At 44.5% G+C, this 144,179-nt stretch overlaps 1 protein-coding gene, 2 non-coding genes and 1 pseudogene across 4 annotated transcripts; 3 read left to right on the top strand and 1 right to left on the bottom strand.

The window, feature by feature from the left end:
- The first annotated feature begins 4,858 nt into the window (after positions 1–4,858).
- On the top strand, positions 4,859–76,880 carry LPAR3 (lysophosphatidic acid receptor 3). Of its 2 annotated transcripts, none has more exons than XM_032301426.1 (3): positions 4,859–5,083; positions 31,335–32,091; positions 75,070–76,880. In XM_032301426.1, exons 2-3 carry the CDS (start codon positions 31,356–31,358, stop codon positions 75,396–75,398), a joined length of 1,065 nt encoding a protein of 354 aa, XP_032157317.1. In that variant the 5' UTR covers positions 4,859–5,083; positions 31,335–31,355; the 3' UTR covers positions 75,399–76,880. The 2 variants fall into 2 exon arrangements, with proteins under 2 accessions (XP_032157317.1, XP_032157318.1); XM_032301427.1 differs by lacking the exon at positions 4,859–5,083 and adding an exon at positions 5,097–5,497.
- LOC116568333 lies at positions 35,844–35,940 on the top strand (annotated as a pseudogene).
- Positions 76,881–89,915: 13,035 nt separating the features above from the next.
- LOC116568415 lies at positions 89,916–90,042 on the bottom strand. Its single transcript, XR_004276620.1, has one exon. It is a non-coding gene; the product is annotated as a small nucleolar RNA ACA64 (small nucleolar RNA).
- Positions 90,043–95,182: 5,140 nt separating this feature from the next.
- LOC116568429 lies at positions 95,183–95,373 on the top strand. The gene has a single exon (XR_004276632.1). It is a non-coding gene; the product is annotated as a U2 spliceosomal RNA (small nuclear RNA).
- Positions 95,374–144,179: the final 48,806 nt, after the last annotated feature.

Genomic DNA, 144,179 nt, shown 5'->3' on the forward strand with positions numbered 1-144,179 from the left:
ACATTTCAGTTGTATAAATAATACTGAAATGTTTATATTTGTACTAAAATTTCTGCATGCCTCTAATGGTGTCTTTAGGATAACTTTCCGGATATGAATTTGCTGGGTCAAACAGTATGAACAGATGGTATGGGTTCTTAATATATCATAGTGCATCATACCCAAGGTCTCATAAATTGTGATGTGCACTGTTATTTTATGTGATACCAAAAAGGAAGATGATGCCAATTAAACACAGTGCTTTCTTAACACTGTATCTTTTATAATTATTGAAAGAGCTTTCTCTTTCAATAATTGAAATCTTTCTTTATTGAAATTGTATTTCAAAATACAGTTAACTTATATTTTATTATTATTATTTTTAAAGATTTTATTTATTTGATAGAGAGAGAGAGCAGGCAGAGGGAGAGGGAGAGGCAGGCTCTCCACTGAGCAGGGAGCCCGAAGTGGGGCTCAACCCTAGGACTCTGGGATCGTGAGCTGCGCTGAAGGCAGATGCTTAATGGACTGAGGCACCTTGCAGGGGGGACAGCTTGTATTTTGTTCTTTTGTACCCGGAAAGAAGAAGCAAAAACCCTGGCTAAGGTATTCATTCCTGAACTTCCTCATTCTTTGAAATCACTTTTTGACACAGTGTGGTCCTCGGCCTGAAAGCATCGGAAGCATTTTGATGCAGCATATATTAAAAATGTTCTCCACTCTTTGCTCCAGGATTCCATCCAACAGCAGACACCCAGTCTTCAAAACCCGGTGCACAGAGGCAGCCGGTGGTAACTAACTCACGAGCACTGCTTGGCTGACGGGGATCATAAAACGCATCTCAATTTAGAGACACTAAAATGTGAAAAACAACTGTGTTCCTGGGAATGAATGGAAGATACTCGATTGCAAACTGTCCACCAGAAAAGTTTTCCCAATTTGAATTCCTACCCACACCTTATACCTTAGCTCGTATTGGCAATCTCTGTAATCAAAAACCTTTGCCATCGGATAGGTGAAAAGTAGTCTCCCATATTCATTTCCACTTGTCTTCCTATTAGAGTGGTTGAAATTTATCTTCATATATTTTTGGTCACGTGTATTTCTTCTTTTCCAGTTGCCCATATACTTGCCTTATTTTTGTTTTGATGTTAATCTTTTCATTTTCTACATGCCTCTCATTAACTAAGGTAGGAAGGGTGTTAATCTATCACCTATCACATGTGGCAAATGGTCTTTCCCCAAGTTTCTAGTTTGATTTCTAAAATTTAAATTTACAGGACTATTTTTATTATGTGTAGGAGCATCTAATTTGCATGCAATCAGCTTAGTTAATAATTTCTTCTGTGATTTTTTTTTCCCTTGCTCTGAAGTTTAAAAAAGTTCATCACAGGGACACCTGGGTGGCTCAATTAAGCATCTGCCTTCAGCTCAGGTCATGATCCCAGGGTCCTGGGATCAAGTCCCACATCAGGCTCCTTGCTTGATGGGGAACCTGCTTCTCACTCTGCCTGATGCTCCCCCTACTTGTTCTCTCTCTCTGACAAATAAATAAATAAAATATTTTTTTTTAAAAAGTTCATCACAAATTTTATATTTTTATTTTTTACAAGCTTTAAATCAAATATATATTAATCTTTACTTCTGCTTGTTTTATGGTTCCTTCTCCTTTTTAACAAACTAACACTTTCATGCATATGAGTTGCTCTTATAAGTGTCTAACCTTATTTCTCCCCAAAGGTCAATGAATTAGAGCAGGGCAAATGACTGAATAGGCCTTCCCTTCCCTACTGATTCAGGATGTCAGCTTCTTCTATACTTACTATGATTTGTATATGGGATGGATAGGTATTCTGGTCTAATATTTTGTCTTTCTAGCTTCGTACCAGGGTCATATTGTTTTAATTATTAATTAAATTCACCACCTAATCTAAATCAACCAAACCAGGCTGCTTTTACAAGTGAATTATGCCTGCACGACAGGCTCAAATCTGAGTCCAGGGGCACCTACTCGTGATGCTTTTATAATGTATTTTCATTTTTGCTACAGCTAGATTCTCATCATGACTTTTGTTTTCAAAATTGGTTAGTCTTATCTAAGGCATAAAAATATGTGGAAATTAAGAAATTATAAGATGTGTATTTAAGAAGAAATTTTGAATGACTTACATACATCATATGAGACAGTTTGCTCAATTTAAATGAGCTTGAGTTGGATTTTTGATTTTTTGGTATTTGTTGAATATTTCTGTGACTTTGCTCCTTTCCACTTCGAGTTACATGCAGTTGAGAGGTACTCTATGGGGCCATCATCTTGCTTATGCCATCTCTCTTTTCCTTTGGGTTCTATAGAGTTACCCTTTTGCCTCAGTCTATCCTCAGCATCTTCTAGCTAACTGTTATTTCAGAATTTCAGATACCACTTACATCCCTTGTGCCCTTCCCCTTTCTCTTACTATTCATCTGCTGTAGGCATCTTCATTGCCAATTAGTACAGGGGAGCAAAAATTTAACAGTTTCAGCTCAGACTTCCCAAAGTTGAGAATGATAAGTCTATGAATTTCTGCTCATGCAGTCAGAGGTCCAAAACAAGTAGGGAGCAGACGAACATGAGTCTCTTACCATAAATCCTGAGAGGGAGAGATGACATGCCTGAGTCCTGTGTTGCCGCTCACTATAGTAGGTGTCAGGCTGGGTTTTAGTTTTATCTGTTTACATATTTATTTTGCAGCAGTTATTCTTTGCTAAGTAGATGTTGGTGGACAAAAGTTCTCCAAGGCTAAAATTGCTCCTTCAGCCATCACAATTCCTTTCATCAAGCGCTGTGGAATGTCCCTTTCTTGCCCTTATAGAAACAATGTTGTAAATTTTTGTATCTCCAGGAACACAAAACATAACACTCAGGACATAGGAACCTCATCAGCAAATGTTGAAAAAGTTTTGGATGAGTTTCCAACCAATGATCTCTAAAGCTAAGTATACCCTCAACCATGGCATTTGTCATTTTCCATGGCAACTTCAGTTTTACTAATAAAAACATTTTGGTAGAGAAGTGAGACACCACAGAACCTATAAGGACTTAAGGAAGGTTCTGGTGGATATTCCCAACAGAAGCTTCTTTTTAAACATGAGAATTTGGGGCCACATCTTTCTTTTTACTTGTGCTTTGCCTCTTGTCCCTTTTGTCCTTTCCTGCCCATAAGTCTATAAGCTGGGTATTCTCCCTGCCTCTTCCCCTCGCTTTTCTTTTCTGGCTAACTTTCTTGCCTTTCCCTCACTTCTGACCCACATTAGTTAAAAAAAATCATCTAGCTGGAATGTCTGTTTCCTTTCGCAACCCAGTTCACCATATTCCCTTCTCCTTTCTCCTTTGTTTAGGACTCCTATATTAATGGTAATCACATTTGGCTTTACAGAATCCCTGTTCTCTTTTGCAATGCTCAAGTTCAGGAAGTTCCCAAGTTACAACACAATAATGTTTCCCCAGTGCCTTTGCTAGTAAGTTGTTTGGAACCTGGAAAAATTTTCCAGCAAAAGAAGGCTTTAACCGGTGTTTACAGTTGCTCGTTTGTAGTTACAACAACTTACTCAACATACTACACGTTAGCAGTGTCTGAGTGCTGGTGGTTGCGAATTTTTGTGTTCGCCCGGTTGCCCTTTCAGCACTGTAGCTGTTGGGAGTTGAGCTGTTCACTCCCCTCACCTTGTTCTCATATATCATCTGCCACATTTTTCCTTGTCCCAGTAAACAGGATCTTTCTTTAGCACTAGCTCTGCAAGTTGTAGCCCTCCTATACCATTCATCTGTAGGACACTACAGGAATTTTCTGAACACCCAGGTGAAGCAACGAAAATTTCCACATGTCACTCAAGATTTATCCATATCCCTGTGAAAGTTGGAGGTGTAGCAGGATGTCATGCTCTCTGGGATGAGGTCCATCACGTAAGGAATAAAACATTAAAATATTATCTTCAGAGAAAGTTCCATTTCTTGGATGGTAGGGGGCAATTTACCATACAGTCCATGTCCTGGCATATGGTTCCTAGTTGACAGGAGGTCCTATTATCAACATTGAATGAACAAATGGCCAAGGGCTACAGCCAAACCTCTGGACACAGGCTCTTGGCCTTTCCTGAGGTTTTGAAGTGTAAGAAGGATCTCACTTCACAGTATTTTTCTCTGTGAAGTTATCAGAAAGTCGCAGCCTTTAGCATGTCTGTGACTTCATTTTGCTTTGCAAAGTTCAGAGAGAACAAAGTCTTGAGAACAGACATTGTTTCCCTCTGCATCTTTCTTTACCAAAGGTGGGTCAACTGAGTCTATTTCAGCTTTGAAAAACAAAGTAGCCGGAACTATTTACCCCAGGAGGTTAAACAGCCTCTCTCAAGAACTTGTAAATTTTTTTGGTTTTGTTTTTGTTTTTTAATATCTTGTTTCAACAAAAAGATGCCCAGGAAAGGCTCCAGGTCAGAAGCACATGAATATGCTTGCCCTCTGGGTGCTGCCTGCACCCTGGGAGAGCTTTAGGGTTCAAGTTTTAGAGCAAGCATTCAGCCTGGCAGTGAGCCTGCCTCCCCTGGGGGGTTGGGCCACACTTACCCGCAGCCCCTTCACACCTCTCCCAGGAGAGTGAGGAGAGAGGGACAGCGCTTTAATACCGCGCTCCGAGGTATGGCTCTGTGAGCCCCGTGGCTGCTCACGGTCCTTTAGTGGGTGCCATGTCCTGCTTCGGGCCTGCCACCCTCGTGGGGACCAGTTCCAGGCAGGTCAGCACCCACAGGAGCGCCCGGGCGCACAGATCCGTGCCTCGCCGGTGGGGGGCGCTCTCCCGTGGGAACGCTCGGACGTCTGGGGCAGGGCGGGGCAGGGCGGGGACGCGCCCCCTCGGCACCACCCCTCGCTCCGCCAAACTTTCCTTGGGCTCCGGGCGTGTCACAAGCCGCTGGATAGGAGGCGCGCCGCCGCCCGCCCGCCTTGTCCTCCACTGCCCCGTGCGCCCGGCCAGAGCCCGGCCTCCGGTCGCCTCATCGCGCTCGGCCCCGAGGGCATGCGGCAGCCGCAGGGGCCCCCGCTCCCGGGCTCGGTGGCGGGCGAGCGTGAGCGGTGAGTGCGGGCGCCGGACGCTGGGAGGGTTCCCGGAGCCCGGGCGGGCCGGGGCGCGCTTGGGGAGAGGCTGGGGCGCACCTCCGCCGGGCGGGAGCCGCGGCTCTCCAGGGTTGCCTGGCGGCCCGGCGGACGCCAAACCCACTCGGAGCACCTGGGACGAGACTCTCTGGGGGGCGCATGTTGCCCTCCCCCCACTGTTTTCCTTGGCGCGAGAAGCCACCGGGATGCCAGATCGGCGCTGCCCCGCGCGTGCTGTGTGGTGGACCGGGCGCCGGGATCGCGGCGCAGGCTCCCTCCGCTTTCGCCCAGGTGCTTCTTTTCCGAGCTCGGCCTTAACACCGGTCGACGGTTAACTGAGATTCTCCGGCGGAGCCCAGGGGTGTCACATTTTTCAGCCTCCATTTACGCCCGGTACGATGGTGTGTCCGGAGAAAAGCTGGATGTGTGCAAGGCATAAAGATTCCGGAAATAGAGATTATTAACCAACTGGTAACACTGTGGGGGTTGGTGCTTGTGAGTGAGCGAAGGTGCCCGCGATCCCCCCCACCAGCGACAGACAAAAGTGCTTTGTTCTGTAGCATTGTTACTTTATTGCATTCCCGCAGCAAGTTGCGACGACCCAAAATTGCTTAGAAGTTTCTCAACTTGTAATTTGAGTAGTGACGGTGAATATTGGAAACAATTTAGTCTTATTAAGGTAATCATTAAAACGGCCCTCAAAAGCGATTTTTAACCGAGTAATTTCCACGAAATGTGTTTCTGTAATTTGTTACTGTCTTTGCAACGCATTTCTCCCTTCTCACGCCTTTGCTGCCCAGAGTATTACCTGGTCTTGGAATGTTACTTTAGAAGTTCAGGTCCGCTTAGCTTTTCAAGGTTTAAGTCGGAGAATAAACTAAATGGCAGTTACAGACAGATAATCCCTTCTTTACCAATAGGTTATACGTCCATACACTGTCTGACATTTCATCAGTGCATGGAGTTTTCTGTTGCTAAGGAGAGTGGTTGAAGTTCCTAGTGAAGAATCCCTAGTTGCTAACCCTGCTTCCCCTAAGACATTTGTGTGGTCTGAGCCCAGTAAATAGAATTTTCCTTTTTTTTTTTTTTTCCCAATTGGAAGTCATAGTTAGAAACACACAACCTTGGTTCTGTTAACCTCATGCTTGTCTAAACAAACTAGACCATTCTAAAAAGAGCGGCAAACAAATCCTGCCAGCAAGGTTGATGTACTTGAGATAAGCTTCTAGAGTTGTCTCCTGTGCCTTGAGACTGTATGGACCTAGATCATATACTAGACATGTCCGATCTGGACAGAATTGATCCTGATTGTCACTACCATGTGACTAGGAAAGCAGATCATTTGGGCACATTCTTCTTATTTTTTTTATCATTAGCATTCCAAATTTCTGGCTTTGACTTAACTATAAATGACATGTCGTCTTCCCTAAATCTGACAAATGTGTAAACTGATACCAGCGTCTTTATATTAAATCAGATCTATTTTAGGTATCTGGTGGTTTTATAGGAGGTTTGATAGAACAGATCTGCGTATGTTTCCTGTCAATGAAGACTGAAATGAAAACAGTTAAGACATGTGATTGCTTTTTTGGGGTATGTTCCTCAGAACCTATTTGAGAGTCTATACATGCTCATGCTTTCTCTCATCTTTCCAAAACACACACACTTAGGGGGACAGATGCACACACAGCATTGTAGCCAGGCAGCAACCAAGACACACCCTCTCCAAGTCATATATACAGACCCACGGTGGGCTGCTTCTCCCTCAAGTTCTCCGTCTTTTTGACGCGGGGCAGAAATGCACCATAATTTAAGGCCAACGTCTTATTTCTTTGGGCTGGTGCAAGGGGAATCCTTGTAACTCAAATGGGAATTACTATAACTCAAATTACCTATTAGCCATTCCCCTTGGAGGATACATTAGTTCAGAATGCTTTCTTGTCTGTGATTAGACCCAACAGAGTGGTTAAGCCTGATTGCAAGCTTCTAAATGACAGAGCCCAGGCCCAGGGCATTATTAATGCAGTATAAGGAAAAGAGCAGGGCTTCACAGTCAGGCCAGCCTTTGTTCCAGGCCAGGCTTTGTGACCTTGCTTCATTTCTCTAAGCCTTAATTTCCTTGTCTGTAAAAATGAAGCTTATATCCACCTCCCAAGATTAGAAAAGAAAGGACTTAGCAGAGTCTCTGATATACATACAGGAAGTACTCCTTAAATGCTGGTTGCCATCTTTTCCTCCAAGATAAACTTTAAAATATTGGTATTTCTGTAAACATGGGTGCAAATGTACGTTGTTCTGGCAAGAGTGCAAATGTAGATCCCCACGGCGTAGGTGAGGCGACTTAGAGGTGTTGCCGTACTTGGCTTGCTTGCTCTCCCCAGTTTCCTGGCCCTTTTCTCTTCCCTCCGTCGTTCCTCCTGCAAGGACTGAGCCACCTCCTCTTTGGCCTTGCTGGTCCTTTGTTGCTCACGCTGGATTCTGCATGGCCGTGGAGGAGTCCCCTGGGACTTAGTCCCACTGTGGATGAGGAAGGTGGAGGTGAGAGGGGTGTGGCCCTGTCCGCAGAAGCCCCGAGACTTTGTGCTTTTATAATGCTGAATTAGAGAGGCCCTTGGAGCACAGCAGTCTGGGTTCTAGCCCCAGCCCTGCCTTTGTGAGTTCTTGTGACCGTGAATAAACCACGTGCTGTCCTTGAATCCGTTTTCCCATTTATACAGCAGGGATACTAATTCCTTTTCTGCCTACATGCGTGTGTGGTGCGTTCCATGAAATCATCTATGTGAAAGAGCTTTGCACCCAGAGAGGACTACATAAACATTGTGGGACACCCCAGGCAGGCTGCGTGGGGGTGGTCGGATGTCCGTGTGGGTGTTGGGTGGGCTCAACTGCCGCCCCTCCACACCTCTGTCTCCTGCCCTCTCACGTTGAAGCGGACTTCAGGGAGGAAATCCTGCCAGAGGTTGCGAAACTGCCCTATGGGGAATGCACAAGGAACAGAAGTTTCAGGACTGAGATGACCTAACCCTGTGTGATCGGAGGCACAGGGCAGAGTTCTGAAGAGACTATAATTCCCTTGTAGAATCACCTGTACTGTTTGCTCATCTCAGTGCTTAGTGGACAAAAACACAGAGCCGGCTCACCAGCCAGTGAGTCAGAAGAACGTGGTTGTGCAGTTGCTGGGCATTGGACAGGACTGCCTGATGCCACCTTCCCTGGCCTGTGCCTTCTTGCTAACTTGGGTCTTTAAGGTCCACCCTGCAAAGCACTAAACCAACACGGTGCATTTCCCTGCTGTAAACAATTAAGCTAATTATTTAATTTGAGTCTGAAAGATGTATTGCTCTCCTGGTGAGCCAGGAGAGTAGTACCCAGTGAGAGGAAGGTTTTGGTTTCCCGGGTGGCACCTATCTATCTTTGTTCCCCAGGCTGATGTCCTTCTCCTTATCCCTCATCCGTCTTTATCAGCTGACCCTTCCTGTGTGGTACCTGACACCTGTCCTCCAGTCCTGTCTGCCTCTTGCCATGAACTCCTCCTTTGCCTTGACCCCTGACATCACCAGTTCCCACAGACCTTGCCTCCCCTCCTCAGATGTGAATCATTCATACATCTTAGGCTGGGCCAGACTGGGTGTCACTCTGAAAACAACCTGCCCTGTACAGCCTGCTTCAGCCCTTCCTAAAGATGTTAGTCAGCCCCCTACTTACTCATCTGTTAGCCTGGTGGCTATATTATTCTCTGGGACATGAGGCTGGAGGTGCTGCTAGCTCTGGCCTTACCTTAGCCCCATGCAGATTCTGTGGTCTTCTCAGGGATGGCTTGGCAGGTGGCAGGGCTGGGTTGGAGGGCAGTTGAGCCCCTCCATAAACACCACCAATTTATCCAAAGGCCCTCTGAACAAACATGCTGTCTGAACGAAAGCAGTGGGCTTGCTTTGTAAATAAAGCTTTGAGGCTGCCCTGGACTCCCCTCACAGATAGGTGGCCCCAAAGCCCTTCCTCTACAGAAAGGGGTGCCTGGGTAGCTCAGTCAGTTAAACATCTGTCTTTGGCTCAAGTCATGATCCTGGGATCGAGTCCTGCATCAGGCTCCCTGCTCAGTACGGAGTCTGCTACTTCCTCTTACTCTGCCCCTCCTCCCCGCTTGTGCTATCTCAAATAAATACATAAAAATCTTTAAAGGACAAAAAAAGAAATTCTGGAGCTGCCCCCAGATAGAGTCAGACCTTATAAGTCAAAGGTGGGCAGTGGAGTCGGTCAGAGGCATTTTTTTCCCCAAAGAGAGCTAAAGAAATCCAAAGTTAAGCTCTTGGGGGTAACTAGTTGTTGAAGACAAAACAAGAGTTCAGATAGAGAACTCACTGACTCGTTTGCCTCCTGCCCTGGTTGATTTTTAATAGGTTAGTCCTTTGAATGGGGGCCTTTTCCCTAGACTAAACTGGAAATAATTATGACCTTTTTCTGTATCCCCATTGCATTTGCATTCGTCAGGGTTTTCCAAAGAAACAGAACTGATAGGCTATATATATAGAGAGATGTGTGAAGATGCTTATTAAAGGAGTTGGCTCATAGGGTCGTGGAGGCTGGGAAGCCCCTTAATGTGCCATCTGTAAGCTGGAGAACCAGGAAAGCGGGTCATGTCATTCAGTCTGTCTGAAGGTCTGAGAACCGGAAGCACTGATGTCCAAGGACAGGACGTGTGTCTCCCAGTTCAAGTGACAGGGCAAATTCGACCTTCTTCCTCTTTTTTGCTCTACTCAGGCTCTCAGTAGAAGATGCACCCACTCACATGGGTGAGGGCGATCTTCTTTAGTTAGTTCACCAGTTCCAAGTGCTAATTGCTTCTGGAAACACCCTCAGGGACACACCCAGAGAATATTTTACCAGCTACCTGTGCACCCCTTAACCCGGTTATGTTGACACACAAAATTGGTCATTGTGCCACCAAATCAGGAAGTTGACCATGGTGCCACTCTCTACGATCCAGTCTACAGAACCCCTTCCTAATTCATCAGTCATTCCCCCAATGCCCCAGTGTCTCTTTTCTTGCTTGTTCTAGGATCCGAGTTAGTTCCTCTGACTTACTCTGTTCCTAGGGTCCTTGCAGCTGTTCCTGGGTCTCACACTCTGTAGGTGGATTCCCCATCTGGGTCTGGCAGGTGTTTCTTCAGAACCAGACTCAGGTGCTTTGTCTTTGGTTTTCTCCTGCTCTTCTGGACACAGCACATTAGAAGGGGCTCCGTGTCAGACTGTCCTACCACAGGTGCCTTGAGCACCTGGGTATGTTGGTGTCGTCCAGATTCCCTCCCCTTAAATCCCCTTAAATCCGCCATTTTTCCCTTTGAAATTTCCTGGTGTTTGTGGGGAAGTACTCTGAGGTTATATGAATAGCCTGTTCCTCCTTAACCTCCGCCTGCCACCTTTACCATTCCTTGGAGGACTTCTGCCTGAATTACCCACCTCTCTGAAGGTTGCCACCTGATGCTTCTTTATTTCCATCACTCTATAGGCAGTGTTTACTCATTAGCATTATACTCTGAGGAAGAACTTTCTCCCTCGTGTATTTATTCATTTCTATTCGCATGTATTCATGGATTCCTTCTGTATTCGAAATGTTGACATCTGTTACCGTTATTATTTATTCTGATGCTCAATTTGTCCTCATTTGGCCAGGGGAAGTCCCTCTAAGCTGGCTCCTGGGTCCTTTTGATATTCCCCTTATTCGTCAAACATTTAAAATGCCTTTTTTTTTCTTTTATTTTAATTACTTATTTGAGAGAGAGAGAGAAAACAAGAGAGAGAGAGCGCCCAAGAAGAGGGAGGGGCAGGCAGAGGGAGAAGCAGGCTCGCCGCTGAGCAGGGAGCCCAATGCCATGCTGGGCTCAACCCCAGGCTCCTGAGATCATGACTTGAGCTGAAGGCAGACACTTACCCACTGAACCACCCAGGTGCTTCTCACTGAGCATTTAAAAATTTTCTGGCACCACAAGATATTCCAGGCTTCTGTTCTACATTCCCTGACCTAGTCAGTCTCCCTTCTAGTAAAGAATGATATTATAAAGATATGGAAGGTTGATGTGCCCATTGTGTCTGGAGTGTCATTGCTTTAGACCTCTCAGGGGACAGAGGTAGGAAATACACGTATATATGTATATGCACGTGAACGTTTATAAATCTTTCCACAGAAGGCTATGTATTATGAAATCATGAATTCATAACAAATGCCTCCAACTCCAGTCCAATGCCCAGAAATCTTTCTATTCTCACCCCTTTATATCTTTGTACATACCTTCTCTGGCAGTAGGAAGCTTGTAGCCCATTATTCTTAATCTTTTTACTTTTATTTTACCTTTTTTCCCCTGTTCTACTCACGCTAGCCTGTCTTGAAACCAGAGGCCATCTGGCCTCCCCTGTACCTGGTTCTGTCACGCTGCCTCTTCTTCTCAGCTGCCCGGCCCCCTCACCGCCCCCCCAATCCCCGCCCTGCCCCGACCTGCCCCAGGGCCTCGGGCCTCTCTGCGCCTTTGTGAGAGGCCTGCGGTCTCCTTGGCTGTCCAGCCACAGCCCAGGCTTTCATGCCTCTCCCACTCTGCCTCCCATCACACCTGCTTCTCATCCGCGAGCTGACCCTGGGGAAGGAAGAGAGGGGAAGGCAGAGGAAGAGGGGAGGGTGGGAATGGAAAGAAAGCACAGATAGAAATAGTATATATATAAAGCTCTTAATGCGTGTGGACCCCTGGCTCCCCCCACAAGCTGTATCCCTCCACGTTCTCACCCACGCCGTCTGCAGATGCCGTTTCCCTAGACCCTTGCCAGCACTATTTCTGTCACCTGTTTAGCCACCCCTCTGCTAGCACCTCACTTTTGTCTCTCTGCTAGCTCACACCATAGTCACCCTGCCGCACTGTGACACTCTGGAGTTGTCACCTTGACCCTTTAGATTCGGCTTTCTCAAGCTTGGCACCGCCGACATCTTGGGCTCCATAATTCTTGGTGGTGGGGCCCGTCCTGTGCCTGGTAGCACGTGTAGCAGCCCCCCTGGCCTCCACCCACCGGATGCCCATAGCACCCCCGGCTGGGTCTAACACATGTGTCTCCAGGTACTTTGAGATGTCCTGGGGCAAGGGTGTGTGGAGGATGAGCCCTGGTTGAGCGCCTGCTGCTCTAGATGATGAGCTTCCCAGGGGCATTTTCCATCTTTGAAATGTTTGCACATCTCTTGTCTCTCTCTCCTGCATAGAATGAACACTAAGGAAATGTTAGCTGGACACGGATGAGAGGGATCCATGGTGGAGTAGTGTTCCCCAGAAAAGGACCAGTGGAGCTCACCCATCACGTAGTTGGAACTTGTCACATATGCAAATTCCATCAATACTCAACAAAGGGAAAAGAAAAGAATGTCAGCAAGGCTAGGTCATTACTCGTCTTTCTTAGTTAATTTCCTTAGTCTAATTTCCTTAGTCTAATTTCTTATAAGTCAGGTAGTTGAATTCTGTGGTCTAGTTCAACTGATAGACTGTGCTGTTGATGGGGAAAGCAAAATGCTTTTAGAGAAGGCCTTTCTTCAGTTAGATTGTTCAGGGTGGTAGAGGTCAGCCCAGTTGCTTGTTCTTCTGAATTTTCTCTGAAGGAGGCAAACTGAATCATCATTGCTATTTTTTGTTATGTATTTAGAGTTTTATTCTGTTGTTTTCATTGGATTATATGGACTTTTCCCCATAAACTTTTGCCAAAACTTCTAAGTGGGGATACACTTACAAATTTTATTGACATTTACTATAATCATATTATATTTCTTGTGGAATCCGTAAATGCTTGCAAAAAGCATTAATGTCGTTGTAAGAATAGATCTCCATTATTTCATTTCTCATGGGGGCATAGAATTAAATATGGGAAAAAGGGTTCCAGGGGTCAGTGTGGCCTAAGAGTCTGGGGGCCAGAAAGATGAGGGCTAGTGAGATTGTATCAGGCTGTCCCAGTTTTAGTTTTCTTCTCTGTAACATGGTGAAGACTACACTGTCCTCTCATGATGGGATCAAATGGGAAAAGAGGTGGGAACTTACTTTGACCACTGTTCAGTGGTATGTCAATGAATGTGTTTTGATGGATTATTCTAAGATCCAGACAGAGTGGCCTAGAGCAAGCATGGTAGTATAATTAGAATGTTTCAACCCAGCTGGCTAACCTCCTCTTACACATATTCATCTAAGTGTTTTCAGTGGTAGTGAAAAACACCAGTTCGTGACTCTGGACAGGGTGGTAGAGGAGATATAGCCTTGACTTTGGGCTTGTTATGTTGGTGACCCACCCATTCTGAGGGAGGGGAATCCTCTTCTGGTCTCCCCTTCCTAGAAGTCTCTGTTGAGACCCCCACTTCCTGTCCTATTGGGAACAAGGCAATTTACTGGACTCTTCTGACTCCTCTGGACTTGGAAGTGGGCTGAGGTCTTTACATTGGTTACTTCATTCATTTTGTCCTAATTACCCAATAACCTAACAATTTAGAACTTGTCTCCCTTTTACAGCAGAGAAAATTAAAGCTCAAAGAGGGTAAGTAGCTTTCCCAAGACCCTATTGATAATGACTGTAAAGGAATGTCAGATTTAAATCTGCCAACAGTCTTAGGAAGAAGATACTCTTATTATCCCTGTCTTAAAGATGAGGAAATTAAGACACAGAGAGATTAACTAACTTGCTGGTAAACAAGGCTTCTGACCTAGGCCGTGTCACTCCAGAGGCTGTGCTCCTTTGCATGGGGATGCCAAGTTTCCCCAAGACTATTTGTGGAAGAGACTGTCTTTACCCCACTGTGTCTTCTGGGCACCCTTGTTGAAGACCAGTGGACCATGTATGCATGGATTTGTTTCTGGGCTCTCCATTCTGTTTTTTTGGTTTCTATGTTTGTCTTTTTGCCAGTACTGTACTGTTTTAGTTACTGTACCTTTGTAATATGTTTTAAAATCAGGAAATATGTAGCCTCCAAATTTGTTCTTCTTTCTCAAGATTGTTTCAGCTTTTGGGGATCCTCTGCATTCTATATGCATTTTAGGATTTCTTTTTAAAGTGCCATTGAGATCTTTATAGGGCTAGTTCTGAATCTTTAAGTCACTTTGACTAGTATGGACATTTTGACAGAATTGAGTCTTACTAGCCACTAACATAGCATGTCTTTCTATTTATTTGTGTCTCCTTTAATTTCTTTCATTGATGTCTTGTAGTTTTCATTGTCTAAGTCTTTTGCCTCTTTGGTTAAGTTTATTTCTCAGTATTTTACTCTTTCTGATGTTATTGTGCATAGATTGTTTCTTTTTTTTTATTTTATTTTTTTTTAAAGATTTTATGTATTTATTTGACAGAGAGAAATCACAAGTAGATGGAGAGGCAGGCAGAGAGAGAGAGAGGGAAGCAGACTCCCTGCTGAGCAGAGAGCCCGATGCGGGACTCGATCCCAGGACCCTGAGATCATGACCTGAGCTGAAGGCAGTGGCTTAACCCACTGAGCCACCCAGGCGCCCCATCATAGATTGTTTCTTAACTTCCCTTTTGAATGGTTCATTGTTAGTGTATAGAAGTACAACTGATTTTTGTATGTTTATTTTATATCCTGCAACTTTACTGAATTCACTTATTAGATTTTTGTGCAGCCTTTAGGGTTTTCTCTATATAAGATTATGTCACCTGTGAACACACAATTCTACTTCTCCTTTTCCCATGTGGATCCCCTTTCACTCTTTGTCTTGCCTAATTATCCTGGCTAGAACTTGCAGTACTATGATGAACAGAAGTGGCCAGAGTGGGCATCCTTGCCTTGTTCCTGATCCTAGAGGAAAAACTCTTAGTTTCTGACTGCTGAGTCTGGTGTTTGTGTGGGAGCCATGCTTTTTTTTTTTTTTTTAGGATTTTATTTATTTATTTATTCGTCGGGGGTGGGGGTAGAGAGCACCCACAGTAGCCAGAGAGGCAGGCAGAGGCGGAGAGAGCGAAGCAGGCTCCCCACCCAGCAAGGAGCCCAATGTGGGACTTGATCCCAGGACCCTGGGATCATAACCTGAGCCGAAGGCTTAACCGACTGAGCCACCCAGGTGTCCCAGGGAGCCGTGTACTTTAACTGCTCTGCTCACCTGATTATCCGTTGGTGTCTGAAGCCAGACCCTGAGGTCTGTGTTCCTCTACCCCACCGTGCTGTCGCCGCTTTCCCTCCTCCGCCCCCTTCTGCATCCCTGCCTCTCTGCTTGGTGTCAAGCAGCAGCAGAAGGAAGTGGTAGTGCCTTCAGCTTAGTCACTGTGGCCCTGGGCCCACTCTCAGGCAGGGAGAAACTCCTTCCAACCGAAGTTATTTTAGTATTTTAGTCGTCCGTAGGATGAATTTGTCATTACTCCTTATTAGATGACGGTGTCAGAGCATGAACGGTTGAACTTCCAGAATGCCAGTTGTATATTCCACTGAATTTATTTTTTTTAAGATTTTATTTATTTATTTATTAGAGAGAGAGAGAGAGCGTGAGCATGAGAGGGAAGAGGTCAGAGGGAGAAGCAGACTCCCCACAGAGCAGGGATCCTGATGTGGGACTTGATCCCAGGACTCCAGGATCATGACCTGAGCCAAAGACAGTTGCCCAACCAACTCCATCCTCCACTGACTTTTTAAAAGAAGTGTTGAGCTACCTAACTTTCTTAGAAAGTACTATTTGCCATTTATTACTTCCTATGTGCTAGACATCTTGCTAATCACTCTATAAATACTGTTTTAATTCAGTCCTTCAACAATCCCAGTCATTGTAGTTAGGATGCCATTTTTATGGAGAAAGGGAAAGGCTCTGGCTGGATCTGCAGGTGTGCCAGGTCAAAGCCCTTGCTGAGTGTGACGAGCCTCCCTCTGACCCAAGGCCAGCTGATGCCAAAACTTCTGCTCCTTGACCCGGGTGCCCTTGCCCGCCCGGGTGTCATGGCCTGCTGTGCTTGCCTTGAGAGGGTTTAGTTTACCAGACTCCACAGGGCTAGCCTTTTCCTCTCTAACCTCTGTTTTCTCTGCCAGTGCTGAAATGTTCGTTTCTTTCTTTATTCTGACTAGCTGGCATCTGCTATCTCATAGAAGAGGAGAAATGAGAAAACCACATAAAAATAAAACTCTCCCTCTGAAACAAATAATACATCATATATTTATTTAAAAAATAATAAAATAAAACACACCAATATAAAAAAATAAAATAAAACAAACTCCCATTCAGAGGAACAGGAGACTGGTAGCAGTCACAGGCGCCTAGAAATAATAAAGCCTGCTGGGCAGGAATGAGAACCTCTCGGCCCCGGCAGCGGAGGCATTCTGTGGCTGGTCCCTGCTTCTGCTCTCTGGGAGAGGCCTCCCGAGGACCCTGACCTTGACTTTGTTTCCTGTGAAGCTCTTCCTGTCCATTCCCCTCTGCAGCCATATCTGAAATGAGTGTGGGAGAAGGTGTGCACCTTGGGGGAGAGTGAGCAGGGGCCTTTCCAGGCCCAGCTGTGACTTCTTTGGCAACATAATAACCTTAAGAAGTTCCCAGTCTTTCCCATCTGTTTGGTTCTAGTCAGTCCCACTCAACAGTCACCCCATTCACATTTCATTCTGGACCAAGTTCTTTTTTTTTTTTTTTTAATTTATTATTTGACAGACAGAGATCACAAGTAGGCAGAGAGGCAGGCAGAGAGAGAGGAGGAAGAAGGCTCCCTGCTGAACAAAGAACCCGATGCGGGGCTCGATCCCAGGACCCTGGGATCATGACCTGAACCGAAGGCAGCGGCTTTAACCCACTGAGCCACCCAGGCACCCTGCTGGACCAAGTTCTTAAGCTTGTCTGACTTCCCAGCTTTTGTGCTTGGCCCACCTCTGTCGTCCCTGTCCTTCGATCCCCACCTTGAAGTCCTCCAAAACATGGACTTAGGCAGGAAAGTGCCCCTTTCTGTGGATCTTTACTCGAAGCCTGTGGTCCTTGGCTTCTCTGCAACATCTTCTTGAGAGGCCTTCAAGAAAGGCTGTGCGTGGTGATACTACCTTCTGTTCTTTGGGGTCCCGGCAGTTAACTTCTCTCATCTCATCTCCAGATACTGTCTGTTCCTTTGCCTCTTTGCTTACAAACTTAAAACAACAGTTCTTCCCTGAGCTCATCTCTTTCTTGTAAGGCTTTGCTGAGAGCTGCAAGGAAGGAGCAGCCAGTGCATGTTCCCATTCTGTTTCCTGCCAGTACCTTCACCTGCAGCTGCAGGCTTCTTGGGCAGAGTTCCCAAAGCACAGTGGCTTGACCAAGGCAGAAGTTTACTTCTCTGTCTTGCTCACAGTCCTGAGGTGAGTGGTTCGGGTTTGAAGGGTCCCTTTCATCTCGTTTTTCCACCATCCACTAGGGCAGTGCTTCTCAAACTCTCATTGTTTATAGACTGGTTTTCTTTATTTCCAGTACCGCAAAGACCAGTAGCTGTGGTTTATACTCCTCTGATCATGCACTTTGTCTTTCGCAGTAATGTCAAAGTGCTGTAAACTTTCCTAGGTGTTTATTTGCAATTTCGGTGCTTATCTCCTCATTGATAGAAACTTGCCCATGAACTACGCGGAACTGTGCTCCTCTAGGGCTTGGCCCTGCTGGAAAAGCTGAATGCAGAATGTCAGGCCAGCCCTACTCCAACTTGCAGGAGAGTGAAGAGCATGGAGGGGCACACATGATGTGTTTTAGGGTTAACCTAGAAGTAGCGAATGTTTATGTTCACGAATTCCACTGCAGAAACTTAGCCTCAAGGAGGCTAGGGAATGGAGTTTGTTGCAATTGGAAAACAATTTGGTAGTCTGTGCCATAGAACAGAAAAGCTAAATATAGATACAAAAAAATAATCCTGAGAGAAGTGGCAGGGCAATATACAATTATGCGCCAATGAGTTAGCAGAACGAGTTCAGTGTCGTACCAGGCAGAACAGGACTTCTGAGAAATGGAGTCAAAGGTCCTGTTAGCCCTTTTTTGCAGTCTGAGGGTCAGAGGCCTGCTGCAATGTATGGTTAATAAGGGGGAGTTCACTTGAGAAGAGGCTGAGAACCATTCTCGGGGGGAAGCCCAGCAAGGATATAGTTTGGTTTGGAGCTGGGTTAGAATCTCCAAGAGCACATCCAGAGGGCTGGAGCAGGAGCAGATCGAGAGCCCAGAACACTATAGCAGTGAGGACCCGGTGGAGCATCAGGGAGAGGGCCTCTACTAGTCTCCCTGGGCCTAAGCCAAACACCCAAGGTCCTGGCCAGCATGAGCGGGACAAAGGCTGTCCCATTCCAAACCTCTCTGCTAACTTCCAAATGCTGGACTACAAGCAAGGAGTGAGGCTTGACACCATCATTCTAGCTCCCTACCTTGAAAACTTGGTGTTTAAACCTATGACTTTATTCTTTTAAAATATTTTATTTATTTCTTTAGCCAAGAGAGAGAGCACATGCAGGGGAAATGACAGACAGAGGGAGAAGCAGGCTCCCTGCTGAGCAGAGAGCCCGATGCGGGGCTCGATCCTAGGACGCTGGGATCATGACTTGAGCCGAAGGCAGTTGCTTAACCGACTGAGCCACCCAGGCATCCTGAAGCCTCCAACTTCATTTTTTATTATGGTCTCATTATCTCCAAGGGCCGAAAGGAGGGACGTTGCGAGTTTCAACCTACATACGCACTATGTTTAGGGTGACTTTCTTCTCCTTTATCTTGAAGGCAGTCTGGGAGCTTAGCCTGGCGGGGTGTGAGAGATGTTGGGGCTTGAGAGAGTCGATCAGAAGTCATCCACAGAGAGGGAATAATGTAATTAGGTAATATGTAATGTAATGTAATAATGTAAGCAATCGTAGTGCTGGAGGAGGGAAGTTTAAAGGGAAGAGAAGAGGAGGCTGAGGACCAGTGTGGGAGTGTATACACGGCAGGGCTGGTGGGAGAACGGGACAGAGACACTGAGGACAGCGGGAAGACACTAGGAAAGGATAGAGTCCCCGAGGCTCAGGTGGGGAGTTTCAAGAAGGGAATAACTGTCTGTCAGCTCCACAGTGAAGCAACGGGAAAGAGGACTGGAAACAGAGCATTTGGGGATTAATAGAAGAGGAACGCATTTTTATTTTGTGCTGATTACAAGCTAGTATCTTTTTGTGTTTCACAGGACAGGGACAGGGAGACAGGATACCAGCTGTGTATGTAATAAGTTTGGAGCCAGTGTCAGGACGAATAGGCAGTCAAGCGTGCTGAATGCCATAGAAGAAGCACCGAGCTTTTCTCAGCCACGTTTCTTGAAAGAATAGCCTGCGCTTTCTTTTTACTCCTGTTATCATTCAGCGTGATGGGACGGAGTTTCCACTGCCTTTACTCCCCACCGGCTAACTGAAACTAACCAGCGCAGGAACCGAACATTTATTGGGTATCCGCTCAGTGCTCCTCTGTTGGTCATCAAGTGCACACATGTCAGTAAGAAACCGCCCCAGCCCTTGAGAAGCTCACAGTCTGGGCAGAAAGGCGGACTCTGGGTCGCAGATGCTCCTCCCATGCATGCTCAGGGGCGTTCTCCCCAACGGTGGCTAGAGCAGAGTCTGAAGCTAATGTGTGAAGAGTCAGTTAGGGCAAGTCAGGGTATACATATAGGAAGCTGAGATTTGTCTAAGTTCCAGAGTCATGGATGACCTCTGATCTCCCCCCAGCCTGTTTGGGTTCGTACTGGAGGGAGCAGGTGGAGGAGCAGGGGTGAAGAATGCTAGCGTAAGATGGAGCTACTATTGGGATAAGGACGAGCTTATTCCTGAAACATCCCCCACCCCACCCCACCCCTCCGTGCTTTGAGCCCCCCCAGCTTCTTGGCCTCTTCAGGGACTCTGTCTAAAGATCGCGTCTGCCTTTGTAGCGTCCCCAGAGCATCTGAGAGAGCAGCACCAATGCGGGATTTTCCCCAGCCGGCCATGCCATCAGCCCTGCCAGGGAAGGGTGGCTCGGTGGTGCCCCTACACATAGCCCTTGTGGGATGTCTGCACACTTTTGCCTCGAGTTAGGCCGCGCTGCTTGCTCAGCTTGGGTTGTCATTACCCCTGCCCCGCCCTGCCCTCCTCACAGGCATTATAAGGAAAAGGCTACTAATTCCTTCACCATACCATTGGGTTTCAAATCTGGCTAACCCTTAGGCAGAACTTAACACTTAAGTCTGAGTCATTTATCTCCATGGTATCTAAGACCAGCAACGCAGGCGGAGCTGGGGCCCATCCAGGATGGCGCAGAAGGACAGCAGTGATGTAGATTCCAGTGTGCTGGGATCTGGTGGAATCCAGCGGCATCACCTATATTTTATAGAACCCCTCTTACTTTGGGTAAATCACCTACTGAGTAAATCACTCACCGCATGTAGAGAAATTTAGTAGGTTCCGGTGCAGGTATGGGACACTGAGGACATCAAAGGAATGGTGATACTGGTCCATGCCTTCAGGAGTATGATTTATTCCTCTTTCCTCCTCTGGGAGTTGTTATATTCACACCCAAGAAATGTCACAGTGTAAATATAACTAAAAGATTTAAGAAAACCCATAACATATTAAACCCTTGAAAATGCCACTTTTTGTTGTATTACAGTACACTGGAAATGGCATCTGTATTATCAGTGTTCCACAAGAAACACAAGATACGGTCAAACTGGTAACTGGAGCTGGAGGAGGGGGACGGTAACTTGGTCCGTGAGGGAAGGGCAGAGTTCACAGAAGCCAACAAGAGATGGCACAGTGTCAACCGAGAGCTGGGAATAGCAAGGAGCAGTTAGCACCCCTCAACCTGAAAGCCGGGGGTGGGGAAGACGAGGCTGCCTGCGTGGGGAGGCCGGCTTACAGGGGCTAGCCTGGTCCATCCAGAGCAGCCCAGCAGGGAGGGAGCAAGGAAAATCAGTGTCCCAGCCTGGGCCTCCTGCCACCTGATCTCTTGCTGTCCCTCTCAGTGGCAGGAGCTGGAGGACAAGGCCCGCTGACGCAGTCCTGCAGGGTAGGGAGCGCTGGGAGAAGGGTGGAAAGGGGAGTTGGAGGGCGAAGGGGCCAGTGGTTGAGGTCAGGCCCAGCACTCAGATGCCTTTATCTACATTTCCATGACCTGGCCACCTTGACTCAGACGCGCCCTTTTACGTTGGGGCAGGCACAGGGTGGGAGAGGGGGGCAGGCTGGGGAGGGCTGTGAGCCTCCCACTTTGCTGATGAATCCTGCTTCCTGACCAAGGTCCAGGACTCCTGCTGGAGGCCCTGTGACTTGTTCTTTTAGCTGTAGCGTTTCTCTCCTGCAGAATCTCAGAAGCCTTGTTTACAACAGTGGTTTCCTATCGAGGCCACATGCTTTGAAAATACGATTTCCCTTTCTCTGCACTTGTAGGGTTTAGTCACGCACTGACCTGGGCTGCTGTGGTCTCCAGACGCATGGAGATGTCACTTCAGATCACCGTGGACCCATCTCTGCTAACAGTGTGGGATTGTTGGGAGCAAATGGTGTTGAGCAAGAGGCTCTTCAATATCCTTTTTAGGACTGGAGGCAGGGGACAAGGTCATGAAATGGAATGAGCGAGGGAACGCAGTGCTATGGTTAGGTTAGAATGAAGGGTTGGGACCAAAATTTTGTCTGTTGTGGATTTTACATCTGAAGACACCTAATTTTCTTTTCACACAAAGTCCTTGCCGTAAGTAGGAATTCTGCGAAGTTTCTCAAAATACATTCTCACAGCGACCGAGTTCTTCCTACAAGAAGAATATCTTCTTCAGCTATAAATGTCCACGTTTTAAATTTTGGCACTTTCCTCCTTCAGAGAGTAAAGCCTGTGATTGCATAATGGTCTCAAGTTTATTAGCTATGCAGTAGAACATACATAGTCATATTCTGTGTAAACATCAATTTCAAGCATTATGATTAGCATCTTTACTTTTGAGAGGGTCAAAGGACAAAGTATATCTGTCGTCTTTCTAGCCTCCTGAGTTAGAGGAGATTAAAATTTTATAATAGATTAAGCAAACACAATTAAATATTTACATTATATTCAGATAAGTTATGTCAGGGAATCTGCTGATCGTATAAAACCTGTGTCTCCTTCGGTTTGGTTCTGGATGTTTTCCAGTAGGCTTTCCTGTTTAGTCATGAGGTTTAAGACGGACTTCAGTCATCGGTGACATCTGGGGAACAATATGTTTGTCCACGGTTGTTTATTAAACAAGTCCTCCCTCCCCACAGGCCTCCTCGACACCGCAGTGGCATGGTGACCCGTTTAGTGTGCAGAGCTCCAGCTGCCGGGCTCCCCTGTGGGTCACCACTTCGAGGCCGAGAAGGACTGGAGGCCCGGATGTTTGTCATTTCCCAGACACACCCCGAGGGTGCCTGCCCCTCCCCTGTGTGGCCACTTCCCAGGGGGCACTGGCTGTGTCGTGGAGACAGAGGGTCTCCATCTGTATGCCTGACTTCACCTTCCCTCCTTAAGAGACGGAGTAGCGTCCTGTTAGCAAAGTTGAGTTTAGCTTTCTTGAGAGAACTGATCTAGGGGTACGGAGATAGGGTATCAGATTTGTGCACTTAACAGCACCCCTAAGTCAACATATTAGCCTTACCCGATGACAACAGAGGCTTTCCGCACTCTGTCCCAAACAATCTCCATTTACACCGAGCCCCAAACAAATCGCCTTTCGTCTGTATATTTTACCCTGACCGAGGATAGGGACAGTTTAGGAAACACGCGAGCTCTGTTTATCTTAAAATGACTGGAGTATCGTGAAGTTCATAACCTCTCCTCCTCTCTCTTTTAGATCTATTTTAGAATTTATTTATAGAGCAGTTTTATATTGACAGAAAAATCGAGCAGATTTCCAATGTTACACTTCCATGTTACACTTCCGTTCCTGCACACGGTATCTCCTATTATTTACATCTTCGTCGGTGTGGTACATCTGTTATCATTAGCAAATGGGTATTAGTATTATTAGCTAAAGTCCGTATTTTATTCAGACTTCCTAGTTTTCACCTAATGTCTCTTTTCTGTTCTGGGATCCAGGATACACATTGCATTTACAACTTGTATCTCTATCAGTTTCTCTTAGCTGTGACAGTTTCTCAGATTCTCCTTGGTTTCCAGAGCCTTGACAGTTTTTGAGGAGTCCTGGTCAGGAATTTTGCAGAATGCCACCCAGTTGGGAATTGTCTGAGGTTTTTCTCATGCTGAGCCTGTGGTTTTGGGTTTGGGGAAGGAAGATCACAGAGTAAAGTGCCATTCTTAATGTATATCAAGATTACAGATTGGCAACATGACTTATGACCACTGTTGTTGTTGACCTTGATCACCTCGCTAAAGTCATTTGTTGGGTTTCTCCACTGAAACTTGACAAATGATTCCCTACCTCTAACCCCCACCCCCTGCCCTTTCCCTGCTGCCCTCTGGCAGAAATCATGTTCCCTTCTTTTAGAGCAGAATGTCTATATAATTTATTTGGAATTCTTCTGCATGGGAGATTTATCTCCTCTTTCTCATTTGTTATTTTATTCCATCATTTACTTACATCAGTATGCAGTAAGGATGTTTAGTTTATACATTGGTTTATAGTCGAGTGCTATTTTATTTTGTTGCTCAAATTGTTCTAGCATTGGCCATTGGGTTCTGTTCTCTTTTGGGAGTTTTGTTTAAAAAGGAGCCATGGCTATCAGACACATGAAAAAATGTTCATCATCACTAGTCATCAGGAAGATTCAAATTAAAATCACATTGAGATACCACCTTACACCAGTTAGAATGGCCAAAATTAGCGAGACAGGAAACAACATGTGTTGGAGAGGATGTGGAGAAAGGGGAACCCTCTTACACTGTTGGTGGGAATGCAAGTTGGTGCAGCCACTTTGGAGAACAGTGTGGAGATTCCTCAAGAAATTAAAAAGAGAGCTTCCCTCTGACCCTGCAATGGCACTATTGGGTATTTACCCCAAAGATACAGATGTAGTGAAAAGAAGGGCCATCTGTACCCCAGTGTTTATAGCAGCAATGGCCACGGTCGCCAAACTGTGGAAAGAACCAAGATGCCCTTCAACGGACGAATGGATAAGGAAGATGTGGTCCGTATACACTATGGAGTATTATGCCTCCATCAGAAAGTTATGAAGACCCAACTTTTGTAGCAACATGTATGGGACTGGAAGAGATTATGCTGAGCGAAATAAGTCAAGCAGAGAGAGTCAAGTATCATATGGTTTCACTTATTTGTGGAGCATAACAAATAACACAGAGGACATGGGGAGATGGAGAGGAGAAGGGAGTTGAGGGAAATTGGAAGGGGAGGTGAACCATGAGAGACTATGGACTCTGAAAAACAATTGGAGGGTTTTGAAGGGGCAGGGGTGGGAGGTTGGGGGAGCCAGGTGGTGGGTATTAAGGAGGGCATGTATTGCATGGAGCACTGGGTGGGGTGCAAAAACAATGAATTCTGTTATGCTGAAAAGAAATTAAAAAAGAAAAAAAAAGGAGCCATGGTTTCTAAGAGAAGTAGAGAAGTCTGTACTGTGCACTTTACTGTGACCGCCCTCCAGACCACCCTGTTCAAGGGTGGCAAACTCCTCACACCTCTTGGCCAGCTGGGCTTGGGGCCAGCTCTGTGGAGGGAAATGAAAGAGTTGTGAGATCCAAATTGGAGAGTTCACCAAAGAAGAAAGCAATAATGCTCAGTCTGGATAAACAGTGAGGGCATGCAGGCATGTGTGCACAAGGACTTGCTTTCGTTCTGCAGCTAACAAGTGTTTACTGAGTGTCTACTATGTGCTGGGCATTGTTCCATGTACTGGGGAGGCCCCATAACGACACAGCGTCCCTGGCTTCCTAACACATAAAACCAAACCCTAAGCCCAGTAGAGAGATTCAGGTATTGAGAAATGTTGCGGAGAAAGACCAGGCAGGACATAGAATGGAAGCTCAGCAAGATGGTGTGAAGTGTACTTTTAGAGAATGGCGGAGGGATCTCCGATGCCGTGACATCTGAGCAGGAATGATGTGGGGAAATGGGACGATGGCTGTCTGGGGGAGGAGCCTTCTGGATAGAGGGCATAGCAGGCCTGAAGACTTTGAAACTTATGGCTAAAATGAACCTCAGGGATTGTTATGTGGATTTAAATCTCCTATGCTATCCTGATTTCACCATTAACGTGAATTACTGGAAAGAATTCAATGAGCAGATGTGATTGCTTATGCAGGTCTCTTCCCTGGCTGTGGGCACATTAGCTGACCAAACCTCTAACTTCCATCTGGCTGGGGTTTTCAGAGAGGAGAGAACTGGTCTACCCTTGCAGGCCCTCGGAGAAGAAAATATGCACAGTGCCCACTGACCTCGTTTAGGATGACCCCTTTTCATCCTAGGAGGCAGAGGGGAGCATTACCAAAAGCCAGCTAAAAGGCCAGCAGCACCAGGTCCTGTAAGAGGTAGCTAGAAATAAAAGCTGCTTGAGTGGTTTTCAAATGTCTTAATTTTCATAATTGTTTCCACATTATGGGCTGGCAGAACATTTTTTCAGAGAATCAAGTTTGGGAGAATCTAAATGAGAGCTTTGCTCATGAAGTTTTCATTTGGATTCCACATATAGACTTTCTAAACCATCATTTTATGAAGTCTCAAATTACTGAAGTTTGAAGTTGTGGTAATAGCTCCAAAGTTTAACATCTTTTGTTTTGGGGTCACAACTAGCCAAATCCTCTAAACCTTTGGTATAAAAAAAAAAGAAGAAGAAGAAGAAAAGAAAGGAAAAAAAAAAAAAAACCAGTTCAGGATTTGGTGGAATTAAAATTTAGCAACATTAATCTTGAAATTGACCATATCATGGGTCTACTTACCATAAAATTTAAAAACATATTTTCAGAAAAATGCCTCTTCTGTGCTTCTCAGGGCTATTCAAAGAGAACAAAGAAACCCTAGGGACACCTGAGTGGCTCAGTCAGTTAAGTACCAGACTCTTGGCTCTGGCTCAAACCCCACATCTGGCTCTGTGCTCAGTGTGGAGTCTGCTTGAGATTTCCTCTCTCTCTCTCTCTCTTCTTCTGCCTCTCCCCATCTTGTGGCTGTGTGTACGCTCTCTCATATGAAAAAATCTTAAAAAAAAAAAAAAGAAAAAAGAAACCCTAAAGGCTATTTATAATGCCCTGACCCGCCTTTTTCTTATAGTGCAAGATAGTCTTTGAATGTGTTTTGATTGGCTCATTCTATTTTGGTGACACTATAGTTATTGTAAGTATGACTATAGTTTTTGGTCTGTCTGGTGTTTTGTTTGCCTGTGGAGAGAAAGTCTGATGTTATCCATAAGCACGCAGGTCGGGGAGCATGACTTCCCCAGCACAATCCAGGGTCTTCTTTTCCTGCTTGTATAACTGTCAGGAAGGGCACTTCAGTTTCCTCATCAGCAAAGCGGGTTTGATAATAGAATCTACATCACTGTTGGGAGGATTAGATAAGATGACCAGGCACAAAGCAATCCCTCAAATACTAGCAATTAAGAATAATAATAATGAAGTGGAGATATTCAGTAACTAACCCAAGAGCACAGTTAAATGAAGCTGTTCACTAACTGACCTACTTAGTGGGTGATGTGTATGTAAGTCTGCAAAGATGTTTAATCGAACTTGGCATTTTAGTGGTGGAAGAGGCAGTATAGGACAGAGATTCATTCATCCCATCCACAAATGCTCAAGCTAAGGATGTGATCTTTTTTTTTTTTTTTAAGATCTTATTTATTTATTTGAGAGAATGAGAGAGAGAGAGAGCCTGAGCAGGGTGAGGGGCAAAGGGAGAAGCAGACTCCCTGCTGAGCACAATCTTAGGACTTTGGGATCATGAATCTGAGCCGAAGGCAGATGCTTTACTGACTGAGCCACCCAAGCACCCCTATGGATGGACGTGATCTTAAGAGGCAGGGTCCCTGCTGTACTGAGCAGAACAGTCTAGCAGTGGCGGATGGGCATAAAAACAAGCGAAAACGCATAACAAATGATAGGTGCTCTGTGAAGATAAACAGGTCTTTAGGGTTACTTTGAATAGATTGGAGAAGGTATCTCTGTGGAGGAGATGTTGAGGCTGGGATCACAGAATCATATTTTAAGATTTGAGAGAGTTCGAGAGACGATTCATTGATTGGTTGTTAGAAGCTCCCTGAAGTTTTGGTAATTTCCCACTAAGAAAATATGGTGATCTGTCATTAGTATATCCCAGGGACTGTCAACAAGCTTGGCAGCATATGGCAGGGAAGGGAAAAAAATAAAAAGATCAAAAGCACTAATTCACAAGACTGCCAGTTATTCATTCATTTTTGGAGCTCTGGGATGATTGCATTAGGAAATGTTTTATAGGAAAGTTGGGTAAGTGACGTCCTGATTTCATTATAGTTGTCAACATGTAAGGTTTTACAGCTACATGAAATTTTAAGTAGAAAACCATTTTATTTTCATTATCACTGAAAAACTCTAAAGTGTGCTGTGCTGGTGAGAGTAGTAATAACAAACATAGTGAATCCTTGGGGCTTTTCCTTTGAACATCAATTTTGATTTTTTTGGAGCTGTATTTGTCAAAGAAAGGTTGAATCATTAAGTAGAATGCATGCTCTGAAGACAGAATTTTAAACTAGCATTTAAAAGTCTATTTATTTACTGGGGCACCTGCATGGCTTAGTTGGTTGGGCATCTGCCTTCAGGTCAGGTCATGATCTCAGGGTTCTGGGTTCAAGCCCCACATCTGGCTCCCTGCTCAGGGGGGAGTCTGCTTCTCTCTCTCCTCCTGCCACTCCCCCTCACCATGCTCCTGTGCTCTCTTTCTCTCAAATAAAATCTTTTTTAAGAAAAGTACAATAGCATTTTTTAAAAGTTTGTTTTTTATTACAGAAAATGTGGAACAGAGAAAAAATTGGAATTGTTTTAAATGATCCCTAATTCCACTTAATGAAGTACTTATACTTTTAAGATTTTTTCCTTTTTTTTCTATATTTTTAAAAGATAGTCAAGAAATATGTGTATGTATATATCTTTATATCTGTAAAATATGTGTGTAGATGTATACATACATATATAATTATTTATAATTAAAATAATGGCATGTGCTTCTTCTCTATTACCACAGCTCCATGGTAAATATGATTTTCAGTGGCTGTGTAATATTCCATCCTGTGGACTGTTTTTCAGTTTCCCCATATGAACTTTATTTGCTCTCATTGTGTTTCTCCCGAAAGTATGATTTGAGGCTGTGAGATAGGGAGCTGTTTGGTGGGAGTACTGATTAATTATGTTTTCTTCTGGGACACCTGGGTGGCTCAGTCAGTTAAGCATCTCCCTTCACCTCAGGTCATGATCTCAGTGTCCTGGGATCCAGCCCCACATCAGGGTCCCCATTCAGTGGGAAGCCTGCTTCTCCCTCTCTCTCTGCCTACTGCTCCCTCTGCTTGTGCTCTTTCTCTGTCAAATAAATAAAATCTTTTTTTAAAAAATATGTATTTTTTCTGTGTCTTCTCAACTTTGGAAGACAAAACTGCTTCTCAGTCTCAAGATGATTTTTTGTTAAAATATGTCTAAGAATGTGCCACTTGGGTTTTGATGGGGGGGAGCTGAATATGAAGACTTTTCAAATAACTATCATTAAGGTTTTCTGATATCATATAATTATAAATTTCTCCAAGTTTGTGAACCAAAGCTAAAATGTTAAGACCCCTTCCAAAGGAAATCAGGAAATTATAAATTTTTTTGGTAGTATCTTCATACCAACATCTTTCTGACATCTTAATTGATATTGGTGATGAGTTAGTCAAGGATAACGTAACTTTTAAATTAGAAATACATTTCTCTTAGCTATCCAGACCATCTAGCAAAATAAAATGAAATATTTTTTATTAGTGAAAGGACACATCATAATTGCACCATGAAAATTTCTCTTGAGTTATTTGTCTTGAATTTCTATATACTTCCAACACTATTGAATGCTGAATTTTCTCCTTGAATATTTAAATTGAATTTAATTAGATTAGTATCTCCTGTTCAATTCTCATATGCTGCTGATAGGATTGGAAATATGATTTGTCTTAAGGACAGTTTGACAGCCTGTATCAGAAGTTTTTAAATAAATTAATATTCTTTACTTCAGCAACTTGAAATGTGTGGATTAATTCTAAGCAAATAATTGACCAAATATGTAGAGATTAATGCACAAGAAAACAGCCTTGCCTATAGAGGGTAAATATTGGAGACAACTGAAATATCCAACATTTAGGGATTAGTTAGGTAAGGTGTGTTATGATCATTACTGGGACATTGTGAAGCTATTAAAATTATATATCTGTATTTTTTTAAAAGATTTTATTTATTTATTTGACAGAGAGAGATCACAAGTAGGTAGAGAGGCAGGGGGGAAGCAGGCTCCCCACTGAGCAGAGAGCCCAATCCAGGGCTTAATCCCAGGACCCTGAGATCATGACCTGAGCCGAAGGCGGAGGCTTAACCCATTGAGCCACCCAGGTGCCACATATATCTGTATTTTTAATCTGGGAAAATGTCCAGGATGCAGCATAGGTGTATTGGCCTACTGTATGGAGTTCGCTGCTATTGGCAGTTGAACGTTGGTGAATGTCTGCCAAAGAGTAATTTTTGTTTTGTCATTAAAATCAAGTCCCCTTCCTTGTAATTGAGCTTCTAGAGCCATTTGTCTCTTGAGACCACTCCCAGTTTGCTTATTGTAAGCTTATTAAATGGTATTTTACCTTCCATTTGCTAAGGCACAGAAGTATGTATCTAATTCATTTAAAAGTATCCTTATACCATTAAAATAGAAATTAAAAAGAACAATGTCTAAGATATATTTGTATTTTGTGCTACTTCAAATTGCTCTCTGATCTGCTTATCCTGATTCTTGGATATGGTATAGGACAGCAGAATTTATGACAGTCTTCAAAGCTAGGCATTTCTATTAAGCTTTTGGTGTTGGAGCCACTTCATTCCCATCAGTGGATTGCTCAGTGCCTGGGCCTACTGGATCTCTGGTTCTCCAGTGAACAAATCACCACCTTGTTCCTTGAAAGGGAGCCCACAGGCATTGTCACGCTAAATTCCCCAGCTTTCAGCTCCAGTCTCCTTCGACTGGACCCTTCAGAGCTGTGGCCAGACCACTGTGAGGCAGAACACCTGGTCTTTCCACCAAGATAGTGGAAGAGGCATCCTTAGCGCCCCTCCCAATCCTTCCTTGGCCAGAATCCCTTAGTTTTGGTGTCCAAGAGATCTTGTCCTGAGATGAGTGTCTTCTGTCTGCCCAGTTTGGGCTGATACTCCAGTTTGGGGTCTACTTTCAGACATATGTCCCAAGGACTTGCCCTCACTTGGCAGGTATGCTCTCACATTCTTGAATGTCTGCCCAAACTCCAGAGCTCAGTCTTGTCCCTGGAGCCAGGCTCTTCTACCACCTGCTGTGTTGAAAGCCCAGGGAAGGAACCTGACTTAAAGTGGTTGGGTTGGAAAATCCAGTAAGCACATTCACCACCGGTACAATTTGGATTAGGACAATAAGGAAAAAGTGAACGAAAAAGGAAAGAGGAGTACTGAGAACACAGTCTTTAGTCCTGTGTCACATGCTCAATAAATGAGCCTTGTCATTATAGCTTGATACCAAAAGATGGCGGAAGGAAGCTCGGGAGTGGAATCTGAAGTGGTCGAAAAATGATCTCTTGGGGAATCCTTTTGGTTATGTGAAGAGTAACTCAGCACTCAGTTATCTTGTTGACAGTGTGCCTGGCATTACCAACTTGCCCTTGCCTAGTGAACAGAGCCCATATATAAGGAATGAGCTGGAAGCTGCCATGAGAAAACATTAATGTGCTATGTCGTAATTATTACTGATGCAGAGTGGTATTGCAGGACTCAGAATTATTTGATCTGTTGCCGATCCACGATCAGTCAGTCAGTTAGCCAGCCGTTTGTCAAACACCTGTCATGAGGCAGACAGGGCAATTGGGTCTTGGGATTAAATGGCAACCAAAAGAGACATAGACCCTCCCTCCCTGAGCTTGCACCTAGCCTGGAAAAGAGACAACAGTTGCTGATGCTGTAACAAGAGGTCAGGGGCTAGAATCCTGGAGCAAGGGACATTTATGTTGGGATCCAAAGGATTAATGGACGTTGGCTGGAACTGGGGCTAAGCAGGAGCAATTGGTGGTTTAGTGACTGAATTTGCAAAGAGTGATGTTTGTTTGTTTCTTTAAATTTCTTTCTAGGATGTTCAGTCCTTCTCCACAATGAATGAGTGTTACTATGACAAGCGGATGGACTTTTTTTACAACAGGAGCAACACAGACACTGCTGATGAGTGGACAGGAACAAAGCTTGTGATCGTGTTGTGTGTTGGAACATTTTTCTGCCTGTTTATTTTTTTTTCGAATTCTCTAGTTATTGCTGCGGTGATCAAAAACAGAAAGTTTCACTTCCCCTTCTACTACCTGTTGGCTAATCTAGCCGCTGCGGATTTCTTTGCTGGAATTGCCTACGTATTCCTGATGTTTAACACTGGCCCCGTGTCAAAAACTTTGACTGTCAACCGCTGGTTTCTCCGCCAGGGGCTCCTGGACACCAGCTTGACCGCCTCTCTGACCAATCTGCTGGTGATTGCTGTGGAGAGGCACATGTCAATCATGAGGATGAGGATCCACAGCAACCTGACGAAAAAGAGGGTTACGCTGCTCATTTTGTGTATCTGGGCCATCGCCATCTTTATGGGGGCTGTCCCCACCCTGGGCTGGAATTGCCTCTGTGACATCTCTGCCTGCTCTTCCCTGGCCCCCATTTATAGCAGGAGTTACCTCATTTTCTGGACCGTGTCCAACCTTGTGGCCTTCTTCATCATGGTTGTGGTGTACCTGCGGATCTACATGTATGTCAAGAGGAAAACCAATGTTTTGTCTCCACATACAAGTGGGTCCATCAGCCGCCGGAAGACACCCATGAAGCTGATGAAGACAGTGATGACTGTCTTAGGTAAGAAGGAAGCAAGTGAGCCCTTATTCTCATTTACTCAGCAAGCATTTATCTTTTACCGATTACCTAGAGTACGCAAGGTATTTACCAGGTAATAGCAATGTGGTAGTGAGTAAGAACAGTCATAAATTCCCAACCTGCCTGGAGCTTCTACTCCAGTAGGGGAAGACAACATAAGTATTGTATAGGGATTAACAAAATAATTTTATAGTGCATTTTAATACAATACTTATAAAATAAGGTAAGGAAGCTAAGCAGGTCTAGGTTGCAATTCTACCTTCAGCTAGAAGATGACTTTTGAGCAGGTGTGAAGATGATGAGGAAGCGAGCCACATGTGTCTAGGGAAGGTCACCACGCAGGAGACACAGGAAGCGTAGGAGACCAGAACAGCAAGGCAGCCCATGTGCCTGGAGTAGAGCAAGCCAGGAGAATGGGAAGATATGAGGTCAGAGGGCTAGTGGAAGGTACTCAGATTATGTAGGTCTGTGTAGTTATCATAAGGACTTTGGCTTTCCCAAGTGAGATGAGAAGCCATGGGAAGGTTTTGAACAAGGAAGTAACATGATGGGACCTGCATTTAATTTTATTTCTTTGGCTGCCATTTTGTGAGGGGAATGGGCAAACGCAAGAAAATTGCTAAAGAGGGTATTTCAGTACTCAGAATGGTCATAGTGACTGGGACCAGAGGGCAGTTGGGAGGTAATGCCATGTGATTGGATTCTGGATGTTTTTTAAATGTCGAGGTGATAGGATTTGCTGACGGGTAAGGTATGAAGCAAGGTGAGAGGAGGAGGGAGAGTGGGGAGTATCATTCACGGAGGTGGGGAGACTGAAGAGGTTTGTGGGGAAGATCAGGAGTTTGCTTCTGGACAAACTACATTTAGAATTGTATTAGACGTCCAAGCGAGTTATTGAATCAGGAGTTCAAGAATTAAGTCTGAACTGGAGATTCACTGAGAGTCATTAAGGGAAGAAATGGTCTTTCAAACCTAAAGACTGGATCAGCTCACCATGGCGAGGTGCATGTGGATGGTGAACATGGGGAAGAGGACCGGAGAACAAACTTTGGGATGCTCAGGGGTGAGGACGGTGGCACGGCAAGGAACAACTGGCAAAAGAGCCCTCCCAGGAGTAGCTGGAAAACCCAGGAGAATATGGTGGCCTAGAAGCTGCGAGAAGAGAGCCATCAAGGAAAAGGAGTATCAGCAATGTGAATATTCTTTTGGGAGGTGGAGTTAAATGAGGTCATACTGGGCTTAGCTTAGCAAACAAGGAGTTTTTAGGTGACTTTGAGGAGATCAAATCTGGTATAGCCAAGAGCCTGATCAAAACAAAATGAAAAAAGGGAGGAGAGACCTTAGGATAGCATGTTTGAACAGCTCTGAGGACTTCCACTTTGCACCACCAGCCCTGTTCCGAGAAGACATGTTTGGTGCAAGAAATGTTCCCTTTGTTTTATTTTCTCTCTGGTAGGCTGCACCCCAATTCCAGTCTGGTTTATAGTTGGAATTGGTGCTGCGTGGGCTCACAGGCCCTGTCTTCTGTGTCAGAGAGGGCATTTCTTAGCATGTGTGATGGCTGCAGCAGTGGGTACTGTTCCCAAGAGAGGTTCCAGAGCATGTCCTGTCAGCCCCGATGTGAAGGAATTCTTGGGCAGCAATTCATAGTCGAGGGCGCAGGGACTATGTGGTGTGGGACGGGAGCCATCAGGATATCTCCAGGCCCTGAACTTGCCAGTACGGTACGGAAGTCAGCAGACACACAGCATGATGGTTAAAATGATTTCAAACTGAGGGTGTATTTTAGTTAACAAGTAGTTATATAGTCCTTACTAGGTGTCAGGCATTGTCCTATATGTTTTATAGATGATAATCAATTCCATCCTCACGCCAATCTTGTGATGTAGGTGCTACCATTAGCCTCATTGACCAGATGAAGAAACTGAGCAGAGCAGCCTGCCCAGGGCCCTCAGTGATGCATGCATAAGGGCGCTAGTGTCCCTGGGCCATTGGCTTTTGGAGCCTATGTGTTAGCACCATATTCTGCAGCCAGTTTTGATTCCTGGCTTTTGGACTTTTACTGACTTCCCTGGTTTCCTCTTTGTCCCATCTTTTGGTTTGGCCCTGTCATTCTTCATTTAGCCTCTTGACAAGAATGTAGGCTAAGAGTAAGAAAAGGAAGGGGGGCGATTCACATCGATCAGTTTTTGTACCCTTGAACTAGGCAGGATACGGATGTTTTTGGCAATGGTAACTAACATTCAGTACTTATTGGTATTGTCCATGAATTTGTTATTTTCCCTTCTTGACTTGCAAACATCATTGTTTGGCCATGTGTCTTAAAGGCTGTATGTCAAGAAGGTAATGACCTTCTTGATTAAAGAGAAAGCTCTCTCTCTCTCTTTTTTTTTTTTTTTTGTTTTAGCATTTTATGTATCATATACAGGGTGAGATAGAAAAGGTGTAATCTTAGGTGGGGAGAACAGGACTCTGTAGGACAGTCTTGGTCCCCAGCTTCAGCTCTGAATGTAACTTTGCCTGGAGTGGTTACAGAGGGTAAAATATAGGACCAGTGAGGTTTGGGTAGGTCTGTTTGGATGAGGGGGGAAAAAACGGAATAAAGAGTGAAATTGTTAAGTAAGATGAGAGAAGTTGTGGTGCTGAGATGGAACAGTGTGGAGGAATTGGTTTACGGTGGGAAGAAGGTTTGATGATGAGGACCTGGGGAAGTTCCTTAGCGGTGAGACAGAGGGATATCTGGCGGAAGACGAGAAGTCTGGGGACAGAGGAAGTGAAACTGAAGGGCTGGATGGTATGAGGTTTTTGGGTTTCTAGATCCTGATTTCTTTAGATTATAGAAGGTATGGTTTTAGCCTCAAATCTGTCATTTCCTGTAAGGGGGATCTGAAGTACATTATTAACTCACCTTTTCCTGATTAAATTTCATCCTTCAAGGTAGAATAGATAATCTTTTAAATTCTTTCCAACGATAAAATCCAACGATCCTATAATAACAGTAAGTAACCAAAGTCAACACAGAGTTCAGTGTGTTGACTGTGTATCAAAGCAGAGTCTTTTTCCATGAAAGCATCTCCGACAGCAGCTCCTCAGGGAGGAGGCTTCTCTGTTGCTCACTGGGATGCATGTAAAAATTCCGTTGCCTAACACGAGTGTCTCCCAGATGATAGTATCTTTGAAAATCAGCAGTGCTGGCTCTTCCATCATGGTAGTTACTGGTTCTAAGTATGTGTGTTTGTATTAATAGCTTAATACTGATTTCTGTAATGAGTGTCTGATTTAATCCTTTAAACCTTTTTTGGCTTACATTGATATATATGTTGTAGGAAAGGTTAAGATGGAAGTTTCCTAAAAATATGCGTTCTTTTAAAATATTAGAAAGTCATTCCGTAAATATATATTAACCATCCCTTAAACAGCGTCTAAAAGGCAGAGATGCATGAATTCAGGGAGCTGAATCTCATTTCAGAGATGGAAGCTGGGATGGACAGGTGCTATTTTCCCTTCTTGACTTGCAAGCATCATTGTTTGTTCGGCCATGTGGGGACGGCTTCCTGGAGGGCTTGGGATGTGATCTGGAAGGATGGGTGGGACTTGAATGAGCAGGGGGAAAGGTATTTTAAGCCAGAGAAATGGCAGAATCAAAAATGACAGTAGAAACATCTAAACTTGGGTAGTACCACAGGGAAGGCCCGTGCAGAGGCAATCCTGGTACAACAGGAAGTAGCTCAATTGTGCAGCACATAGACTAAAATTGGAATGATATAGAGATGATGCGCATGGCCCCTGGGCAAGGATGACACGCAAATTCATCAACTGTTCAATATTTTTTCAGCCATCAAAAAAAGAAAAATGCCATCTTGCCATTTGCAACAACATAGATGGGACTAGAAGGTGTTACGTTAAGCGAAATAAGTCTATCTGACAAAGACAGTTGTCATATGATCTTACACATATGTGGAATTGAAGAAACAAAAGAGAGGATCATAGGAGAAGCGATGGAAAACTAAAACAAGATGACCTCAGAGAGGGGGACAAACCATAAGACTCTGAATCATAGGAAATAAACTGAGAGTTGCTGGGGGGAAAGGGATTGGGTAAATGGGAGATAGACACTGAAGAAGACTCATGATGTAATGAGCGCTGGATATTGTATAGACTGATGAATCACTGACCTCCACCTCTGAAACGAATAGTACACTATTTGTAAATTAATTTAACTTAAATTTTTTAAAAAAAGGAAATAGCTCTGTTGTGAGCCAGGTAAGTTTAGTTGGCCATCCTCTTTGGAAGGAAAGAGGGAGACCAGATGACCTTCACATTTCTTTCCAGCATTAGTATTTTGGTTGCCTACAGAGCTTACAGAGCTGGCCGGGGGCAGACTTTTTCTTTGTTGAGGGAGGTGGTAGTAGTGATGATGGTGGCGTGAATCTTGAATCTGTCTATGAGTGGAAAGGCACCTAGGCATCATGTTCACATTTTAGCAGCCCTGAGACAGAGGCTTGCTCATTTCTGAGTCACGATGTGTGATGAGCTCTTGACATGAAAGAAGTTGCTTATTGAATATTCCCATGGAAAAGACATTGTGGACATCTGATCCTATTTTCTACAGGGCAGCACGGCCCTGCCTAAGAGAGAGTCGTGAATTTTGAAATCCTACCTGTTAACAGGGCTAATCGGCCTTAGCAACCAAACAGAAAGCCTTCCGCATGGAAGAACTTCTGTTGTCAGACAACACACCCTGTGAGCTGTGCACATAAGGATGTTCCTTTCCGGGAAGTGGACTGGATTTTCTTCTATTTTGCAGTGTCTTGAAAGGCAAAAGAAAAGAAGGCTGAGGGGATTTGTGAACCATACTCTTGAAATCTTACACACATGCACACACACACACACACACACACACACACACACACATACATCTTCCATAAACCTTCTTGTCTCTCAGGGTGGTGCTTTTTCAAACCTCAGGTGGTGACCCACTGGCAAGTCATGAAATCAGTGAGGAGACTGTAACTGACACTTTCTGCATGTGCACAGGATTGTGATATAAAATGTATTTCTTAACATGTGTTATGGCCAAATATGTTTGAAAAGTCATGGTTTGGGGGTCAAGGTCTCCTTTCTGGCAGATAATGACTGAAATCTTCTAAATTACGAGAAGCATTACAGTTAAGGGACCTTGAAGAGCTTTGTGGTCATTGAAACAAAGAGCTAGATGTTTCTCTTGTCCTTTCTCCCTCCCACCACTCCACTTAGGTCAGTGCTAAACCTCCTTGCTTTCTCTCAGTGGAGAAACAGTCCTGGGAGTGCTCACACTGGAAGGAAATGGGTGAAAATGAAGTCCATCAGGAGCCTTGCTAGAGTACTAATAGTGAGCATACACGATGTTTCTGTAGCACTTTTTCAGTGTTTTAATATGCGTTCCCATTCCTTCTCGGGAAATCCTGCAAGGTAAGTGGGAAAGGTATTATTCTGCTTTCCTGCCACTCCCTTAGATGGGCCCTCCACTCAGCTGTAATGCTTATCGTTTTTGTGTTTGGCGTCTCTAAGCCTTGCACATGGTGGAGCACCTTCCCCCTTGTTCTGTCTGGGAAACTTCCATTCATCTCGTAAGACTCAGCTCAAGGGCCTATCTCCTGTGACTCTTTCCTTGCCCTACCTGGTATATTTGATTACGGCATCCTTTGGGCCTCCCCTCTCTTTTGTTCATACTTTATCCCCCCCCCCTTTTTTTTTTGAAAAGCAGTGTTTATTGAGGATTCTGGGGGGAAAGTCTTCTGATAGTAAAAATAGTAAAGTCGAATGTAAAAAGCGCCCTGGGTGGCATGGCGTCCAGCCTCGAGGCGCGGAGGGTGCACCGCGGCCCCTCCCAAGAGGCGCTGGGTGCACAGCGGGCCAGTGAAGTTGCGCAGAAGGACAGGTGCTACCTGGGGACACCGTCCCAGTGAGACGCCCCCAAAGGGACCAAAGTGTGGGAAGGGCTTTCTGGCCACTGTGATTAAAAACCCCAGAATACAAGGGAGTAGCATAATACACAGCAACAGGCTGCAACCTTGTTCCTCTGCCTCCGGGCGAGACAGGCCTGGCCTGCCCCAGGGAAGGGACCAGGCCCACGGGCCACAACCAGCTGCTGCTCGTGCCCCCGGGCCGGGCCGAGACAGCTGGCGGGAGGGATGCAGGGGCCACAGGCAGGGCACCCAGACCCCACCTGCACGTAGCTGCATAAGGTCCTTGACCGTTTCCTACGTGACCCTAATCTTTCTGAAGGCCAAGGCCGTGTCTGGAGACCGAGATGCATATTTTATCCCCTTAATGGTTACCCGCCTTCATCTTGAACTGGAGTGTGTGTGCTTTGAAGTCAGAGATGGTCCCTTGTTTCTCTCTCTTTCCATGGAGCACGCTGTCTGGAACATATGTGTTGAGATTATAATAGAATGAGTGAATGAATGAGGAAATGGTGGTTTAGGGAAGTTAAGTGGCTTTTTGAAAGCTGGAACTGAAAGTAGAAACTGGGTTTCCTCACATCTAACCTGGCCTTTGGCAGGATCTGGCTGTGACAGGCCTGTGAGGTGGACGGTGACCGTGGAATGGGTGTGTCTCCCATTTTATAGTATGGGAAACTGAGACCTTAGAAGGGTGAGTGGTTGTGCTGTCTTGGGAAGAGGAAAACAAATGAAACATTTTCTGAGCGCCTACCAGTTGGAAGTCTCCGAGTTACATGTTACGCAGATCTGTTTTGTGGAAAAGGAAGTCTGGGTGGACTTAAGCGTCTTTCCCACAGACCCAAAGTACCAAAAATAACTACAGTATCTACTCTGTGCTGTACATGGTTCTGAGCACTTGGCGTGTTCATTTAATCTCCATGACAGGTCTTTAAGGGAAGTTCTGTTATTATTGCCAGATGAGGAAACTGAGGCCCGGAGAGGTTCAGTGTCTTGCCTAAGATTAGTAGCCAAGCTGAGCTCTGAATCCAAGCAGACTGGCTCCAGGACCCGGCACTTCAAGGTTAATGAGCAGCTTCACCGAAGTGGTAGGGATAGAACAACAGCAGCCTTAGTAATGAGGTTTATAACTTGTATCTCCCTCGATTTCTAGTTATTTCTGTGAAGTCACCTGGACTCTCAACATTGCGTTCATCATTGATTTGTGCTGAAGATTTTTGCCGTATGGTGGTGACCGTTGTGAAGTCATCTCTTGGGCAGTGACAGCTGCCCACTCCTGAAACTTTATGCAAGATATAGACAGCAGGAACAGGTGCTTGGGAAGAGGGAGGGAACCAGATTTCAGTCCTGGCTTTGCCACTTTCAGGTTCTGTGACTCTGAGCGATTTACCCGACATTCTGTGACTTAGTTTCTTACACGTGGGGCTAATATCAGTTCCTCTGGCATGGCAAGCTTTTGAGGATGCAATGAGAGAATACACATTACGAGAACCTAGTGTAGTGCTTGGCACATAGTATGTGCTAAGTAAACATGACTACTCTTCTGAGGCCTTAGTTTGACTCTGAAGAGCCTGGCCCTGCATTTGGGCAGAGTGCCCTTTTATTCCCAGTGACATCACAGGTCCTGTCGAGAGGGAGGCCGGGGGCCTACCGTCAGTACCCTCACAAGGGCTGGTTTTGTAATGTGGACAGATGGTTGGGAGGAAGTTGCCTGGGTGGGCCGCCTGACCTCTAGTGATAGCACCCGTTCAGTTCCAGAGAACCAGGCTGACCAGAACATATAGGCGCCACGAAACTAAAAAGCTCCACGTTTGCCTGACTAGACTCCGTACACACCAACGCCAGCCGTGAAATGCTGTTACTGATTCCTGTCTCTGACAGATGATCTTTGCATTCATAATTCATTTCACTTTTGCAACACTTATGAATAAAACATTATAAGCGAGACCCTCACCACTAAGTGTTGGCTTATTAAGAATCCCGTAATACAGCACCATCTTGTGTGTCATCTAGAAGACATTCCTCCTAAGAAACAGTCCCGTCTTGCTAATGAATCCCACCAGGATGCCTTGTTAGTCAAGCGCTGTTGCCACCTTTTCCAGGGTTAGGAAGTTGGCTCTTTGTCTGAAAACAGCTGAGACCAGAACCTGGGCCTTTTCATATTATTTATGGGTTTCCTCAATGAAGTGTCCTTTTTCCAGTAAAAAAAAAAAAAAAAGCGGACACACGCACATACACATACACAAACACACACACAGAGAAACCAGGAGTCAAGAAATGTTAAGAGACTCCCAGGAAATCCTATGCTTGTTTTCAGCGTTGGTAGTCTGGGAGTAGCGTCTGCAGGGCAGGAGCCTGCCTTCAGTGTTTGCAGCCTTGCGTGCCTGAGTTATCACATATCTGCTTAAGAAAAAAAGTGAAAGCTTTGCCTTAAGAAATGCTGAAACGATCAGGTCGCTAGTTGGCACACAGGAGCACTCTTGTTGCTGGGCAGTCCAATCAGGCCGAGAATGTCTAATTCTTTTCAGAGCCAAACAATCCAGGCACCAGGACTTACTCCACTGAGTCCAGGGCTGTTCAAACTTCTGTTTCAAAACAGCTTATCCAAGGAGCACCTTTGCTGCAGAGCCGTTCTGTGTGTGCTTTATATAATGATCTAACAAACATATTAACCAGATGGGTCCCGGGACAGGCACTGAGCAGCTGCCCCGATCTCCATCCTTGGCTTGGTCATAATCACAGGGAAGGTCCTATGGCTGTTTGGATCTTACCCTGTGATGTCATAACATGATTTGCTTTCTGGAATGCCACCCTTGGTGTCCTGATCTTACCAATGGTCTTTTTGAGCTGGGGGGAGTTTGAAGTGGATAAGCCTTAAGTGAGTGACTCTAAGGCATAAAAGGAAATTTCTTTTGTGGGAATAGGATCAGAGGTGGAGAAATCACCAGAGAATACAAGGCTATTGTGTCTTTAATCCCCTCCTTCTTGGATGAACTGGTTACTTGGAAGGCTGTTATACAGAGCTATGGACTGGACTGGCTACACAATTCATGGGCCCCATATAAGAAAGGCAGGAAAAATAAGTGCGGCCAAAGGCACTAAGATCTAAAACTCCTTCCTTTCTTCCGGACATCTCCGCTCACACTCATCCCCTGTTGTCTTGCCAAACATCGCTTACCAACTCTTAAGTTCAGAGGTAAACATACCGTGGATTTCAAGACGGAGACAGCAGATCTTGAAGCGAAGCTCAGGGTGCTGGTGAGCGTGGGCTGTGTGTGACCATGCGGGCCACACGCCCACGAGACTGGCCTGGCCACTGAGTATAACCGTCCGGCCTTAACTAGCCCCCAACCACATGCAGAGACTCCGCTCTCATTGAATTTATCCTCCCCCAGGATTGCAAGGGCCGACTGTGAGTGTTGTCTCACGATCCATCTCCTCCATCGTGAGAAGTCTTGTCTTACAAGCTTCCTTGTCTTCTTCAGGGAAAGCTCCTTATCACCAGTCCTGAGCACAGATGGGGGTACACGGGGCCTGTGCAGCTGAGCCCTGTATCTGCTCTCAGTCTTCCTAGCTGGGCCCAAGGCAAAGCTTGTCAGTGCTCTATCCACAACAGTCCCCATCATGACTGGGCTCACCAAAAGAGCACCACAACTGGGCCTCATATGAAAGGTCAGAACTTTTTGCGTGACTTAAAGAGTTCCTCCTTGGAATATCAGCGTTATCCTTCCCGGGATGTGTTCCAAGCTCCTGGGACTCCCTGGAGTTAGGCCTGATGTTCTCTTGAAGGCTCTGGGTTCTGGAGGGGTTAACACCGAGTTTGCTTAGATTGGGAAAACTGTAGCAAAGTTCCTGGGATCAACACGGCCACTTGGATGTCTGCCTTTACTCCAGGGACACACAGCAGACTTGTGAAACCCTCTGAGTAGAGTTCCATGCTGTCTGCAGCAGCTGAGGCTCGTCCTTGGGATCCTGCATTGGCCCCACAGATGCAAGTGGTTGTGGGCTCTGCAACTTAGAAGCTGAAACTCTGTCTTTTCAGTAGCATGGAATGGACCCTCAGAAGGACAGAGAAGTGGTCCTTCAAGAGGTTTGTGCTCATTCATGGGTTACTACTACTAGACTCTCCTCCATTTGCTCTGACTTGGAAGGGAAATATTGTTCCTTTGCTCTAAGGCAGCTTGCACTTTAGAGAGCGTCATGAACCTAGAGAGTCTTTAGGCATCCTGATTCTTCTTTCCTGGCCTCTGTATAATAAGGGATCATGCTGAGTCTTCTGACAGGGAGAGTCTCTCTAGATGTGGTGAGAGAGGGACAATGCCTAGATTCTGAAACTCTGTCATTTGGGGTGAGGGGTAGTGCTACACTGGGGATCCTGCAGGGGCAGTCTGGAAGTTCTTAATTTGGGGGCTTTCTGGAATTCCTTTAAGTTTAGAAAGGGGAGGTAACACTGGGTCATTGGGCTCAGTTGGGCTCCTCAGCCTGAAGACTGTCAGTGATTGTGCAGTAGAGGGGCTGTGACCTTCAGGATCCACGCAGAGAGATGGGGCTCTCTGCTCTGAGGAGTTCTCTGGAACTTGGCTCTGCAGCCCCTCTTAAGCACCGTGGGCTAGCCTCTGGGGACCTCAAGAGGCTTCAGGGTCTCAGGAGAAAGTGTTTAGACTTTAGCCATTTTGGATCATTCAGAGGCTGGTGTGACCAGGCACCAGACATTCAGAGAACACAGCTGAGCCAGGGGTAGCCTTGGACAATAGAAAAGAGGGTATATTAGGGTCTGAGGGTTCTGTAAGAACTCCATTCACTTACAGTCCCTTGAAGATATATTGGAGTATATTAATGCAGGTTCTGTCATTATCAGTCAGGAGACAGGAGGCTGAGACAACCCATTATCCACTGACCAGCTTTGCTGGATGCAAAGCTCCTAGCACTTAAGTCTCCATTGGAGATGAAGGTCTCTAGCAGCCCCGGGGTCCTCTTGAGTTTTCTAGAGAGATCTCTAGGCATTCACTTGGCATGGGAAATAGATGGACACCTGAAGGGACATTTGGCCTCCTGGGTGGAGCTCCTCCCACACCTCCAGACCAGGAACGGCTCACAAGGTGATGACAGAAAGGGGTACAGGTGGGAGCTGCCACGTTTGGATGGAACACATTTGTTCCCTTCAGGCTGCCACTGTCCACGCTCTGTGGCAGGTGTAAGGTGGAGGTGGCTGCGAGGGTGGGGCCAGGGCTGGGGGGTGATGCTGTGGAGCAGGGAGCTGGCTGGATGTGGGCAGGCTCACAGAGGCCCGTGCCTGCTGTGTCAGGCGGTGCTGAGGAAACTGGCGGGTCCTAGAGGCCAGCACAGTAGCACGTGCCCTGGAATAGTGCCAAGAGCTAGCAAGGAAGGGCTGGGGACAGCAGATACCACGTCCACCAACCACCAGGTGCAGGAAGCTACCTCAAAATCAGTGGCTGGATGTTGGGGAAGCTTGATTTCAGGTAAGGGGAACCTGGTCATTGACCTGAGCCAAGCTGGGCATGAGGGTGGGTGGAGGCCTTTCCCTGAGAGACCGGCAGGAGTCAGGGAGAGGCCCAGGCTCAGCAGACCTGGTACCAGTCAGGTTCCCACGGAGACCTAATTAGCGGGACTAGAGTATAAAACAGAGACCAGGAATGTGGCCGAACTGAGGCTGCAGGCTCCTCAGAGTCTTCCTGATCGGAAGTGGGCTCCAACTGGCAACCAGTGCTCGGCTGCGAGTGCTGCAGGAAGAGTACCCAGACAGTTGGTTCCAGAAGTGAGGCTTCCGGTGGGATGGGTCACTGTATCAGGATCACACACGGACAAGCTCTCCCTCCCCTACGGCACACACACTACCACTTTGCACTTCAGCGGTCTGCTGGTAGAGCCCTGACCCGCACGTTTTGAAGAAACTACCCAGCCCCATGCAGAAACACTTCAGAGGAAAAAGAGTTACTGTGATGGCAGTGAGAAAACAGGAAACATAGACCCAAAAGGCATTAAAAGGACAGCTGCCTCAGGAAGGGGACACATGCCACGCATGAGGGGAGCAGCAAAAGGATGAACCCAGCTTCAGAGCTTTGAGTTTGGATGACCGAAAGAGCAACAAAAAAATGCTTTGTAAATGGAATTTCAATGAAATAGACCCAAAGTAGAATCTCTGATATTCTTAGAGAACATACAATATCATATTTTTAAAACGTGTGGAAAATACCCCCTAACACCAGTCTCTAGGAGAATAAAAGTCCCTCAGAAGTTCCAGGTAGCACACGGAAGCTGCATCATCTGCTCTGAGGGGACCCGTCTGTTCAGTACATTTCTTCTCTCCTGCCTGTGTATCATCAAAAGACCTAGCAAGTTTTTGTCATTGTCTTGTTCTTTGAGTTATCAGGAATGAACTATTTTGTTAGGTTGAAATTAGCCAGTTTGCATTTGTATCAGGTCTCATTTGCTCTGACACAAACAGTCCCTTCATGGGTAATGAAAACAATTTAATGGTGTGGTTTGAAGGAGAAAACAGTATCACTCAAGCTATTAACACCAGGGGACTTCTCGCTGACCTCTTGCAATGACCTGCAAACTGTGCTTCCACTATTATTGCCCTTCTGAGGAAGGATGGAATGAAATCTTGCCCCACAATGTTTCAGAGAGCTCTTCATGTGAGAAAGTCACGAAAGAAAGAAGGAAGGAAGGAAGGAAGATGGGTAGTTAGGAGGAAGGGAGGGGCCAGGACAGAGAAGTAGCTGTAAGGAGAGGGGAGGCAGGACTTCCAACATTAACCTGATGACAAGGTTGACTAGTTCGAGCAGCATGTCTTCAATATCAGGGCTGGAATTGGGTACGGGATGCTGTTGGAGTAGTATCTTGAAAATAAAAATTGTGTGGGGTTCATATTGTGTTTTGAGATTCTCTAATAGATCCGGAACTTTCAAAGAATTGTAAATTAGGTGTAGCTTTTCCAACCTTAATTCTCTGTGCTAGGTGGCCCTCTTTGGGGCAGGGACTGCTACATCTCATTTGTCCTTATTTGCATAGCGCACTGTACATTGTAGGACTCCAGCGATAAGCAAAGGCGTCTTCAAGAAGACAGTCTTTTATTGCTATGAAACCTCTCTGGATGACTCTCCCAAGGAAGAGAGAATAATTATTATTACTTAAAAAATAGTATCTAGCAACAATGTAATCAGTAGTTATGTAGTTGAAATATATTTAAAATGCCTTTTCTTTTTTTAAACAGGAAAATTTATCTTGGAATCCTTTTTGATGATCTTTGATGATCAGTGAACCTACTCTCTTGAATTTGTTAATTCTATTACTCGACCCAGGCTGGTGCCTGGTAATGGACAGAATGGTGTGATGTTGAGATAAAACTTGATTGCCAACAGCTGAAGGCTTTGGAACCCACCCACCTTCTTTAGAAGTGAGCTCTCTTACTTGAAGCCTTGGCAAAAGCAGTAACCTTTCGGATCATGACTGCGTGGGACTAGTAGAACACATTGTCCTGCCCTCTTGTTTGTATATAACGGTAGCATTGCCATAACAAGCAAAACTTTACAAACTTTCCAGTGGATGAAGTATCCCTTTCCTCAGTTTAGTGGAATGACCGCCCCTGCTTTTTTCTAAAAGTTGCATTTTCCCTCCAAGTAAAAGCATGTTTGTTTTAGCAAAGGCCACATTTTCTTTTTGTCTTTTTAAAAATCTTGACGATTTACTCTGAAGAGGTTTTCTTAAGGTCTTATGGTTTGGGGTGCATAAAAGCATTATCTGAACGTAATTAGAAGGATTAATTGGCCTTGGACCAACACAAATGCAGGATAAGAAGCTACAGTTTTTTCACTGCATTTTACTGCATTCGTTTCATTTTATAGTTCTAAGGGTGCCTGGTCCTGCTCCTGACTGTGCCTGGTATCTTCCATCTGGGAGGGACCATGCTCCTCAGGGCCTTTTCCTCTGCCTTCTCTCTGGTAACAGCTGGAGTGGAATGATGGTTTAAAGTCGGCCTTGGATTCTAGTTCTGCTGTCTGAGGGAGAAGCTTCATTTCTCTTTACCCGTTTCCTCATCTGTAAAACACAAATTAACACAAATCTGAGTGTATTCTAAGGAGCAAATGAAATTTAATGCTAACAAGAAGTTTCAACAATAGTATGATAATATACATAATGGCTTCTTGAATTGACTTAGTAATTTTCAAAATGTTTTCAGACTTCACCCTTTGCTTTAGCTGTCCAATAACCCCAAGCAGCAGACAAGACAGAAATTCCTAGCCTCATCTCGTGGCTCAGGAGTAAATAAAGCCTAGAGAGTGAAAAAACCTGTGAATCTGGACATCGAGGTTAGAGCTCCGAAGGTAAATAGTTTTATAAATATGCAAGTGCTTTGGCTCCAGATTTTAAATATATTTGAAGCCTTAATTATTTTTGTTATTATGAATGTAGTCCTTGCTGGTTGCCAACATTTACATATTACAGAAACTTGGGATTTAGAAAGTGGAAGTCACCCTCGGTCCTCTCTTCAGAAAGATCAGAACCACTATTAACTGTTTGATGTGTTGTCTTCTAGACCCTTTCCTTGCAAATAACGTGTGTGTGTGTGTGTGTGTGTGTGTGTGTATTCACACATGCATAATAATGATTTTTGTGTAGAAATGTGTTGTTGGGATGCCTGGGTTTCTCAGTCCACACTCTCACAAACAGTGTGGTGCCTCCTGCTTTCTGTCAACAACAGGTTTTTATAACTCACATACCTTTACGTGAAGCATTTCTGCTTTAGCACAAAACGTTGGGGAGGGTGGAGCTCTGCATGTGTCAACCCTCGTCAGCAAACCATGCACAGAAAGCATAGAGGAGTAAATGAAAGCGGACAGGGAGATGAGCATCTGTTAGGCTAGACATGGAGCTATATGCCTTCCATTCCTATTTATTCATTCAAATAGCATCACCGAGGGCTGTTATGGGCCAGGCCCTATTTAGGTTCCGGGAATTGAGTGATGAGCAAGATGAAGCTCTTGCCTCCATGGGCTTATATTCTCATGTGGGTGAGCCAGAAACAGATAAATTAGAATAGGATGTCAAGTGGTGTTAAGATCTCAGATGAAAAATAAGTCAGGGGAAGTGATGAATAGTGGTGGGGCAGAGACGGGGGAAGGGAAGGCTACTTTAGGTCAGGTGGTCATAGAAGTTTCTCTGCGGACAGGCCAACTGCAGAGAAACCCAGCTGTGACGAGAGCTGAGCCCCGTCATGATGGGGGACAGGTCCCCGGAGGCAGGCCCGGCAACAGCCAGAGCAGAAGCCTTGAAAGAGGAACGATTTCGCAGGTTCCCTGACCTCAGAGTCTCACTGACTTTTGATCTGACACAAGAGGTCCATCGGGCTACTTAATTTCTTTGTAAAAGACCATGTTCAAGTGAATGAACTGGTGAAAGACTAACCTTTCTTCGGGAGGGTGATGCTGTTAGTTGTAATTATTGACGAGATTTTAACCCCTGAAAGCCTTTGAGGCCTCTGCCAATGGCCAGCACATGGGGAGCTGCCCACAGCCTCTCCCCCTCACAAGAAGACCGTTTACATGAAACTGATAAAAATGTAAACCGGGCCCACTGCCCCTCCAGTGTGGAGAAGGTCAGGCCTACACTCATGATTAGGTCCTTCCTACTTCCTTGCCTCCTAAGAACCCAGTTCACTATTACATGTGTTTTAACACAACTGAAGGGAAAAATCATCATTTACAATGAGGTTTGGAGGTCCCTCGGTGGCTCAGTGGGTTGGGCCTCTGCCTTCAGCTCAGGTCATGATCTCAGGGTCCTGGGATTGAGCCCCGCAATCGGGCTCTCTATTTAGCAGGGAGCCTGCTTCTCCTTCTCTCTCTTCCTCCCTTTCTGCCTACTTGTGATCTCTCTCTCTCTCTGTCAAACAAGTAAATAAATAAAACCTTTAAAAAAAAAAAGAGGTTTGTTGGAAGGTAGTCACCAGAGAAGCTGCCACACACCAGGCCTGGAAGTTACTCCTGTGTCTAAGGATGGATCACCACCCATCTTCCCTCCTAACTCAGACACCCCCAGCACTGGCTGAGAGGTGCGGCCAGGGGCTTGAGGAATAGCTGGGGGGGGGGGGGGGGGGGGAGGGGTGGGGGGAGGACATGATGGAAGAAAGGAGGTAGTTTTAAGTGTGAGGACGGAGACAGGAGTTAGAATTTTCTGCAAGCTCGAGCCGCTTCCATAGGCCCTGAACTTTGGGCTCAGCCCTGTCTCCCACCAGGCTTGACTTGACCTCTGCCGTGTAAAGACCAAGATGGGAGTTTCCTTTCTCCTCAGCACTTGATCCCCTTTATTTGACCTCATCTTTTCTGGAAAGGATGAAATTGCTTTGCTGTTCAGCTTAGAGAGGCCGAAGCATTGCTTCTTGGGTGTTTTATACTAATTTCTTCATGTCTCAACATGTAGCGAATCTTTTTTTCTTTGCTCTCCTCCAAGAGTCTTATGCAAGAGGGCTCAAACAAGAAAAACCTCCTTGTGAACAAAACAGCACCCCTGGAAGACTTTGAAATCCATGCCAAATGTGATATTGAACTTGAAATTCAAACATAGGACTGTTATTATTATCTTCTGCTTCTAAAAGAAACTCCCCAATCTACCCTCACTTACCTACATAAAGGAAAAATGTGCTGACTCATAAGTACTTTCACAGCTCATTTTCTTTTTAAATGACAATTTTTAAGAGGGCTATGAATAAACAGACTGATAAAGTTTATAATCTGCATGAATATTTCATCAAAATGAAAACTAATCTACTTAAGTGTATTTCTTCAATATATCTCTTTAAAGCTCTAACTCACAAAGCTAAAGGAAATGTAAAGAAGATGATTTCTACTGATTCATTTACATCATTAAGAGCACTTGTGTAGCCCATCCATTATAGTTTTTTTTTTTTCTTTCTTTAAACTCTCTGGGAACTTTTTGGCTTTGGACCATGGACTTAACTTCTGTTGTCTAAGACTCTAAAATTACAGGGACACCGGGGTGGCTCAATGGGTTAAACTGCTGCCTTCGGCTCAGGTCATGATCCCAGGGTCTTGGGATCGAGTCCCACGTGGGGCTCCTTGCTTGGCAGGGAGCCTGCTTCTCTCGCCGCCTCTGCCTGCCACTCTGCCTGCTTGTGCGCTCTCTGTCTCTCTCTCACAAATAAATAAAATCTTTAAAATTGCAGCAAAAGATTGATCTGATAGTGGTAGATATGACGTATCTGAAAGAAACCATATATTTCAGTTTGGGGCCCTGTACCTAAATTTGGACTTCTATTCATGTATTAACTACGCTTTGGATTAGAAAAACAGGAACCAACGCTTGTCACTGGGTGAAAAAGAAGAACAAAAGTGTCATAGAACCCAAAGGTGTGTAGATCACCACGCCTAAGGAATAGCCTGGAATTAGAGGAAGGAAAGCCCTGTGTTATCCAGAAAAGACTATTCTTTTTTTTTTTTTCATCTTAGTTTCTCCCATGTGCTCGTTTTATTCTTACCTGAAATTGAAAATCTGAATGTGAAATCTGCTTTTCTTCCCGCTACCCCCTCAACCCCTGCTACTTCGTATCTATTGTATAAAACATGGCAGCCAGTAGTTCCTACCTCTATATATCAAGGTCTCTGTCTTTCTTGCATTTATAAATTTTCTGGGAAGGGACTCACCTGGCCCAGCCTGGAGTCAGATGCCAACCCTTAGACCATTCACATCTGGCCAGAAGCTGCGGATTTTAACTGGTTCATTATAGATCTGCTGCTTCAGAGGAACTGGTTTTGGTCAGGAGTGGAATCAGGCCAGGAGCTTCACCTGTATAGCCATGTGGCTGGAGGGTGCGTGTTTATGGCAGCGAGACAGACAAAGAGAAACAGAGACAGTTAGAGACAAGGAATGTGATACTTAAATACTGAGAGAGAAACCAAGACAGAGAGATTAATTGAGGGGGTGTGCATCTAGAAGCAGTCACCAGAAAGGAGGGAATTTGACTTGGTGTCCATTTGAATCTCAAAACATAAAGCCATATGTACCAAATGACATCAAAGTGTAGAGGCTTAAGCTTGGAGAATGTCAAAGCTGTTCAGAATTTCCCAGATCTCATGGTGGCTTCATCTATTTTTCTTTTCCACAAAAGGACAAATTCCTCTTCAGCAAAATCCAGGGCTTCTCATACTTTTAGCCATAATGGGGTCTTGTTGTTTCAAAATTTTAAAAATTAAATTAATGAATAGAACATTATTTGTCATGAGGTGCCATTGTTTATTTTTGCAAACTTCTCAGGCAGATAAAAATTTTAATGATTTTGCTGTTTTTTAAGTAGGGTTTAATTTCTATCACAAAAATGGGAAATGGAGTTTCAGGAACTCATTTTTTTAAATTTTATTTATTTGAGAGAGGGAGAGAGTGAGAGAGAGAGAGAACACGAGCAGGGTGAAGGGCAGAGGGGGAAGCAGGTTCCCTGATGAGCAGGGAGTCCGATGTGGGACTCGATCCTGGAACCCCAGGATCATGACCTGAGCTGAAGGCAGACACTTAACTGACTGAGCCACCCAGGCACCCAGGAATTCATTTTTACATGTGGTTTAGAAAGAAAAGATATGAACCTCATTGAATACTTTACTGTTTTCATTGCCAGTCTTTGCTAAACAATGGATTACTGCTGAGAACCAAGGGGTATTGTTAGAGTAAAAATTCTGGTTGCTGTTTCTTTACCAGGAAATTCCCATGAACATTTAAATGGGTTACGGACGTGAGGACCAAGCCTTTGGATTGCTCAGCAAAGGGTCAACTCTGAATAAAACTTTCCTCTGTGTTTTGGTGAAAACTCGCCACTGTTTTCAGCCACTGGGGTCTTCGTTTCAGTAACCTGAGCAAAGACAATGTGCGTAACAAGGAATGCAGTACTTAATTAATGCCATGAAACCCTGTCTCAATGTTTACTCCTTCGATTACATCTTTTCATAGACAACATTCTTACTTTGAAAAGACATCTGCTTTGCTTTTAAGAGCACAAAACTAAATCCCCTGTCAAGGTCTGAGGATGCAAGTGTTTTCACTGTGGGGACGTAGTTTGTTCAGGGAATTTTCTCTATAAAACGCAGCTTCTTTAGTCCTAAACATTCTGGCAAATCCAAGATGGTCCTGTTGGTCTTAGAAAACATTTCCTTGTAACCTTCTTCTAAATTTGGCCCCCACATGCAGCAGTATATCCTTTATCCAAGTAATTGGTGTGTTCTGAAACCTCTAGATCATCTCCTCTTTGGAGTCGGTCAGGAGGCCACTCATTCATCCACTGTTGTCTTTGTTGTTGCTGTTTTTAAAAAGTCTACTGATGGGATCTTTTGTAAGACATCCTTCAGCCATGTCTCTGATGCATTGTAACAACTCTTTGGATGACAATACTTAATTTTAGAACCGGCGTACACTTGAGGATTGTCACTTGATTTTCATCAGCTCCTCTTGCCAGAAAATTGAGCTAATAGTATTTATTCCGTTTCATGAGTGGTTTTAGTTCCTTCACTAACATGAATGCTAATAATAGCAAACACTTATATAATCATTATATATGCTGGGAACTCCTCGAAGCACTCTACAGTACTAACTTATTTAACTCTAATATGAAGTATATGTTATCATTCTCCCCATTCTAGGTAGAGGGGTTAAATGACTTGCTCAAGGTCATACAGTTAGTAATTGGAAGAGCTGAGATTTGGATGCAAGCAAGTGGGTTCTAGAATGTGCCCCGAACCTGTATCCCATATAGTCGAGCACTGTCATCATTTATTAGTTCAGCAGACATTGAGTGAGCTTCATCTAGGAGTTCTCTAAAAACCAGATGTGTCTTTTTCCTTTAGGACCTATAGTTTATAGTACAGAAAATTGGAAAGTTGTATAATCGTATGTTTTATGGTAAACGCAGGGGGTTCTGGGAGCACTTAGAAGCATATAACCCAGCTTTGAGAGATCATGGCAGCTTGTTTTTAAAAGGGGAACATGATAATACTTACCTCAAAGGGGTGATGTGAGGATTAAATAACTTAATGCATAAAAATGCTTGGAACAGAACCCCTCACACTGAGTGTCAGCTACGACTTTTATTAAGCCAGCACTGGGAGCTGTGGGGTCATGTGAAGAATTGGAGTGTGGATCTGTAAAGCATGTGGAAAGCAGAGGAAGCTCTAGCGACAAAGACCCAGCAATGAAAGGCAGCATGACCAGCTCAGGGCATTGCAAATAACACAGAGCACAGAGGAACGAGGAGGCTGGTGGGTCAGGCATGCTGAGGTCATGAAAGTCCTGTCTGTCAGGCTGTGGACTTTGGGCTTGTCCTGAAGACTTTCCAGCAGGGAACAAGCTTCATCAAACTTTCTTTATATACAGATTGCTGACCCCGTTTTGGAGAATGAATTAGAGGGTGTAAAGACTGAAGGCAGGAAGTCCATTGGGGGGGGGTATTAAATTAATCCAATAGATGATGGTAATTTGATGTAAGGGATGGGTAGGCTGGAGGGAAAGAAATGAACAGATTGGAGTGGTATTGATAAAGTAGAATTGATAATACTTGATGAGTGTTGCCACGTGTCCCATGAGGGGGACATCAAGGATGACACCCACATTGCTGGTTTGGACGACTGAGAGGAAGAAGATCTGATGCCTGTAACTCAGAGCATATAACTGTTTACATGAAAGCAGATCCTGGAATCATCGAGAATGGGACCGCAAGAGATGGTAGAGTTTATAGTGAAAGAAGGTGATCTACGAAGAAATGCATGGTGGATCCAGCATCAACCCTGGGTGGCACGGGTTTCTTAGCATTCAGGCAGAGAGGCTAATGACCAGACTATTGGCACAGGTCTGCCGACAATAGTGATCCCCACCATCTCCTAGCCTCCAGGGTCTCCCGGTGGGCGGTGAGTAGCAACTTGTTTCTCCATGAGTTGGCCTGGAGTTCTTCCTGCCCCCAAATACGTGTTTTTCAGAGCTCTGGTGTTCTAGGGAGATTTCTCGAAGTCCTTCCTATTACACCAGCTGGAACCTTAGAGGTCAACCATCTAGGATGGTATTTCACAAGACATGATAGGACCAAATTATGTGCATTGTAAGGATACCATTTCTGAATCATTTTTCTTCTAGTTCCAAATAATAGTTTTCACCCTAATTCTTGTGCAAACAAGAATGTAAGTTTCTACCCTTTGATTTTACTGTGGCCCAGCAAAGAGGTGCTATGTAAAGCCTCACTTCTCTCCTGTTTCCATATCTCATTACCACTGGGAATATTTCAGCCTTCCTTTTCTGTGGCAATATTCTGATAGTCGTGAGTGTGTGTGTGTGTGTGTGAGAGAGAGAGAGAGAGAGAGAGAGATGCAATAAAGACTTTACTAATGGACTATATTTCCATGTTTTATGATGAGAAACTCCTGCCTAAGTTTGGCATTTCATATACCTTCTGTTGACTCCATTAGAGTTAATGTCACCTTGTTTTTTTTCTAGAAGGGGAAAGAACCTCAGATTCTCTTTACTGGCCCCAAACTAACTCAGAATCTGCAGGGAGCACAAGGTGCTGACTTAATGGAATCGGTCTAGCGGAGTTCTTTTTCTTGAAATAACTGAAGTGCTGTGTTCATAGAAAGTGAGTTTTTAGAATTAATAACTGATAGAATAAGTGTTTCTCTTTCGGTGGTAGGTTTACCTTTTTCTTAAGAATATAGGTATTTTAATTTGCAGGGTGGATCAGCCGTAATTTTATTATTTGCTAATGAGATTTACTTAACCTATCTGTGTCTCGGTTTTCTCATGTATAAAATGATGCCATGAGGGCAACCCTCTCGGGTCCCCTTCCTCTTAGGGACCTTTGAACTATCACTTTACTGTTCCTCAATAAACTTTGTTTTGGGGCGCCTGGGTGGCTCATTCGGTTAAGTGCCTGTTTTCAGCTCAGGTCATGATCCCAGGGTCCTGGGATTGAGCCCCACATTCAGCTCTCTGCTCAGCGGGGAGCCTGCTTCTCCCTCTCCGTCAGCTGCTACCCCTGCTTGTGCTCCGTCACTCTTTCTCTGTCCAATAAATAAAAAAAATCTTTTTAAATACATAAATAAAATGAGGCCATTAGAAAGCACAGAAATGGCTGATTTTGAGACAGGTGGTTTTAAGGTTTTGTTCTAATCTCCTATAAAGCACCATGTAAGCTATTATGGTGATTGAAAATGAAATTTCAATCACATGTGTATGTGACACATGTGTATGTGAAAAGAAAAAGAATACAACTTCTGTGAACTTTAAATTTCATTTTCAAACCATGTTTGGAGATTTTAAAAAATATTTTATAAATGTGAACGATTTTGTATAAGGTCATAAAATAAGTCCTGAATTTATACTGCTTAACTATTTGTATGTTTTGTGAAGAATCATATGCTCAGCAAATTGTGGAATGGATTTTTAAGTGGAAAAAAAAAAGTGGTGTTCCAAAGATACCACAGAAATTGAATAACAAATTAACCTGATTTACATTTTGTGATAAGGTTGAGGAGTGAGTAGATAATGGGAACGCTGTGGATGGTATGCATGTGGCTGTCCGCAAGGACTTTGGTAACTAGACATACTATTCTGGTTACCAAGAACTGTGGGCAGAGTGATAGAGCAGTCAGGAATTTCACCAGTAGCTCACAATTCCATTCCAAGCCTGGTGATAAAAGACAGGATTGATATCACCCTGTCAAGAATCTCAGGAGCTGCCAGGATTCTTGCCCTTGGTCTATATTTCCCCAGCAAAATAGCAATGTCTTAGAGAAGATACAAAAAAACGTTGCTCACATTCATGGCAGAAGGAGGCAGGAATAGCTAGTCTGTTAGGGAAGAGAGTCCAGATTTAAACAGCTGTTCTCAGAGCAGAAGGATATGCCAAAGCAAGCAAGAATAGCATTTTATAAGAATAGACCTGGTCATTAGGTTTATATAAAACATACCCATGCACACGTTGCAACTACACAACCACAAAGGTAAGGTGGACCTCCTTTAAAAAAGTGCATGTTTGGACCAAAGAAGAGAAAGATCCAAGGGTTTTTCCTGACCAGCTGACCTATCATGCTGTGTGGTTGCGCAAAGAGGAATGTGGTCCTAGACATACTAACCGAACATGAAAAATCCAGTTAGAGAAGTTGTCCTGTTTTCTCTGGATACAAGTTCAGTCATGGAGGCACCGTGAGGCCCGTTATGGACATCACATTTGGAAAGGAATATTGTCAGTGTGGTTAGCATCTGGGCTTTCGAAGGATCCAGAACAAATAAAGGAATTGGGGAAGTGTCACTAAAAAAGGCGGGGGGGGAACGTAACAGTTATGTTTTATTTTATATTTATGTATTTTAAGAATTGTTACCTGGAAAGGAAATTACATTTCAGAGGTTTGGCAGTTAAAACTAGGGTCAAGGATAAAAATTACAGAATGGATATTTGAACTCATTATTGGAAGAGTTTTATAAAGATTCAAGTTATTCTCCAGTGGAGCTGGCTGTCTAGGGCAGTAAGGCATGTTCCCACTTGTTGGAAGTGTTACATAGGTGTTAAGTGCCCCTTGTGTCTAGTGTTACTTAAGGATTCTTTCACTGTATGGGAGAGATAGACCAACTTTAAGAATTCTTGCAGGTCTCAGTCTGTGACTCTACAAAACATTTTTATTAGATTTACCTACTTGATAAGATTTTTTCATAAGTATGGGAATATATCTTGATCTCATTTGAAAGGCACAAGCATTAACTACTTTAATTGCATGGGTGTGTATCATTTGCAAAGAACAAAACCATCTTGCCAAAGTCCCTGTGCAATCCATTAGCTCAGGATGGGCTAATTAGGACTGACAACCAAACAAGATGATGCATAATAAGAGCTCCATACAGTAAAAAACTAGGAACTGTGAAATTGAGGTTCCAGGTTATAGGAATGTTACTCCTGTTCATTTATCTTCTTCCTTGCTGTTGGCTTGGTCCTAGTGATCTCAAGGGTCAAATTTGGCTCTGTTAGTGTTAAAAAGTCTTCTTTAGGGGCGCCTTCGTGGCTCAGTGGTCAAGCGTCTGCCTTCGGCTCAGGTCATGATCCCAGAGTCCTGGGATCAAGCCCCGAGTCAGGCTCCCTGTTCAGCGGGGAGTTTCCGTCTCCACTGCCTCTCGCTCTTGTGCTCTCCATCTCTTTGTCTCTCTCCTTCTCAAATAAATAAATAAATTCTTTAAAAAAAAAAAAAAAAAAAGTCTTCCTGTAAAAGCTCCATACTCTTTTCCATAGTGGCTGCACCAATTTACATTCCCACCAGCAGTGCACAAGGGCTCCCTTCTCTCCACATCCTCACCAACACTTGTTACTTCTTGTCTTTGATTTTAGAATGACTATGTTGTACACATGAAACTAATGTGACATTTTGTGTCAACTGTACCCAAGTCAAAAACATTTAGAAGAATAAAAGGTCTTCTTGCACTTGGATGCATACCTACATGTATCTTTCTTTGTTTCTTTCTTTGTTTCTTTCTTTCTTTCTTAGCATTTTTTAAATTTCTTTTCAGCATAACAGAATTCATTGTTTTTGCACCACACCCAGTGCTCCATGCAATACTTGCCCTACCTAATACCCATCACCTGGTTCCCCCAACCTCCCACCCCTGCCCCTTCAAAACCCTCAGATTGTTTTTCAGAGTCCATAGTCTCTCATGGTTCACCTCCCCTTCCAATTTCCCTCAACTCCCATCTCCTCTCCATCTCCCTGTGTCTTCCATGTTATTTGTTATGCTCTACAAATAAGTGAAACCATATGATACTTGACTCTCTCTGCTTGACTTATTTCGCTCAGCATAATCTCTTCCAGTCCCATCCATGTTGCTACAAAAGTTGGGTATTCATCCTTTCTGATGGAGGCATAATACTCCATAGTGTATATGGACCACATCTTCCTTATCCATTCATCCGTTGAAGGGCATCTTGATTCTTTCCACAGTTTGGCAACTGTGGCCATTGCTGCTATAAACATTGGGGTACAGATGGCTCTTCTTTTCATTACATCTGTATCTTTGGGGTAAATACCCAGTAGTGCAATTGCAGGGTCAGAGGGAAGCTCTATTTTTAATTTCTTGAGGAATCTCCACACTGTTCTCCAAAGTGGCTGCACCATCTTGCATTCCCACCAACAGTGGAAGAGGGTTCCCCTTTCTCCACATCCTCTCCAACACATGTTGTTTCCCGTCTTGCTAATTTTGGCCATTCTAACTGGTGTAAGGTGGTATCTCAATGTGGTTTTAATTTGAATCTCCCTGATGGCTAGTGATGATGAACATTTTTTCATGTGTCTGATAGTCATATGTATGCCTTCATTGGAGGCCTTCATATCTTCATATCTTCATATCTTCTGCCCAGTTTTTGATATGATTATCTGTTTTGTGTGTGTTGAGTTTGAGGAGTTCTTTATAGATCCCGGATATCAACCTTTTGTCTGTACTGTCATTTGCAAATATCTTCTCCCATTCCGTGGGTTGCCTCTTTGTTTGTTGACTGTTTCCTTTGCTATGCAGAAGCTTTTGATCTTGATGAAGTCCCAAAAGTTCATTTTAGCTTTTGTTTCCTTTGCCTTTAAGAGCTGGAGCAAATAATCCTAAAATTTGTATGGAATCAGAAGAGACCCCGAATTGCTAAGGAAATGTTGAAAAACAAAAATAAAACTGGTGGCATCACGTTACCTGATTTCAAGCTTTACTACAAAGCTGTGATCACCAAGACAGCATGGTACTGGCATAAAAACAGACACATAGACCACTGGAACAGAGTAGAGAGCCCAGATATGGACCCTCAACTCTATGGTCAAATAATCTTCGACAAAACAGGAAAAAATATACAGTGGAAAAAAGACAGTCTCTTTAATAAATGGTGCTGGGAAAATTGGACAGCTATCTGTAGAAGAATGAAACTCAACCATTCTCTTATACCGTACACAAAGATAAACTAGAAATCGATAAAAGACCTCAACATGAGACAGGAATCCATCAGAATCCTAGAGGAGAACATAGGCTGTAACCTCTACATGTATCTTTAGACCCTTCTTGTATTCACTTATCTGACCATTCACTCATTGCTAAACATTAAGTGCCCACTGTATACATTATGCTAAGAACTGGGGATACAAAAGTAAATTGGCTGAATACAGTTCTAGTCCTTGAGGTCTGTCTGGTCTAGTGGAGAAAATGGGCATGAAGAAGAAAACAAATATTTGCAGAATATAGAATAGAATAGAATAGAAATATGTGGACTAGATAGGACTCAGCAGGCTACTCCTGCCACTCACGTCTTTTTCACTTGGTTCCTTCTGTACAGCTCTGTTCTAAAAGACTCCCTTTGCTTTAAAATCCTCTGGGATTCCTTAGGGAAGAACAGGACATTCCACATCTCATGTAACTCTGGAACCTTAGTATTTTTTCACTTTTTTGGAAGACTCTTGACTTTGATTCTGACTGCCTTTAAACCTGGAGAGCAGGGCGCCTGGGTGGCTCAGTGGGTTGGGCCGCTGCCTTCGGCTAGAGTCATGATCTCAAGGTCCTGGGATCGAGTCCCACATCGGGCTCTCTGCTCAGCAGGCAGCCTGCTTCCTCCTCTCTCTCTCTGCCTGCCTCTCTGCCTACTTGTGATCTCTCTCTGTCAAATAAATAAATAAAATCTTTAAAAAAAAACAAACAAACCTGGAGAGCAGGATCAGCACAGGAATGTCTAACACATGAGGTCATCTTCTGTGTCAAGCACTGATCTGTATACTTTATGAATAATCAGTCATCTGGCTCTTACAGTAACTCCAGGAAGGGACATGGGGGTAGGATTCTTATTGTCTCTATGTTATGGGTAAGGGAGAGGCATAAGGTACAGGTGCATTAAATAGGCTTCACAGATAGTGCCCAAGGGAACCCAAAAGCAAGTGGTGGGTCTTGGATTTGAACCCAGCCGTCTGGCTCTTGAGACCAAGCTGAGAAAACACTATATCATAGTGCCTCTCTCACCGGTGCCATGATAGGTTTTCCAAATATGAGATCACAAAAGGTCTTTCCTGGAGCAATCCTAAGAGATGATGATCTTGACAATGACCTTGTGCTAAATGCTGCAATGAAAGGCCTTGTATTCCTTTTTTTTACTTGGGCCTCACCAGCTCGGGGATGGGATGAGATTTTTATTGACTCTGTTTTACAGGTGAGGAAGCAAGGCTTAAGAGTTTAATTATCCAGGCTTACCTAACTAGTAGATCCTTCTGTATATGTATGTCATTAGGTAAAAATACCAAGAAGTAATTGTACACAATAATAAACACACTTGTTTCAGGAAAATAAAAAGGTATATGTTGAAAGAGGAAGGATTTAATGTTTTTCCTGGGGTTGGCTAAAGGGATAAGAAGATGAACCTTTTGTTACCTATCATGATATCTTTAGTTCTACCATTTGAGTGAGATAGTATCCCAGACTGTTTTATTTGCCCTTTATTGAATTGAGGGTATTCGGTTTGTTAAGAGATGGTCTAATTCAAGGAGTCTTTTAAACTTTGAACAATCTTTCTTGGCCTCTGTATTAATGTGGTTTGGATGTTTCTTCTTCACTTGTTAACAATTTACAAATTACTTGCTGTTTACACATTCTTACTTACTAATCTCATTTGATTACTGGGGTGGTAAAAGTTACTTTTTAAACAGAAGGTTCTTTCAAACAATGATGCAGTGTGGCTTATATGAGTTTGATGAACCCAAATGTGGAAAAGCATGGAGTGTTAGAAGAGCCGTAGATTCTTTGTTCTAGATTGTTATAAACCATCCCAATTCAGAGGAGGAGTCCTTGGCTTCCCAGGTACCTGTGATAACGTGGTTTACAGATCCTTGCGTGAGCTGTGCACTGGGAGTTGTCTCAGCTTCCTTTTATCACAGCACAAGGTATGGTGCCTGATCTCAAAGGTGCTGGGTGTACTCCTATGCTAGACCTCTACCGGGTGTGTGGGGGGACAATTCCCCCCACCTAGTAATTCCTGTGTTTCCTTCATGATCCCCCTCAAACCCCGTGTTCTCCATCAGGACTTCAGTCACCCCAACATGTGGAGATTTCTTCTCTGAGTTCCTATATTACTCCCCCATTCCATTCATTGGCTATGTGTCATTTACTGCCTTAATGGTAATTTATTTTTATGTGCATGCCCTTTCTGCCCTCCTAGTGAGCAAACACTTTAAGGGCAGGAACTATGTCTTATTTGCCCAACACTTACTGCTGAGAAAAATAAATGTGTTAACGATTACCGGAAGACACAAGAAAGGCAAAAAGACATTAGCATTTTGCATAGGAGTCCTTCAGGGGGGAAGTAGACTATGATTGGCAGCACAGATTGGAACCATGATCATCTTGCCCATAGGGGAATGTGCTGGTTGGTTAGGTAATATCGCTTTGTTAGCACAGACAGTCCTCACATTGAAGCTGGCTGCTTGCTTTCCAGGATAAAGGGATATAAGCTGAGTTCAATCTAATTTTCTGTAGAAATGATGTCTTAAAAGGGAACTAATGTTCCCACCCAAGGGCCTGGAATGTTCAGGCTTTCTCTAGAGGAAATTTTAACCAATACTTGATTTTATCAACTTTGGATTAAATACTTGTATATAACCTAAAGCGAGTGTATGTATTGAAAGTATGCATGTATGTGCATATGTGTGTGTCCCCGCATTATACAGGGTAAATAGAGTAAGCTATTGTATGTTTTCAGGTTTAATTGAGTTTATTTTCAAATACAAAGCTGTAAGAAATGTATGAAAAGGACTGGGGGTTCTTGAAAAACTAACCAGAGGAGAGGTGCGCCTCTAATGCTGTTTGCAGGAGCTGCCAGGGCCTTAGGCCAGGCGAGACTTGCAGTTTGGGTGGAGACTCCTGGAAGTTCTTGCACACATTAGCAAGGGTCAAAAGGGTCTAACTGGTCAAGGATGAATCAATGAAACACCGTTGCAAATCAACTTGCAGTTAGCCTGGAATTGCCCATAATGTAACCAACGATCGATGGGTGAAGTGGGCTTTTTTGAGGAACTCAAATCCATGTATATCAGTTGTGCTCATCACAAAGTTTATTTTGAATTCCAGCCAACCAGCTTTCTCTATTTGGGAACAAGCCATTAAATAAATTCATAAGGTAGGTCTCCCCTGGTGCCTTACACTTCCCTTGATGGCACAGAAATGTGATCAGGGCTGATTGCCTGGGAAATGTTCTGAGTGAAACCAGTGCCTGGGGATGTGTCATTCTAGTGAACACCCAGCAGAGAGACGATTTAATTTTCTCCTGGGACACCTCTGTTTCCTCTCTGTGACATTCCAGCTTTCCTTGCTTTCCACTAAGCATCCAGTCCCGGTTGGGTGTCAGGAACCCAAGGTGACTGTGGCAGCATTTCTGCCCTTCGGGTGCTCTCAGTCTAGCTGGCCGTGGAGGGACAAGCCACTCAGGGCATCTGGTTTGACAGTAAGCCTCTGGAGAGTACCATGGAAACGTGGAATGGGGAACCTCTGACTCAGCCCGGGGTGGTGTCTGGGGAAAGCTACGAAGAGCAGGTGACAAATGAGCTGAACTTGAGAGAATAAGGAGAAGGTAACCAGGCAGTAAAGGTGACAGAGGCAAGAAGGTGAGCAAAGTGTAGGTGTCACTTCCACTTGCTTCCTTCCTTCCTCCCTTTGGCCTGCCCTCTCTTAATTACCGAGGGGTTCCGATACTCAATACCTGGCAAGTCCAGTTACAATCAGAGGTTGCCTTTTGTGCTGAATCAGAACATCAGAGACCTCCCAGCCACACAGACTGACCTTGGCTGAGAACTTTTCTCCCTGGGAGTTGCATAAGGTACTTCTGGACATCCTTGGCTCCAGGGACATTCTTTCCCCTAAGACGTTATCACCTTCGGTCAGATTTCAGTAAAGCTGTTGCAGAACCGAGAATCTCTTTAAGTGACTTGGGTCTAGGGCTTAACTCAAAGAGCAAGCTTTTTTCTCCCATTTCCTGGTTCTCAGAGGATAGCTTCATGGCAGCTCCACGTGTGTCTCACAGTGGCTGTCTTTCCTTCCATCATTACCTTGTACACATATTCTATTTATGTCCTCCAGCCTTACTTTGCTGTATACATAAGCCACCCATTTCCTCATATTTCTCCCATCAAACTTCACAGATTTGCCCAATGCAAACTAGAAATATGTTTCCAAATTTGTTCTTTTCTTGAGTAGAAACCTGACCAATAATGGTTTTCATAAGCTCCTATTAGGAGCTAATCCAATTCCATTAATGGGCAGATGAAGAAATTGGTAGAGGAGAAACAGAAAGACCCTTTAAAAAGCATAGTCTAGGGTCTGGATTTGAATTGAGATCCCTTCATTTAAGAAGCTTTTATTAAGTACCTACTATGTGTGGGGTGATTGGATAAGTTCTGGGTATCTCAAGTTGGATAAGATACAAAAGGGGTCTTCCTGAGGATGTCAGCCTAGCAGGGCAGCCAATTGCATGCAGAATTAGGACCAAGTATAATAAATGGTGTGTGTGTGTATGCACATGTGGGTACTCAACAGCAAATAAAACATCCTACTGGATGTGTGTATGCATTGTCTTAGGAAGCACAACAGAGGAAATAACCAACACTCTTCTCTCTGGGCAGTCAGAACTAACATTTTCTGTGTTGGACATGCCATGCATTATCTGATTAGATTCTTACAAAAATTTTGTCTGGTCAGTATCATCATGCTCATGCCATAGCTTAGAAAATGGTGGGAGGCCTAAGAAGGTGAATGGATTTGCCCATGGTCCACTCAGTATCAGCCTGATCTCCAGCCTATGCTCTTTTTACGATAACAGGGATGGCTTAAGTGGGTTTCATCCCAAGGGCAAATTCCATCTGATTGCTAGACGCTGCTTGGAGCTGTGCTATGAAGGATTCAAGGCCATATGTGGATTCAGACACAGGTAGTGTGGTGCATTAATAATGGCAGCCAGCATGGGTGGCGGGGGGGGGGGGGGTCATAGCTTTTGTGTCAAGACATAGTCGTTCCTAAACTATAGCATGCTCTTGCTGCTCTAGGTCCAACTTTCTCTAAGCCAGTCCTGCTCCTTCTAATTCCTGTTCCCTTCTTTGAGCTCTGAATCGTGTTTTGTGCCATCTGGGTGGCCAGAATCATGTCTTCTATTCAAGCCAACTTTCCTGTGCAGTGTCCCATATTATAGCCTTTTTGAAAATTTTCAACCCCATCAAATATATCCCTTTCCCATCCCCTGAGAACCCTGCTCTGTGCCAGTGACCGTTTATGTGATAAAATATTATATTCCTATAGCTTACTGTGTTTACATTTTCAGGTAGGGTGCAGCAGAAGCCTTCCTAATCCAAAAGAGTGACTCCAGCAAGAATTTCAAATCCTTGGACTAGTTGGGATCTGTCTTTAAAATTTTACCCAAGGGTGCCTGGGTGGCTCAGTGGGTTAAAGCCTCTACCTTCGGCTCAGGTCATAATTTCAGGGTCCTGGGATTGAGCCCTGCATCTGGCTCTCTGCTCAGCAGGGAACTTGCTTCCCATTCTCGCTGCCTGCCTCTGCCTACATGTGATTTCTCTCTCTGTCAAATAAATAAATAAAATTTAAAAAAAAATTTTTACCCAACAAAGACCTGTTACTTTGCCAATACACGCAGCTGACCTCACACCTTTTCTTAGATGCTGGAGAGCCCTTGTTGTAATAGTCAGTGAGGTACTGAGGTATTATTGGTCCATACATATTATGCTTAAAGAGGAATCTGGAGGTGGAGATGGTGTTCTCTTCCTTATTCGGTTTATGATTTCCAGCTGTTGCCTGGAGTTAAACACTAGAATTAGGTCTAGGCTGTGGTTCTAGCTGCTTATATGCCTCTCCTTTAAATTTTATCTCATAACCCCTTGGCACTGAGATTTTCAATTTCCCAGAGCTGGCCGCAAACTTAAAACAAGTGTCTAAAACCAGTTGTTAGAGTCAAAAGACCCGACAGAAGTGACAATAGTGTTAAATGAATCATTTGTGGAATGCTTAACTGCTCATCTTCTATTTGAAGTGTCTCGGTGTTTTCTTGTAGTAAAAATAAGTTAGGTTTACTAGAAGTATATATTTTCATTCCTTTCTCATATGTGACAGTCTATTTTCTGAATTATTGGATTTCTGAAACACTGTGGGTAAACGAATACGAATTTAAATGCAAACCACATCTGGAAGTGTTATTTTGAAATTATTGAACAAATTCTTCACTATCCTGAAAGCATTTCCACTTAAATATTCTGTAAGTGTGTGGCTTGTGCATTATAACACTTCTGATCATGGAAGCTTTTTACTTTAAAATTTTATTTGAAATTAAGTTTCTTTTTAAATAAGAAGGGAGCTTCCCTTGGATGAGGTTGACAACCAAATTTATGTAGAGTTGTAATTTTCTATTTTAGTAAATCAGACGGTCCTGCGGCTTACTAGGTTAGCATTATTGCCTGTGCCCTGCCACTCTTTCCTGGACTGAAAACAAAGAATAACAGAGTGAACATATTTAAAATATATCCTCCTGTTCGATGAAATGAGTAGTCTATGTGCCAGAGTGTGACTATTCTGTGTGAGTGATTGCTTTTATTGTTACAGATGTTTTATTTGTGGGGCACTCACATGTCAGGATTTTTTTTAAATTGCATGTGTGGATTTTAAACTGGTGAAAATATGGGTACAAGTCGGACTAGTGGAACAGAAAAAAAAAAGTCTGAGTTTTGAAGAACAGGTTTCATGCACCTTGAGGTCTTCAACTTCAACTTCAACTTCTGCCCGTCCCCAAGAATTCTGAACTATCTTAATTACATTCCAGGGAGAGGCCCTTCTTCCAAAGGGGCTGCTGTTCTTCTTTCTGATTTCCTATATATCATGGAAGTGAAGTATTAACAAGAGGATTTTTTTTTTAGATATTTTGAAATCTGCCAAATAAGAGAAGAGGGCTGTTACAGATTTTCTAACATGATATTGATTAGGGACTTGGAAAGATCTTTGATTTCATTTGTCACCAATATTTTCATTTGTAATTCTGTCTTCTGAAGTGTTAGACATTCCTTAATTTGATATTTCTGATTACCTTAAATTACAGTCATTAAATATCATTTCAGCACTGTAATTGCATATTCTAGTATATGATTCACTGTGCTTTAAAAATTAACATTGAACTCATGGTACTGGCTTTTGAGCCTAGCACTGAAACTAGTTTATTTAATTACCAGAGGAAAGCTCATTTATAGTGTAATTGGACAATTAGTGAATCTCTTAAACAGGTACTGAAAGAACATAGTGCCTCATTAGAAGAAAACCTTATTGCTTCTTGTCAATGTAACTGACCTGTCACTTGGCAATAGAAGAAAATTAGATTTGTTATCCAAATGTAGACATCATGGGAATATTTACTCTCAGTAGCTGGCACAGCGTGGGCGATGGCTTAGTAAGTACTTAGTAAGGACATATGGCCGAAGCGCCAGCCTACTGCTGATGACTCCCAAGTCAACATTTCGGTTTGGAGCTGTCAGAATGCAGAATGCCTTCTACACACCTCTGCCTTGAGGAGCCACAAGTGCTCCACTTACCTACCTGATGCCTAAAACTAAACACTGTCTCCTTCTAAATTGTCCCTCTTCTGCCTCTCTGCTTGGTCATCAGAACCACGTGCAGCCCAGTCACTCTCGCTCAGTCCCCACAGCCAGTTCTTTCAAGTCCTTCCATCTCTTCCTCCTTACCATCTGCTTGTAACCGTCCGCTTCTGTCCATCCCCTCCAGCACTGCTCTAGCCATCCTTGTCATTCTCACCGAAATTTTAGCCCATCTTCACGTGAGTCTCCCTGTCTAGGCTGGTGGTTCTCACGCTCTGCTATACGAAAGCATTCCCTAGGGTGCTAGCTCAACCTGGAGATGTCCAGATTGTACTCTCATCAGTTTCTCACTCAGCAGGTCTGGGTGGGGCCCAGAAATCTGAATTTTAAAGAGCGCCCCATCCCCCTCCGCCCCAGGGTTCTGAGGCAGATAGTGTTGAATAAGCAGAATAAGCAGACTTGGAGCTCCCTGACCACTAGTGCATCCTGAGCGCTGAAAGCTTTGCTCTAAAAGACTTACATGTGTTCTGTGGTTTTCAGAGTATAGATCCTTTATGTCTTTACCTCTTCGGCTAGGTTTATTCCTAGGTAGCTTACGGTTTTTGGTGCAATTGTAAATGGGATCGATTCCTTGGTTTCTCTTTCTTCTGCTTCATTGTTGGTGTATAGAAATGTAGCTGACTTCTGTGCATTGATTTTATATCCTGCAACTTCACTAAATTCCTGTATAATTTCGAGCAATTTTTTGGTGAAGTCGGGTTTGTTTGTTTTGTTTTGTTTTTTTGGGGGGGGGGGTGTTTTAGAGAAAATGAGAAAGAAAGCTTGAGCAAGAGGAAGGAGCAGAGGGAGAGAGGGAGAAGCAGACTGTCTACTGAGCAGAGAGCCCGATACGGGGTTTGATCCCAGGACTCCAAGATCATGACCTGAGCTGGAGGCAGATGCTTAAGCAGCTGAGCCACCCAGACACCCCTGTGGAATCTTTTGGAATTTTCTGCAGAGTATCTTATTGTCTGTGAAGAGTAAAAGTTTGACTTCTTTGTCAATTTGGATGCCTTTTATTTCTTTTTACTGAGGCTGGGACTTCTAGGACTATGTTGACAACATTGATAAGAGTAGACATCCCTGCTATGTTCTTGGGAAAAGATATTTACAAACGACATGTCAGATAAAGAGCTAGTATCCAAAATCTATAAAGAACTTAACCAAACTCAACATCCAAAAACCACAAAATCCAGTCAAGAAATGAGAAGAAGACATGAACAGATATTTTTCCAAAAATGACATACCAATGGCTAACAGACAGATGAAAACAGGCTCCACATCACTCGGCAGCAGGGAAATACAAATCAAAACCACAGTGAGACACCACCTCACACTGGTCAGAATGGCTAAAATTAACAAGTAGGAAACAACAGAGGTTGGCAAGGATGTAGAGAAAAGGGAACCCTCTTACACTGTTGCTGGGAATGCAAGCTGGTGCGGCGAGTCTGGAAAACAGTATGGAGGTTCCTCAAAAAGTTAAAAGTAGAACTACACTATGACCCAGGAATGGCATTACTCAGTACTTATCCAAAAGATACAAACATAGTGATTCAAAGGCACACATGTACCCCAGTGTTTATAGCAGCCATGTGTACAATAGCCAACATCTGGAAAGAGCCCAGATGTCCATTAACAGATGAATGGATAAAGAAGATGTGTGAGAGAGGAAGAGAGAGAGATAATGGAATCTTACTCAGCCATCAGAAAGAATGAAATCTTGCCATTTGCAATGATGTGGATGGAACTAGAGTGTATCATGCTAAGCAAAATAAGTCAGTCAGAGAAAGTTAAATACCATATGAGTTCACTCATATGTGGAATTTAAGAAACAAGACAGAGGATCATAGGGGAAGGGAAGGAAAAAGAAAATAAGATGAAAACAGAGAGGGAGGCAAACCGTAAGAGACTCTTAACTCTAGAGAACAAACAGAGTTGCTGGAGGGACATAAGTGGGGGATGGTGTACCTGGGTGAACGGCGGCCAGTGGTGTTCCAAGTGAGCCTCAGTGTTTGTACACGTGTGGAGCGGGGGTTGTGGTGTGAAGAGGAGTGAGGATTCTGCCGTCGGGGCCTTACTCAACCCCTCCTCGGCCCTTGCTCCTTCTCTCTCTCCTTACAGAATCCTGGATTTTGAACTTTTAACAAGAGATTTCCTTTGGGAAATGTTTCTCTACTTTTTAAAAAACTGATTTGAAAAATCACTGACCTATAGAAGTGGCTTGTACCTTGTTTTTTTTTTACATCAGGACTCACAAGAAATAGTGTACATTTGATATCATGGCCCAGTGCACATACACCTTTTTGTGTGTAACTGAAACAAGTTTCATGAAATGTACTCCTACTATACCTGATGTGCTCTGATGTTTTCTCTTCTGTTCTATTTCATCTTTCAGAAAATTGCTGGTTGCAACCCACTAAATTGATTTCCCAGCTCACTAATGAGTTGCAATTGAGCCTGAAAAACCTCTGGACTAGCCTTTCTCAATGGGATTCTTTGATGAACCATGGAATATAGGAATATTTCTTCATCTTCCTAAGGATGCAGTATGACTCCTACCTTTCTAATTGCTTGGAAGAGAAGCTAATTCATTACATACAAGGGGCACCTAAGGGCAAAGGCTATGGGGTCTGATATCTTCACAATAAATCCAACTCTTGAGTGTTGCACACAGGGCCTTTGCTCAGAGGTACTTGGGTGTGGGTGCGTGTATGGGGGCGAGGGTGTCATATAAAGGCAACTGGGTCTGCCCCAGGTCGTCTCTCAGACTTCACCATACATCACCTCTCTGACTTCAAACCATCCTGAACTCTTTGGAATTCCCCCAGTGCCTGATGCTGTGTCTCACCTCTGCACAGCTGGGCTTAACCATCAACACTCTGCTTGCTCAACTGGCTGTCGCTTCACCTGAGAATTTTCTTGACCGTAGTCAAAATTGTCACACGTTGCATCCAGGTTCAGACCAGACGCCATTCACAATGCAGCAGCTGGCGCAGGACCTCGCCCCATGAGGCCTCTTGTGAGAACTCCTTACCTTCCACGGCCTCGTCTCTGCTGAGTGGGGGGCTCCATACTTAGTTCTGAAGATACAGACTGGTGATGAGGCACAGCCCACATGCTGAGGCAGCTTATAACAGGCCTGAGAAAGAGGACAGATGTATTAAAAACTACCTCCAGTTTAGTCCGGTGCCCAAGAGTTTGAGGGGGGAGTCCAACCTGGGTTCAAATTGTGACTCTTTTTGTCGACTTCTAGACCCAAGACAAATTCTTCAGTTACTTCTACACTTCAAATCACTGTCTGTAAGACCAGGCTAATAGTAGGAGCGGCAGCCTCACTGGGCTGGGAGTTTTAAACACCCGGTGCGTGTAACGCCCTGAGCACACTGGCTGGCCCAGAGCTCAGCGTCACGTGGCTGTTGTAGAGGGAAAGGCCCCCACGAGTTGAGAGGAAGCAATGATCACTGCCGTGGGACAACGGGAGAGGCCCGGGGGAGGAGGCAGAATTTCAGCTAAGCTTGGAAAGAAAAGTAGACCTTAGATTAGGAGGCGGGAAGGCGTTTTTGGCAGGGCAAACCAGAGAGCCGACAGAGGCCCGAAGAGGACATGCGTGTCTTGCCCGTGGTCTAGTTGCGCTGCTGGTATTCGTACATTTATTCATGTATATGATGTGCTCAAACATTTTTCCAAATGGAAGCTGAAGGTACTGAGCTCTCGACTTGCTTATTTGCTTATTTTAAAGAATTCTGCCCCCTTTCTCTTTTCCATGACTCTTTGCTAGGTCTTTACAGAGTCTACAATGTTGCTGACAGGGTCAGCTTGAATAAACCGTTCTGAGTCAGCTTGGAAAAATGGTTCTGTAAGAACTGGTCATGTGTCATTACCGACCAGGGAGCTTTTTCATCCTACAGATTTCTGCATCCCACCGCAGAGGTTCTAACTATTGGGTCTGATGTGGAAACAGGGAATTTGTATAATTTTTTTTTAATTTTTAATTTATTGGGGCACCTGGGTGGCTCAGTCATGAAGTGTCCATCTTCAGCTCAGGTCATGATCCCAGAATCCTGGGATCGAGCCCCACATGTTGACCTTCTGGAATGGCCTGGGAAAAGTCTACGTGTCTTGTTTCTATCTGATGCCCTTTTAGGCTTTTGAGGCAGTTAGCACATCATGTCTTTCTTAAGCCCTTTCTTCCCCAAGGGGAACATACTTGATTTTTTCCACTGGTTCCCAAATGGGTAACATGGATCCACTACTATTTGTGAATGCCTGATTTAAAAAAAAAAAAAAAAAGTGATTAGGACTTGTCATGACCTCTCTTTGAAACCTCTGCTTATTCCCAGCTGGTATGGTCTGAGCATCGAGCCTGAATACTCACAAAACATTTCCATTAGTTTTTTCTTCCAAAACTTCTTAGAACTTGATAGGGGACTGACTGATCAATATTTCCCAGAATCTGTCCTCTGTCCCCTTTTGTAAGAAATAGGCCAATTGCCCATCTGTTTTTTTATGGCATCCCCTGCATTTTCTAAGAATTTCTCTGAGATTACAGATTCCCAAGGCCAAAACCATTCCCAATATGTTCTCCTGAATCTTTTGGGGGGCCTCATATCTAGCTGCCGACCTACAGTAACCCCCCCCCCAAAAGAATGAAGTGTTAGATGAGCCTCACATCTCTGCTGAGATGTGTTTGGTGCAGGAAGTTGTCTGTTGGGTGGAGGAGTCTGGGAGGAGTATCTTTCCCAGGGTTCATGCCCCGTGTGCGGCCGTCACCTCAGACAACATGCCGCAGCTCAGGGTCTCTGGCAGCGGAGGGTGTCTGGGCTCCTCTGTCAAAGAAGATTTGCCTCTGTTATTCTTGGAAACAGTAGAAAAGAAAGGTCAGCAGATTTTTGTTTCTTCTTACTCCTACGGCTAGCCTCTATTTTTGTTGGAATTCTTTCTACCTTCTTTCCTCTCCTCCTTTCCTCCCTTCCTTCCTTCCGGACAGAAAATCTTTATGCTAGCAAACCAAAGCACGACTTAATTGTTATATATGAGCTTAATTGTTATATATGTTATATAGGAGTATGTCAGATGGGACATACACTAGATGGGACTCTAAGAGCTCTAAGTCCTACTAAGATGGGACTCTAAGCTCTAAGCTCTAAGTGGGACTTTAAGAGAAGTGCCCTTCTCCCTCCCCCATCGCTCTCTTTAGTTAACAGACTCTTTGTCCATTGCTGAGCAGGCATGCATGTGGACAGGAGCACAGCCCCTGGTACCAGGCTGCCTGCGTTCAAATCCTGGCTCTTCCACTTATCAGCTCTATGCCTTTGACCATATTACCTCGCTTCTCTGGACTCCATCTTCCTCAGGTTTAAAAAGAGAGTAGCATTAGTATTTTATTAGGCGGTGTTCATAATATTTCTAGGGCTGACATGAAGATTAAATGGTTAATGCATATAAAATTCTTATAGCAGTGCCTGGCATATATAATCATTGCTCAAGGTAAAGTTTGTCAAGTGTTGATCGAATGAATTATTGTATGTAATGCAATGCAAAGGGAAAATATACATGAATTACTACATTGTGACAAACAAGACATCAGTTTGGAGATTTTATTTAGAGTGTTTAGGTCCCCGGACTAATCTAAACTAGAATTTTATTCTGAGGGGAAAAAAAGCTTTTATGATTTAAAAACAAAATTGATTTAAGAAACAGTTTTCAGGAAAGCATATTGGCAATTTACTTTTGTAAATGTGTATGTGTGTATGTGTATGTGTATGTGCAAAATAGATCATTCAAACAAAATTATAAACTACATATGTATCGTATAAAGAATAGCACTTAAAGGAATTAAAAAAAAAAACTTTAAAAATCCCTATGTAGGGGTGCCTGGGTGGCTCAGTCTTTAAGTGTCTGCCTTCAGCTCAGGTGATCCCAGGGTCCTGGAATCAAGCCCCACATCGGGCTCCCTGCTCAGCGGGAAGCCTGCTTCTCCCTCTCCCACTCCCCCTGCTTGTGTTCCCTCTCTTGCTGTGCCTCTCTCTGTCAAATAAATAAATAAAATCTTTTTTAAAAAAATGTCTATGTACCTGCCAGGCAGCATAATAGAACATTTGCAATATCTTCAGCATTGCCTATGCGGACCTGCCCTAATGACCACCCCCTAATAGAGAAACAACCGTATTATAAATTTCTTGTTAATCATCTTGCTTTTCTTTATGGTTTTTACCACATATGGATGTAATGGTAGACATCAAATTGTTTAGACTTACCTGTTTCTTAAAAAGCAATACCACAATTAACATTGAGCTTGACTGTCAGTATATTTGGATTCATTTCCAGTATCTTCTTTTGTTCTTTCTTTGTCCCACTTTTCTATGTTTGACTTTCCACCCCTCCTCCTTTTCTTATGTTGAGATCTTGTTTTCCTTTCCTTTGGCTCCATCCTTCCCCTTCCATTGGTTTGGAAGTTAAATACTTTATTAAATGTTGACATGCATATTTAACAAAGTATAAAGTTAATCAATATTTTTCCCTCTTTCCCATTAACACAAGGACATGAGAATTCTCCCACTGGGATTTCTTTGGAATTGTGCAGTTTCACACAGAAAGGAGTCTTCACATCAAAACTGGCAGCAACAGCTTCTGATGTCTGGTTTGTTTAGTTCTTGCCTTTTGACAACATAGTAACCCTCTCTCGGGAAGAACAGAGAACAAAAGTGTTACTGTTAGGGGAAATACAGACCATTGGAGCTGGAGGGGCCTTCAAGATTACCTAAACTAGTGTTTTCCAAACTTTTTGACAAAGACGAACAGTAAGAAATAATAGTTTACGTCATAACCAATATTCACGTAAACATAGTATGTAAAACTGAAATGAAAGTTGCATGAAACAAAACTCCCCTTGGTCTGTGCAATATACTCTGAGCGATTCCGTTCCATTCTTGCATTTAAAAATCCTCCAACTTAGGGCGCCTGGGTGGCTCATTGGGTTGGGGTCTCTGCCTTCGGCTCGGGTTATGATCCCAGGGTCCTAGGATCGAGCCCCACATCTGGCTCTCTGCTTGGTGGGGAGCCTGCTTCCTCCTCTCTCTCTCTCTGCCTACTTGTTCTCTCTGTCAAATAAATAAATAGAATCTTAAAAAATAAAATAAAATAAAAAATAAAAATCCCCCAACTTGTCCAAACCCGTTAAATTGACCACATACCCACTAAGGTGCCCTGGCCCCAAACTGGAAAAACCCAACACGTGCCTAAAGTTCTCAGTTTGTAGTTTAGGAAGCCAAACCCCAGACAGATGACATGGGTGTCCCAGGGTTGTACAGTAAGTGAAGGATAGGACCCAATCTCTGATCTCTTATCTCCAAGTTCTTTATTCACATATGTCAGTCAGAGCAAAAATAACACAGAAAGGAGTGAAAAGGGTGAGCTGTAATTACTAAATGGGGAATTAAACCCTCCTGATAACTCCTAAACATCTAATTTTGGCCGATGGCTTTGACAAAGCATCTCATGACAGCCACCACTTAGGGAACCCAACTCAGTGTTGGGCACCACTCGCCATGACTTCTGACCTCTCCTAACCACCCACACAGTCGGGATTGTTATCCTTATTTTATAAATGAGGGAATAGGAGGCCGCTGGGGTGGCTTGGTTGAGCTTCTGACTTTGGCTCAGATCCTGATCGCAGGGTCCTGGGATGGAGCCCTGCGTCTGGCTCCCTGCTCAGCAGGGAATCTGCTTCCCCCTCCCCCTCTGCTCCTCCCTCACTCATGCTCAAGCTCTCTTTCTCTCTCTCTCTCAAGTGAGTAAATAAAATCTATAAAACAATAAAAAACGAGAGAACGTGTGGTCAGAAAAATAGAGTGATTTGCCTCATTTGTGCACTCATAAAGTGAGGAGCTGGGCACACCTGTCTGACCCCGAGGCCCACGACATTTTATGGCCTCACACAGCCGTTTTATGGCTCTCGACTTATTAGTGTATCTCTCAGAACGAAGATAAAGCGACAAGAGGAAGACTGTGCAGGACTAATTTTAACCAGTCAGAATAAGTAGTTGGTGATGTGATTTATAGACTTGCTTGTTTATTCTGTCTCCCCATTAGCACTTTAGCTCCTGGAGTGTATAGTCGTTGTCTCTTTTACTGTCTAGTGCAGGTTCTGACACACTGTAAGCTCACAGGGAATGTTTGTGGAATGGATAACCAGGGGCGTTTAGAAATGATAAGGACTTTGGGGGAGAAAACCATATCACAGTACCGAGACAGGTCACATACATAGGACCGAGAGCACAGCTTACGGAGAAAGACTGCTGACATTCAAAATCAGATGTCCTTTCCAAGCTGTTTGATGGTGAGCAAGTTACGTAACTTTCCTTGCACCTCCCTTTTCCTGGGGATGATAACAAGGCCCGCCTCACAGTGTGGTTCTACCAGTTAATAAAGGAAGGCATTCACACCAGCGCCCAGCTCATAGTAAGCATTGCGTAGAGTTGAGCTCTCGCTGATACCCAAGGTGATGGCGACAAAGTAGGGGAGTAATTGAACCTCGGGCTTCTATTTTAAGGAAAACGTGTCCGAAGCTTTAGTGGTTAGCCAAGTATGATCAGATGTCTGGGGACTCAGAAGACACTGCCCTCCATGAACAGTTGGTGCTAAAATTGTGCTAAATCAATCAATCTGCTACAAGCACATCTCTCCCTCATCATGAAACAGAGAGATTTATTTCTGACAACAACCAACGAGAACAAAAAACTGAACCCAGAGCAGAGAATTAAACAGATGGCCCATGAATCTGTCAAAAAGAATACGGTGCTTACTCAGCACCAGCACAGATTTATAAAGAAGAGCATTCGAGAGCAGGGGACTTAGGAAGAGACGAGGAGAATGCCACAGTGCGGTGTGTCTTCTTGTCAGGAGAGCATGTAGAACATCTGAGTTAGAGAACAGTGGAGCATTACACTAGAGTAATGTTAGAGAACAGGAGCATATACTCCTGGCATCGGGCCTTGGTTTTCTCATCTGCAAAGCAGGGATGATGACCACAGCAGCCTCCTAGTGTGGTTCGGAGAGCTGATGGAGAAAAGGTCTGTGGAGTGCTTAGTAAGCGGAAGGTAACTGTGAGCCCCTCGGGACAAGCCCTGGGTAAGCAGCTAAGGAGTTGAAATAGAACGTGGTGGACAGTCAAGGGGGTGCCTGGCTGTTGGTGTCTAATAAGCCCAGGTCTCCAGCCCTCAGAGGAAGGGTGGAAGTTTGCTTTGCATTTGTCAAAACAGATCCTTAAGGTCCCTTGGTGCCACTGACTGAAAGCTGGGCCAGAAGAAACCTCAGTAAGCAGCCCGCTTCCTTTTGTCTCCCCGCAGGGGCCTTTGTCGTGTGCTGGACCCCAGGCCTGGTGGTTCTGCTGCTTGATGGCCTGAACTGCACGCAGTGTGGTGTGCAGCACGTCAAAAGGTGGTTCCTGCTGCTGGCGCTGCTGAACTCCGTCATGAACCCCATCATCTACTCCTACAAGGACGAGGACATGTACAGCACCATGAAGAAGATGATCTGCTGCTTCTCTCAGGAGAGGAACCTGGACAGACGTCCCTCCCGCCTCCCCTCCACCATCCTCAGCAGGAGCGACACGGGCAGCCAGTATAAGGAAGACAGTAGCAGCCAAGGCACGGTTTGCAACAAGAACAGTTCCTAAGCTGTGGGTGTCCCCATGCCCACAAGGGCCTCCTCTGGGAGAGGAGCTGTGAAGAATGGCTGCCTGTCTCTAACAACACCCACCTACAGTGTTATTTCAGGTCTCAACCACTGGTGGATTTTTTTGAAAAATTATTTTACATAGTTTCAAAGCATGGGCAGCAAAGAGGGGACACGATGCACTTGGAGAAAATGCACAAAAGAGGGAAGACAGTGCAGTGGAACCCTCAGTGATGTCCTTGGAACCGCACAGAGCACCATTTCGGGCCCTGCCACCATCTTGTAGCCATTCTCTTTGTGTTTTAAAAGGATGTTGTTGATAGAGGGCTTAAGCCAAGATAAATAATAATGTTACTTGAGCCACTTGATGTAGCTGCTTGGAAAGCCTATGTTGTTCTTTCTGCATGCATTTAAAATTTTGAAAACGCTTCATCTATGATATTTGTTTCCTCAAAGAAACCATGGCCCATAGCTCGGTGTTCAGTGGGGATCTCAGAGTCACAAATCAGTAAGGGCGCCAGATTAGACTTGATTTTTAACTAAAAGAACATTCTGAGGAAGAAGATTTAGTTACTAACAAAAAAAGGTAAATGTTAGAAACTTTTCTTGAAGCAGGAAAAAAGGCCTTGATGTGGTCATCTAAGTGTGCATGGGTGTGTGTGCACACACTTGTATGTTTAAACATTTCTAATTTGTATTTAAAGACCTCAAGGACAGTAATGGTGAAAGAAAGTCACTGGCCATCGAGACTGTTCAGTCTAGGACTATAGCTGTAAAAATGACCTGTTGTGTTCTAAAAGAAAAGAGAAAGAGGTGATTCATTGGCAAATAGACATACAGACATACAGCAGGGTGAAAGGTGATATTGATAAATGGGCTGAATTCCATTCATATAGGATAAAATATGAGGTTGACTTAAGCCTTTATCTTCGTTACCTTTAAACCACTGATGGCTTGTCAGACTTAGTATGTGGAATAATTTTCTTGTTTCATATTTTGCCCACACTTACCAACATATTTCTGGTATTTGTCTTACTTATGAACTGGATTTTGATCTGTGCTCAATTTTAAAATTTTCTCCTTCAAAGAACTAAGTAAGCGACATGAAAAGCTAGTCAGTAAAAAAAAAAAAAAAAAAAAAGTGTCATACACATAGGCTACTGACCAAAGTTTTTTATATACAGAATTTAGAATATATTCAGATTTTAAAATAAGAATAACTTCAAGGCAGTTATAGTATTTATGTAGTTTGCAAAAGAAGTTTACATTTTTTTGCTATTGTGATGTAACATTTACGTGCAGGAACTACTTGGAATAAAAGGATTTGAGAAGTTGAGCTTTTTCAATGTAATAGCCTAAAATAGAGAGTATTATGATTTGAAGGTGTAGATTTCACAAACTCCATGTAGTAAGTGGGTCTATCTGAAGCTTATATCAAAGCTACCGATAAAATAAAATAAAATAAAATAATTTGTTCTCTCTTGTTGAGGCGCATTATTGCTTTGGGTATTTTCTAAGTAACAATACAGTCTGTGGTGACTATAACACACATTTCTATTGCAGAAGAAAAATCAGATTTGCCCTGAAGTACATACCCTCAGTGTTTTGTGGAAGCATTTTGAATCTACAGCTGACCAAAGGGTGGAGGATTGAAATTGAATTCCAGTCCCTGAATAGCTACTAAGGGATCTTTAAAGGTTTTATTTTGAAGAAAGCACCATTTTTAGGACTCTGCAGCAGAATGTCATATTCAGAATAGTGTCTGGAGGAGATCCAAGTGTGGAAATTTGTGATGGAAATATATAGCCTTTGTTTTTATGTGCACACACATACCTCCGAGATGGTGCAAGAGTCGAGAAGTTGTGTGCCTTTGGAAATGACAAGTGGCAACAAAGCTCACCCAGAGCGTGGCGAGCCCATCTCTTAGTTGGAGAAAAAAAATGAAGAAAGAACATATTTCCTCAAATCCTGGGACCCCACGCTTACCCGCAAGTCATTGAGAGGATGGTTCTAAAAATTCAGCCTAGACCTGTTCAGACCAACCCTTGACACAAAGCATGGGCTACTCCCTGGCCAAACAAGATTTAATTTTCTTAGATTTGTAGCCGTGCCCAACGTGTTCTCATATATCTGTGTTGGTGAAGTTTGTTTCTTTGTGAGGATTGCCTACTTGGAAAGGAAGAATTTGCAGAAATAAGTTGTTGAAGATATTTGGTGAAATTTGTTTTAAAGTGAATGGTAGACTTTGGGCCATAATGTGACCTTCAGAACACTAAGTACTGAAATAATTATGGCCCACATTTGTGTAATTCCAAATGCAAACAATACTAAACCATAGAATAAATGTAAGCCTCTAACAGAGCTCTACTTGCCCTCACCATCACCCCTTTGATGCTTTTTTAAATAAATACTGACAATCAAAATTTAGAAATTTTACTGCCCTTGTTTTACTGGGCTCGCTAAGCACATGCATAGCCCGTGGTCCAGTGGGCCAGGATCCAGGACTGGGTGATGTCAGCAGCATTAGTACCAGGTGGCAGGTGGGGGGAGGGGAGAGACATGGGAGCAGGTGGTCCAGCTCTGTTCATCTGCTGATGCCACCCTTCAAACTATAGGACATGCCATGTCCCGGGTCTGTAGACTCATTTCATGAGGTTGGAAGTGTTTTGTGCTTATTAGCTCATTAATCCTTTAATCATTTGGGGCGGGGGAGAAGAATACTTAGCCCTCTTTTAATTAACTGAATAGCCATAATGAAGGTAAGCCTGTGGAGACACCCATGAAGGTGACTTGGTGACAACCTCAAGCCCTATTAGAACCTGGAGTAAAAATAACCAAAGTGTTATTCTACACAATTATCTATCTCACTGTGTACTAAAAAAAATTTAAAACTTGCAAGCACAGATCTGACTCCTGGGATACCTCCCAAAGGATTCTCTCCCCTTGGTGGACTAGTAAGTATAATACTAAATTGGAAAGCCCTAGGGCTCTTTCCAGTTTATACAGCCTTTCAGACATAGGTGCAGGGGTTAGAATCACTTGAAGAAATGAAAAAATTGTAAAGTAAGGGAAGCTACATTTTGTGTGTATGATGCTCTCTTGAACACATGACTTAACACATGAGAGAGGGAGAAGCAGGCTCCCCACTGAGCAGAGAGCCCAATGTGGGGCTCAATCCCAGAACCCCAAGATCATGACCTGAGCTGAAGGCAGAGGCTTAACCCACTGAGTCACCCAGGTGCCTGCAATCTACTGCTTTCTTTAAGATGATGGTCATGGACACATGGCTAAGTCACATGACTTAACATACTCATCATTTAAGATCTGTTTTCACCGAAGAATAATGTTGGATGGAAGATGCTGTTGCTGTGGGGGTTGGGTTTGGGGGGTCCTAATGCTGTATTCTATTTTTACATCACTCTCCCTGGTACTTTTCAGAGTGTGTTCCCTCCAAAATTAACAGATGGTCAACTATCAATGCTAATGATTAAGACTGCAGAGTGTTTTATCATCTCTAACTTCTGAGCTAAAGGTTTGTAATGCAAATGGCAGTACAGTGGTCACCAGAATCACATGTGGAGTAAGTAAGGGAAGCTACATCATCCAGCGGACATCAGTAAGAACGTGGGTCACAACTGGGCTGTGGACACAATGCAGTACCCTTGCATCCCAGTCCACAAACATGGTTTGCAATTCCCTGGGTCAGCTGGCCTTGGAATGCACAGTGCTTGCCAGCTTTGTCAGGAGTTGCAGTTTTGTATAGCAAAACTTTACAAAATTTTTCTATATCAGCCTCTTCAAGTTTGAACAATTCAAATTTCCATAAACCATCTGTGTTGTATTTGTTACTGAGATTAGAGCCTAGCACATTCTGTATTAGACGGTTATATCAAAAAAGTGGGGAGGGGAGAGGCTGCCTGTCACAAGCCCAGGTTACATGTTTGTGCATATTAGAAAATGCTAGACCTTCCTCAAGATACTCAGCTTGCATCTATTGGAAAATCATCTATACTAATTCTGTTAGAAATTTATTACTATGTATCAAAAAACTGTACTAATATATAAGCATGTCCACAATATGATTGGCATACTTAAGAGTTGTTCATTTCACCACTCATACAAATGTCCATGACCATCATCTTAAAGAAAGCAGTAGATTGCAGGCACCTGGGTGACTCAGTGGGTTAAGCCTCTGCCTTCAGCTCAGGTCATGATCTTGGGGTTCTGGGATTGAGCCCCACATTGGGCTCTCTGCTCAGTGGGGAGCCTGCTTCTCCCTCTCTCTCCGCTTGCCTCTCTGCCTACTTGTGATCTCTCTGTCTGTCAAATAAATAAATAAAATCTTAAAAAAAAAATAACAATAGTAGATTGAAATTCAGAATACCAGGATTCCAATTTTTGTTCTGCCCTAAACAATGAAACTCTAGGTATGATTGCTGGCCTACTAAATGAGGAGGTTAAATGAGAGGCTTAAATGATCTATAAAAACATCTTTAGCTACAAAATCCTGTGATTCTATATATCGCCTCCCATATATGAATCATGTAAAGAATGCTAGCTAAGTCTTTGGATTCTTGCGATTTCACTCCTTGTGGACATTTGAAAAAGAAGGAGCTCTATGTTTGCTTATTACAATGATTCTCAAGCTTGGGGCACCTGGATGGCTCAGTCGGTTAAGCATCAGCCTTCAGCTCAGGTCATGATGTCAGGGTCCTGGAATTGAGCTCCGTGTTCGGCTTCCTGCTCAGCAGGGAGCCTGTTTTTTCTCCCTCTGCCCCTACCCCCACTTGTGCACTCTCTCTCTCTCAAATAAATCTTTAAAAAATGGTTATTGGGCTTTAGTGTACACTAGAATCACCCAGGGAGACTGTCTAAAATCTATGAGGGCCTCCGGGGTGGCCCAATCTGTTACGCATCTGACTGTTGATTTTGGCTCAGGTTGTGATCTCAGGGTCTTGGGATCGAGCCCCACATCCAGCTCCCCACTCAGTGGAGAGTCCATTTGAGATTCTATCTCTCCCTCTCCCTCTGTCCTCCCCCCATGCACATGCTCTCTCTCTCTCTTTCTCTCTCTCTCTCAAAATCTTAAAAAAAAATCTGTGAGATTAAGGTAGATGTAAAATGTGTAGTTATAAATCCATCACCAATACAGGAGAAAGGATTTCTGGAGTAAAATTAAATTGCTCATCAAAATAGAGAACCTAAGAGACCTGACGGCCTACTTATCTGTACTAAAGTGAACTTAAATGTGAAACATGTAAACCACTGATTGCTCCAATTTAAATAGGAACCCACACATTTATTTTGACATTTACCAAAGTCTTTGAACATTCCCTAGGTGCTAGGGAACAAATAAAAAGTCCTATCCAGGGGCGCCTGGGTGGCTCAGATGGTTAGGTGTCTGCCTTCGGCTTAGATATGGTCCCAGGGTACTGGGATCTAGCCCCACATTGGGCTCCCTGCTTGGCAAGGACCCTGCTTCTCCCTCTCTCCACTATCCACCCTGCTTGTGCTCTCTTGCTCTCTCTGTCAAATAAATAAATAAATAAAAGCTTAAAAAAAAAAAAAAGTCCTACCCTTAGGGGTGTCTGGGTAGCTCAGTTGGTTGAGCCTCTGACTCTTGGTTTTGGATCCAGGTCATGATCTCAGGGTTGTGAGATCAAGCCCCATGTTGGGCTCCACACTAAGCATGCAATCTGCTTGAGATTCTCTCTCCCTCTCACTCCCCCTCTGCTCCTCCACCCCCTGGGCTCTCTCTCTCTCTCTCTTTTTCAAGTAAATAAATAAAATCTTTTTTTAAAAGTCCTGCCCTTAGAAGAATTAACAAATCATAAATCAAATACAGGTATATATAGATAACCTAAGGGACATAGAGTGAAAAGGAGCTGAAGATACTAAAGAGGGATGGAATAGATGTAGCCATCCTCCAGGTATCACTTTGGAATGTGGGTGATACTGGGGTTATGTTTTTTAGATCTGTCCTCTGTGGTGTAATTCTTGATATAGAATTCTTAAGACCTGACAGAAGAAAAGGAAATCACATAAAGGGGTGACTTTTTGGGTTAAAATTAGTTTACAGTTTATGGGTTAGGGATCTGTTACTGGTAATCTAAATTAGATTTGTGTTTCTCTTAGGTGAAAGCCTGATCACAGGCTTATATAAATTTGGAGATGGGACACATCAACCAGGCTTCGGTTGGGAAAACAGAAACCATTCTGGGTACTTGAAGCAAGAAAGTATTTAAAATAGGCAACTAGGCACTTATAAAACAGTTGGCAAAGTTAGAAGAGCAAAGGTAAGGGAAGCCCATAACCAGTTCTCAAGGTTTACAGCTAACTTTCTGGGATATGTTGCCACACTGGTCAGGATCTTTTGGAAACTGCCTCCTGAGGCAGTTAATTTGTGAAAGGACACCCAGAGACCAATACAAAATCCCACATCCATTGCTAGAGGAAGAATATGGCTTCAGCTTCCCCTCTGCCTTCCTCTTCTCTCATAACTGTCTGGCACTGACAGCATCAGGACTGGGATATTTGCTGGCTTTGTGTTCCGGGAAATATGGTTTCCATGCTTCCAGCCTTTCAGATTCAGGGGCGATAGAAAAGATGAGCAACACAGCAATACAGCTGATGGCAAACAGCCAGTCCAGCACATGGAGAAAGGAAAAAGGGAGAGGGGACTTCTTGGCTTCTAAGAATTTCCCCTTTCTGAAATATGTGTGTGCGTGTTTTAACTGAGGGTAGAAGGTATAGTTAGTTCTGCAATAAGGGGTGAAAATTCTCTAAAAAATAATGTGTTGGTACATTTAATTTACAGGTTCCACATTTTGGTATATGTAATTTCCGAAGGCTGAATGGGAATAAGACAAGAAAGAACATAAAAGCAGCGTTCACTTATTATTGGCTATTCATTATCCAAACCTATAATATCAAAGTTAAGATTAAAGCATGAGAAATAAAATATTTTTATCACATACAACCGTGACAAATATAGCTTATTCAATCTTTCCTTCAGGTTCAGATAGTCAAAGAGGATCTTGAAACAATTAGGAATGAGCCAACATAGATGTAAAACTCAGATTTGCCAGAGTCAAGATGGCGGAGAAGTAGCAGGCTGAGACTACTTCAGGTAGCAGGAGATCAGCTAGATAGCTTATCTAAAGATTGCAAACACCTAAAATCCAACGGGAGATCGAAGAGAAGAAGAAGAAGAATTCTAGAAACAGAAAATCAACCACTTTCTGAAAGGTAGGACTGGCGGAGACGTGAATCCAAAACGACGGGAAGATAGACTGCGGGGAGAGGGGTCGGCTCCCGGCAATCGGAGGAGCAGCAGAGCACAAAATCAGGACTTTTAAAAGTCTGTTCCGCTGAGGGACAAAGCTCCAGAGGCTAAACTGGGGTGAAGCCCACGCGGGGTCAGCAGGGTCACAGAAGGATAGGGGGTGTCTGAGTGTCGCAGATCTTGCAGGTATTAGAACAGGGAAGCCGGCTACAGAAACAGAGCTGAGGAGTGAGCTCTCAGCTCGGGGTTACCTTGAACTGGTCACAGGCTCGGTGAGCTCAGAGTGCGGCCAGAGTCCAGGGAGACGGGAGTAATTGGGTGCTATTCTCTGAGGGCGCACTGAGGAGTAGGGCCCCGGGCTCTCGGCTCCTCCAGGCCAGAGACTGGGAGGCCGCCATTTTCATTCCCATCCTCTGGAACTCTACGGAAAGCGCTCAGGGAACAAAAGCTCTCGAAAGTAAACCCGAGCAGATTACTCAGCCTGGCCCCTGTTAAGGGCAGTGCAATTCCGCCTGGGGCAAAGACACTTGAGAATCACTACACCAGGTCCCTCCCCCAGAAGATCAACAAGAAATCCAGCCGGGACCAAGATCACCTACCAAGTAGTGCAGTTTCAATACCAAGGAGTGCAGAGGAATTCCAGAGGAGGAGAAAGCAAAGCACGGAACTCATGGCTTTCTCCCCATGATTCTTTAGTCTCGCAGTTAATCTAATTTTTTTTTCTTTTTCAATTTTTTTTCTTCTTCTGCAAATTTTTTTTTAAACTTTTACCCTTTTCCTTTTTAATGCTTTTTAACTAGTTTATCTAATATATATTTTTTCTTTCTTTTTTATATTTTTTCTTTATTCATTTTCTTTTTGTAATTGTTTCTTTTCTTTTTTTTTTTTCTGAACCTCTTTTTATCCCCTTTCTCCCCCGCCCTCCACGGTTTGGGAGCTCTTCTGATTTGGTTAAAGCATATTTTCCCGGGGTCTTTGCCACCCTTTTAATATTTTACTTGCTCCTTCATATACTCTTATCTGGACAAAATGACAAGGTGGAAAAATTCACCACAAAAAAAAGAACAAGAGGCAGTACTGAAGGCTAGGGACCTAATCAATACAGACATTGGTAATATGTCAGATCTAGAGTTCAGAATGACGATTCTCAAGGTTCTAGCCGGGATTGAAAAAGGCATGGAAGACATTAGAGAAATCCTCTTGGGAAATATAAAAGCCCTTTCTGGAGAAATAAAAGAACTAAAATCTAACCAAGTTGAAATCGAAAAAGCTATTAATGAGGTGCAATAAAAAATGGAGGCTCTCACTGCTAGGATAAATGAGGCAGAAGAAAGAATTAGCGATATAGAAGACCAAATGACAGAGAATAAAGAAGCTGAGCAAAAGAGGGGCAAACAGCTACTGGACCACGAGGGGAGAATTCAAGAGATAAGTGACACCATAAGACGAAACAACATTAGAATAATTGGGATTCCAGAAGAAGAAGAAAGAGAGAGGGGAGCAGAAGGTATATTGGAGAGAATTATTGAAGAGAATTTCCCTAATATGGCAAAGGGAACAAGCATCAAAATCCAGGAGGTGCAGAGAACCCCCCTCAAAATCAATAAGAATAGGTCCACACCCCGTCACCTAATAGTAAAATTTACAAGTCTTAGTGACAAAGAGAAAATCCTGAAAGCAGCCCGGGAAAAGAAGTCTGTAACATACAATGGTAAAAATATTAGATTGGCAGCAGACTTATCCACAGAGACCTGGCAGGCCAGAAAGAGCTGGCATGATGTATTCAGAGCACTAAATGAGAAAAACATGCAGCCAAGAATACTATATCCAGCTAGGCTATCACTGAAAATAGAATGAAAGATTAAAAGCTCCCAGGACAAACAAAAACTGAAAGAATTTGCAAACACCAAAGGGGTCCTCTAAGCAAAGAGAGAGCCTAAAAGTAGTAGATCAGAAAGGAACAGAGACAATATACAGTAACAGTCACCTTACAGGCAATACAATGGCACTAAATTCATATCTTTCAATAGTTACCCTGAATGTTAATGGGCTAAACGCCCCAATCAAAAGACACAGAATGGATAAAAAACCAAAACCCATCTATATGTTGCCTACAAGAAACTCATTTTAAACCCGAAGACACCTCCAGATTTAAAGTGAGGGGGTGGAAAAGAATTTACCATGCTAATGGACATCAGAATAAGGCAGGAGTGGAAATCCTTATAATCAATTAGATTTTAAGCCAAAGACTAAAATAAGAGATGAAGGGCACTATATCATACTCAAAGGATCTGTCCAACAAGAAGATCTAACAATTTTACATATCTATGCCCCTAATGTGGGAGCAACTATATAAACCAATTAATAACAAAATCAAAGAAACACATCAACAATAATACAATATTTAGGGGACTTTAACACTCCCCTCACTGAAATGGACAGATCATTCAAGCAAAAGATCAACAAGGAAATAAAGGCCTTAAATGATACACTGGACCAGATGGACATCACAGATATATTTAGAACATTTCATCCCAAAGCAACAGAATACACACTCTTCTCTAGTGCACATGGAACATTCTCCAGAATAGATCACATCCTCGGTCCTAAATCAGGTCTCAACTGGTATCAAAAGATTGGGATCATTCCCTGCATATTTTCAGACCACAATGCTCTGAAGCTAGAACTCAATCACAAGAGGAAATTTGGAAAGAACCCAAATACATGGAGACTAAACAGCATCCTACTAAAGAATGAATGGGTCAACCAGGAAATTAAAGAAGAATTGAAAAAAATTCATGGAAACGTTTCAACAAAACAGTTCAAAATCTATGGGACACAACAAAGGCAGTCCTGAGAGGAAAATATATAGTGGTACAAACCTTTCTCAAGAAACAAGAAACAATAAACCTCTTTCTCAAGAAACAAGAGGTTATGTACCTCTACAGGTACACAACCTAACCCTACACCTAAAGGAGCTGGAGAAAGAACAAGAAAGAAACCCTAAACCCAGCAGGAGAAGAGAAATCATAAAGATCAGAGCAGAAATCAACGAAATAGAACCCAAATAACAATAGAACAAATCAACAAAACTAGGAGCTGGTTCTTTGAAAGAATTAATAAGATTGATAAACCCCTGGCCAGACTTATCAAAAAGAAAAGAGAAAGGACCCAAATAAATAAAATCATGAATGAAAGAGGAGAGATCACAACTAACACCAAAGAAATACAGACAATTATAAGAACATACTATGAGCAACTCTACGCCAACAAATTTGACAATCAGGAAGAAATGGATGCATTCCTAGAGACATATAAATTACCACAACTGAACCAGGAAGAAATATAAAACTTGAACAGACCCATAACCAGTAAGGAGATTGAAACAGTCATCAAAAATCTCCAAACAAACCAAAACCCAGGGCCAGACGGCTTCCCGGGGGAATTCTACAAAACATTTAAAGAAGAACTAATTCCTATTCTCCTGAAACTGTTCCAAAAAATAGAAATGGAAGGGCCAGCATCACCTTGATCCCAAAACCAGACAAGGATCCCATCAAAAAAGAGAACTACAGACCAATATCCTTGATGGACACAGATGCGAAAATTCTCACCAAAATACTAGCCAATAGGATTCAACAGTGCATTAAAAGGATTATTCACCACGACCAAATGGTATTTATTCCAGGGCTGCAAGGTTGGTTCAACATCTGCAAATAAATCAATGTGATACAACACATTAATAAAAGAAAGAACAAGAACCATATGATACTCTCAGTAGATGCTGAAAAAGCATTTGACAAAGTACAGCATCCCTTCCTGATCAAAACTCTTCAAAGTGTAGGGATAGAGGGCACATACCTCAATATTATCAAAGCCATCTATGAAAAACCCACCGCAAATATCATTCTCAATGGAGAAAACCTGAAAGCTTTTCTACAAAGGTCAGGAACATGGCAGGGATGTCCATTATCACCACTGCTATTCAACGTGTACTAGAAGACCTAGCCTCAGCAATCAGACAACAAAAAGAAATTAAAGGCATCCAAATCAGCAAAGAAGAAGTCAAACTATCACTCTTCGCAGATGACATGATACTATATGTGGAAAACCTAGAAGACTCCACTCTAAAACTGCTAGAACTTGTACAGGAATTCAGTAAAGTGTCAGGATATAAAATCAATGCACAGAAATCAATTGCATTTCTCTACACCAACAGCAAGACAGAAGAAAGAGAAATTAAGGAGTCAATCCCATCTACAATTGCACCCAAAACTATAAGATACCTAGGAATAAACCTAACCAAAGAGGCCAAGAATCTATACTCAGAAAACTATAAAGTACTCATGAAAGAAATTGAGGAAGACACAAAGAAATGGAAAAATGTTCCATGCTCCTGGATTGGAAGAACAAATATTGTGAAAATGTCTATGCTACCTAAAGCAATCTACACATTTAATGCATTTCCTATCAAAATACCATCCATTTTTTTTCAAAGAAATGGAACAAATAATCCTAAAATTTATATGGAATCAGAAAAGACCTTGAATAGCCAAAGGAATATTGAAAAAGAAAGCCAAAGTTGGTGGCATCACAATTCCAGACTTCAAGCTCTATTACAAAGCTGTCATCATCAAGACAGCATGGTACTGGCACAAAAACAGACACATAGATCAATGGAACAGAATAGAGAGCCCAGAAATAGACCCTCAACTCTATGGTCAACTAATCTTTGACCAAGCAGGAACGAATGTCCAATGGAAAAAAGACAGTCTCTTTAACAAATGGTGTTGGGAACATTGGACAGCCACATGCAGAAAAATGAAATTGGACCATTTCCTTACACCACACACAAAAATAGACTCAAAATGGATGAAGGACCTCAATGTGAGAAAGGAATCCATCAAAATCCTTGAGGAGAACACAGGCAGCAACCTCTTCGACCTTAGCCTCAGCAACATCTTCCTAGGAACATTGCCAAAAGCAAGGGAAGCAAGGGCAAAAATGAACTATTGGGATTTTATCAAGATCAGAAGCTTTTGCACAGCAAAGGAAATAGTTAACAAAATCAAAAGACAACTGACAGAATGGGAGAAGATATTTGCAAACGACATATCAGATAAAGGGCTAGTGTCCAAAATCTATAAAGAACTTAGCAAACTCAACACCCAAAGAATAAATAATCCAACCAAGAAATGGGCAGAAGACATGAACAGACATTTCTGCAAAGAAGACATCCAGATGGCCAACAGATACATGAAAAAGTGCTCCATATCACTCGGCATCAGGGAAATACAAATCAAAACCACAATGAGATATCACCTCACACCAGTCAGAATGGCTAAAATTTAACAAGTCAGGAAACTACAGATGCTGGCGAGAATGCGGAGAAAGGGGAACCCTCCTACACTGTTGGTGGGAATGCAAGCTGGTGTAACCACTCTGGAAAACAGCATGGAGGTTCCTCAAAATGTTGAAAATAGAACTACCCTCTGACCTAGCAATTGCACTACTGGGTATTTACCCTAAAGATACAAACGTAGTGATCCTAAGGGGCACGTGCACCTGAATGTTTATAGCAGCAATGTCTACAATAGCCAAACTATGGAAAGAACCTGGATGTCCATCAACAGATGAATGGATCAAGAAGATGTGGTATATATACACAATGGAATACTATGCAGCCTTCAAAAGAAATGAAATCTTGCCCTTTGCGACGATGTGGATGGAACTAGAGGGTATCATGCTTAGCAAAATGAGTCAATCAGAGAAAGACAACTATCATATGATCTCCCTGATATGAGGAAGTGGAGATGCAACATGGGGGGTTAAGGGGGTATGAGAAGAATAAATGAAACAAGATGGGATTGGGAGGGAGACAAACCATAAGTGACTCTTAATCTCACAAAACAAACAGAGGGTTGCTGGGGGGAGTGGGGTTGGGATAAGGGGGGTGTGGTTATGGACATTGGGGAGGGTATGTGGTATGGTGAGTGCTGTGTAATGTGTAAACCTGGCGATTCACAGATCTGTACCCCTGGGCATAAAAATATATTATATGTTTATAAAAAATTTAAAAAATCATTAAAAAACTCAGATTTGCCAGGACATTTAAAGTCAGAACTCGAGTTTCATGGTCTTAAAAGATGCAAAGGATCAACCCCCTCCTGAGTAGAACAGTCATAGATCTAAGTTTCATAGTTTGTGGTTTGCTTGGGGGTAAAGTAACACTAAAGTTTCTTCTTTTGACAGTAATTAGGACCCGATAAGTGTGTCTTTGTGAGGAAGTTGTAATGTTGCGATTATCTTGAATTTACAAATACAGAAACTGAAGACCGTAAGATTGAATAAGTATGTCAGATTCACAGTGACTAAATCAAGGGTCAAACTTGGGTATTTCTCTAGATTTTCTTCTCTTTTCAAAGAACAGTCCTTAATAACCATAAATGACCTCAGATTTCAAAAAGCCAATGTTAAATAATAATAGGTTAGCCATTTTAAGGATTAAGAATGCTCATGCTCTTTGAGCTATTCAACTTCTGAGAATGGTTCTAAATTAGGAAAAGGCTTTGTACCCAAAGGTGGTCAAAACAACATCTCTAACAGTGGAAACTTCTGAACAATGCAATTATTCAAGCACCGTGATAAACAAGTGTAGAGCACTGTAGGCAAGCACGTGGACTCTGGAACCCTACTGCCTAGGTATCTCAGCTTTTTCACTTGCTGGCTCCGCGACTCTGGGCTAGTTCCTCTTCAGACAATTCCACCTATCATAGGCTAACGGAGATTAAATAAGTTATGCCAAGCGTTTAACACGATGCTGGGGCACTCTGCATGTGTCTTTATTGTTATGGATGGAACGCCGTTCAGCAATTTTAAATTAAGGACATGGTTAATGTAATAATACTGAAAAACATGTATGATGAAGGATTTGCTGATGGATTGGATATGATAGCGAGAGATGTGTCTTAAAGAGACTTTTAGGGTTTGGGTTTGAATTTCTTTTTCCTTTCTTTTCTTTCTTTTCTTTTCTTTTTTTTTTTTTAAAGATCAACAGCTTTACTGAATGTTGAGAGGGGAGCTCCCTTCCTCCTGCAGTGCCAGTGGCCTGGGCCTCAGGGTCAGTCATCTGGGGCATCTGGCAGGCAGACCACAGGTCAAAGGTCAGAGGCCAGAGGCCGGAGTCCAGAGGTCAGAGTCCACCTACGCCCGGCGGGGCCCCAGAGTGGCGGCACATGTGGGAGCGTGGCTTTCACCTTCCTACCCCAAGGTGGGCTGTGAGCTGGGGACCCGGGCACCGCTGGGATGTCCTCTCTCACTGGGAACCACAGACAGAGCCACAGGTGGCCAAAGCCAATGCTGACCTCCCAGCTATCACCCCATGAAGCCCTTGGGAGTTGGAGGGAGTAGGGGCAGGGAACGTATCTACAGCCACCAAAAGTAGAATTTCTTCTCTCTTAGATGGAGAAGTTGGTTGGAGCAGGAGGTTTGGAGGGGTGGGGGGAAGGAATCAGGAATTCAGTTGTACTGTGACCTTCCACGTACAGAGACAAAACCAGGTGGAGATATCGGGAAGGCAGCTGGATAAACAAATCTGTCCGGGCAAGAGAGGTTCAACTGGGAGTCACAGTATATGAACAGCATTTAAAGCCATGGGGTTAGACTAAATCACATAGAAAGTGAGTGTAGATAGAGATAATAAAAGGTCTGAGAACTGACTCCTGGGCATTTGCAGTGTTTGAGGTCAGAGAAGAGTCCATTAAGAAGACAAAAGGGGCAGCCAATGATGCAGGAAGAGAACCAGCAAAGACCCAGAGTGATCCACGGTGTCAAATGCCGCAGTGGGAGGCTTGAGAATTGACAATGATTTGGCCTTGGAGGTTTCGGTGGCCTTGACAAAGCTGTTTCACGGCAGTGGTGGGGACGAAGGCTTGACTGCAGGGGCTTTAAGGGACACTGGGAGGAAAGGACCAGGAACAAGTAAGGACTAGCTAGTTTTAAATTGCTGTTTTCTTTTCCTAAAAAGGGACCCACAGGTGGGAGAGTAGTTGGAGGGGTGTGTGCAGTAATGAGGGGCTTTTTTTTTTAAGATTTTATTTATTTATTTGACAGAGAGATCACAATAGGCAGAGAGGCAGGCAGAGAGAGAGGAGGAAGCAGGCTCCCCACCCAGCAGAGTGCCCAATGCGGGGCTCGATCCCAGGACCCTGAGATCATGACCTGAGCAGATGGTAGAGGCTTAACTTACTGAGCCACCCAGGTGCCCCGGGGGGCTTATTTTAAGATGGGAATTATTATAGCATGTAGTCACTGGTGGGAATGGTCCAGTAGAGAGGGATTAAGTGATGATTCAGGAAAGTCGTGGTGATGATTGCTGGAAAGGGTGAGCTTCAGGGTTTAAGGGAGGATCTGGTCTGTCACAGCAACAGGGATGTTCCATTCACAGTAAGGGGAAAGAAAGCAGGGTATGCATGCAGGGAGCCAGAGATGTGCCGATGTGGTATGCTCAGGGCTTTCCTCCTGTCTTATCAGTGAGTACCACAGACCAGACCGTTAGCAGAGGGTCATGATAAGGCAGGAGGAGTTCGGGAGTTGAGGGAGAAGAGGAAGTGAGAAGTCACGCCCAGGAGAGCGGGACAGCGAGTGGACAAGGAACTCAGTAGGGCTGCTGCACCAAGACCCACCTAGTGAGGTGAGTGGGTACGGATTTTAAGACCATTCAGAAAGTATCTGTATTTCCCTCCAGCCTGTCTAGCTGCTTGGCTGCAGCCATGATGCAGACAGAGAGCTGAATTATCTGTCAAGTAACGTCTGGGCTCTGTCCCAACCAATTAAGTCAGAATCTCTAGGGTTTGGACCCAACCATGGTATATATCTGAAGGGATTGCCATGTGCAGTCAGGCTTCAGAACCATGGATTAAAGCAAGAAGGTGAAGGGAAGGTTCAGGGAAAAGCCTACGATCCAGGACACCCTGCTGTGAAAAATTCAGTGTCTGTTTAATTACTAAGTGGGGACTGAAATTTAACTGAGCAAAGGAGCCCAAGAGAAGAAACTAACATTAAGTGAGTGCCTACTAGGGTTAGAAATTGTGCTGTGTGCTTCACATGCTTGGTCTGATATAATAATTAGGTAAAACTCTTAGAGGTAAGAATTTTTAACCTCTGCTTTTGCAGTAAAGAACCTGAAACTCAGAAAGGTGATGTGAGTGGCCCTTGGCAACCCGGCTAATAAGTAGTAAAGCCAGGACTTGGATCCGGACCAATTTGCTCTAAAGGTTTTGCTTAAGAGTTCATGAAAGATGTGAGACTACAGCTGTTGTGTTCAAGGAGGAAGTGGATTTTGATTTTGGACATGTAAGAGGGCTTCTCAGCCGGAGGGATAGTCAGAAAAAAGGCCTGGAGGCAAGAAAGAACAGGACAAATATGAGGAATGTTCGGGGAGAAGGACGCCTCCTGTGGCCAGGTGTGTTGAGGTGAATAAGAGAACACATGATCCGACCAGCCAGCAAAATAGATGAGTTGGGGGAATGGCTGTCCTCGGCGGCCAGATCGCCGGGCAGCCTGCCAAGGTACTTGGGGCTCAAGGAAGCTGCATTGCGGAACTGCTAAGCAAATATTCCCTGCATTGTTTGTACAATTCATTATTTTTAAAAAATGATAGCTGTTGGGCTCCATTGAGATAAAAGATGGCCTCTGAGTATAATCTCATTATCATCTGTCACCATGGCTGGGGAGCTTTATGTGTCCACAGAATCTCAGAATCTATATTTCTCTAGCTTTAATCTCAGGGTCGATATCCCAACACAACACTGCTCATAATAAATAGCTCGTAGTAAATGATAAAGTAGGCTACTGTGTTTTATTTTATTTGGCTTTCAAGCCAATCAATTTTATAGCTGTCTGAGTGCTGAAAAAAACTTCTGGAGACAGCAAAGAATCCGATGAAAAACTAGAACACGCTGACAAAATGAATCTTTATCTCCCCGGCTTCTCCCATGGAAAGAGGCCCTAGGTAGACTGTTGATTACGCATCTAATAAGGCGGCTACCCATGGAAATGATCCTTTTGATTGGTTTGCAGACGAGCTCTATTTTATGCCCCTTTGGCCAGTGATAAAGCTTCTCATATGCACTGGTACAATATATTCAGTAATGACATTGGTTTGCTTGCCTTCTGTCAGTGATTTTTTTTTTTTTTTACTTTGAGAATATGGAAAATCATAATTTCTGAAATGATAGCAAAAGTGAGAGAGGGAAAGAGATGAAAAATAGAAATAGCATCTGTCCTCAATAGAACTGCTGATTAAAAACGGAATCTACTCTCTTTCTGCCTAGTATTCTTCCTGGAAATATATGTGGTTCATATAAGGTGGAAGGTGTCTTCCCTGTCCTGGGGTAGAAAGTCTACACTTCGGAGTTTGTTTTTTTTTTTTTTAATGTTACATGGGGAAAAGAAAAAATATATATAAATGATCTGGTCAAAAACTATGCCATGAATTTAACAACAAAGGCAACTTCTAGGTGTAATTGCTATTCTTGTCTGTGTTTCAAGTTTCTGACCTAGGAAGTCTGTTTGGTTTGAGCCATTCTTCAGGACAGCAGGCACTATTCATTCATTCCCTGAGCAAACTTGACGTTAGACAGTACCTACCATGAGCCAGACAGTGTGCTCAGTATTGAGAAAAATCCCAAGGGAAATAAGATAGACCGTGAGTTCAAAACCAGCTTACACTAGCGACTAAGGGTCTTCCAGTAGATATTCATGGGACAAGAAAGGGACTGATAGTCACAGGTTGCACCCGCTGTTCAGAATGCATGACCAAAGTTATGGCTATTCAGAGTGTGATTTGGATCGCCTTTGTCCAGCTTGTAGGGTATAGTATAAAGGTCACGATTGCTGTAGGATCAACAGAAATCTTCCTAAGAACCAGTGTCTGCAAGGGCATTTGCATGAGATGTGTATATTTTATGTAGATTATGTGAATGAGTTGTAGGCATACTTTTAAAAAATCATCATGGCTACCCTGAAGTGTATGTCTTGATTTTTATTACCTTTATTATTTTTTAATTATTAAAATTCATTTGATTCCCTTATGGAAGTCCATGCAGAAAGGTAAAAGATGTTTCGCGGGAGAAGAAGAGTCAGGGGAAATGGAGAGGGCTACAGCCGAGGTGACCCGAAGGGGCTCGCTGTCAGCACATGGAGGACATTCTCAGAGTTAGCTGCAGACTCTGGCGCCATGGAGAACACAGCTCCTTGGCTTCCAAGGCCAAACATTCTCTTCATTGTCCCTTCTCAGTCTCTTTTGCTGGTTTTACTTTTCTGCTTCACGTTTTAATCCTGGTGGGGCCCCACCAGGGACCACTGGTCTCACTCTCTTTTCCTTCTACCTTCACTCTTGGTCACATCATCAAGTCACTCGGCTCTGAAGGCCACCTATATGCTGACCACCCTCAAATGTCTCTCTCTACCCAGGACCTCTCTCTTTCTGTCTCTTTCAAACTCTAAACTCAGGTAGGAAAGTCCCCTTCAGTGTCTAGTGGTCATTCCTTCTCACCCCAGACTTGCTCTCCCCACAGCCCTCCCCACCTCAGTTGACGGCAGTACAGTCCTTCAGGCTGCTCAGGTCAAAAATCTTAACATCTTCCCTCACCTCTCTTTTCCTCACCCCACATCCTATATGTCAACAAATAGTGCTTTCCAGCATAAAAGAAAATCTGACCACTTCTCACCACTTCTAGTACTGTGTTCTGGTGTGAGCTACCTTTGTCTCTTGTCTGAATTCCTACATACCCTCTGATTGGTCTCCCTGCTTCTACCCTGCCCTCCTACTATTTATTCACACTGTGGCCAGAGTGATCCTTTTAAAATTCAGGTCCGATCCTGTCATCCCTCTGCTCTTGGCCTTGTGATGGTCTCCTATCTTACTAAAGGGGTGCCAGTGACCTTCATTGTCTAGGCCTGTCATCTCTCTAGCTTTTCCCCTTCTACCCTCCCCCTCTTTCCCAGTACTCAAGTTACACAGTTGTCTTGCTTGTCCTTGAACGTGACAGAGATGCCCCCAACTCAAGGCCTTTACACTGTTGCTTCCTCTGCCTGAAATGCTGTCTCACATATATCTGTATAGGACTTATTCCCTCAGCCCCTTCAAGTCTTTACTCCAGTGTCCCCTTCTCCATGAGATCTGCCCTGACCATCCTATCTAGATTTCAACCTGTCCCACTCCTGGCACTCCCCTGTCCCCTTCCCCTGCTCCATTCTTTCTATAGTACTTTTCACCTTCTAAAAGCCTCCCCCCGCCTCATCCCTCCATGAAACAGGGATGATTGCCTGTTTTATTCAGTCATCATCCCATGCACTTAGAACAGTGCCCAGAAAATACTAGGTGCTCAATAAATATTTGAATATAAAAATGAATGAATATATGATATGCAGGAAGGAACCACCTTTTAAGGAACATTTCTACCTATACCAAATTTGTGTTCAAATAGTCCCTAAGGATCATTTCTCGGCCTTTTGGCTAAGATCAAGTGTAATATCTGTTCTTATCAGTTTAATATCTGATATGTCCTCTATCCAAGGACAATATATGAAATGGATTTTTGGAGTAGGGAGTTGGAATAGGAGCTTGCTCCTTCCACTCCACGCATCGACCTGGTATTGCAGTACCTCCAGGAATGGTGCACCCTCCCCACTAAAGTAATAAATAAAAGATTTGTTTAAGAAAAAAAAAATAGTCCTAAGGAAACATGGAAACACTCTTCTGAAATTCTAGTGTTCTAATCACTAACACTTTTTGTGTGCTTGTTATAAACTGGGCACTGAGAAAAGTACTGTATGTGCACCATCTCTCTTAGACCTCACAACCCAATCAAGTAACTTGGAATGATGTTACCAACACCTTATATACAGGCATACACCAGCTCAAAAAGACTAGCGAGTTTTCCCAAGCCACCAGCTTATACATAGAAGAGTTTCTTTACCACTCTACAATGCCATCTCCTTTAAGTAAAGACCTACTATTGAATTGGTTCACTGAGACTCATTTTTTCAACAGCTTGTTCAAAGTCCTAAGAGAATTCCTAACCAATCGTTTGCACCTGGCAATGGAATGACCTTAGAAGTATGAATGACTAGCCAGGCAGAACCATAAGAGAGATACAGAAATTCAATTGGATACTCTTTTAGTAACCCTAGATATTGATGATTTTAACTGATTGGAAGGATATGAAAAGAATCCAGGATTCTGTCGAGTACAAATGCCTTTAGAGATAACCACATAATATATTTATATACGTTAAGAGTCAATAAATGAAAAACCTAATTGAGTAAAGTGTGTAGTCCAGGTAGGAGGAAGTTAATGTAGAAGTCTGTGAGGAGATAAATCCAGTAAGACAGAATGGGAACTCAGAGCCGTGAACTATGAGACAAGCTCATATGAAAGGCACTGAGAGTGGTGCTGTAAACAGAACTAGGAAGTCAACCAGTGTTGCTGCCAGAAAGGCACTCAGCTACCACCTCTGGGCATTACCATGATTCACTGGAATGACAAGTCCCCTTGTAGGTAGAGAGGGTTGAACAGTGGTGGCTCGTGCCCCCCCCCCCCCCAAATATCTCCACATGCAAATCCCTGGGACCTGTATATATTCCCTTCTTTGGAAAAAGGATCTTTGCAGATGTAATAAAAGTAAAGATTTTGAAATAAGAGCAGTGGTCCGATGACAAATGTCCTTATAGGAGACAGAAAAGGAGGCACACAGACGAGGCAATGTGAGGCTAGAGGCAGAGACTGGAGTGATTTGGCTTCCACAAGTCAAGAAAGACAAGGAATGGCCAGAGCCACCCAAGCTGGAAGGGGCAAGGAGGGATGCTCCTCTCAGCCCTCCCGAGGGAGCAGGGCTTGACCAGCACCTTGATTTCAGACTTCCAGCCTCCAGGCTGAGAGAGCAGAAACTTCTGTTGTTTCAAGCCACCTCATTTGTGATCATTTGTCACATAGCCCTAGGGAGGAGCCAGTACAGCACCTAAGTATCACTCAACGCCAGGCTGCTTTAGGTTTCAGTGTGGATGTGTTTAAGGAAATCAACCTGTTGTATATTAATATTATGTGTGAGGGAGAAGCTTATATTTAGTGTTTCATGTACCTGTAATGTTTGAGACAATTTGACCTAATATTAAAATGAATAGGATTTAAACTCTAATTTATAATGTATGAATAATTGCTTTAGATTTTTAAGTTGTGCTTTTATTAAGTTTATATATACAGTATTGTAATATTTAAAAGGTTAGCCCTCCTTACAGGCTTGACTTACTAGTGTTCTTTGTTAGTTGAGTACTCGGGAAGTTATGTTAGTTCAATCAAAACGTTGAAATAATAAAAAAACAGAATGCATTGAATTATAAATGCAATTTAAAATGCTTGAAGGTATTAGCTTAGAAATAGGATCACATAATTATTCAAAGGCCTTTACCATAGTTTAAGAATATGTAACAGGCTATATACATAATAGACAAGGAACAGTAAGATTTGATGCAGAACTTAAAAGCTTCAGGAAAAATTAGTTTTTTAATCTGCAACCTTAATAAATTGAATATTAATTTTTAAAAACAATGTTAACCTCTGAATCGTTTTTATTGCCTCAGAACCACTCAAGGGCACCAAAAAACTCACATTTAATAGAAGCAACATAAAAGAAACTTTCTAACTATGTCATCCTTCAGGAAGAGGGCCAGGGGAGGCAGTCAGCAGGAGTGAAATCTGCGTCTGGACAGTGTGAAGGTGATCTGTGCTCTGGTGGGAACAGCAGAAGGCCGTGAACTTCGCTGGTGGGTGCCTTTGTTCTGAGTCAAAGCGTTCCTTGGCACGCGGAGGAACATCAGGTCCAAAGGCCTCCAGTGACTGAACAGATAGCGTGAATTCCATCAAAGCTCCGCTCCGCTCATCCCTGCCTCTCCTTCCCAAGACGGTGCAGGGAGTGTGGCGTTCAGGCAAGCATTTGATGTTCTCTTTCTTTATCAGTTTAATTTGAGGAACCAACTCTGTCCCCTTGGAAAAAACCATAGAATGATCATTTTGAAATGGTAGCCACTAATGGCTTTAGCGCTCAAATTCTTATTCACTGCTGCATGTGTCGCTGGTTTCCTTACATGCGGCTGCTGGTCCTAATTTCCATTTGCTTCCACATTGGTCCGAAGGGCAGAGCCCTGGGCAGGTGCTTTCATGACCTGGAATACAGGGTGTTGATCTTCACGTTACTATAATGAGAAGTCAGAATCATCACAGTGGACGACTGAAGACCTGTAATGGGGCAACCATAAAGAAACAGAAATGAAAGGGGACTTGATAATGATCTTAAATTATAACCAGTTTTAAGGCTGTCAGTAGTTCTGGCCACTTTCACCTTATGTTGACTTCCAAGCTCCCGGGGTGCCCTAGGGGCTTGTAGAGGACAGTGGGGGAAGCAGGGTGAGGGGAGGAGCATGTGGTTGGCACTGCCCTGCCGAGAGGCATTCCCCAGTGCTGGATGCCGGTCTGACTCCAACTGCAGAAAGCATAGCACTCTTTCTCTGCTCTGGGCTCTACCTGCCAGTTCCGGAAAAATAGGAACCATTCCACTTGCTACCTCCCACTACCCTACGAGGAGAACAAGAACACTGGTGTGTGGTGGTGAATCAGAAGGGTATTTTTGTTTTTCCCTCCAAGGGGATTACTCAGGAGGAAAACAAAGCCCAGCAAACCAAGATTTTCATTATACTTCACTGGAGATTGTTCCCGAAGTTCTTTAAAGAAGTTCAGTGTCCAGGGGCGCCTGGGTGGCTCAGTGGGTTAAAGCCTCTGCCTTTGGCTCAGGTCGTGATCCCAGAGTCCTGGGATCAAGCCCTGCATCGGGCTCTCTTCTCAGTAGGGAGCCTGCTTCCCTTCCCCTCTCTCTGCCTGCCTCTCTGCCTACTTGTGATCTCTGTCAAATAAATAAATAAAAATCTTAAAAAAAAAAAAAAAAGAGTTCAGTGGCCAGCTCTGAGTGATTAGGAGAGCACGCAGGCACCTTCCCTGCAAAGTCTTCCCAGTGCCTCCTGGTAGCTCCCCAAGAAAGCTGGTTGTGCTGCCATCTTTCTTCCATTTATCTGACTAACCCTTTTTGGCACTTGCTGTCCTGGAGATATAAAAAGAAAAGTCTTAGTCTCGGACTTCAGGGAGCTTTTAGTATAGCGAAGAGAGAGAAAAAGAAACAGTCATCACGCAGTGTTATAAACACCAATGGAAGTGGGAGGGCTGCTGGGTCTCGTTATGCGCACGGTGTACCTCACCACGCTGGGTGGGGGCGGGGTGCCCCCCCGGCAGCAGGCTGGTGAATGCGCAGCCCCATGGGGCAGCTGTGGGAGGCCCAGAGGCAGATTGCAGGGGCAGCTCATCTGGGCTGATGAAAAAGAGCAGAAGGCGGACAGACTCCAGCGCTTCCCACCCTGCCATCTCCTGCATTCACATCCCTCTGTGACCCCTTCCGACCACAGTGTGGCCCGACCCGCGACTTCACTTTAACTCCTATAAGTCGGTGAAGACAGAGGATGTCCCTTCTGGATTGTTACAGAAGATGTTAATGCCCCTCTAGCCGGGAGTGCCTCTCCTTTGCTGGCTTTGGAGAAGCAGGCGGCATGTCCAGAGCATCCCCGTGGAGAGGGGGACTGGCATGCGATGGTGGGGAGCTGCTGGCTGATGGCCAGCAAAAAACTGAGACCCCGAATCTGACAGCCACAGGAGCCAAACACTGTCGGGGACTCCAGGAGTTTGCGGGTCTTCCGATGAGAAGCCAGCCCTTGCTGATGGCTCCACGGCAGGCTAGTGAGAGACCTGGAAACAGAGGATCCACTACCCCATGCCTGGACCCTGATTCCAGGGCTGTGAGAAAATACATGGGTGTTGTTTAAAGCTGCTAATGGGGTAGTGATGTCGTTAAGCAGCAAGAGATAGCATCTCAGATCACATTCACACTCTCTTCCTATCACTTTGGAAAATCCTTGGAATGACGGATCATAAATGTCTGATTTCTCTCTCGAAGCCAGAGACCATGTCTTATTCCCAAGTTTCCCCAACTGTAAAATAGGATAACAATACTTAGGTTTGCAAGTTAGCTAATTTAAGCAATGTTCTTAACACTGCGCCTGCCTTAGTAAGTGCTCACTAAATCCTACCTCTAAATCTCTAAGACTTAGTACAGGACCTGGTGCATGCTTTATAAATGTTCAGTGCATGCATGGCTAGATGCAAGAACTGATGGAGAAGGCCACTGTGTCGGTGCCTTATGGCAATAGGGCAAGTATCAGAAGCTTGGCCATCATCCCTCAGGGTGAGCCGGAAGGAATCAAAGAGTTATGAGACAGGTGTCAGGGTGACTAAGCATACCAAGCCCGGAGCGGGCCCAGTAAAGGTGGCGCTGGTTAGGAGCTGCTTTGTGGTTCTGCCTACCGTGGACACCAGCTTCTCAACTGGAATAGATACGTGACTTTCAATCAGGAGTTCTTTTTTTTTCAGGTTTTATGAATCCACTTTTCATACTGAGAGCTGTAAACAGTTTACTCACCCACATACAAGGCGTATCTCGTTTTATGGTGCTTTGCTTTATGGCACTTTGCAGATACTGCTGGGGGGTTTTTGTTTACAAATTGAATGAAGGCTTGTGACAATGCTGTGTTGAGCAAGTCTACCAGCACTGTTTTTCCAACCACATTTGCTCACGTCATGAGTGCTTAGCATCACATTTCAGGAATTCTCAGGCTGTTTCCAACGTTTTCATCATTCTTTCTTTGTTATGGTGGTCTGTGATCAGTGACCATGACTCACCAAAAGCTCAGATGCTGGTTAGAGTTTCTTGTTGTTGTTGTTGTTGTTGTTTTAGCAAGAAAGTATTTTTTAATGAAGACATGCATATTGTTGTTCTAGACGTAATGCTATTGCACACTTAATAGATTATGGTAGAGTGTAAACATAACTTTTGTGTGCATTTATCTGACTTGCTTTATTGCAATCTTTGCTTTATTGCTGGGGTCTGGAGCCAGACCTGCAAAATCTCTGAGGTGTGCCTACACGAGAAATATAGGAGAATCAGCAGATTCTGCTGTGACTCTTTAATCCCTCCTTTCTATGGATCTGATAATAATCTTTACACTCCCCTTGCAACTTCTTTCATTCATTATGCATTCATGTATTCCACCCACAAACATGTATTGAGGACAACTCTGTGCCAGTCTTTGGGGAATACAGCGGCTCCCGGTTCTAGGGCTCATGAGTGTCACATCTGGTCAGAATCTCTTCTGTATGTCTTGAGCACCAACCCCTGCCCCAACTCTCCACACCTTGCTTTGTGTTGGGCTGGAATGTTCTACTCTTGTTTTGGGGGTCCTTAGAATTCTTTGCAGTCTGTACCCTTTACTTACGCACTTCCTTCAAGAAGAGTCTTTATATAGAGAGTCTTCATCAATCGAATTCTGGGGAAGGTTCTTCTTCCTCCAGTAAGCTTTCCCCATGGGACTAGGAAAGTGATTTTGCAACTAATAGCCTCTTTAATCCGGATGTTCTTTGTGATCTCTTTTCTGACATTTTCTCTGAGGAACTGGGGAGATAAGAAGGCCCTTTGATGGTTAAAAAAGCCTTTATTACTTGGAACATGAACTTAAAGTGGGTCATGCATTGCATAATACCCCACACTTACAGACATTATGGAAGGAAGATGGTGGGATACCCTACCAAACTGTGGCGAACAGCTCTAGTTGTGGGATGGGGAGAAGTCATCACCAACAGGAGCACGGGGAGCAGTAAGGAGAGGGCCCAGCCACAGGAAATATGACGCATCTGCCAGTGGTCACAGGGGACCGGCACCTGACACCTCAGTTTCGCTGTTGCTGGTTTTTTAGCAAAAGCTGTAGATCCACCAAATAGAATTGTAAACAGGGGAAGACTTGCGTTCAAGTTGGTTGTCTGCTTTTTTAAAAAACAAACAACAAAATGTGCAGACAACTTACGAAACTACCACACAACCTCAGAAATGGTACGTTATAAATATCGTCACTGAGTAGGATTGTCATATTTAGCCCAAAACAAGCAACAACATCTCAATAAAATATTCCCTATTCATTTTAAATTTCAGATAAACAGTAAGTAAATTTTAGTATAAGTATGTCCCGTGCCATATCTGGGATATAGTTACATTAAAAACATTATTCATATTTACATTTGAAGTTACCTGACCCCTCCCCATTTTTATCTGGCAATACTGTCTTGCCAATCACAGACCTATGGTGCCTCCCTGATAGATAACCATTGTTTTTAAATTTGGTTTTATCATCCTTTTGCTATAGTTTATATTTTATCATATATATATATATATATCCCTAAACAAAATATGGCTTTGCTTATTTTCCAAGTTTATTAAAATATCATATTTCATGTATTCCTTTCCTCTCAACATTCCATGTCTGAAATTCAGTTATATAGCTCATTCATTTTTACTGTTATAGCCATTTTATGAATATACCTCAATTGATTTGTCTTTTCTCCTGTTGAGTTGTGTTCCATTTTTTGTTAATAGAAACAGTGCTGCCTCAGACATATCGCCTGGTGCTCATGTGGAGAAGTTCTTCTAAGGATATTCCTGGGAGTCATAGGAGACATGCTGTCTCAGCTATACTAGACATGTCAGAAGTGATTTCCAAAGTGATTGTATCACCCATTGCAAGTGTGTAGGAGACCTCATTGTACTGCTTAAAATGGTCAGGTTTTATATTTGTACCCATTGGTAGGTGTCTAAATATCTCGTTGTCATTTCATTTTGCTTTTCCTGATTACTAATGAAATTAAGGTACATTTTGTGTATTGATTGGCCATTCATGTTTCCTCTTCTGTGAAAAGCTTTTCATTCTTATTGCTCATTTTCTATTGGGTTCTTTTTGTTTTCTTACTGATTTTTAGGTGTTCTTCATGGATTCTATATACTAATTTTTAGTTAATGATGTGCATGACTAATATGCCCTCTCAGGTTTTGGCTTGTCTTTTTACTCTCTTTACAGTATCTTTTGAAAAAAAGAAATTCATAATTTGAATTTCTGTAATTTATCAATCTTTTCCTTATGGTTTGTATTTTCTGGGTCTTATTTAGAAAATACTTCCTTACCAAAAGTCAAAACTATTTTTCTATGTTGACACATAAAATTTTTACAGTTTTTCTTTTCACATTTAAATCTTCGTTTCAGCTGGACTTTATTTTGTATATGATGCAAGGGAGGAATCCAATATCATTTTTATCCAATATGGATAAACTCTTGTTCGCACACTATTGAACAGTTCACTTCCTGCCATCCCCTCTACATCTGCCAGCTATTCTAGAGTGCCAGCAGATCAGCATCAGATATTTATAGATCCATATTTGGGCGCACCATTCTTTCCTTTGGTCTATTTGTCTGTTCCTGTGCCAATATCATATTGCTTTATTTAAATAGATTTAGCAATCTTGATATTTGACAGGGCCACCTCATCTTACACACACACACACACACACACACACACACACACCCCTTGTTCTTATTCCTCAAGAGTATCTGAGTATCTTGACTATTCCATGGCCTTTGCTCTTCCAGGTAAATTTTGGAACCAGATTAATAAGGCCTATGACCAACCATTGAGAAACTGATTTTAATCGCATTGAATTTGGGGAGAGTAGACATAATCATATTGAGTCTCTCTACCCATGAACATGCTATACCTGTTTGTTAGTTTTGGTCTTCTTTACTGTTTTTCAATAAAGTTTTTCTCCATAAAGGTCTTGCCTTTATTTTATTATAGTTTTGATTCTATTGTAATGGTATCTTTAAAAAATTCAAGTTTATTAAAATATCATATTTGGCCTATCATCTCACTTTGGAAGTTTACATCTTTTTTAAGGCTGCTGTATGGAAATGCAATTGGTTTTGTATACTTAGCCACTTCGCTAAATTATCTTCTCAATTCTAATAATTCAACTATAGATTCTATTGAATATTCTCTTCGAGCATCATATCAATCTGCTAATAATGATTATTTTATTCCTTCTTTTCCAATTTGCATACCTTTTATTTCTTTTTTACATTTTGCCCGTGCAATTAGAATAATGTTGAATATAACAATGACATTGGGCATCCTCAGCTTGTTCCTGATTTTAAAGGGAAGGCTTGTAAGTTTTACCGGGAAGAATGGTATTTGCCATAAGTGGGGTCTTTTTGGCTTTTATCTTGTTGAAATTTACCTCCTTAATTATAATCTTCAGAATTTCTGTCACAATTTACTCAGATGTTTTTTCTGCATCTACTGAGATCATCAAATGGTTTTCTTCATCCAATCTGTTAATGCAATGAATTAAATTAATCATCTTTATAATGTTAGCCCAACATTGCATTCCCAGGATAAATCTAATTTAGTATGATGGGTTATCTTTTTCATACTCTGCTGCATTGGTAATTGTTTAGAATAGTTTGAGGGGTTTTTTGTGTGTGTGTTTTTATTTGTTTGTTTTTGCAATTTGCTTATGAATAAGATTAACCTGTAATTCTCCTTTCTAGTTCTGTTTTGATTTTAGGATCAGAGTTATATTAGTCTCACAAGATGAACTGGAAGAATTTAAGATTGCTACAAGAAGATGTTCAATCAAGTTTCAATTGGCGTATCAAGATTCAAGATATAAACTTCCAAAGTGAGATGATAGGCCAAGATAGTCTTTTCAGAAGACAGATCTAGGAATCAGTTCCTTGACATTAACAACGCCTCATCCTTTCAAGCGTGTCAGTGGCTTGACAGAGGGAGGGTGATGGAAATTTTGAAAGACGATTTCTTTGGCAAACATGGCTGCTCAAGCCAAGGAGGGATTCAGTGGTTCCCCTAGGAACTAGGGGAGGCCTAGTGGACTTGTGTCTGGCTCTTATCTGAAACAGAAAAGGCAACAACAGGGCTGACTAGCTGCTTTGGTGACGGAGTGAAAGAAAGGCACTCCTGGGCTTGAGTCAGTCTGCATTCCCCAAATTTGCCTGGGCAAGGAATCCACGAGTGTTCCTTTGGCTCAGTTACAGCCAGATGCACACAAAAGAGCTGGCACGGGGTCCTCTTATATTGTCTCATATAAAGTTGGCTCAGTTGGAGAGGTAAACAGGTTTCATTAGCGGAGAAGCTGGACACTGCTTATTTGGCCATTAAATGGAGGTTAATAAGCAACTCCCAGAATACAGTGCATTCATTTAGATCAAAGGAAATCAGCAGTGATGGGGTAAGAAAATAGGTTTGCCAAAGTTCACATGAAAGCCCTCCATGAGAAAGAATCAGCTTCAAATACCCAGCAGGTCCAGAGAGAGCAAAGCATTCTAATCACAGAACTAGTTAAGTAAGGGCTTTCTGTTTCCTTCCTTCTCTATCTCCCCAAGCTGGAGAGGATCAGAAAAGCAGTGAGTGAATGGGGGTCTGACATTTATTAAAAGTCCACCTTTTTTTCCTCTGCTCTGTAATGCTAGGGCCACCCTCCTGAAAACCACATGCCTGATTTGCCAGCTCTTCCCTGTTGGGCTCTGGCAGTCAAGGAGCTGGACGGGGACTGGGAGGCTGCAGGAGTGGAAGGGGTGTGCTCCTCCCTTCTTCCTTCCTGCCTGGTCCCTGTGAATGTCCCGCTAGCGCAGCTTCTTCACCCCATCAGAGACCATTCCTTTCATAGCAGCAGCCAGTCCCATTTACAGTTTCAATAAGACTTGTAAGGCCAGACTCCTCACATTCACCCCTTTATCCTAAGACAGGACAACATCCTCTTCAGACTTTGGGTCCAGCCTCATGAGCTCCCTCCTCTGAGCTCAGGCACTTCAGTATCCAGAGTTTCAACTCTGTAGGGTCCTTTGCCTGTGGTTTGAAGTTTCAAGAATTTTAACATCTTTCTTTTATTCCCTCAGCCCGGGGAATGGTAGCTTCAGCTTGAAATTGCTGCACTTATGATACCTTAGAATTTTCTTCTTGTCTCATTAGTCTCATCTGGTTAGTGACTTCAATTTAATTAATGATTTTTCACATTAATTTTGTTCTCGAATCACTAGCATAATATCAGTTTCTTGATGGAACTCTGACTTATAGATGGGACAGTGGTGGGGGTGGGATGGGAGTTGGGGAGTGATTGGAAAGGTACGAGAGAAAAAGAGAAGAGGCTGACTCCGTTTCTTTTCCCCAAAACAGGTGGTCAGTGTGCCATACCCCCGAGTTGGGGAAAGAGAAGCCTTAACTTTTAAACTGAAGCCTATCTTCTATTGTAAGAAGATATTTTAAGTGACTAATTTTAGTTTGGGTTTATGACTGCAGGATAACACAGGCATTTCTGTTACTCAATAATAACCTTTAAAGTCAAGGGGCTTGCCTGAGTTTTCATCCAACAGCAGAGAAAAGGTTACCTTCACTGAGAATATTTAAAGGGATAGTAGGAGACAGCAGTGTAGTAACGGTCTTGATTACATCCCATGAATCCTGCTTATTTAGCATACTGGTTATAATCTGAGGCTGTAATTAAAATATCTCCTAGATCGCTTCTCGGCCTTTTGACTAAGATCAAGTGAAATATATCTCCTAGAACTCCTAAATAAAACCCTCAAAGCATAGGATTTCTTTCATAGGAAGATTTTTACTGCTGATAATGCTGGCTCTCTATTTCTTTTTTAGTCAGTTTTGGTAAATATATTTTTCTAGGACTTTTTCCATTTAAAATGTAAGTTCCCCAGTTATCTTTCTATAAGAGACCCCTAACGGCCCTCATTGGCAACCCTGTCAGGACCCCTGTCACTCTTGAGAGCTTTCCCTGTATCTTCACTTAATAAACTTCTATCACTTTACTCAATAAATAAATAAATAAATGTACATTTTCAAACTTATTGGCACAAGATTTTTCCATCTTGTATTTCTGTTATATTTGTGATCTTTTGTATTCTTTTTTATTCCTAATATCATGTGTGTCTTCTATTTTTTAGATTTCCTTTTTCAGTCTTAGGGGTTCATCTCTTCAGAGGCCCAGTCTTTGGCTTTGATGATCATCATTATTATCTCTGGTATCCGTTTCTTTAAGGTTGTTATTCCCTTCTTTTTACTTTCTTTGGGAATATTCTGTTGCTTTTTTTCCCTCCCTTCTTACATTTGGTAGCCCTCTTATTCATTTTAAACTTTTCTTCGTTGTCCAGAGAAATATTGAAAGCTGGGCATTTTCCTTTATGGGCACTTTGGACAACTCTTTATCCTTCTCTGTTGCAGCTTATTTCCTCTTGATCTGAATGAGTTCACCACATACCATAAATGAATTTAGGGTCATGCAGTTCTCATTTTTCATACTTTATGATTTCTTTTAGTTGATATGCTTTTTTATTTTTAAGCTCTTCATTGAAGCATAATATGGAAAATGTAAACATATATACATAAAACAAAGAAAAATGCACGTCATAAGTGTATGGCTTGAAAAAGTTTCACAAACTGTACACACCCGTGTATCCATAGATGAGGCTTTAAACCCAGAGTTATAATGAGCACTCTTTTTCATTCAGGTGGAAATTCATATAAAGTTTACCAGATTGAGGTGTACAATTCATAGAAGATTAACCAGATGGAAGTGCACTCACAGTGTTGTACAACCACACCTCTGTCTAGTTCCAGCACATTCTCATTGCCTCCAGAGAAAGCCGCAGACCCATTACGAAGTCACACCCCCTTCCTCTCTCCTTCCAGCCCCCCACAACCACAATCTGCTTTCTGTCTCCGGATTTTAATTGTGCTCTGAAATTTCTAAATGTATAGAGGTTTCAAGGTATAAGTTTTACTGATTTCTAACTTAATTGTGATGCAGTCTTATGATACTGATTCTTTGAAATTTGTTGAGATTGGATATTCGCTTTATGTCCTAATTCATCATCAGTTTTCATAAATGTAAAATGTCATCTGGGAAAGAAAGCATATTCTCCAGTGGTTGAGCGCAGTGCTCCATATAAGTCCTTCACAGCAAACTTGTTAATCATGTTGTTCAAAATCTTTATAACTTTACTGAATATTTTTGGCTATTTCATCTATCAGTTACTAAGAAATATGTGTTAAATCACTCACTCTAATCAGGGACTTGTCAATTACTCCTTGAAGTACTGTCAGTTCTTGCTTTCATGATAGACTTTTCAGATAACACAGAGAGGCACTAATCAAAGCAAAAACTTCAAATGTGCTACATTTGCAAAAAGGCTATCAGCTGCCTCAATCTTTTCTGCCATATTAACCCAATTTGGTCAAAGTCTTTGCAGAACAAGGTAGCCCTACTGTCTCGTCTCCCGCCCCCTCTTTTCCTTCCTTCCATTCTAGAAATGCATATATTTAAAATCAAAAGAATGGTCAAAGATGATGTTGAATAAAAAATACTGTAGAGGGGCACCTGGGTGGCTCAGTGGTTTAAGCCTCTGTCTTCGGCTCAGGTCATGATCTCAGGGTGTTGGGATCGAGCCCCACATTGGGCTCTCCACTCTGCCTGGCTCTCTGCCTACTTCTGATTTCTCTCTGTCAAATAAATAAATAAAGTCTTAAAAAAAATACTAAAAAAAAAAATACTGTAGATCCTTGGGATTTCCTCATTTCATTTCAGCAATAGAGTGACAAATATCAGCAAATTATTGTTTCACTAACCACCGCACAAACTCATGGCTTGCCGTCGCACACAAGGGTCTGTGTGCAGCAAAGGCAGTGTTCGATCAGGAGTGGTGTGGGCACTGTTGGCGTCCCCTGTCTGTGTATTCTCCAGGGTTGTGCTGCCCCTTTATCAGGCAGCAAATGATGAATACTGAGTCAGTCTACACTGGGGGATGCCTCTGTCATCGCACAGCTGAATTCACTCTGTTTCTTTGCTACCTTAGGACAGGAGAAAGCACACATAATGAATGAATCGTTGGGCTGGGTCCAGCCTCTTTATTCCTCATTACCTTCGACACAGAATACAATTGCTAATTGAAATAATTACTGTCTTCACCCGGTAGCAGCAGTCTATTTTGCTTATAAGACAAGCGGACTGATGTGCTTTGAAAAAGCAGCAAAACCTCTTTCGCTGAGCTTGGATTCATTTCCCTTAGCAGATGATTTCAATAACTTCACATCATTTTTCATCTGGCAAGTCAAGGGAAGCCAAGTTTTGAGAGAAATAAAGCTTGTTTCTTGGAGTGGAACAATGCCAGGGAAGGGGAAACAACTTCATTTTCCACACAGACATGTGGGCCTTCTAGTTTTTGCACGGAGAGCTGCCTGGATTTGCTCAAATCAACTTGTGGTACTCATACTAATTGGTTGTTTGAAATGGGCTGGCCAGCTGGCAGCTGTCTGGGACGCTCAAATGGCCCTGGGGGTGCTGATTCATTTCTCTCCCTCAGACTGAATGGCCTATTATTTGAAAGCGAGGATAGAGCCAGCCCGGTTTGCCCCAGCTTGCTGCGGTTGACCTAGGAAGCAGGCCGCTTCTCTGGGGTTTCTCCTGAACTCGGAAGAAGTCGTTTTGCACCTTAGGACAATAAACCAGTGCCACATCTGGTGCCCTTGAACCTCGAGGTCAAAGACGACCAGGAATCTGCCGGGACAGTGTATAGTGTGAGGAAAAGATGCAGTGATACCCTGAGGTGTGTGAACCGGTCCGCTGGAGGAGTTTCCAGTATTTTGGATTTGTTCCTCCCCCCCCAGGATTAACCTCCTCCTACTCATTTTCCGGGACTGAGAAGCCGTGGCAAAGGAGCAGGTGAGGCCAGCTAGCGTGGTAATTAACACTTTCATATGCATTTACACAGCCACCGGCATCCAGCCAATCAATGAATGCATCTAGATATAGTTACTGAACGTCGGCTATGTGCAAGGAAGGTGCTAGATGCTGTGAGGGAAAGAAAATAGAAATCTAAGAAGACCACAGTCCTCAGACTCCTTTTCGTCTAATTAGGGAGCCCAGATATAAACACAAAACATTAAAGAACAACACAAGGGTTCAGAGAGACCAAAGTCATATACATCAAGGCAATGCCGAACTCATTCCTCTCCTCCAGAGGAGGGAGGGACTAGAATCTTCAACAGAACTATCTAATAGTGATGAACATAGGCAACATTCCTGAGGGCTTCCTGTAGGTCGAGCATTTGTAAGCGCTTGACCCATTATTTTGTTTCACTTTTAGAACAATCGTTAAAATGTAGCAGAAATCTTTTTTTTTTTAAGATTTTATTTATTTATTTGGCAGAGAGAGATCACAAGTAGGCAGAGAGAGAGAAGGAAGCAGGCTCCCTGCTGAGTAAAGAGCCCGATGCGGGGCTCCATCCCAGGACCCTGAGATCATGACCTGAGCTGAAGGCAGAGGTTTTAACCCACTGAGCCACCCAGGCACCCGTAAAATGTAGCATAAATCTTAAAGAGTGAAACATGATTCAGGTTTAACACTAGATGTGGCAATAAACACTTTGAACTTCCGCCTTGGCCTGGTTTGTGTCAAAGCCTGGAACTAAGATTCTTCTTTATCTTATAACATGACGCATGTTGCATACGAGAAGCTGATTCAAGTCTAGGCCATGATTGTGACATAGACCTGTAAGTGTACAAATAGGAGCATGTACTCTGATGTGCTGGGGCATGTTCCCACTTGGGACACTGCATTGTAGGGGGTTGAGGGCCGGTGGCAGCAACAAACCCTTGTGAACAGGAAAGTTTCATGGAAGAGAAAGCCTTTCAAGTCAAGTCAAAAGCTCTATTTATAGATTAGGAACTAAGACAGAGGTTGAAACTTTCACCCTATAAACTTTCAACCCGATATCTGAAGATTAGATATCCATTATCAAATTAGTATTTTTTAAAGATTTGTTTATTTGAGAGCATGAGCAAGAGGTGGGGGGTGCGGGGCTGGGGCAGAGGGAGAGGCGGAAGCTGACTCCTTGCTGAGCAGGGACCCCCCAATGGGATGCGACTCGGGGCTCCATCCCTGGATCCTGGGACCATGACCTGAGCCGAAGACAGACCTTTAACCAACTGAGCCACCCAGGAGCCCTCCTCACCATTATCATATTAGTTTAACAGAGGAGCAACTTGGATCTGATATGGCTCGTTTATACTCCTTGGAAGGCCAGAGTATAAAACTGTGATCTTTAGAGCTTGACTGGCTGGTGTTCTCAAGAGGCTTCCTCTGGGGTGGTACAGTGAGGAGCAAATAAGGCATAACCCTGAGCACATCACCCGTGTGCTTCAGACTCGTGTCCTCAAAGGTCAGGTCAGGCCCCAGCTCCTCCAGGAAGGCAGGGTTCAGTTCCATGCCCTCCTCTGTGCTTCCATTTATTTTGGTTGTATTTCTGGGTGTGACTTAATCCCTAGACTCTATGTTCCCTAAGGGTAGAGATGTGTCTTACCCATTTTTTATCCCTGGCACTTCTCATAGAGCTTGGCACATAGTAGGTGCTCAATCCTACATTGAACTGAACTGAGGAGGAAAAGTGGGTTGGGATCCCATTTGGGGATTTTGTCGTCAGGGTCCCCTGGGAGAGCGGGGGTAGGGTCGCGTGGGGCCATACATGTGTCAAGTGACTGCATGTTTGCTTTCCCCCTGGGAGGAGTGTGGAGTGTCACAGATTGTGGCCACCTCTGCCTTCTGTGGGCTAACCTCCATGCTCACTGGGGCCATGCCCTACTGGAGAGAGGGTGGGTAGACCCAGGCCTGGCCCTCTCCCCTGCAGTGGGGGAGGGTAAAAATGAGCATAGGTGTTACTGACTGAAGTGGATCACACATGAGGATGGGGAAAGAAAGAAGGAGGGAGGCCAAGTCACAGTGCAAGACGCTGTGGTGGGTGACCACCTGTACAGCAATTATCATCAGGAAGCCAGGTGTGGAAAACTAGAGGGACAGAAGCCCCGAGAACCTGCAGCCCACACTCTGCTAGCAGTTACTAAGAATCACAATGAGAGTAATAAACACTCACAGGGGTGTTGCTCTAAGCTCATTTATTTAATGGGAATAGCCAGGGAAGAAGAGGTCCAGGTCCATGAAAGGGGTCCACGGAAACCTGCTCACTTCTGCACCGTTTCAAACATCTCCTCAGGGGAGATCAAGGTTAGAGTGAAGGGGGTGCCTGCAACCCTGAGGTTGGCCTCGAAGAATTAGAGAAGCCACTGACCTGTGCCCCCAGCCTGACCCAGCAGCCAAGCCTCCAACGGGCAGGGGCTTGGGGACGCTCTGGGCTGCACATCCCCAGGAGCTCAGGGCAGCTCCTTTGCGGGCGCCCTGCCAGGCCCTGGCCCCCTGGAATCTGCCTGTCAGGATTAAGCACCCTGCTGGGGAGAGTATCATACAGATAGAGCGTGGCATCTTTAAACATTGTGCAAGAGCAGAGGGACAACAAGGTCCAAACGATAATATTTTGAAAAGCCACAGGGAGCCTCTGCCGCTGTTGAGTTACAATTGCTCCTCTTTCATGTGATTAAAGAAGCCCTTGTGGGGGTTTTTTCCTTCTCCTTAGAGACAGGAGCAGGGTGTCCCCCCTCCTACTACGGCACTGAATGATTTCTAAGGTTTCTAAGTACACCGCATTTACATTTACTACTCCTTGGTTCTCTAAATGAAAGGCAGCCTGAAACACATTAATGAGCCTTCTGATTACTGCAGCCCTTGAGAAATTAATTAACGACAATGCAGCACATACTTAACATCCCTCCCACTCTCTGTGACTGGAAAGGCACAGAGTGTCGCTTCGTCCCCACCCGCCCGAGAGTCACCGCGTCTCTTCAGCTGAGGAGCTGCTTCTCCCAGGGAAACCCAGTCCCTGGATAGTTAAGTGGCAGCATCTCTCTCATGCCCTGGAATCCCCCTGCCCCCGAACCTGGTCCCTTCCTTATACTCCTTATACTAATAGCCAACACTTAAATGTTGCTTAATTTGCTAGGGACTCTGTGTGTGTGTGTGTGTGTGTGTGTACACATTTGCTTATTAAATTTCATGACAATCCTGGGGTAGGGGTTACTATTATCCATCCGACATTTTTCATCTTTAATCTTTACGTGCATGTCTTTCACGAAGGGTGAACTAAAGGTTCCAAGATGGCAGGTAAGTTAAGTCCCTTAAGGTCACACCGCTAGTAAGCGGCAGCATGATCTAAACTCAAAGGGATTGGCTCAAAATCCATCTCTTAAGCACTAATCATATCTGCAGCTACCCAGAGGTGTATTTGTATTTGGGGTTCCTTTGGGGCTTCTTAAACCCAATATGCGTATATGGAGATGGTTTCACAGTTGACTTCACTCTCTGTGCTATTTCTCCCTGAAGGGATATCCTTCATTGACCTTGATTTGCCTCCCCAGGACAGCAGAAGAACCAACACACAGAGCTACCATTTGGGCCTGGGTAAGTTCCAGAGCGATTTCATAGCCTCCAGGCTTCTCACATCTAGGAGACAGGAACTGAGCTCTGCACCCAGGCTCTTCGTTTGTTAATGTGTTTCCTCTTCTCTTCTGGGGAGGGACAAAGGAGGTCTTTACAAGATGCATATTGTCTCGTGGATATTCTCTTGTCAATGCTGAAAAGACTGGAAAGAAGTTGGCATGATTATTCCCGTTTTGGAGATGAGGACTGGGAGGCTCCAAGAGGAGTATTAACTAATCTGCTCAGAATCATGTAGGGTTTTTGTTTTGTTTTGTTTTGGTTTCTGGTTTGTTTTTTTCTTTTTTTTCTTTCTTTCTTTTTTTTTTTTTTTTTTGGTCCGACTCCCTAAAATTTCAAAGCTACTGATTTCAAATTGCTGTCCATTCTACCTAACTGCACTGTGTGCCTATGGTTCTGCTGGATCAACCATTCACTGAGATGGTTATCCTTTTATAATCACTTCTGATTTCAGGGCTACCATAAGAATGAAACAGCCTTACACATGAGGGTCCCACACGTCAGGCTCTTGAAAGAGGTGTGCAACTTTGGGGCGCCTCTAAGACACCCTGAAAGAAAGCTAATCAGAATGACATTCGTGGGCATCCTGATAGCAACCACCTTTAGCTTGTAAGAGAAGCAGCAAAGACTCAGGAGGCCACCCAAAAAAGCAATTTTGGTTGAACAGTATACTTAATTAAGATTTTATTAATTTGGCCGCCTGGGTGGCTCAATTGTTGAGCATCTGCTTTCAGAGCAGGTCATGATCCTGGAGTCCTGGGATCGAGCCCTGCATCGGGCTCCCTGCTCAGCAGGAGGAAGCCAGCTTCTCCCTCTCCCACTTCCCCTGCTTGTATTCCTTCTCTCGCTGTCTTTCTCTGTCAGATAAATAATTTTATTTATTTGAGAGAGAGATAGCACAATTTGGGGGTGGGGAGCAGAGGGAGAGGGAGAAGAAGATTCCCTATTGATCAGTGAACCCGATGTAGGGCTCCATCCCAGGACTCCAAGTTCATGACCTGAGCCAAAGGCAGATGCTTAACTGACTGAGCCACCCAGGTGCCCTGAACAATATTTCTAAGTAAGAGAGAAAACAATCATGTAAGAATGCAGTTTGGATGTGAGCAAAGCATCTTCCAGGCAACATACAGCTTCAAAAACATTCTTTCCTCCACACTGAGCCCTGAGGGTCTGGGGGTACCCTCCAATACAGCAGCATGGAACATGAGCTCTTAGAGGTTAGGGACGTGAGTGTTTGGACTGAGACTAGACCCAAGCTCCAGCCTCAATGTCGTGTCCTAAGTATGTGAGCTGAGGCCAATTAGGTCATCTTCGGTCACTGCTTCACCACCTGTAAAATGGGAGAATCATTGTACCCATGTCAAAGGATGCTTGTGACCACTAATTGATTTGGTGCATATAAGAAGCGCACGAGGTATACAAAGTGCCTAATTACATGCGTGGTAAGCACTTCGTAACAGCAGCTGTGTTCAGTGTCCACCGTGCCCTTTGCCAGATTCTGCCTTCTAGGAGCGCTTGCTGTTCTCTCTGACACGCTCTCCATTCAGGACTCCCTGCTCTAAGGCCACCCCACCCAGAGCCGCTCAGATCCTCCCTCCTTGCTTTATGCTCTCGGTGCCACAGATCACGGACAGATGCTGTATTCTCCACTAACATGTTTATCTGTCCCTTGTCTGTCTCTTCCATAAGAACGCCGGCCCCACGATGACAGCAACTGGGTTCACTACCGACGTCCCTCTGCTGAGAGCAGCGTCTCCCATCTGGAGGGGACCAAGGGCGTGATGAAGGCAGGTGAGTACAACGCAGCTCTTCTGAATCCTTAGTGATTCTATACTATGGTGCAACCTAAAACCGGACGTCAGGCCCTGGAGCGGTGGTATATATAGGGGACCAGCCTCCAGCAGAATGCCTGAGAAAGCCTGGCCCACGGAGGTGCTGAGCTGTGCTCCAGTGAGCCCCGCAGGCCTGAAGTGTGAAGCAATCACCGGGGCAGGCTGGAGGGGATCCGGACTGGCTCAGCTGTTGTCTTTGCTCGGAGAGGAGAGTTATAGCCGGGAGTGACTGCCCTGGGAGATCCCCTCCCTGGTTTGCATCCTGTCCTTCTCCTGCCCCCCCCCCCCTCCCGGAATCCTTCCTGGCTGCTGCAACGCCCTCAAGGACAAAAGCATGTCTTAAAAGTAACCTGTGGCAACAGGTAGTTTGCTGCTTTTAAACTCACGGGTTATTTTTTAATGGCAGCACGTGACTCAGATCCCGTGATTTTCAATAAGCAAAAAGCAAAAGTGGGTTCTGCTCCTGGCTCTACCTGGGTGTGGCTGGGGGGCAGCGACCTGTGCTCCTGATTTTAGGGTCCCATGGCTGGCACTGGCGGGGAGAGGTAAGAGTGGTCTCCCTCCAGCTGCCGTCTGGGGAAGACCAGAGGAACCGAGGGCCCGCGAGCATTAAACTTGAGTTTTCCCCCTCCCACTAAATCCAGGTGAGAGCAAACTGGACCTAACAAGGCACCTCAGAACCACTAGTGGAGACGAACTGAGAGCCTCCTCAAAAGGGCATGGAGGTTTCCTAAAGCGCAAGGCTTGTAAATTCTAAGCACTTTAATTTACAATAAATACATTGTAAAGAGATTGCAATAAACAGATGTGTTCCCCAAAGCCTGCATAGAGCTGAGACCTCAAACAAGGGAAGAATAAATTAAATAGAATAACAAAGCAAAAAGGAGAGGATGCTCCGAGTTGACCTCACAATGCCCATACTTCGTCTTAGAATTGAGTTTCTCCAGACGACGTGCAGCAGTCAGATTGGCAACATAAGGATTCTAGAAGTTGCCCTCCGTCCTTAACTGTGAGTTATTGTCTGTGCCATAGACACTGTTTTCCCGTGTAAATATATATACTCTATAATGTAACTGTATACCGTAACTACTGGATAGGGCATATGAATCACTGCAATCATTAAGAACAGTATTACCCTGGGTGCCTGGGTGGCACAGTCCGTTAATGGTCCCACTTGTCATTTCGGCTCAGGTTGTGATCTCAGGGTCGTGGGATCGAGCCTCGCATTGGGCTCCACGCTCAGTGCAGAGTCTGCTTGAGACTCTCTTTCCCTCTGCCTTTCCTCCCGTTCTCTCTCTCTCTTTCTCTAAAATTAATTAATTAATTTTAAACAATAACTATATTACCCTGAATCACGCAGGGAGAACACAGACTGTCGTGATGATGTGCGACGGACCCAGCAGTGTGCCGTGCAAGTGCTTTCCCCTAGTTCAGTCATGTCCCATCACATGCCCGTGGCCCACCAGATAAAGCCAGCTGGATTTCTTGGGCGGTGTTCAGGTTTCGGTGCATGGACTGCTTCTTCCTTTTCTTTCCCTGGTTTAGGTAGCCCCAACTTGGAGCATTTCCTCAGTAAACATAGCTCTATTCGAAGAAAACATCTATTTGGGATTTCCTGGGCAAGACTGTGCCAGAGGAATGGTCTTTCTTTAGACAGCTACACTCGTATGGACAAATAATGCAGAAATTAGGATCATTGTGGAAAATTAGGATGCTGGAAATCTAGTGTCCTGGCCATCTCCCTGGAGCTTGAAGAATGAGATTCATGCCCCAGATGCTGGTTCCCAGCAGACTGGACAGGCAGACATCCGTGACCATGAGGACGGAAGCCTGACAAGCAGGTGTAAGAGTATCTGGAGGAGCTCCAGGTTGTGAGTTTCGTTCCCCAAACATCTGCAGGTGGGGGGAAGCTCTCCTACCCTCCTGGCCTATCTCCTTCCCCACAGGGGAAATAGAGGCTCCTGCTTTGTGCCCCCACTGAATCTGATTGCTTACTTCTGACACATCACCTGTAACATTTTGTACTGATTTCCACCCCTACCCCATGTAAAGTCCTCCCGAGGACCCGCAGGGTACCCTGAGCCTGGCGCCGGGGCTAGAGCAGAGTACTCATAAAAATCTCGTTCCCTTATTTGTCTGCAGACCCTTCCCTCCTCCTGAGGAGGGTAGCCGAGAGTGTATGCACGAGATAGCCTCTGCCTTACAGCAAAATGCCTCGGCAAAATACCAAGAAATGCATGATAGAAGGCCAGGTGTATGAAGAAATCGGACATGGTCGCTTAAATCAGAAATCCTCACAGAAATGTCCTTATCCAATCCCAAGGGTAAGGATGGCTCAAGTAGCTGGGGTTCACTTTAGCCTGAACAATGGAGTGTTGGCTCCTCTCCTCCAAGGCCCTCTGTGGGATCCTTAGAGACAGAAATTTAGTTCCCCGTCTCAGCTGATTGATAACAAGTTCACCTCGGAGGCTGATTTAAAGTCTGTCAAGTGGGGGGCCCCTAGGTGGCTCAGTCAATGAATGTCTGACTTTGGCTCAGGTCATGATCCCAGGGTGCTGGGATCAAGCCTCGCACCGGGCTCCCTGCTCAGTGGGAAGCCTGCTTCTCCCTCTCCCACTCCCCCTGCTTGTGTTCTCACTCTCACTCTCTCTCTCCATCTCTCTCTGTCAAATAAATAAAATCTTAAAAAAAAAAAAAAAAAGTACCTCAGGACCCAAATTCTCTTCAGTGGCTAACCCTGTAGTGATGATCCTTGAAAGTGTTGCAAGCTTCTGGCCTCCTGGGGATTCCGAGGTTGAGGAATGTATGCTAATGGTGGCAGAAAAAGGAATGGTCTTGCAGAAGGAAAACAAGGAAGCTTGGAGCCTGAATAGCTGCTGGATTTCTTTTATCATTGGGCTTCTTGGCGGGTCAGCCTTAGGGCCTGTGAAGGCTGTTCTGTTGTTAGATCAGAGGTCCTGCATTTGAACCAAGGGGATACTAGGAGAAGGAAAGGCCTTGCCCAGAGGCACTGACGGGGAGACAGAAAGCTCCAAAAAGCCCCTGCCTTCCCCACACCTGAAGCCAGGATGCAGAACCCCTGTCTAATGGCTCCAAGACTTGGATGTGGTTACTCCTCACTGCAGAGTTGCCTGCCTTCAAAGAGAGAGCTGTGTGTTGGGGGGAATCCCATCCACACTAGGAGCCAGGTCCAGGCCCTCCCTGGACACAGTTCATGGCCCACAGAGCTTGGGGAATTCCTTGCTAGCAACATGTCAACTGCATCCTTTTCACCTGGGATTTTGGCAACATGGATGTTTTTTTAAAGGGTAGGTTGGTTTCTTGGCAAACAAAAGGGCATTCGGGCTCCAGGGCCCTGGATGGGCCCCACAAGTCTCCTCCTATGCCCAGAGCCGGGCCACCTTCTCCACCCAGGCATCGTCCTCTCTCCTGGGCCCCGTGGGAAGGCTCCCCGCACCGCTCAGGACAACAGCGCTGCCTCCCGGCTGAGCAGGATGGGTAGAGCGCCGCAGGCAAGGCTGCTCTGTGGGAACAGAAGGCGCGGGCCTGTGCTCGGGGCAGAAGCTCCAGGGTGGCCCGTGAGGAAGCCGCCAGGGCCCTGGGTGTGCAGTCAGGGGAGGCTGGTAGGCTGCGCGCTCGCTGCCAGCCAAGAAACACAGAATGTTCCTTCACAGTACAGCAGGTCCCTCTGGGCGGGGGAGCCCCGGAAAAGCCAGCCAAAGCCATGCCTTGGCCACTTGGAAGGCCACAAGCCATCAGTGTTTGTTCAGATGCCCCTCTGTGAGGCCAAGAAGGTGGCCCCTTTGCCACTCTGCCCTCGGCTCCCCTCCATCCCACCTGCCCCCTCACCCCGCCCCCGGCAGACTGCGATTTCCTCTCTGCCTCCTACCTGTCACTTAAGAAGGTACAACCTTTAGGAGTCTCTCTTGGGACTGGCCAGGAGGAGAAAGGCCTATTTTAAAGAACACATGAAGCTTTGGAGCATTTATTAAAGGCTTCTGGCCAGTGTCCTGTCAGGTGTTAAGCTTTCTGTCCTGCGGAAAGGAAGAAACACATCTGTGGAGTGTGTAGGACTGCTCGGGCAGGGAGCCTGCTGCCACAGCACCATTAACCTCCCCGTCATCATCATCGTCACCACCAAAAAGCATCTTCCAAGCCCTTGATTGCCATGACAACCAATAAGGAGGGAGGCTCCAGTGGAACATAGTTGAACTTAAAGGGAGGAGACCTGGATTCTCATCCCAATCCTGCCCCCAAGTGCCTCTCTGCCTGTGATCATGGCATGGTTTCCCTTGCCCCTCTCAAATTCTTCCATAGGCCTACACACTTCCCCAGCCTGTGCCTACTGCAGACATGGCTAATCAATCACCATCCCACAGAACCTCAGAACATAGGCTTAGAAACCTCGACAGAACTCCCAAAAGCCATTGCTCATGGATTTGTTGAAGAACAGTCAAGATGAAACGGATTTGCCTCCGTTGCCCTGTTGGAATTTATAACGTGGGAATGGAATTCTGCACCAAGAACAGGCCAGGTTCCTCAAAAACAAACAAAAACAAAACCCAGCCTTATCAATAAAGCAATAAATCTACCTGAACAGTCTAGACTGGCCAGGCGGATGATACTTAGTTTCTAGGCAAAGATAACTTCACTGAATTGTTTTATCTGGGGAGACCCAGGGCTAAAGATATTGAAGCGTGCCCCAAATCAGAAATGCCCCTCTTGGGGCGCCTGGGTGGCTCAGTGGGTTAATCCTCTGCCTTCGGCTCAGGTCATGATCTCAGGGTCCTGGGATCGAGCCCCGCGTCGGGCTCTCTGCTCGGCGGGGGGCCTGCTTCCTCCTCTCTGCCTGTGTCTCTGCCTACTTGTGATCCCTGTCTGTCAAATAAATAAATAAAATCTTTGAAAAAAAAAAAAAAAAAAGAAATGCCCCTCTTTATTGCACAGCGGAGGAAATGAAAGCCTGTGATTGTGACTTCCCTGGCTCCGCTAGCCTGGCAGTGGCCCTGTCAAAAACCCAAATATCCTGGTTTCCAACCCAACGGTCTCTCTACCCACTGACTACGTTGTCTTGTGTGGGCACGCACACACACACACACACGTACGTGCACGCACACACACACACATCTATTTCAGGTACAGGCAGCTAATGGTTCTTCATAGTGTTTGTGGTGAAAATTAATGAAGCAGTGGCCCCTCCTTGAGACCATAAAAAAAATTTCCAAACACTGCATAACTGAACAGCGAGTCAGAACTCTTTCATTTTATTGTAACTCCGCCATTCCCTGTTTGCATACGTGGGGGGAGTCACGTAACCCATTTTCGTCCTTGGTTTTCTTGCCTGTACAATGGACAGCATTCACACTGCCCGTACATGCCTCAGCAGGATAGAGAAGCTAAAAGCAAGAGATGGGGCACAGCCGGTTAAGCAGCAGTTAGCATGAGAGGAGTGACGAGCAGTCAGGCCGTCATCCTGGGGTCGACGGCAACATTTGACAAAGGCCCTGGTGTGCAGGATAAATGCACCGCACCCAGGATGGCTCAGGTGATTCCAGCTGGGTTCAGGCAGGCTTCAGAAGCCATCTTTATTTGGATGAGCATGCCAGGAAAACGGAAAACCCAGAGGGGTGTACCAAATGATGAAGGATGGTTCCAGTTCATCAGCGGGAGACCCACGGGGTCCTTTCCTCCTCTTTCTGCTGCAGATGTCTAGAGGAGGGCTCTGATAGCAGGGCAAAGGCTCAGGATGGAGGCGCGACATGCATGCTTAATGAGTGTTACCTGGGGAGCAGCTGAACGCAGAAGGACCAGAGTGTAAAAGAGTAGCACACAGGGAGTCACCCAAACAAACCACCTCCTCCGGGGTACATTTATCAGGGTGCCGCACTGGGGGTTGCTGACATCTGAAGAACAGCCTGGCTTGCAAGCACCTGCCCACCACACCAAAGCCTCTGCCATAGGAAGTAGTGTGTTTGCACAAAATATCTTCCTAGGACATGAATTAAACATGTGTTTCTCCCAAGTCTGGCAATTTGCCGCACTCCTGCAACAGGTTGAACCTGCTTTGTTCTTTTTGTTTCCACTGAAATGAGACCTGAGAGCAGAAGGGATTTTAGGGGGAAAAAAATGGTTCTCTAGATTGGCCGCTAGATGGCACCAGAGTTCTACCAGTGAGACTGAGAATGGCCCAAGGCCCTTTTAAGGAATTTCTGAAAGGAATTTTTAGCTTCCAAGAACTTCAAAGCAGGATGGGGTGTTAGAGGTCATCTAGTCTGACCCTATCATTTTAAGGCCAGGTATGAGGAGCTCAGAGAGATAAAAGATCTTGCTTGGTGTAAACAGCCAGTTAGTGCAAATCTGGGCTGAGAAATCAAATCTCCTACCTCAATCTCATTCAGTCAAACCACGATGTTTTCCTTTCTCTACTTATGCCGTCCTGGATTTTTAGCCACTGGTGAACCAGGAAGACATTTCAGTATTGAAGATTAAACACAGGAGGAGCAGGAAGTGGAGTTGCTAGGTCTCTTCCCAGTGGTGTGGACAGGCCTCTCAGATGCGCCCAGGGCCTGGGTCACACAGGTACAGAGAATTCTCCTGTGGTCCTGCCCACACAGGCTCACAGTCTGGGGATGCTGTCGTCCTGCCGTGGTCAGATCATGAGAGTCGAAGGCAGGTGGGAACCAGCCTGGAGACCTCAATTCTTGCTGAATTCTGCTCACCACTTGCCAGACTCGGGTCACTGTTCCCAAACCTTGGTCTCCTGGCATTTAGGCAACATGACAAAAGGGAGGGTCAACCCCACCATCAGATTTCCATCCAAGGCTAGGGGGATCCAGAAAGCGAAGCTGTCATTGTATTTTCTTCGTATGTTCTTTATTACTTCACATAAGCCCTACCATGTTTTAGAAAGGAATTAAAGCATAATGAACAATAGAATATTTCATGGATGCCAAGACATATTTGATGTTAATGACCATTCATTCAATAAAAATAAATCCAGAAATACTTATTGGATGCCAAGTTTGTTTTTATATATAAAATCTACTTTATATGCCATTCCATCCAGCAGAAATCACATTTATCGGGCACATCTGTAATTTTGCTTCTAAATAGTAACGCATAGTTATAATAAATGGGGCACTGCACTCGCAGAGAGGCTCAGAATGCCGGATCTGCCCTGGTTTGAACTTTTCTGCCACTTCTGCTCTGTGTCACATGGCGAATCATGTAACCTTGCTAATCCCTATACTTCTCATCTCTAAAATTGGAATCATATTTTGATCTAAATTATCTTATAATGATAGAGAGTGCCCCCTAGCATCCAGATCTCGATTTCTAAAAACCGTTCTCCAATAAAAGGAGTCAGGGCTCCTTTGGAAGAGTGGTTGGTTGTAGGACCGAGGTAAGGAAAACCCAGGATGAGTCTGGAGCACTTTGGTGTGTCAGAAAGTAAGGAAGTATCCGCGAAAGGACAGCAGCATGTCAAAAGAGCATAGGAGCTAGCACGAAAGAGCTCCCAGTAGCCAGAGTGGGAACAATTTGAGCAGCAAAATAAATAATGCTAGTACTGGATTATAACTCATAGAATGAAGTAACTACAAGTCAGCACAGATCAGAACAGAGAGATGAACAAATAAATAAATGGGGAAGGGACACATCTTCTTTGCACAAGAATTACAACTGGTAAGTGAAGGAATGAGGGACATATGACATATGACTTTGAAACCTCACAGGCAAATCCCATAGATGGGTGTTCAAATTACGTGCAGACGTTTGAAGGGAATCATGTTATTTGAATGGTCTCCAAGAATCTCTGCCAAGACACTTATCCATTACAAAGAGAAAACAATGACTTTACAGTGGAGAAATCCAGGCATGAGTCTGGAGCAAATCCAGACATCACCTTTCCCAAAGGATCGTGGTCAGCATTCCTAGTGATGACGCACCAGCATGCCGTGCCCCCTGATATGAGTGACCAAGGACACATCGCTTCTAAGGCATTCTTGATAAAAACCCCTAACGTCCGACTAATCATAAGAAAACATCAAGTAAATGCAGTCTGAGAGACACTCTGCAAAAATAACTCACCAGTCCTCTCTGAAGTGTTGAGGTCATGGGAGACTAGGGAAGACCGAGGAGCTGTCACAGACCGGAGGAAACTGAAAAGACAGGCCAACTCAATGCTATGTGGATCTTGGATTAGAGCCTGGAACAGAAAAAGGACATTCATGATCCAGGCAGAGAGGACAGCATGAGGAAAGGCCACGGGCTAAACGAGACATGGACCCTTCAACCTCTGGTTGGAGGGGGTCTCGATCAGCCTCTGTTACCCTGTGCTGTACAAATATTATTTTGTTTTACTTGTGCCACTATGACAAGGAAGTTTGGCAGCACTGAGGTTGAGGACCAGACAGTGGTGAACATTCCCCCCCCTCCTGCTTCCACCATGCCCATTGGCCAAGGGCCAAGAGCAGACTCTGAAATCAAGCTGGGGCTGGTGTGCTCCGGGGCAGACCCCTCAAACTCCTCACACCCACACTTTCTGGGCCTGCTTTCATTTGGGGGAGACAATACAGAAGTTACTTAAATAGACAGCAGGAAAGGCCTTGGGATACAACACATCTGTGTTTAAATTTTCCTAAGTTTCATGATCTCGCATAACTTAACCTCTTCGGTCCTTGGTGTCTGCACCTATACAATGAATGTTAATAATTGCACTCGCCTCTGAGGGCTGCTCATTGGAAGGACTGAATGGGATAGGGTAGAGGCTCAATTAATAGGTTGTTTGCCTCTGTCTATACCTGTGTTTTTGATGGTATTGGCAATAATGGCTGGTTACTCTGGAGATATTAGGCTTCTGTTTATTTTATTTTTTTTTAAGATTTTATAGACTTATTTGACAGAAAAAGAAGACAACACAAGCAGGGGGAGTGGGAGAGGGAGAAGCAGGCCTCCCTCTGAGCAGGGAGCCCCATGCTGGCCTCGATCCCAGGATCCTGGGATCATGACCTGAGCTGAAGGCAGATGCTTAACGACTGAGCCACCCACATGTCCCTAGGCTTCTGCTTAAAGAGAGACTACCACCAGGCTGTCTGGAGTAGCTCAGTTTATGCTGGTCAAACTATACCACTAACAACACCACAAGTGACCTCTTTATATAGGGAATAGGTAATGAACCTTAGAAGCTAAACACTGATTTAAAGAGAACCAAACCCTGAAACAGATCAGAGGTCAGGACTCAGATCTTGGGAGTGAAGGAACACAAGCAGAGTAAAGATGGGGACGAGACACGTACTGACTGTTTCTGTTCTACGCACATCCTCCCCTACTTTCCTAGTAATGAGCTCAAGGTGTATGCATGGTGCCAAGACACCAGCCAAAAGACTACATTTCCCAGCTTCCCTTGCAGACGGTGATACCCACATGACTGACTTCTGCCAATAAAGTATAAATAGGCACTACTAGATGGAACTGCCAGGAAGACTCCTTAAGGAGGAAAAGTAGTTGAAATGTGCTCTTTTTTTCTTCCTCTCTTCCTTCTGCTTCTTATCTGGAAGGGCTTAATGGTTGGAGCCATTGTGACCAAACTTGAAACAGGAGGCAGCGCCAAAGTGTTAACCAGAAAGATATAAGAGCTTCGGTTCCTGCTGACAGTGCAGAACTACCAGACCTGGCATAGGCCACCTACCTCCAAACAACATATTTATTCAATGCTATTTCCTGTCTGTTGTCAGCAGCCAAGAGAAATCCCGAACTGATACAGGAGTATGGAAAGACATGAGCTAGAGCAAAGTGTGGTGAATGGTGCTGGCCATCACAAGGTAGTGGTTAGGGAATGGGCTCTCTTTGGTGGTCTTCCCCTGCAGAATTTCAATGCATAAGGAAGTACGCTTGAAGGTAAGAATGGACTAAAAGCACACGCACGCACATACACACACATCCTGATCCGTTTCCATAGACGAGGGATTTCCGGCAATACAGGAGAACAGGTGATGTAGTCCGGGCTAATGATCAGAGGTATGGCGTGAGTGCTTTGCATTGTTCCTCAATCCTTGCTTCAACATCTGTTTCCAAATTTAGCAATCTATTTAGCAAATGAGACAGTAATTATAGCCCTAGACATCAGATTATCTTGGCTACTAGAAGCCTCAACAGATGATTATTGTGAACAGTTTGGGTGGGGAGGGAAGGGTGGCAGTCCTGTGAGTATAATAAAGATCATTTTTTTTTCTTTGCAAGAAGCAATTTTCTTAAAACTCCTCTATGAAAGTCATCTCTTTTCTCTTGGGCGGAAAAAAAAAAAACCCATATTATATAATGGCCTTACAGCATATTTAGATGTTCCATCAAAGCAAAAGACAGCTTAGCTCATGCCGGGCTGTAAGACTATTCATTGTATTCTTAACTCAGGTAGAAACCTTCCTGAGTAGACTGTAAAACATCATTCGTTAGGGTTTTAAAGTCAAAAGTGCCAGATTCCTATAAGAGTCTGATTCTGATGCTTAGGTTTTGATATTATACAGACAAAAGGCTACCAGGCCTAATGATGGATAAGAAGGTATTCTACAAAGACTCTGGGGCTACTACTTGTCCATCTGTCTCCCCATCCATCTATCCATCCATCCATCCACCTAACATCTGCTTACGGGAGCCTGTGTGCCAAGTATGGAGCTTAGTGGTGAATAAGAATAAGACACAACCCCCTGCCCTTGAGGAGCTCCTACTCCAGGAGCCCAACTAAGAATATAAACCATTCAACAAATGCAGTGGAGCCTCTGAGACCTCGCTTTATTTCTCAGCACAAGCTCCAGTTGGGGAGTTGGCGATAACTGAAAAGTAAGAAACTAAAAAGCAAATAACTGCCGATCCTTGTTTTCCGCACATATGAATTATTATAGGTTACGATTTACGGAGTGATAGCTTTGTGCCAAGCACTTGACATGCACAATCTCAGTTAATTCTTACAACGATCTTCCTGAAACAGACATTTGTATCAGAACATCTTAAGTCACAAGAACCTAAATACTGGGGTCTCAATGGCCTAAATCTTAGAGTCATTTAATCATCTCCTCAGTAGGGAGGAAGGAAGCTCCGGGGTTGTGGGGCAGCTCGATGGTGCCAGGCATCTCTATGTTCTCCCGACCCTCCCTAGCGACATGCTTATAGCAGCCCTAAATATCGCATTCTCCTATGACAGCCTCCAGAGCAGAAAGAGAGGAAAGTAAGAGAAAGGAATCTTCTCCATGTCTTTTATTGTAGAGAAAACTATTTCCCCAAGAGATTTCCACTGTCAGCCCATTGGCTAGATCTGTGTCAACTCCAGCTGTGAAAAAGGATGAGAAGACACGGAACCATTACACTCTGCTTCTATGGGAGGGAGGCAAGAAAGACGGACAGGGCTGGGCATGGGCTATCCTTATACGATAGCACGAGGAACCAGAGACATGGGAAGTTTTTACTTATACTTGTCCCAGCCACGCAGCTGGAAGTGTCAGCATTGGGACTAAAATCCAGGAAGGTCTGATCTGGACTCAATCACCACCGGATACTTTCCTCACCTGCTGTCCAAGACTGCACTGAGTTTAACGACTTTGCCCATCAGGGGTATTTTCCTGCTCTTCCCGTCCGACTTCCATGAAGCTCTGATGTTGTAAATCCTTTGAAGAAGGCAAGAGGCATGTGCAGTGTCTTTCCAGCAATAGTGATGGAACGGAAGTGACTGTTGAAATAATGAACACCCCAAGAAGGGAGCCACAGAGCAGCATGACAGTGGAGGCACGTGTGTGGACCACGCAGGGCAGTGGCTGGAAAACCACCACACAGGCAGGGAGGGCTGGTAAACGTCTGCTGTTCGACTGAAGTTTTGCCACCGAAATGAAGTTAAAGGTGAAGGGCAGATCTTGCCCTCCCCACCACACTGGTTTAGCATGAGCTGTATCTTGCACACAGTACAGTTTCAGTCATTTGCCCCCCATGACTTTTTTTTTTTTAGATTTTATTTATTTATTTAACAGACAGAGATCACAAGTAGGCAGAGAGGCAGTCAGAGAGAGAGAGAGGAGGGAGCAGTCTTTCTGCCCAGCAGAGAGCCTGACGTGGGGCTCAGTCCCAGGACCCTAGGATCGTGACCCGAGCCGAAGGCAGAGGCTTTAACCCAGAGCCACGCAGGCGCCCCTGCCCCCCATGACTTTTAATGCTGCTTTCATTGGAAAGTGCATTTTAATTTCCTACAAGGTACGCCAGGACTCAAACGCCCCGTAGGTGTCATGGTGAGTCAAGGGCTTCTTCTAGCGAGTGGGTGAGGAAACATAAAGAAATACTCTCCCTCTGCCAAGCCCCAGGGAGCGGCCAAGATGGAGTGGGAAAAGCCTCAGGAGGTCTGGGCTCAGGGGCGTAGGCAGAGGGTCCAAGCTTCCTATGAATTTTCTACCTGTAAGTTGGCAGAAGTGCCAGGCTGTTCCAGAATGTGCAGCTCAGGACTCGGGACCGTGAGCTGGATGGGATCAGCGGGGAACATGCTAGACTACAGAGCTGCTTGTGTGGCGATGTTCCCTGCTGGTCTGGGGACGGCCAGCTCTGCCATTTCCCCCAGACCCATCTGGCTCACCTTCACCTTGGCACTTAGGCCATCCTGACTGCTGAGGTGAGACTAGAGGGGAATGTGGCAGACAGAATGATGGCTCCCCAGACATATCCAGTCCTCACCCCGGGAACCTGTGACTATGCTACCTCACTGACCAAAGGACTTGGCCGATGGGATTATGTTAAGGATCTAAAGATGGGGGAGATTAGCTTGGATGAGTCAGGTGGGTTCACTCTACTCACCACACACCTTATAAAGTATGTGTGTGGCCAGGTGGGGAGGTTAGGGTGGGGGTAGGAAGGAGGTTCAGAGAGAGATTTGAAGATGGAAGAAGCAGCCATGAGGCAAGGAATGGAGGCCGCTTCCAGAAGCTGAAAGACACAGAAATGGATTCTCCTGAGCCTTGCTGATACCTTGATTTTAGCCCAGTAAGACTGGTTTGGGACTGCTGAGCTCCGGAACTGTAAGAGAACAAATGTGCTTTATTTTAAGCCACTTTGGTCTGTTTAGGTGGTTATGGCAGCCAAAGGAAACCACCACAGGGGAGACGCAGGTGCCTAGCTGAGGGCCTCTAGACAAGGACGGGATGGTCAAAGCCCCATGGACGCAGATGGTGGCAAAGGTGGTGGGGGGGTGGTTGCTCTGTGAGGACATGGACTCAGCTGCACTGTGGCCTCTGTGCCCCCCCCTGCCCCACTGCTGTCCACACTTGTCAACTATCCTCCCCATCCCAGACCCTTTCCCAAAGGGTGTGGGAGACCCCTGTTTGGAGCCAGGAACCCGCCTCTCATTTATGAGCTAGAAATACACAAAATGACTTTTTTTTTTTTTTTTTCAGACAAAAGGGCTGATGACTGGGCCCTTGATTTAGGGGCTCCTACCCACTTCCTGGGTCACACTGAAGTGCCCCCAGAGTGTTTCTCTTCCAAAGTGTTTTCCCTGCTCTAGTTTTAAACGATTCAGATTCAGCTGATGGGCCTGCTGGCTCCCTCCTCTCTCCCTCAGGCTTCCTGGGAGTCTTGGTTCATTACACCCATTAGCACTTCCCTGCTTCTCCCCAGCAGGAGATTTTCAAAGCATTAGTTCAAATGACAGCCGCCTCCCCTGCAGCAGTGTGTGGGCCTCCTGGCTCTGTTCTGGTTCCCTCCCCTGTCCCTTGGCAGTGGAGACAATCCCAGGTGGCCTCTGCTTTGTGAGACCAGTTTCAGGTTCGAGAAAGCTGTGTGCCCTTGGGCTTTACAAGGATTGCATTCCTTTGCAGTGGCTGTTCCCTGCTTGGGAAGGTAATCACTTTCAGATCCTATGGAGAAAGTGGGGGGAAAAAAGACCCAGGGTGCATGAAACCTGCTTTCAGCCTGCATTCTGGAGTTTTCCTGGTTTTACCTGAGTTGACTGTGATCACAGGGCACGGCATGGGCTGTCTGACTCAGGTTAGCCGCCTCATTAGAGAGCGTCTGAACAAAGACACGGGACTTTTCTCCAGCTCCGGGCACAAATGCCCCTGCTGTGGGCCCCTCATCAGATAAGGCTAGGAAAGGGTATATCTGGTTTATGGCAAGAGCGTCTTGCTCTCTGAATTGTTGGGTGGAAATTGGTCTGTGCTTCACTGGGAAGCATCCAGAAGACATGATTAATTGAATGTAGAAGACCGCATTGGGCAGGATTAGCTCTGCAGATAACCAGCAGCATCTGAGGCTCAGAACATTGAAAACTATGAATTTCGAAGACTAAGAATGCCCTCCCAAGCCCAAATGTCAATGGAAGGTATTTAATCCAGCTGCATATTTTTTTTAAAGATCCTTTTCTCATTATTTAGGCAGAGCTATGACTGACAGGAACTTTTAAAAAAATTTTTTAATTTTTTATTAACATAATGTATTATTAGCCCCAGGGGTACAGGTCTGTGAATCATCAGATTTATACACTTCACAGCACTCACCATAGCACATACCCTCCTGAAAGGAGCTTTTACACAAGCAAAAGCCTCCACGAATCTATGGGCCGGATGGGGACGAGGTCAGTTGGAAGAGCAAAGGCTAAGAAATGGGCTCCTAACAACCAAGAACATATTATATTGACAAAAATTTATGAGCAACTGGGACTATGTTATATTAACAACAACGAAAGTACGTGCCCTTTGGAAGCTTCTGGTGAAATAATTTTTTTCAATGGCATGCGTGCTGGCACCCTCTTCCGACGGCAGTGGCAGACATTAGTAATTGACCACCATACTTTCCCTGCTAGACCAAAATGTTGCACAAGAATCCTTCTCTGCACAGCTAGGGGACAAGCTTTGCCATGTAAGATGAAACTCTGGTCCGCACATTAGTCCCCCCATCAGAAACTTCCTTCAAACTCCCTTCGGATTTTGAGGACTTAGCTCCATAGGTTGTCTACATATCTAGAGCAGTGAGCTAGGCACTGGGACAAAAAGGATGTAAGGGAGGCTTTGTTGAGCTAACTGGAATTTGTAAGATCGGGGGAATCCTCCCAGGAGAGACAGTATTTCAGTTGGCCTGTTTAAGGGAAAGAGGGACTTGAGAACAAAGAGAGGGCCAAGAGCAAGAACAGCCGAGATGATTAAAAAAAAAAAAAAAATGCTCCTGGCATACTCCAGGTCACATAATGATGGGGTGGGGGATATGGCTAGGAAAATAGGCTGAAGTCCTTGGGAGAAGGGACTTGCATGCTGTACTAGGGGTTTCCTGCAGCAAATAGAGAGCTGATGAATGTCTGTGAAGAGAGACCCAGAGCCCTCTATGTTTTAGAAAGGTAACTCTTCCTGCAACATGTAGAAGCTTTGCACCAGGTAGACCCAGAGAAGGGGAGGATGTAATCCCTCCATTTCCCTTCTGACAGCACAAAGCCTTACAGTCAGCTCTGTTCTGGATTGATGACCTTGATCCAGAGGTCTCGTCTTGCATCATGGGAGAGCCTCTCCTGCTCCCATTCTCCCCCTGCTGGCAGCCTCTAGTGGCCTGTTCTACTAGGCTGCCCCACTAGTCTGGACTCTCCCTGAGGGCAGGGGCCTGGAGAAGTCCCCTGTCATCCCAGTACCAGCCTATTCCCCACCCACAGAAGAGGCCCCATAGATGCTTGTGGAACGAATTCCTTGTGGGAGGTTCCTCTTTTTATGACCTGCACCCCTACCACATATTCTGCCCCCACTGAGCAGATCTCCCCATTTACAAGCAGGAAAGGCTCTTTCCAGGCTCCAATCTCTGACCCCCTTCCACCTGAATGGAAGGTGTCTTTCCTTCATTTCCCCCAAACCCAGTCCAAACACCTACCTCCTAAGAAGTCTATCCTGAGTAATACATAGACATCAGTCTAGAGCTTGGGCCTTCTGAATCCATGGGTGTACGCTCCTTCCATGCCCCTGCCTCCTGGGAAGGCCTCGCTGCCTCTTCACTTCCAGAGGCTTAGTTAGCTCAGGCTCAGAAAAGGGTAGAACTAGCAGCAGCCGTCCCCAGCCCCCTCTGCCGTGGTATGGTGGAGAACTGAAGCCCTCCTGTCTGCAGTTCGTGAGTGGCAGAGTCAGAATTAACTTGGTCCCCTGACCTCTCTACCATCTATAAAACTTGCAGCTGTCTCTCCTGTTCACGGAGTACATGATCCATGAACTTTCTGCAAATAGTTGCTCATGGAGGTGACAAGCACGTATAGATTACTGACTCTGAAAGAAACAATTTTTTCCCCCAGATAAAATCCATTTTACACCACAGTGGCATGGAACGTGATTTTTAGGGGGTGATCATGCTTCAGAAGGCTCTCCACAGTCTTTTGTCTCCTGGTGTTTGCATAAATCCCAGTTGCTGTCACTGTATTGGTAATGAGGTCAAAACGAATTAGCACTGCAGCGGGGGTAGAGTGAGTAGACAGGGCTCCAGAAGGAGGGAACCGTGATCAAACCCGCACCACAGGCCTGGCCTGGACTCGTTACTTTGTTGTTACTGTCGTTGGTGTATCTTCCTGTTTCGAGATGCTGCAGCTCAGGTCTGAGATGCTCCATTCTCCCCGAAGGACCTAGGAGACACCCGGGGTAAGGGGACAGGACTGACGGTTGACATTCACGTATTCAGTTCCAGCTCAGGGTCACAGACAACACTGGCTTCCATATCTCATTTATTCCTCGCACACCCAGCAAGGCAGGCATGGGCTGTGACTCTGTCCACTCTGGTGGACTTCGTTACCGCGCTGGTAACGTCAGGGTCCAGTTGTCAGCTACACACTACTGTCTGGGAAGTGATACTTGTATGTTGTGTTCATTTGTTTATCTTTGCATGATGCATCCTGTTTTAGAACATAAATAATTTGTACTGATGGGTTTCCTTTCCGTGAAAGGGGTTAATAATAGCTCTTACTTACGAGTGCAGTCATAAGAATGACAGAGGTGATGTATAAGCTAATCAGAACAGTGTTGGGCAGACGGCACCCACTCAAAGTCTCTTTTTCAATTGTAGTTACTATGCTGATGATGGTTGACACTGTGTTTGTTTGGTATGATATGTTTTCTTTCCTTTCAACATGAAGCTAATTCTTTTTCTAAGAACAAAAGTGACACAAGGAAAACAAAATGGAGACTAGCAATGAATCCTATTAAACACTTTTAATACCTTGGCTAGATTATTTTAGATCCTTTCTGTTTACATATGCACGTACATACATATAAAACGTATTTCCAGGGGAACCTGACTGGCTCAGTTGGAAAAGCATATGACTCTTGGTCTCTGGTCATGAGTTTGAGTCCCACGTTGGGGGTAGAGAGAACTAAAAATAAAACTTTCAAAAAAAATGTATTTCCAAAACATTTTAAGCTACCAAGAATTTAACCCATGAAGTCGTTCATTTAGCCACTTGCTTGAACAACAGCTATTGTTGAGAATTGGTACGCCCAGCACTGCTTGGAGAAGGTGTTGAGTGAGGCTGTACTGCCTTCTCAGAACTTTGAGACACTGGCTTGAAATGAGTGACTTTGAGAAGCTTATAGGATTTCTGTAAGAGAAACAAACTTGGCTTGCCAACACCAGAATAGTTCTGTAGGCTCCTTCATTTGACCCTCCTCAAGAGCCTTAAGGACATCTGCCCCCACCCCCATCTCAGCTCTCCCCTCCTCCCCAGACCCCATGCCCTCACACCTCAGACCTCCTACCCCCTTACCCCTACACCTCAGCCCTTCCTTTCCTCCACCCCACCCATGCCCTCACACATCAGACCTCCCCTAGCCCTACCCCATGCCCCTACTCCTCAGACCTCCCCTCGCTCCTCCCTCTTTACCCCCACACCTCAGCCCTTCCCATCCTCGCTCCCATGCCCTCCCATGTCAGCCCTCTCCTCCTCCCCACCCCTCAAAGCACCTAGACCTTCCCTCCTCCCTCCCCTGCCCCCCCCACCTCTCTCCCCTCTCCCCAACACAGACTTTGGTCAAGGTGGTGGGGATGGCCATTGTTCCAACTGACCTTCTGAGAAGATTCTTGGGTTGTGTGAACATCGAGATGTGAATTTTTATAGGGAAACATGATTGTCTCAGCAAAAAGCTGATATATTTATTCACTGATAAATATAAAAAGGGCACCAGCAGGACTAGTTGCTGTTTGCGTTTAATCAGACTTCATCCATCCGGTGGTAAAGGCCGGCCCTCACACCCAGCGGTGTTCGGGGAGCCGTTTAGGCACTCGGAGCCACTGTGAAGACTGCCAGTAAACGCCGGCCAGATTGCCAGGGAAGGAGTAGTGGGTGTGTATTATTTATGTTCCCTTTTCAAAACAAGCCCAACAAAAGAACAAAGCTTTCCTTCTGCTGGCAATGTTAGCAGCTCCGGCATATGGCGCTCCCTGGCTCTCTCTGCTGAGGGGTGGGCGCCCAGGCTGCTGAAGGTACTGCCCGCAGCCATCTGCCAAGTGCCACCTCTTCCCTCGGAGATGAAACCTGACTGTGAAGCAGGACCTCGGGAGGGAGGCAGGCGGAGGAGAGCGGCTTGGAGAGAGGACACGATCTGGTGACACAGGAAATGTGCTCATCCAGATTGCTGCTCCTTGCGTGTGTGGTCCAAGTCCCATCTCCAGGAGAGGCGTGAGATGATGCGTGTGAGAGAAATGAAAATGAAGGGCAGGGGCAGGAGGAGAAGGGAAAAGGGGGGAGCAGGGAACAGGGAGGCTTAGGCACGTGAGGGAAGCTATTTGTAGGTTCCTGACCACAATTTCTCTCTCCAAGATATTTTGTTATTTCTAGCCTCTCTCACAGATGCTTATGAAAACAGTCACAATGAAACCACCCACAGGGGGTGAAAAAGCTCTGTTTGCAGAATTGACTTGGGCCACAAAATTAATGTGTCGTTCAGTGTGGCATAACAATAATCCTTTTGTGCTCAGGGGTTCTGAATTGAAAGACGGGGAAAATCCAGGCAGGGCTTGTGGCATCAGTCTGGCCCTTTTTTGTGCAATAAACTTGACTTCTGTGTCCCCGTAATCAGACATGTAGCACAGGAGGAGGCAGTGGTAGAAGTCCCAGAGTGCTGAGCCTGGGGCGGGGCGGGTGCGCGGGTGTGCGGGTGCACATGTGCAATTGCTTGAGGCAATTAAAAATACTTTCCATGTGTGATTTAGAACGTCACAGACTGCGTGCTGTTGGGCGCAGAGGGACTTGCCATTGTCTAGGCACACTGATGCTAAGGGACCTGCACAGATGCACGCACATTTTAAAAACCAACACGAAACGCACATTTGTCCCTGGAGATGATATAATCCCCTGAAGACGGATGTTTTCTTGGCTTGAACTCTGAGCTGTGGAATTGATTGCCTTAAGCGAAGATGAACTGGGCTGGGCCAGGTTTTCTTCCCCTTTGTTTCTCCTCCTCCCAGAGACCCAGGGGTCTCACCGACTTCCTGAAATGGCATCCTCACACCTGTGAGAGTCACAAGAGGAGCCCTTATCTTCTTGCCCCCAGCATGCCTGGAGACCAGAGCCTTTCAAGGGTTGCTAATCCCTCAGCAAAGAGATAGGCATCTCTTTAAGTTAAAAAAAAAAAAAGAGAGAGAGAAAATTAGAGAAATCGGAGCACTTTCATTTTCTAAAGAAAATTTCTCTTCTGGGATAAAAATAACAAGATGTTCCCTGACCTTTGCCTCTCCATCCTTCCCTGGAGGAACCCTTTGGGGTAGTCCAAGGACCTTTGGCCTTTGTAGGTGGGATGACCTGGGGAATATCCCACTGATGCTGATGTCAGGCAAAGTCTAGGATCTGTTACTACTATTTCTGATGCATCCTGTTCCTGATGTTTGCCTCATGGAGCTCTTTGCGTTGCCTTTCTTCCCAGCCAACAAATAAAATCTGAAAGTATCAAATTTAATTTGCAAGAAAGAGGAGAGGAGGAGGAAATGCAGTACTTGCTAGTTTGAACATGCATTCCTTAATACTAGCTCCAGGTTTGGCCCTGGCGATGCTCTGTCTCCTGCAGGGACCCTCTGCTCCACAGTGAGTGAGTTTTACCATGAGCCACTTGGATCGAAGCCACGTCTGAAAACAAGGCCTGCTTTGGATCCCAGCCCCCTCGCAACTGGGGGACCTGCCATCCCTGAGGGCTGGGCTCAGCACACACTTCCTGTAGAGGACCTGATAGTAAGCACTTTCGGCTCGACAAGCCAAGAAGCAAAATTTAGCAACTGTTCTCACTGCAAAGCTAACAGACCTTTGGACATTTTACAATTTACATTTTCAAATGTAAAGACCATTTTTAGCTCTTGGGCTCTACGGAAGGTGCAGGAAGCCAACACATGCTGCCCCTTGGCAGGCTCCCCAGAAGTGGCTGTGCTTACCTCCGAGCCAGAAGACACCCCTTGCCTCTCAGAGTCCCCAGATCCGTTTGAAGGCCACAAAAGTTTTGAGAGAACCTGTCTTTAGGTTGAACTACACTTTGCCCTCCTGTAGTTATTCCTGAAGAATACTTTAAGAACTGGTTTCAATCCTTTTCAGAGCTGATTTAAGTGTCTAGAAGTCTCTCTCGGTGGAAATGCTCCTCTGTTGCTCATTCCCCTTCTTCACAGCCACGACGAAAGCGTCTGTGAACGTGCTGGAGTCCTCGTGTGTTGTGCTGTGAGGCAAAGAAACGGTGAGGAGGCCCTGGGGTTTGGGGCGGGGGGCGCTCTTGGCCCTACACGAAGTGTCCCTGTGCGGCACTGCCCATGAATTCCTGGTTCTTCTTCCATGTTTTCAGCCCGATCCCTTTTCCCAGGAACGTCACCCATGCCGGTTCTCCTTGTCTGCCCACCCCCTCAACCAGCTCACCCCCCTCCTGGAATTCAATGCTTCTGAGCTTCCAGTGGGCTGGAAACCTGGCTGCCGAGAGAACACAGACCCCAGGAGCCTGGGGGGTGGGGGTGGGGGGGCTTTGGTCTTTGACTCAGATACTTTCTTCAATGACATATTTAAACCACTCGGAGGCAAATTCTCCCTCTTTTTCTATTCCTCTCTCCTTGCCTCCCACTCCCTCCTAAAAACCAGCTAGGTTTTTGAGGAATCCTGAATGCCTGCCAGGAGTGTGGCTTATCATTTGTGTCATTTACTGATTATAAATTCCTCAAGGGCAGTGGCTTTCTTAACATCTGAGCCTTCGATCCTGGTCCAGTGCTTTCCTGGTAGTAAGATTAAGATGCATAGATCATAGGGTTTAGTGACCAAAAGCAATCAAGCCTTAGGGATATGACAGAGGGAGCCAACTTCCCGTATGCTGTCTGTTTCCACAGATCAGTCACCGGCTGTCAAGTAACCTGGATGTCCGTGGTTTATGTAAATGTGAACAGTCTGTGTTCGTCCTGTTGCTCAGGTACGTGTGGGGCTCCGGGCTTGGCGGTGTGGACGTGGTCTCTGTTTGTAGCTCCAGATTCTGGGAGGTAACCATGAGCTTTAACTAATTATACCCTACATCACCCCCAGGAGGTAGGTAATGATTATAGATGTGCTGGGCTGAAGTAACTCAGAATGTCTTAATAATCACTTAATAGAATCTTATCATGAGAAGCAAATTGCATTAAATGGGCAAATGAAGTTGACTGTGAGAAGCAGAGTTAGGAAATAAAATGCTATGGGGGGTTTTATATGGGAAAAATCCAATTAACACCTTTTTAAAAGAGTTGGCCCCATGGCTTTTTCATATCCCTCGCAGTGCCTATCACAGGGTTATGCCCTGAATGAATACTTTCTCAATCAATGTGAAGGAAATTATGGGTGAAAGGAGGGGGGTGCCTGTGACGGGTACGTGGGGGATGGGGAGGCAGGTGCAAAAGCCATCTGAGATCACAATTCCACTTAGCAGCAAATGGCAAAATGATTTGATTGTGAAGCCACTGGGACAAGCTTTACAAGGAAAGACCCAATTTTCCTCTTCATTTTATTCTTAAGCAAAATGGCTGGTATGCAAAATGCCGACCAGGTATTGTGTATGCTCAGTGGATGGGCACTGTTTATCCAAATCTGGGGAACCATAGTGTTGAAAGGGCCAAGCCTGGATGTTAAGGCAGCAAGATAACAAAGTTGGTGAGAGGAGGGGTCAGGTAGTGTAGGGTCCATATAAACATCCTAGGTTTGATGGCTAGAATTTTGTGTTAGCCGGGAAGATAGGGAGACACCATGGAAGCTGCTATGAAACTCTCGTGACTCTGAAGACACAGAGGCAGGTGAACTGTCCTCCACTGAATGATTCTGGGGAGCATAGCAGTCGGTAATGGAGCTGGGCGTCAAAAAAACAAAAAACAATAACATGGAAGGTGGTGGAAAGGCATGCACAGAATCGAGAGAGCATGTCCAAGATCCACAGGTCCAGCACGATATGCAGGGCGATCAACGTAAAGTGGCAGACCAAAGCAGCACCCAAAGGTGGATGCTTGTGCCTGAGACTCAAACTGGACCCCAGTTGGAGCAACAAGAAAAATTGTGCTTCAGAAATAGCACACAGGATCAATGGGTCCTAAAGCTGAATCCCACAGCCAGAACACACACATGTATGTACATATGTATATATACATTCATACAAATGGAAAACTCCCAACTAGCCCAAGAGGACCCCCTAAGGAGAGCTGAGTAGAAAGGGGAGAAGAGTGAGCCTTCGCTTTTTCCACATACAATTGCATTACTTAATTTCTTCCTTTTTATAAGGAACATGCATCCAGGTAAAACAACTACCACATAGTATGTTTAAAAATAAAATGGGAAGGTAGTAGAAGTGCATATCACTTAACGGAAAGGACACTGGGACTTTGGTGTTTGTGGAGAGAAATTGCCTCCCTTGTTACTTGAAAGATGGACCCTAAAGTTGTTTCATAATGTTTCAAGGGGTGCTGGGATTTATTTTTCTCACAACGAAAAAGAATTCTCTTTCTTCTGGATGCTCTTGTAGCTCCAACCATACTAGGAGCCTTTTTGTGACCACCGTTTGCCTGCATTTCCTTTACTTAGCACCTCACGTGCTTACTGCAGTGATGCCCTCCTGCACTGCGTGGGGTCCCTAAATCAGCCTCATTTCTCTGGTCCTGAGACCCAGGCGCCGCTCTGGCCATTACCGCCTAATGGCATGTTCTGTTGCTTATGTTTGTCTCATATCTTTGATGGGCAGACCTCGGGGATGCATTTTCACGTCATTCTAATTGAGCACGGAACATTCTGTTTTTCTGCCCTGTCGGGATGACTAATGAGAGAAAACAAGCAGGTGCAATGTGCGGTCAGGGTCATTTTCCGCCCGTGGAAGACCAGCAGCAGCAGAGGGCACAGCAGCAGAGGAAATGAAGAGGTGACGCACACTTGTCCAGCATCGCCCCAAAACTTGAGTTGCCTGCTGCGGCTTCCTGGACCAGGCTGGTTCTCCCCACAACATCTCCGCATTAATAACCTAATGGATTCTCCGAACTGTGCTCAGATGTGAATCGCCGATGCTTCCAGAATGCAGTTAGGTCTCTCAGCAGAACAGATTTCTGCTGACTCCTTGAGGAATTTTAATAACATGTCATTTAGCAAATTAGAAGGTGAAGCAAATTAAATACAGTAAATCAAAGCAAAGCTGGAAAAACAAAGTAGATGCAAGCAGATCTTTTCAAAGCATGCAGATTTGAAAATGTAAGGTTTCCAAAGGATTAGAAAAAAAAAAGGGAAAAGTTACCATAGCAACTCCTGAAGTCCTCCTTGCTAGCTAGCCTCCTCGAGGTTTCAAATGCTCCGCCCCGTCGAGGGGGAGAAGTGGGACACTTTTAATGACGGTTTAGGGTTGGGTTTGTTTGTTTAAAATAAGGGAGATTAAAAAAATAAATAAATAAAATAAAATAAGGGAGATAAAGAAACCAGCATGCCTGTAGAGGATTACAGTTCACCTTTAAACGCCCTGAGCAGCTCTCTAATGCAGATTTCAGGAAAAGAACAGAAATGCCTTCAGTAATGACGAGTGACCGCTAGGTGGCGCTGTTGTTCCGCTGCTGGGGCTTTCCCCTCGCTAGAGAAGCATTCTCCATACCCAAGCAGGTGCTCTTCCTTGAGCCACCCTAACATCCATGTGTTCAAAGAAGTATCTATAAAGTATCTACCAAGTGTTAGAAACATGTGGGTTTCTCCACTAAACAGGTGAACAGAACAGTCTGCGGAGCTCCGAGAGCAAGAGAGGCAAGTGATCAAATGCAATAATTACACGATGTGGTCAGATCAGGCTTCTGAAATAGAAAATAATGGTGGCAACTGCCTTTACACAAACTGGTCAGGAAGACCTTTCTGCTGAGTTTTTAGGCTTCACTCCACCATCTCCCACACACAAAGAGATGGAGGACGAGGACCAAGCAAAGGGAGGGTGGGGGTCACGTTGACCGGGGCACAAGCAAGGAAAAGAGGAGTGTAGGGAAGGATAAGCAGAGAAGGGCTGGATGGTACAGAAACTCGTAGTCATGGGAAGGCCTCAGCTCAGCTTTTATTCCTAGGGCCAAGGGAAGCCTATGAGGAGTCTCAGTAGTAAAGTGAGGTTATTCAACTGAAATAGTTTGCTTTTCACACGGTTTTAATTCCTGTTTTATCACCTTTATTTTAGATCTGTGGAAACACTTAGGAAAAAAACATATTCAGGAGAACAATTTCACATTTTTATGCAGCTATGTTTTTTTTATAGTTATAAACTATAGGATATAAAGCTTAAAATTTTTGCTGGTGGGGAAGAGTTTAAGAAGTCGGAGAGAAGCAGGCAAAATATTCAGTGAGAGAACACTAGGTTTTGATAAGTCAGAAAGCTGAATTTGGCAGCCCCTCCTCTAGCACTTCATACTGTGTTGTCATTACTTTCTACCTTGTCTTCTGCCCCCACTAGACTCTGGGCTTGGAGGCAGGAGACACACTTTAGAGATAAGGACTCTCTTGTCCTTCTGAGTAACAAATGATTAGCATAGGAAAACCGTAGACTCCAATGTTGGAGGGTGGGATGGATGAATGGAGGAATGGATGGGCAGGCAAAAGGTAAGAGGTGCCACAGCTGGATAAGTGAGACTGACTGCAGCATTTTAGTGACACTTTCTCAAAGATAAATCATTTTCAACTTCCAAGTGTAAAACAAAACATTTCTCTGGCCTACTTGCAGATGTACCAAATATCAATTGAGCACCCCCTGTGTATTAGATCAGGTATACAAACATGAGTAAAACATTGTAACAATCCTCAAGCTACTTATGGCCAATAAAGGACCTGAGACCAAGCATAACTGATCCACAGTTTATTTTTTTGAGATTTTATTTATTTGACAGAGAGTGAGAACTGGAGAGAGAGCGTGAGAGCGCACATACATAGAAGGAGAAGGAGAGAGAGAAGCAGATTCCCCGCCAAGCAGGGAGCCTGATGTGGGGCTCGATCCCAGGACCCTGGGATCATGACCTGAGCAGAAGGCAGATGCTTAACCCACTGAGCCATCCAGGTGCCCCAATCTACAGTTTAGAAAGTGTTACGCACACAAAATGAGGTGTGCAGTAGGTGTTGAGAAGAGGAAAACTTTCATAAAAGTGACATGTGAGGGTGCCTGGGTGGCTCAGTGGGTTAAGCCACTGCCTTGGGCTCAAGTCATGATCTCAGGGTCCTGGGATCGAGTCCCGCATCGGGCTCTCTGCTCAGCAGGGAGCCTGCTTCCCTCTCTCTCTCTGCCTGCCTCTCAGTCTACTTGTGATCTCTCTCTGTAAAATGAATAAATAAAATCTTTAAAAAAAAAAAAAAGTGACATGCGAGGTCCATCTCAAAGAAGGGGAGCTTTCCTTCTGGGATGACAGAGCCCTGAGCCTCCACTAAGAGCTAGGAGTGGCGGCTTCTTCCTGAACAGGCCGCACCTAAAGGAAAAGGAATGCAAAGCCTTTTCCTACCCTCTCCCCATTTTGCGAGTCCAGGGTGCTTCCATCTCCCAGGGCATCTAGACAGCCCACCTTCCTAGACCGTAGGCCACCATTGAGTATGTTCTGGGAGAATGTTTTTGTTTTTCTTCCCTGTCAGGGTGACTTTCTGTCAACGCTCTGAGCAATGTCCCTCATCAGGTAGGAAAATACAAGTCAAAATACCACAAAATGTTTGGGTCAGGGAGTCAGCCAGAGCTTCACAAAGCCACGGGGCCTTTTAAAGTGGCTCCATTTTGTTAGAATTGTTTACAAACATGTGATTTCCACCGATAATAGATTTTAGTCCGATTCTGTTTTCTACCTTATTGATGGTTTATGGAAGATTTCAAATGCAGGTTTTGAAATCCATATGGATGGAACCAAGTGGTGGATGGAACCAAGCGGTGTATAGCTTGTCATCTAGAGCTCGAGTCGCACTGAGAACTCTGCAAGGTTTCCTTTTTAGGATGGGACTATGGAGAATAACACATTGAGAACACAGAATGAAACTCCTCCTTTCTGAACCGATTGATTGCATCCCAGCCTCAGCCGGGCAAGTAAAAAGCGATTGCCCCTCCTCTAAAGAAGATCCGAACCAGCCTCTAAAACGAAGCAAAATACCCTGTATGCTGTGTGTTTCACACAGCATACAGGGTGAGCCCCGGCAAGTGTGCACAGAAATGGCAAATCGTCCCTCTCCCTACGGTTCTGACCTTGTTTCCACAAATTGCAGGCACCTCGCCGCCAGTAAGATTCCAAAGGAAAGAATGGAGATTTTGTCTGTCCGCCCTCAGTGCCAGTGGTCAGGGACAGCAAGAAACAAGCTGGTGAAGTGGGTTCAAATGCACATTTGGTCACTTCTTCACATGCTCAGATTTCCTAGATATGTTATTAATTCCAGCTACACCAGCGCTTCCGGACACTGCCGCCCCAGCCGAGCAGCCTACAGAAGGGGAAGCGTGTGGCGTTATGTAGCTGTAGGTACGGCAGCCGCAAGGATTAGGTTAGAACCTCTCGCAGTGGGTCAGGTCAGGGCTGGAGGCTGGGGAGAAGCCATAGCTGCTAGGCCATGTCAACCCACCTGGAAGACTCTGTCCTCCACCAGCAGCCAAGGCCACCTCTGTTCCAAGATTCCTGAGACTTTCTGTAGGAGATTTAGGGAATAGTTGAGTCTAAAGCCTTGGGTCTTAGCAAACACCAGCACCACTTGGCTTCATCACAGAGGACCTCTGGCTCACCTGCTTACGACTCACCATCCCCAGAATTCTCAGGAGCAGAGCTGATCTAGAGATAATCCATTCTTGGGCCATGGCCACAAGTCTCCATCTGGATCTATTCATGGCGGGAATGGGGAGGGAGTGGGGGGGGAGTGGTGGTAGAAGCCCACTGGGCTCAGCAGGTAAGGCAACCCGACTCATTCTAGGCTATCTTGCATCCAAGAGCCTTGGGAAAGTGAGTATGAGCAGTGGAGAAGTCCGTGTTCTCGCTCCTGCTTCACAGAAGAAAGTGTTTTCTTGTCCTTCGTGAGTAGGATTGCCTATGTAAATATCCAGAAATGAAACCACAGGTAACCAAGCAGTGCTGACCCGCCTGCCGGCAGCCTCTTCCAGGAGTGGAACAAACTCGTGCATTCCCAGTAAACTGTCAGTCAAGTCAAAACATTTAAGATTTTTTTTTTTTTTTAAGATTTTATTTATTCATTTGACACAGAGAGATCACAAGTAGGCAGAGAGGCAGGCAGAGAGAGAGAGAGGAGGAAGCAGGCTCCCCGCGGAGCGGAGAACCCGACGCGGGACTCGATCCCAGGACCCTGAGATCATGACCTGAGCCGAAGGCAGCGGCTTAACCCACTGAGCCACCCAGGCGCCCTAAGATTTTATTTTTAAGTAATCTCTACCACCAGCGTGGGGCTTGAACTCACAACCCTTAGATGAAGGGTCCCACGGTTGTCAGAGCCAGCCAGGTGCTCCCAGGTTAATTGTTACAAAACTTAAGCTGAGTAAATAAAAACTGAATGAACCGCAGCTGACTGAATGGAAACATGGGTTGTTCGCCCTGTGATGGTGTTCCCCTGTGGATTCTCCTGTAACTCCTCTTTGAAATCTACCCTTGAAATGGACCATGTGAATATGTCACAGCAGGATGCCTGAGGGGGGGAGGGGCTGATTGGCTTTTATCCCGGAGTGGGAAAGGAGGGCCATGTTCAGCACATGGTCACCGGTATAAATTCATGCTTTTCCCTCACTCCTTCACATTGTCAGCAGGCTCCAGATTGGTGCTTGCAGACAGCTGGGGCCTTTGTTTGCGGTGGGGGAAGGGGGGCGCTAGCCAGGAGTCTCTTCCCAGGGTTTCTGCTGCTTAGGACAGTGTCCTGGCCTCAGCTGCTGGGCCATGGGTGGGGCCGGATGATTCCAGATGGCAGCTACTGAGTGTCTGCACCCCAAAGCCGGTGGCAGGGGGCTGCCTCAGACTTGCTGGAGCTCAGGTTAGTCCAGGGGGTTCCTGGATTCATAGAATCCAACAGCAATAGGCTTATGTAGGGTTCTATTATAACACAATTTTTTCCAATATCTCCATAGTTACTACCAGAAAATATTTACTGAGCTAATTTTGACTAAATACCAGGCACAGTGCCAGGCAACCAGTACAAAATCAGCAAGACAGATCTCAGCCCTAAGGAGAATGGAGAATGTAGATAAGTAAACAAATAAATAAAAAGATATTAGCACTGATGAAAATATTGGTATTAGAGGTGAAGGAGTTACTCATCAGTGCCTGTCTGAATTGGCCAATTTGAGCTCCGTTTTGAAGGGTGAGTCGGAGTTTTCCAAGTGAACCTGGCTGGGGACTCCAAGCAGAGAAATGAGAGTGTGGGTGAGTAGGTTGCCTTTGGAAAACTAGGTGCACTTGTTTCTATTCCTGCTTTTACAAATTACCATAAACTCAGCAGCATAAAACCACACAGATTTATTACCGTAGAGTTCTGGAGGTCAGAAGTCCAACATAAGCTAAAATCAAGGTGTTGCGTTCCTTTCTGGAAGCTCTAGGGAAGGGTCTGTTTCTTTGCCTGTTGTAGCTTCTAGCCACTGCCATGTTCTTTAGCTCATGGACCCTTATTCCATCTATAAAGCCAACAATGACAGTTTAAGTCTTCCTTATGTTCTCTTTTCTCCTCATTATGTCTCTCTCTGACCACAGCCAGAAAAAGTTCTCTGGTTTTAATGATTCATGAAATTAGGTTTAGCCCACATGAATAATCTAGGATAAC

Source organism: Mustela erminea, chromosome 10 (assembly GCF_009829155.1).
Source record: "Mustela erminea isolate mMusErm1 chromosome 10, mMusErm1.Pri, whole genome shotgun sequence".
Lineage (NCBI taxonomy): Eukaryota > Metazoa > Chordata > Mammalia > Carnivora > Mustelidae > Mustela > Mustela erminea.

Coding starts and splice junctions, on each gene's coding strand:
- LPAR3 (XM_032301426.1), top strand. CDS start 31,356: ATGAATGAGTGTTACTATGACAAGCGGATGGACTTTTTTTACAACAGG. Junction 32,092..75,069: donor GACAGTGATGACTGTCTTAG/GTAAGAAGGAAG, acceptor GTCTCCCCGCAG/GGGCCTTTGTCGTGTGCTGG.